The 130,000-nt window shown below is 40.9% G+C and overlaps 7 protein-coding genes, 1 long non-coding RNA gene and 1 pseudogene across 17 annotated transcripts in view; 6 read left to right on the top strand and 3 right to left on the bottom strand.

The window, feature by feature from the left end:
- Positions 1–8,351, bottom strand: part of LOC310719221 — a 74,138-nt gene extending 65,787 nt beyond the window's left edge. The window contains exons 1-2 of one of the 2 annotated variants that reach the window (XR_014531386.1): positions 8,224–8,350; positions 5,768–6,164 (exon numbers count right to left, since the gene is read on the bottom strand). This is a non-coding gene — a long non-coding RNA (uncharacterized lncRNA). Of the gene's footprint in view, positions 1–5,375; positions 6,165–8,223 lie in introns of those variants that run through there. The other variant, XR_014531385.1, reaches the window with a different exon arrangement.
- A 1,335-nt stretch (positions 8,352–9,686) lies between these two features.
- On the top strand, positions 9,687–24,970 carry sobpb (sine oculis binding protein homolog b). Of its 4 annotated transcripts, none has more exons than XM_083528913.1 (7): positions 9,687–10,049; positions 12,178–12,313; positions 15,916–16,101; positions 16,228–16,379; positions 18,316–18,417; positions 19,220–21,059; positions 23,246–24,970. In XM_083528913.1, the coding sequence occupies exons 1-6, from the start codon at positions 9,957–9,959 to the stop codon at positions 21,050–21,052; spliced, it is 2,502 nt and encodes an 833-aa protein (XP_083385039.1). In that variant the 5' UTR covers positions 9,687–9,956; the 3' UTR covers positions 21,053–21,059; positions 23,246–24,970. The 4 variants fall into 4 exon arrangements, with proteins under 4 accessions (XP_083385039.1, XP_083385040.1, XP_083385041.1 ...); XM_083528914.1 differs by having other exon boundaries at positions 9,866–10,031; XM_083528915.1 differs by lacking the exon at positions 9,687–10,049 and adding an exon at positions 11,431–11,549.
- Positions 24,971–29,205: 4,235 nt separating this feature from the next.
- On the top strand, positions 29,206–37,839 carry mapre3b (microtubule-associated protein, RP/EB family, member 3b). Of its 4 annotated transcripts, XR_014531380.1 has the most exons (9): positions 29,206–29,333; positions 30,072–30,114; positions 31,388–31,515; positions 32,187–32,332; positions 32,896–33,073; positions 34,453–34,598; positions 35,693–35,845; positions 36,048–36,138; positions 36,672–37,839. XR_014531380.1 is itself a non-coding variant. In XM_083528645.1 (8 exons), the coding sequence occupies exons 3-8, from the start codon at positions 31,395–31,397 to the stop codon at positions 36,735–36,737; spliced, it is 789 nt and encodes a 262-aa protein (XP_083384771.1). In that variant the 5' UTR covers positions 29,206–29,333; positions 30,072–30,114; positions 31,388–31,394; the 3' UTR covers positions 36,738–37,839. The 4 variants fall into 4 exon arrangements, 3 of the variants coding, with proteins under 3 accessions (XP_083384771.1, XP_083384769.1, XP_083384770.1); XM_083528645.1 differs by lacking the exon at positions 36,048–36,138 and having other exon boundaries at positions 32,896–33,052; XM_083528643.1 differs by lacking the exon at positions 36,048–36,138.
- A 1,409-nt stretch (positions 37,840–39,248) lies between these two features.
- tmem214 (transmembrane protein 214) lies at positions 39,249–49,984 on the top strand. Its single transcript, XM_083528428.1, has 16 exons — positions 39,249–39,590; positions 40,729–40,922; positions 41,041–41,191; positions 41,288–41,422; positions 41,561–41,643; positions 44,633–44,738; positions 44,896–44,977; positions 45,076–45,177; positions 45,262–45,403; positions 45,893–45,984; positions 46,122–46,170; positions 46,249–46,356; positions 46,763–46,977; positions 47,060–47,228; positions 47,329–47,480; positions 48,595–49,984. Exons 1-16 carry the CDS (start codon positions 39,452–39,454, stop codon positions 48,719–48,721), a joined length of 2,046 nt encoding a protein of 681 aa, XP_083384554.1. The 5' UTR covers positions 39,249–39,451; the 3' UTR covers positions 48,722–49,984.
- Positions 49,985–54,066: 4,082 nt separating this feature from the next.
- Positions 54,067–63,790, bottom strand: LOC310719066 (NLR family CARD domain-containing protein 3-like; annotated as a pseudogene). Its single transcript, XR_014538271.1, has 7 exons — positions 62,721–63,790; positions 58,885–60,675; positions 58,329–58,523; positions 56,473–56,646; positions 55,398–55,571; positions 54,791–54,964; positions 54,067–54,324 (listed from the first exon to the last, which is right to left on the bottom strand). The product of XR_014538271.1 is annotated as an NLR family CARD domain-containing protein 3-like (transcript).
- Positions 63,791–72,148: 8,358 nt separating this feature from the next.
- Positions 72,149–83,497, top strand: cUnh12orf56 (chromosome Un C12orf56 homolog). The gene is made up of 14 exons (XM_083528550.1): positions 72,149–72,489; positions 73,342–73,519; positions 73,803–73,857; positions 77,585–77,783; positions 78,250–78,314; positions 78,401–78,545; positions 79,232–79,320; positions 80,125–80,214; positions 80,308–80,395; positions 81,370–81,444; positions 81,538–81,615; positions 81,732–81,785; positions 81,877–82,004; positions 83,277–83,497. The coding sequence occupies exons 1-14, from the start codon at positions 72,238–72,240 to the stop codon at positions 83,389–83,391; spliced, it is 1,611 nt and encodes a 536-aa protein (XP_083384676.1). The 5' UTR covers positions 72,149–72,237; the 3' UTR covers positions 83,392–83,497.
- A 1,891-nt stretch (positions 83,498–85,388) lies between these two features.
- On the top strand, positions 85,389–92,688 carry ssbp1 (single-stranded DNA binding protein 1). The gene is made up of 7 exons (XM_083528674.1): positions 85,389–85,468; positions 86,764–86,813; positions 86,901–86,958; positions 87,860–88,000; positions 89,518–89,605; positions 92,183–92,271; positions 92,365–92,688. Exons 2-7 carry the CDS (start codon positions 86,790–86,792, stop codon positions 92,403–92,405), a joined length of 441 nt encoding a protein of 146 aa, XP_083384800.1. The 5' UTR covers positions 85,389–85,468; positions 86,764–86,789; the 3' UTR covers positions 92,406–92,688.
- Positions 92,689–94,608: 1,920 nt separating this feature from the next.
- On the top strand, positions 94,609–115,113 carry creb3l2 (cAMP responsive element binding protein 3-like 2). Its single transcript, XM_083528549.1, has 12 exons — positions 94,609–94,988; positions 107,087–107,318; positions 108,457–108,650; positions 109,152–109,233; positions 109,453–109,646; positions 110,374–110,520; positions 110,671–110,729; positions 111,210–111,278; positions 112,520–112,619; positions 113,166–113,289; positions 113,578–113,824; positions 113,918–115,113. The coding sequence occupies exons 1-12, from the start codon at positions 94,890–94,892 to the stop codon at positions 113,988–113,990; spliced, it is 1,620 nt and encodes a 539-aa protein (XP_083384675.1). The 5' UTR covers positions 94,609–94,889; the 3' UTR covers positions 113,991–115,113.
- A 2,358-nt stretch (positions 115,114–117,471) lies between these two features.
- Positions 117,472–127,885, bottom strand: LOC310719107 (bestrophin-3-like). Of its 2 annotated transcripts, none has more exons than XM_083528468.1 (9): positions 127,525–127,885; positions 127,207–127,301; positions 125,130–125,363; positions 123,780–123,934; positions 122,997–123,074; positions 122,533–122,685; positions 120,480–120,560; positions 120,121–120,272; positions 117,472–119,510 (listed from the first exon to the last, which is right to left on the bottom strand). In XM_083528468.1, the coding sequence occupies exons 1-9, from the start codon at positions 127,674–127,676 to the stop codon at positions 118,841–118,843; spliced, it is 1,770 nt and encodes a 589-aa protein (XP_083384594.1). In that variant the 5' UTR covers positions 127,677–127,885; the 3' UTR covers positions 117,472–118,840. The 2 variants fall into 2 exon arrangements, with proteins under 2 accessions (XP_083384594.1, XP_083384595.1); XM_083528469.1 differs by having other exon boundaries at positions 125,130–125,322; positions 127,525–127,665.
- Positions 127,886–130,000: the final 2,115 nt, after the last annotated feature.

Genomic DNA, 130,000 nt, shown 5'->3' with positions numbered 1-130,000 from the left:
TTAATAACCTAATAATTAATTCTCTATATATTTTTTTAATGTTTTAAAATATTATTTTATATATTATTTAACAATTTTATATATATATATGTGTGTGTGTGTGTGTGTGTGTGTGTGTGTGTGTGTGTGTGTGTGTGTGTGTGTGTGTGTGTGTGTGTGTGTGTGTGCTTTGTTAAATAATATACAAAATAATATTTTAGAATTTTTCTTTTTAAATAAAATTGAATAAATCAAATGCAATGCAATACACTTTTTTTATTATATTGATTAAACTGAATTAAATAACATTATACATTTGTTAGACCCCATTTGGTTAATACAGATATGTGTGTGTGTGTGTGTGTGTGTGTGTGTGTGTGTGTGTGTGTGTGTGTGTGTGTGTGTGTGTGTGTGTGTGTGTGTTTTATACATTTAATATTTAATTTTCTAAAGATATCATCTGCTTAACTGTTCTACTTATTTCTGCATACACTTATTTGTGATTAGTCGCATGATTGTCATAAGTCAACTGGCGATTAATCGCAACTCAATCACATATTTTTCACTGTTGTAAATGTATCTTAAATAAATACTTTTAATAAGTTTTTAATACTTTAATCAACATTGCCATGGACAAATATCGATGCTTTATGCAGATGTATGTTTATTGTTAGTGAAATCAAAGTCAACATAGAGCATGAAGACAAAAATAGTCTTGTAAATGTTTGAAAGTAATCAACAGAAACTGAAAGTAATGATGGTGTTTTAAATTACGAAAATCATCAGGGCACCAAACGAAACTTTTGTTTCCACACGGGCGGTTTTAATTGCCGGATGTGTGCATCATGGCGGATTTGGGCGATCGATTTGAGTAAAACAAATGTTTAGTGATTACATTTTTTTTTTATATCCAAGTAAAGAAAGGACTTTGTGAATAAATGCGTGTTGAATTGAAGGTTTCATTTTTGCCTCTTTTATAGTTTTATTTTAATCGTTAACAAAAATGGTTAATCACAAATACGTGCTGCATTAATTGCACGTTAATAAAATTTGTGTTGTTAAAATGAATTTGCGTTAATAATGTGTTCATAATGACAGCCCTAATAATATATACAGTGAGGAAAATAAGTATTTGAACACGCTGCTATTTTGCAAGTTCTCCCATTTCTCCCATTTAGAAATCATGGAGGGGTCTGAAATTGTCATCGTAGGTGCATGTCCACTGTGAGAGACATAATCTAAAAAAAAAAATCCAGAAATCACAATATATGATTTTTAAACTATTTATTTGTATGATACAGCTGCAAATAAGTATTTGAACACCTGAGAAAGTCAATGTTAATATTTGGTACAGGAGCCTTTGTTTGCATTTACAGAGGTCAAACGTTTCCTGTAGTTTTTCACCAGGTTTGCAGGGGGGATTTTGGCCCACTCCTCCACACAGATCTTCTCTAGATCAGTCAGGTTTCTGGCCTGTTGCTGAGAAACACGGAGTTTGAGCTCCCTCCAAAGATTCTCTATTGGGTTTAGGTCTGGAGACTGGCTAGGCCATGCCAGAACCTTGATATGCTTCTTACAGAGCCACTCCTTGGTTATCCTGGCTGTGTGCTTCAGGTCATTGTCATGTTGAAAGACCCAGCCTCGACCCATCTTCAATGCTCTAACTGAGGGAAGAAGGTTGTTCCCCAAAATCTCGCAATACATGGCCCCGACCATCCTCTCCTTAATACAGTGCAGTCGCCCGTTTACACGTTTAGTGGAATTTTGACCCAAAAGTTCTATTTTGGTCTCATCTGACCACATGACTTTCTCCCATGACTCCTCTGGATCATCCAAATGGTCATTGGCAAACTTAAGACGTGCCTGGACATGTGCTGGTTTAAGCAGGGGAACCTTCCGTGCCATGCATGATTTCAAACCATGACGTCTTAGTGTATTACCAACAGTAACCTTGGAAACGGTGGTCCCAGCTCTTTTCAGGTCATTGACCAGCTCCTCCCGTGTAGTTCTGGGCTGATTTCTCACCTTTCTTAGGATCATTGAGACCCCACGAGGTGAGATCTTGCATGGAGCCCCAGTCCGAGGGAGATTAACAGTCATGTTTAGCTTCTTCCATTTTCTAATGATTGCTCCAACAGTGGACCTTTTTTCACCAAGCTGCTTGGCAATTTCCCCGTAGCCCTACATTTTATTTACACTCATCGCTCATAAAAAATGTAATAAACAATATAAATAATAAAAATAATTTAAATTCATTAAAAACAGGACCTGAGCATTAGGCTGATTCATCATCCAGTGCAGGTGCTGGTGAATAATATTTATTCGTTTTCTTTCGGTTGTTTACAGTCGGTGTTCCCTGTGTTTGTTGTTTGCCGACGGTATTGTTCTCAGAACATGACTTTGACTTGTGATACTCTACATGTAATATATCTGGAGTAACATGACCTAAGATAAACACACGCGAACAATTATGTGTACATACGGCATGGTATATACATAAAGGTGTGATGTCATTTGCTTTTGTATTGGCAGAACAGGGGGACTTTGAAAGGCGTGTTGTTCCTGTAACTGATCTCACTCCGTATTAGGTTTCACAGCCCTGGCAAACAAGTGAACAGCGTTAACACCATGAGGTTTCAGCATTGTTCTTTTAATCCGACAGCAAAAGTTTGTGGACACCTGGCGATAAGGACACATACAGAGCCCTGACATTCTCAACCCCACTGAACACCTGTGGGATGAACTCTGGAATGAAGCAGATCACCAGGTGCAATATTAAAGACCGCCAGCAGGGTCACATGATAATTTTCCTCACTCTATCTATCTATCTATCTATCTATCTATCTATCTATCTATCTATCTATCTATCTATCTATCTATCTATCTATCTATCTATCTATCTATCTATCTATCTATTTATCTATGTCTGTCTCTGTTTATTTTATCTATCTGTCTGTCTCTGTTTATTCTATCTGTCTGTCTGTCTGTCTGTCTGTCTGTCTGTCTGTCTGTCTGTCTGTCTGTCAGTGTGTGTGTTTCTATCTATCTATCTATCTATCTATCTATCTATCTATCTATCTATCTATCTATCTATCTATCTATCTATCTATCTATCTATCTATCTATCTATCTATCTATCTATGTCTGTCTCTGTTTATTTTATCTATATGTCTGTCTCTGTTTATTCTATCTATCTGTCTGTCTGTCTGTCTGTCTGTCTGTCTGTTTCTATCTATCTATCTATCTATCTATCTATCTATCTATCTATCTATCTATCTATCTATCTATCTATCTATCTATCTATCTATCTGTCTATCTGTCTATCTATCTATCTATCTATCTATCTATATAAGGGGAATCAATCTGGAATAATTAGCCACTGTTTTGCTAACATACATAAAAAGCTAAGCTTGCTAGATGACAAACAAATTTTTATTTGCAGCTGTATCATACAAATAAATAGTTTAAAAATCATACATTGTGATTTCTTTTTTTTTTTTTTTAGATTATGTCTCTCACAGTGGACATGCACCTACGATGACAATTTCAGACCCCTCCATGATTTCTAAGTGGGAGAACTTGCAAAATAGCAGCGTGTCCAAATACTTATTTTCCTCACTGTATATATATAAAATACACAGACGGAAATAAACTAAAACAGTAGGCTTCACCGGGTTCCCAAACCTAAACAAATCAGCCTGGTCTGCACTTTTACCAGCTTCCAGAACCATGAGCTTGCACAGGTCATCAGAGCTCATCAGACGCCAGCAGGATAAATCCTTTTCAAAGCAACATCTGTGGTTACAAATTTTTCTCTGGCTTATTCATACTACTAATACGCATCAAAACACTGAGTTAAACATCTCCTGGTGTTCAGGAAAAGTGATATCTCATCATTTATTTACCGTCAGGGTTTACAGAGTAGCTTACAGGCAATGCTTCAAGAGGACCATTTTAAATATATAGATCATTAAATGACCTATAAACCTGTCCCATCATGACGATGCTCCTGAGCACAAAGGCTACTTCATGGAGGTTTTTTATGGTTTGGAATGGAAGCTCTTGTGTTGCCTGCTGTAAAGTTCTGACTGCAATCCTACTAAACACCTTTCAGTTGAAATAGAACACCGAATGCACCCCAGGCCTTCTCACCTCACCACAACATCTCATTTTCTCAGAGGTGTGGAGGTTAATATGACAACAAAATGGGAACTAAATGTGGAATGGGATGTAAAAAAATTATAATCTTATGGTCAGGTGGCCAAAAACTTTTGGATTATACAACCTTTTACTTCATATGTATATTTTGATATAAATAAATTTACCAGGAATCACACCATTAGGCATCAAAGTGACCATAGAGACTCAAACACGCATTAATTCTCTAAATCCGTTTATTCCAGCTGCTTCTCCGACCAGATTCATCTCCAACTCCATACTTTGGTTTACTCACTGTTGAAATATTTGCCAGCACCGTGGGCATCCTGTTCAACACAAGACCCACAATGCATGCGTTTATCCCCTCTGTTATTCTTTTAACACCCGCCTGATTCCATTACTCATTTCTCTATTCTTTTCTTGTCACCTTTTCAGTCATCCGTGTGCAACTGATTTACGGTTATGCCCATTCAGCACATTCGGGGGTTTCGGTCATGTGACTGTCCTCGGTCTGTTTATCGCTTGGGGTTACACACACGTTTCTTTTTAGGTGCTGCTGTTTCAGGTGATGTTTAGAAGACCTTTGCATGAAAAAGAAAAAATCAATTGACTAGGAAACTGATGTAGGAGAGGTGAAGAGGCCTGGGGGTGCAGTCAGCATTCCAATTCATCCCATATATATATATACATATATACATTCTTAATGACTTGCCTGTAAAAAAAAATTATAATAATAAAAATAAAAATATTAAAGGTTAATACATACATATATACTATACAGACAAAAGTAATGGGACACCTGATATTTCTAGCCAAACGTGGTATCATATCAGGTGTCCCATTACTTTTGTCTGTATATTGTGTTTGTGTGTATAAATATATATATATATATATACACACTATACAGACAAAAGTAATGGGACACCTGATATTTCCAGCTATATGTGGTTCAACTAGGAGACCCAAAGTCAGCTTCATGAAGATATAAATGGAGTGAAAGATCTTGAGTGGCCTCCTCTAGAGCTATAAACCCTTTTGTACACCTTTGGGATGAATTGGAATGCTGACTGCACCCCAGGCCTGATTGATCTCCCTCTCCTACATCAGTCTTTAAATTTACTAAACTGGCTGAATGAACACAAATCACAGAAAAGCGCATCCCAATCTAATAATAAACTGTACTTCTATAAAGTATATAGTATGTAATATATATAAATAAATGACTAGTTGTTTAGGAGTTCCCATACAAGTTCATTTATTGCATTTTTTTAAAACCAATAAAGCCAATTTTACTAAATAAATTCCAACACCCCAATCCCAGTCCCTTTCCATGGCTACACATCTACAGTCCAGTTAGCATCATGATACCTAGAAATATCTGCATTACAAGCGCGTTTGAAATATATTGCATTTGCATATTTTGATTGTGATATCAGAAAGCACTAGAAGAAGCATTTCCAATGAAATCAAAACCCTCATTGCTTCATTAACATTAGCAAATTGGGCACATGGTATGATTTCTGTAAAAAAAAAAAAAAAAAAGAAGAATATAATAAATCTATTACATAACAGTTATGTGATTTTTCCAGAGAAAGAGAGAGCGAAAGATACATCCCACCACTCATTATACATTCCGACACTACTGCGAACTATTTCACTAAAAGAATAGCATGATCACTTTCTCTCCTCCAGCAACAGCAATTTTCTTCCTCTTTCACGAAACATCGCAGATGTAATCCAGAGGGGGTTCGGTGGGATTAATGTGGAATTGCTGTGGAATAGCACTTTGTTCGTTTATGGGTGACGCTCGGGTGAAAGATGGTGGACGATCACCAGTTACAGCGGTGGTGAAGTAGCATGGTCGAGATGGTTCCGGATATCAGCATAAAGACGGAGCTGGGTTGCAGCTGGTAGGCGGCGCCGGCCGGAGTGGTCGTGATGCGGGCCGTTGCCAAAGTGCTGTTGGGGCTGCTGACTGTGCTGTTCGCTGCAGTCCCGTTCGAAGACTGTGTGACCTGAGACACCACCTATAGAGAACATAACATTTTGTAAAAATATTGACCCAAAGACCCAAAAGCATGACAGTGCCCTTCTGCACAAATCCTCAAATAGCTCCAGGAAGATATGCTTTACATGGGATGGAGTGAACATCTTCATTGGCCTGCTGCAGAGCTTCTGACCACAACCCTCAACTCAAGAAGCACATATCTCCATGCCCACACTCCAAAATCTAGTGGAGCATCCTGAAGTGTGGAGGTTATTATAACAGCAAAACATGGCGTATCAGTATGGAACAGGATGTTCAAAAAGCACATATGAATCTGATCTGATTTGTTTATATAGTGTATCCTGTAGATTTAGACAGACATGGCCAAAGCCACTTAATCATCATCATCATCATCATCATCATCATCATCATCATCACGTAGGCAACACAGATTTGTTCCGTAGCAAACACTGGCATCGTCTTCATTCGAAATTCTTGAAGCGTTGTCTGAGGGCACAATGTTTGTTTGCATGCTTTCCCAAAAATGCTGAGGTTAAAGGAAATATCTCAGGGTCTTGATAGCGGAGGAAACGATCTAGCTCGAGCGACAGGGTTGCCGATGCGCCACCGCAGTGATCAACTATGTACTGAAAAGCATATTTTGCAGATGCTATCCTACAGAGATTTTGAGATCCTGAGAATTTCAGTGGCTAATTAGCAAATAGCAGAATTAGCCAATTTTAGCAATTAGCAATTTCTGGCGTCTTTGAAAACTGAACGTGGAGGAGGGCAGGTGAAGAGTGTTACACTGCCCTGTGTTGAGCATTTGAAGACAAAAATAAAGTATAAACGTAGAGCATCGATTCATCTGTGTTAGCGATCCATATTTAAATCTAAGCGGTTTGAGGTCATTTGATTGGACAGGTTTCCAATCAAATCAAAGTGTCCTCCAAAAACGTTCCCATGAATGCTTACTGAAAGACGTGGAAAAATCAAGACCATTTGACCTATCAGATTGGACTATTCATATAATATAGTGAATACTAATAATTAAACACTCTATAGACAAAAGTATTGGAACACCAGACTTCTCCAGCCAGTTGTGGTTTCTCCCCCCAGCTGGATGCAGAATATCAGATGTTTCTGGCTGCGGCGGCATGAAATTTTCCCTTCACTTGGACTAGAAAACGAGCCTGGCAATGCTCCTGTGCACAAAGCCAGCTCCATGAAGATATAAAGATCTTGAGCCTTATCAGGATTAATTGGAACACTGATTCCAACCCAGGCCTCATCACCCTACATCAGTACCTGGCTTTAAAAACGCCCTCGTGGCTGAATGAGCACAAATCTCCACAAAATCTGGTGGAACATCTACGCAGAACTTTTGTCCATACAGTCAGTGGACAATAATAAAGCAGCAATGGCACATTTTTCCAAACGTTTGCTCGCCGTTTCATCTTACGATCACATCTGAAGTATGAAATCAAGAAGACGTCCTACAACTTTTTGGATCGGTTTTGAGGAAGAACCGCACGTGGCCGAAAAAATTCCAGTCTTCTAATACTTTTGACCGAACGCCGTATTATGACCTACGCCTCCTTTTGTACACCTTCTCAATCAAGATAATGGATAAAAGGAGCGTCGGGTTTCTATAGCAGCTTTTGGAGACACCTGACCTTCGTGCGGGACACGGGATATGGCGGAGGTGAATTATTTATTTAATAATGCTAAGAGGACGAGGATGAGGACGTTGGACACCAATGTTGTGACGATGTAACACTACCTAAAATAAATATAGTGTTTTTTGTTTGTTTTTGTTTGTTTTTTTGTTAATACCTAGCCTGTAATGTTTCCTCAAGTCATGGGCAATAATTGTTATAGTAAATTAAATAAACTGTATTCATTTGTTCGAGTTTGAAGTCTTGTCATTGTCTCATCTTATTTAATATATACATAGAAATAATCAATTGTTATGTCCAGTGTAACTTCACTGATCTCATCATCATTATCATTACAATAAAAATTAATAGAAGAAAAAGAAGAAGAAGAAGAAGAAGAAGAAGAAGAAGAAGAAGAAGAAGAAGAAGAAGAATTCATACCTGGGATGTTAAACAGGTCAGGAAAAATATTAACCCAAGATGCACTGCTGTAAAGTGAGCCATCATTTCATGAAGAAGATCCCTCTGCTTCTATCCACTTCCAAAGTGACTCAAAGCAGGATGTTCACATTCTTTATAACCTCATTGGACTAGTGACGTATAATGGGCTCAATCCCAATCAGTCCCTCCCTCCCTACATAGGTGCACTAGGTTAGGTATAAGATAACACTTCTTATGTAGTGTGCTATGGATTTGGTTGGTTAAGAAGCCATCTGGAATTCAGATTCATTTAAATTCATTCTTTCTTTTTTTTCTTTTTGTAGTAAAAATGGTGAAATGTTTCACTCTTCGAGCACAATTTGTCATGCTGATTAAATCAATGTCCGAATGTAATAAATGTCTTTTATTTATTGGATTATATTTTTTCATAAATTTATAAAAAAATACCTCTAAACATTCAAACAAATCCCTGTCTATTAAAAGTGACCACTAGATGGCAGCAAATCTCCGTTGAGCTACACGTTTATGAAGTTCTAGCATGAAAAAAGCTGACTTACGTGGTTCTTCCTCAAATTGTTATCAAACTTGGAGACGCACAGTTGTATAGGATGTCTTTTACATCCAATTTCCTTATCACTTGAACTAAGAGACCCGAACCTTCTCCAGCATGAAGATTATGGTTGACATGGGTTGATATCTCCATGAAGATATTGTTTTCATGAGTTGAAGTGGCCTGCTATAGAGCTCGAAACCCTATCAAAAAACTTTGGGATGAATTGGAACGTTGACTGCACCCCAGGCTTCCTCACTTCACCTACATCAATGATGAACAATGATTTTACTAACAGCTTTGTACATGAATGAGTCCAAATCTCCACAAGCACAATCCAAAATCTAGCCAAACATCTTACCAGAGAAGTGAAGGTTACTATAAGAGCAAATTGAGGACTGAATGTGGAGGAGGTTCAAAAATCACAAACGAATCTTATGCCCAGGTGTCCACAAAGTTTTGCCTGTATAGTGTAACTGCAATCTGATCTCAATCTCAAAGCTATGGAGGTGGTCCGATATTCGATCTGTTGTTCTGGAATCACGCTGCTCAGTCTGTGGATTGCTTCAAACACCAGAAACCAACTTTGCATTCTGATGTAGTGGACAAAAGTATGTGGACACTTGCTCATTATATAAACATATGGTTGTTGAAGCTTTATTTGGGGGCATGGCTGGGAAATTAGTGAGCATTAGATCAGACACAGATGTTGAGGATATCTAGGGGTTGAGTGTGTTCATTCCATAGGTGGTCAGTAGGGATGAGGTCAGAGAAACTTTTTCAATCCAAACTCCACACAAGCCTCCTTTACAGTTTTGTGGTTCTCCATGCCAACAGTTTGGAGAAGAACCACACATGGGTGTCCGCATACTTTTGGCCGCCCAGTGTCTGTTTCTGCTGCGTAAATAAGAGCAGATGAGGATTATTTTGAGCGTAGAGTCACTCAAGCCCTTGGCTTCAGAAATTAAAATTCATCTGCAGAACTTGGAGAGTCAGAGGAAGGGTGCAGGAGCTGAATGGGTTCCAGGTGTTGGGTTACATAACATAAAACCCCGCCTTCCGCTTCGCGTGCGCGCATTTTTCCGTGTTGCGCGTTCCGAGGCCGCGTGAGCGCGCACAGCCTCTGGCTCCCACACCGTGAACGCTCGCGAGGCGCCGCGTCCTTCTCGCATTCACAAAAACGATGCCAAAGATGGAGAAAGGAAGACCACCAGAAAGCAAGCGCAGCAGGAAGCCCGCTCATCCCGTCAAGCGCGAGGTCAGCCAGGAGATGAAGGTACAAGGGGGGGTTTGACGTGCGTTCACGTTTAGGTGATTCGGGAGCGCCCGTCAGGGTCGCCTTCGTGACGCGCGCGTCCTGGATTGGTGCTGATTTCTCTAATGCTGATTGATTTCTCCAACAATGTCGGGTTTGTGGTGAGGTGTATCGTTTAGGAGCTTCAGGTCCTGGCATTAGAAAGGGGTTAATGATTTTGTAGTCTGTCTGGAACGCAAGTGGAATGATGCGCAGCAGTTTGCCAGATGTGCGCCAGCGGTTGAGAGTTGAGAATAGAGTGTATATGCGTGTTCGGCTGGTTTACCACGTTTCAAATAAAGAGTTACTTTAACACTAATAGGTGTCTGATTCCACATCAGGGATTTTACTGTGTAACCTGGTGGTCTTGAGGTCATTCTATACTGTACATAAAGTACATTCAGGCGATGAAGAAGAAAACAAAAACACCTGTGATACGATCTGGATACAAGTAAATACTATAAGGTCATTTGTAGGCTGTCGGGATCTGGTGTTTAACTTGTGTATAGTATTTGAGTGTCAGTTCAAACACCCTGTTATGCATTTTTAATCTGGAGATGATCAGACATGGGAACCATTTCCACAACTATCCCCTTTCCTCTTTCTACACATTGCTCTCGTCAAGTCGGACACAGATGTAAGAACGCCGTATGCCTTCAGCTTTCCAAAGGACCATTGTGTTGACTTTTCCATGGCCGCACCGGATTGTACATTGAGAGCTATCTGCGTGAGAGACATGAGCGGTTTTTCATGTCCGTGTGGGAGGAAACCGGGCACAAGTCTCTTTGTGCGAGCGATTTTGGATCACCGCACATGATATCCATGGAGCCGGCGGGTGTAGGGTTGCGACTTAACTAATTTTAATCCAAACATGGGAAACCGTACACGATCCTGATGTAAGCGTTGCCGGGGCGCAAGTGGGGGTCACGGTGGGTTTTGTTGCCTTTGGCCACAACTGCTTTGGATTTTGGGATGAAGCTCGGCCAGTCTTTCTCTTTCTCATTCTCAATAAGCAGATGTTTGTCTGAGTTGCACAGAAGACTCAACTGCAGGGGTTGAAAGGGGGGGTGGAGAAAAAAAAAAAGACCAACCTCCTACTAATGAGAAAACAGTAAAACAATATGCACAGATTTGGTGTGATCGAAGGGGGAAAAAATGGGGCGTCTTTTTTTATGTAATCAAGCTGCATAACAGTCAGCCTGCACACCCAGTCCACTTAATTTATCCGTCTCAGAAAAGAAAAAAGAAAACGATATATATAAATATACGATCCATGCCCAGCTTCTAAACCCCCCACCACCACCACCACCACACACACACAAACATACAGTTGCAGTTTTATGGGCAGGCCTGTTTGCGGATCGAATGACGGAGTAGTGGACGTAACGGATATGCCATTCGTTCGAGAATCTCCCCCTGTTCTCATGCATCCTGGCTGTTTTTGAGAGAAAGAGTGAAACCCGAGAAGGGCTGAAGAGTCAGGTAACACAGAGAGCGAGAGAGAAGAAAGAGAGCGAGCGAGCAGAGAGTGAACCAGTGTTCTCCGGCGACTGTTTGTTTTGGTTGCGAGCGCTCGGAGAGAGATGAGTGAAGGGAGAGCTTTAAAAGCAACCAGAGGAGTGGAAAGGAAGGAAGACATGGGGGGGGGGGGGGGGGGGAATGGAATCAGATCCTTCAGGGAAAATGGAGAAGATGAGAAGGAGAGAGGGAACGGGGAACCGGAGGAGTGGGGGGACATGAGGCGAAGAAGGTGGGGGATTTCTGGGAAGCCCACAAACTCAGCTGTGGTGTTCTGTGTCCTCCTCGGATTTCACCTAACTATGAATCAAATTACCCACCTCTGTAATCTCAAACAGAGAAAACAAGCGAGGGAGCGAGAGGTCTCTGGAGTGTTTGGCCAGATTTTATGTCAGACCATTTAGAATAAAATAACAAAGACTGATTCAGAACGTGGGTTTTTTTTTTTTTTTTTCTCCTTGCGGCTGCATCATTTTTCAGTCAAATTTTGTGGGCCGCAAATGGAGCATGGGATAGCGTATAGATTTCACTAAATCTCCATACTATGGTCAGAGATCACCAATTACCAATTGTGTGTATGTGTGTGTGACAGAGCTTCGCAGAGAGCACAATGAATGAATTGCTGGGATGGTACGGATATGATAAAGTTGACCTGCAGGACTCGGAGGCCGCCGACATCAGGAGCCACAATGGCAGAGCCAGACGGCACCAAGTATCTGTGCTTAAAGGTAAGAGCACACACACACACACACACACAAACACACACCTGTAAGTATACAGATACATTACACACTGACTTGGGCTTTGAAATGAGGTTTATGTTATACAAGAATGTTCCCATTGACTCCCAAACTTTTAGATCATTCCATGTCAGTAGGATTTGGCTCTTGCTTTCAGTTTTAGGGGCCCTTAATGAATTCTGGACCACCAGTTGTATTACTGTGTATGCACAAGTGATATTTAGCTGTCCTAAATACTGTACTGGTGCAGGATACAATCAGTTCTCCATCACAAGTGAAGTTTATTGTCATTTCAACCATATATAGCTGACGCATTACACAGTGAAATGAGACAACATTCCTCCTGAACCCTGGTGCTACATACAACAACAATCAGAGAAAACACAGGGCTAAGGACTAGTGTCCTCGCCACATAAAGTGCATCGTGTGCAACCTAGTGCAAACAGTGCAAAGACAACACAAGACAGTGCAAAGACAACACAAGACAGTGCAAAGACAATACAGGACAGTGCAAGACAATACAGGACAGTGCAAGACAACACAAGACAGTGTAATACAATACAGGACAGTGCAAGACAACACAGGACAGTGCAAGACAACACAGGACAGTGCGAGACAATACAGGACAGTGCGAGACAATACAGGACAGTGCAAGACAATGCAGGACAGTGCGAGACAATACAGGACAGTGCAAGACAATGCAGGACAGTGCAAGACAACACAAGACAGTGTAAGACAATACAGGACAGTGCAAGACAACACAAGACAGTGCAAGAAAACACAAGAGAGTGCAAGACAACATGAGACAGTGTAAGACAAATACAGTAAAACCCTGCTGTACGAGCAACTGATAGTATGAGCAAACGGAGATACGAGCGACCTCACTCGCAAAATTGTACCCTGTTTCACAAGCAAATTTCGAAGGCACGAGCAAACCCACGCTGTCGGTTCCCCGTTTTCGGCGGAGGGAAGAATCAGTCGCTTAGTTGATGACGTATCGCTCGGTCGCTCTCATTGTTCAGTGCAGCAAAAACGTAACTTTTTTTAGTTTTATAGTTTTATTTTACTAGAAATCTTGAAAAATGTGTCAAGAAACTCAGTGATGGTGCTGTGAAAACGAAAGTAAATAGAATTACCATGAAAACCAAGAAGGTTAGGAGCGTGTTGTGCGTCTCACACTCGCAATCAACCACTATCACATGAGTCAGTGTTAAATTATGTTTACATTATGGTAATTTGCGGTGTATTTGTTTGTTAAAATAGGCTACAAATACTTTTTAAGTGCAGAAATAAGTGATCGAATGAGATCTCGGAATGGATTAAATCACTTTTACATTCATTCCTATGGGGAAAATCAGTTCGAACGTACGAGCAAATGGACCTACGAGCAATTTTCAAGAATGAATTATGCTCGTACAATGGGGTTTGACTGTACACAAAACGGCAAATACAAAACAGCGCCGCCAGTAAACCAGCAGTGTGTAAAAGACGTAACGTGAACATTGTAAGTAACAAAAAATTTAAACAAAATGTTGTGCAAAAGAGCAATAGCAGCAATCCAAAAAAAGGCATGTAAACAGTTTGTAGTAATGAAGTGATGTAATATGAGTTGTACTAAACACACGGATGTGTGAAGTGAGTACGAGTGTGTGTTGAGTCTGGGTTGTACAGATCAGTCACACAGTTGTGTGTGTGTGTGAGAGTTTCAGTTCAGTTCTGTGTTGAGAAGCCATGCTAGCTTGAGGGAAGAAACTGTTGCACAGTCTGGATGTGACGGCCCGAATGCTTCGGAACCGCTTCCCTGATGAAGAGTGTGTGTGATGGGTGTGTGCGGTCGTCCACAATGCTGTCGGGTGATCTCGGCTGTCCTCACTATCCTCTGTATGTAGGGTCTTACGATCGGAGACGGTGCAGTTTCCAAACCAGGCAGTGATGCAGCTGCTCAAGATGCTCTTAATGGTCCCTCTGTAGAACGTGGTTAGGATGGGGGGAGGGAGATGAGCTTTCCTCAGCTTTCTCAGGAAGTAGAGATGCTGCTGGGCTTTCTTTGTGAGATATACATGAAGGGGAAAAGTTCTGAATAGCCTAAATAAGTGACTATAATACTATAGTGAACTGTATTTAAAACTTCCTTCATTCATTGTATGCCTGGGTATGACTGTAGCTATAGAAAACCTCTTCACTGCATTCTAAATCTTCTGGGCATTTGTCCCTCTTCCCTACCAACCCCAAGTGTAAGGAAAGTGCATACCATCCTTGAGATACCCTACTTGGACGAAGGTTTCTGCACATCCCATTCCAAATTTAAACCCCTGTTTGCAGTAATAACAACCTCTACTCTTCTGGGAAGTTGTTCCACTTGATTTTTGAGTGTGCTTGTGGAGATAATTTAGCCACAAGGACATTACTAAATTCTGGTACTGATGTAGGTGAGTTGGAGAGGCCTTGGGTGCAGAGGTGTATAGCAGGCCACTCAAGATCTTCCACTCCAACCCATGTTCATGGGGCTGGCTTTGTGCACAGGGGCATTGGAACAGGTTTGGGTCTCTTAGATGCATTGAAGAGAAAGTTTTCTGTTACTGCAGCAAGATATGACCTATATAATTGGGTGCCTCCAACTTTGTGGTAACAGTTTGAAGAAGAACACAATTTAACGGAACCAGAAAGCAATAGTTTTGTTTATATAATGTAGGTTATACCATCTTTAAGAGGGGGTGGACAATCCTTGATCAAGGGTGTCCTATTCTTGATTGAGGGCGTACTAGCTGTGGGAGCGGGTATCCCATCCTTAGGGGAGTGTATTTCATTCTTGGGGAGTGTATACCATCTTTTAGAGAGCGTATACCATCCTTGGGGGAGTGTATACCATCCTTAAGGGAGTGTATACCATCCTTGGGGGAATGTAAACCATCCTTAGAGAAGTGTATGACCTCCTTGGGGGAATGTATACCATCCTTGTGGAAGAGTATACCATCCATGGGAAAGTGTATACCATTGTTTGGTAGGGTTTATACCATCCTAGCCATCCAGAGAACATGGAGAGTTTTGTTCTTTTAGACTTATTTTTATTCAACAAGTAGATTTATTAATCTTATATTTGGTCAACTGTAGCCTTATAGCAGAAACTATATTAGATAAATTTGGCACAAAATTAAAGATATTTTTACTGGTTAAAAGAGTTTTTGCATCTAATGCAGCTTTCATTTCAGATTTTAAAGTTTAGGATATTTAAGTGACATTTTTAACATTGCACTTTTATGAAAAGGAGTTTAATTCAAAACTAAAACATTTCATTCATGCGTTCATCTTCAACACTTGACAATGGTCACAGTTGCAGTGGATCCGGAACCCAGAAACTCAGGAATGGACCCTGGAACACAGCCCCCTTTCCAGGCCACCGAACACATAGGGATAATATAGTCTCACCAGTATAGTTGCTTTTTTGCTTCAGGATTCTTAGATACTAATGAAATCATATGCTTTTCCAGCATTGAGTAAGATCAAATTTTCTGTGTATAAACACAATTAAGCTTGCTAGGTAATTTCACTAGCCAGGTTGTCAGTTCACAATTATTTATTTTCCTTTCTAGAGAATTCCGATCCAAAGCCTGGAGGAATCGAGAGCAAACTGGACTCTGGCTCCTCCGCCCCGGCTAAAAACGGGGTAAAAGAATCTACAGGCTTACCCCTTTCACCTTCGTCGTCCTCGTTCTCTCCTCACATGAAGGAATTGCACAGCACCCACGTCGTGGTGCCGCTCATCAAACCATCTGCAGGTGTGGTCAAGTGTTGTGACCAAATATCCCCCAATTGTAAATGAAAATATGTATAGCGTCACAGGTATGGATTTGTAATTTAACTTTGTCTGTCTATCTGTTTGTCTGCCTATTTGTCTTTTGCAGTGGATGAGCAGCAGAATGTTCAGATTGTGTGTGTTTGGTGTCAGAAGGAGGGATTTAAACGCTACTCTCTGATCATGGGCTCAGAGCTCAAGAGCTTCTGCAGCGAGAAGTGTTTTGCCATGTGCCGACGAGCCTACTTTAAACGCAACAAGGTCAGTGTCTGTTCTGCGGAGGCTTTTAATCAGCCCTGGCATTTCGAAACAGTATCAGTAGCAACCTGATATAATATTTGAGCTGAGATTTATCAGTAAGGCTTCATCGTTTATGTTGAAAGCAGCGGGGTCCACTGAATAGTCCTAAACCAAAAAACAGGTTCAGTTCTTGGTTTAGTATATAGATTTAATTTTAGGGTCGCTCAGTGGTTAAGATGCTGGGCTTTTGATCAGAAGGTCCTTAAGTTTAAATCCCAGCACAACCAATAAGCTGCTATTGCTGGGCCCCTGAGCAAGGCCCTTGACCGTAAATGCTCCGTTGTAAGTCACTCTGGATAAAAGCATCCACTAAACGCTGTAAATGTAAAATAGGAAGTTTGAAGTCTTTATGTTGTGTCCTAGCCTGTGAACTTGAGCATGACACCATAGAAAATTACCATCCATATAATTTGTGGTGTGTACATGTGTGTATGGTTTGTGTGTTCGAGAGGTTGGGAAATGCCCATGCATTTAATGTGAGCCTCAAATACACAATTTGGACAAAATTTGCTCAGGACACCTGAGCAAATTCCACATTGAGTCCCCATTCCACATTGAGTCCCCATTTACTGCTATAATAACCCCCACTCTTATGAGAAGTTCATGTAGATTTAAAGTGGAGATAAGAAGGCTATTAGTAAAGACAGGCACAGATATATATGGGGTGAGGCTTTAGGTGCAGTCAGAGTTTCAGTTCATCTAAAAGTTGTTCAATAGGATTTGTAGCTCTATAATAGGCGAACTCAAGAACTTCCACTCTGAATCATGGAAAGCATATTTCCATTGAGCTGGCTTGGTGCACAGGGGCATTGTCATGCTGGAACCGGTTTGGGTCTCCTAGTTCAAATGAATGGAATATATAACTCCACTCCATCCAAAGTTGTCCTACGTCAACTTTGTGGTAACAGTTTGTGGAAGAACCACATATGGCTGGAAAAGTCAGGTGTCCCAATACTTCTACAGGTAAGTAAATAAAGATTATGTGCATTCTGCCTCTGCTGACTGACAGTGTTCAGTGCTGTTAACAGCTGTTTAACGCTTGTGGATGCGACTGCCAGGACTACTCGATGACCACCACGGTCATCCAGCACAAGCATGCTCTGTGTCAAGGGGAGCTCCTTAATCCTCTTCTGAATATAAGGTCACCTTTGATGAGTCATTTAATAAGGGGTCGCCAGAGTGTCACAGTCGTCTGGAATGGGCTGATCCCAACCTCACCAACACACATACACATCCGATTCACACACTTTAATCCCGGTCTGCTTTCTTCTGTATAAACGGACCAAATGCCTAATAAGTTTTAATATATATATATATATATATAATTTTTTTTATCACCTCAGATATATTTCCACAACAAAGCAAGCTGAAAAAAAAATTTAAGATCCAAAAGAAAATAGAGAGAGAGAGAGAGAGAGAGAGAGAGAGAGAGAGAGAGAGAGAGAGAGAGAGAGAAAAAAAAAGAAAGAAAGAAAGAAAGAAAGAAAGAAAGAAAGAAAGAAAGAAAGAAAGAAAGAAAGAAAGAAAGAAAGAAAGAAAAAGAAAGGAGGAAAGAAGGAGATGGAAAATCAAGTCAGAGCCTGTTTGAGAGGAAGGAGTAAGGGCTGCCATGGGGAGAGTGGTGTCCTCTTGCAGCACATACTTTACCGCAACAGCATCAGGTTTCACACTCCATACACCAGCGAGACGGGGGAGAGCACCGGGTACAGTCAACACAGGATCAGCTTACTGCAATCTGGAGCAGTCACTTTACACACACTCGCAGTAACACACAGTGGGTAGTCACACATCCACACACATCTTCCCACTGACCCAGAATATGAAAATTCTCCAGCCCTGTGCTCACATTATTGTGTAAATGTAGCTTGTGAGTTGATGTTTTACCCTTTCTTTTAAGGCTCAAAATGAAAATCGCCACAGCGATCAGTCTTCTCCTCCGCCTCCTGGCCAAACAGAGGAAACGCCACCTCAGATCATGCTTAAGATGAACAACACACGAGTAAGTGCTCGTAAAGCATTGTGGGTCATACATTTTTTTCACAGCACCAGACTTGAAACAAGGCATGATTTATTTTTAACAATTATGAGCAAGCATCATAGAGATTGCAAAATGCGCTATTCTAGGTAGCTAATCTGTAGTCGCTATTATTTTGGGCAGAATTAGCATACCTGAGGTCAATAATCAGTAAAAATGTGTTGGAGTGGTGAAGGCGTTTGTGGTTTTTGAGGTTTACCATACAGCCATCTGTTCAAGATTTAGCATTGTAAATCAATGACTCTAAACTACAGATGAACTGAATACATATTGGAATTGATCCAAACTGGGTCAAGGTCACAACTGGGTCAAGTCTGAAATAGTTTCTTTTTAAAAGATTCCTTCCTGTTTAAAATTGAGTTTGCAGGGTTTTTGAAGCATTTAACTCAAGAAAGACTAAGTTTGCTGGGAGCACAGGCATTCCCACCCACGCTTTTCATCATCCTCTTCAGTTAGAGCACTTTTTTTTTTTGGCTCAGCAAAATGAAAAAGGGAGTTCTGGTTCTTCTCAGCTAAAGAATGGCAGTCAGATGCCATTTACTTTTTCGCCTAATGTAGTAAAACAACCATGGGTAATTCAAAAGCCCCCATTCTTTAACATTCATGCACAGTCCCGAATCCCAGGATCCAGCCCACAGGAGAGACCCTCAGAAAACATCTTTAAATTCCACCTTTTTTTGCAATGAAAAGTTTTTTTCTTTTGTGGAATAAAATTATTATAAATATCTTTGAAGCAGTATTAACATTTCTCGTCTGAATTCTTTAGGTCTGTGATTGGTGCAAACACGTGCGTCACACCAAGTACCTTGACTTGGGTGCAGGTGATGACAGACTGCAGTTCTGCAGCACCAAGTGCCTTAACCAGTACAAAATGGACATTTTTTACCATGAGGCCCGAGCTGCACTTACAACATCTGGCTCTAGTCCGAGCCATCCAGAAAACGAGAATCGTCCAGCTGGAGAGAGCGAGACTCTGCTGACACCTGAATCATGGAACAACCCTTCTATGGAAGGAGACAGCAAAGAAATAGTGTCGCCCAAAGTTTCCACACCTGTGTCATCTTCCTCTTCATCTGTGTATTCCGTTAGAGCATCTGTCTTGGCTCAGCAGAAGGAAAGAGAAAGCTCTGCTTCGTCTCAGCTCCGGACTGGGACTCCAGTGCCATCCACTCCTCCACCTCATGTTGTTGTAGAGCAACCATGGGTGATACAGAAGCCGCCATCCTTTAACCAGGCAGCTATTCATGCACGGCCCAGAAACCCAGGATCCAGTCCACATCACAGACCCTCACACACATCTCCGCAGGTACACACACCCATGGTTCGGCCGATTCCCCCACCGCTCTTACACCCATATCCGGGTTCGATGATGCACTGTGCTTCCGCCTACCCTCACCCAATTCCGTCAATCATGCCAACACTGGGTCTGCCATGTCCACAACCGACTGTCCTGGTGCCATATCCGATTGTAGTCCCTCTCCCTGTTCCTGTGCCAATTCCTATACCGATACCAGTGAACTCAGAGGTTTTTGGACATGCCAGGGTTATTCGTAACCACAAGGAGAAGGAGAGGACAGGAAGAGATGCATTTTCAGTCACTCCTGAAGATTTACAAAGAGCACAGATGTCTAAAGTTCAGGATACTACCAGTGTCGTCTCAGCGGAGCACAAAGTAAAGACGGAGCAGATTTCCTCTCCAGACCCATACTCTGTTGCTTTCTCATTGCACCCTTTCCCAATCTCACCTGCTCATCCACAGGCCAGTCCTACTCCTCCCCTGCCAGACGACCAGAGACAAGAAGTTAGGGAGCGACATGTGATACAAAGAGTGGCTTGCAAAGTGAAGCAGGAACGTGAAACAGAGTTCGACCACAGTAAGCAGACCGAGTTTGAGCACGAGAATGTTTGGGCCAGGAAGAGTGATGAAGACAATCCAATTGCACAACAAATGTCCGCTAAATCTTACACAGGCACTTTAAAGCACACGTTCACACATTCAGCCCCTGAAAGTGTATCTTTCCCGGTGGACTCTTCAAACAGACGGGCTTCGATCATTCTACAGAAAGCACTCAACACAACATCCGTTGTCACTCCCACAGCATCTATAATATTGAACAGCGCAGTTGCCACTTCTAACTCCATTCACTCCGCTTACTCCGCAACATGCCTTCCTACAGTTCAGACTGACCCAGATCAAAGAACAAGCTCCGGCCAACATTCGTCTCCGCTTTCCGAATCGGAGGATGTAAAAGAGAATGTCTCGGGAGGACAAGAACCTGGCGCAAACTGTCCCCTTCCAGCAGAGCAAACAGACTCCCAATCCGACCAATCAGAAGGAAGCAAGGGCGGAGCCGCCGACAACGACGCTCTCGCAGCCGATGAGCACGCGTACGCGCGATCCATCCCGCCGAAATTACGCGAAAAGAATACACACACGATCACCCTGACAGCTGCACACACACTTGCTCAAGTGGTCACTCACAGTTGGGACAAGAGCTTGCAAGCGCATGTTCCTGCTTTCGAGCAAAGTGGCGCGCTTACTGAATTAGAGCCGGCTTTGAAGAGGAGATGCCTGAGGATCAGAGACCAGAACAAATGATGCGCAGGTATTCACACGAGCATACAGTCGCACAAATGCACACACTATATACACACATTCAGTTCAGGTTCATGCAAGCGGTGGAAGATCTAAAGCCGGGTCTACTAATATCAGGTATATAAGGGGGCAAATATTTGTTTACTGGCATGTAAACCATGTTTATACCAACCACAATGATTGATTGTGGGTCTGGGAACGTAACATCAGAGAATCGCAGGGCATTACAGCAAGATATAGACAAGAGAATTTGGACACCTGACTATTCTAGCCATATGTGGTGTTTCCCCAAAGTGTTACCCCAAACTTGGAGCTACACAGTTGGTTGTGGCAGGATGAAATTTTCCCTTTACTTTAACCCAAACCTGTGCCAGCTTGACACCGCACCTGTGCACAAACCTACCTCCATGAAGATATGGTTTGGAGGGAAAGATCTCCTGCTATAGAGCTCCGACCTCAACCCTATTAAACACTTTCGGGATGAATTGAAACACACCCCAACTGCACCCTCCCTCCTCACTTTACTTATATCAGTACTTTATTACCACCCTTACAGCTGAATGAGCACAAATCAAGTGGGACATCTTCTCAGAAGAATGGAGGTTATTAGAACAGCAAATGGGGGCTAAAGGTGGAATGTGCTGTTTCAAGTGATAAATGTAGGAAAGCATCTGTGAACTTGAGTTTGTAGAAGTGTTTATGGTGATTTCATTATTTATATTTAATTTCTCCGTTAGTCATACCTTCTTGTTTTCTCTCTCTTTCTCTCTCTCTCTCACACACACACACACACACACACACACACACACACACACACACACACACACATACACCAAATAAAACTACACAGTCCAAGTGCATGTCCCACATAATGACTCAGAACAGTTAAACAGTCCTTTTTATAGCTCTAAGGTTTCAGCAGTAGAAGGAAAAAACTGAAACGCAAGACACAACTGAAAATCCCTGACACAAGCTAGTCTAATAAAGTGTGTGTGTGTGTGTGTGTGTGTGTGTGTGTGTGTGTGTGTGTGTGTGTGTGTGTGTGTGTGTGTGTGTGTGAGGTGTATGTATAGCTCCAGATGTTTCTGTTGGAGGGCTTTGTCTGTGCTCTCAGGTTACTGCAGAAATAGTGTGTGTACATGGATTTAGCCCTTTGTGGGGACCAAAACAAGAGAGGAGGTCCCCACAATTCTAGGATTGTGCCTGTTGGTCCTCAGGAAACCTAGATACAAGATTTAGCTTTTGCAGGATCTCCAGATGAACATACGTACAGTATATCTGTGTGATATATTTTGCGAATTATGCCCGCGATTGTATCCCATTCCTCGGTCATTAGTGTGGCGCTGTTATCGTGTTTCTTTGCGAAACCCAAAGCCTGCGTGTTTGCAACACTACCCTTCAAAAACCCATTCTTCGAGCATATGCTTCCAAAGCAGTTACTTTATACTTTAATAACCTCTGCAGTAGACCTGACAAATATACTGGGAATAATGTCAACTGGAATTGATAGTGGCGTATTATTTTTCCTCCCGTTGCCATATCGGAATGTTTCTACTTTGCAGTCCAGTGAGCTTGCGATCGAAACCAGAAGAACCATGCGTATTTAAACGTAATCAGAATTGTAGTTCGGTCGTATCACACTCTAATTATAGGAATTTCCCTTCAAATTCAGATGTTTCCTCATTCAATTGTTGTACTTGCATCATATTTGTCTTAGAAATGATCTTGTCAGATGATATGGACAAAAAAAAAACGTTGGGACAACCAACTTTCCCTGCTATATTTGTTCCATCTCCAAACTGTTACCACAAAGTCGGAGGCACTCTATTGTTTAGGATGTCATGGGTTAACATGGAAGATCCTGAGTGGCCCACTATAGAGCTATAAACACCTTTGGGACGAATTGGAACGCACCCATGGACTCCCCACTCTTCATCCGTCTGACTGTAATAACACCCTTGTGGCTGAGCACAAATCTCCACAGCCACACTCTAGAGCAGCATCTTCTCAAAAGAGTGGAGGTTATTATATCAGGATACGGGGACTAAATGTGGAATTCAAAAAGCACTTATCTTATAGTCAGGTATCCGCAAACTTCTGTCGAAATATTGTATGTCTATAGAAACTGACTTGCGAACTAAGATATTGACAAAAACACTGATTTCTTTCTCTTTCATTTCCTTTGCACTGTTTCAGATCACTTGTGGAGTGAACTTTTTTTGTGTGTGTATCTGAAGTCAGATGCAGATTGCACACCTTTCCCTTGGTGCTGGAACTGAGCAGGGAAACAGGGACGAGTTAAACGAAAAGCTCAATGACTGATAAATGGGCCCAGATGTTCATCCTGACTATTGGATATCTTCATACCTGGGGGTTAGGATCTTCTCAGCACAGGATTGCTGACAACCATTTCTCCTCCACCGGTGGTTTATACAGACGTAAAGATCGGTGGTGTGTGTTTTCTGTACAGACACTTCAGGCTAAATGAGTTCTGGGGTTTTTTGTTTTTTTTTGGCTTACTGTCATCATTTGTTCATATTTGCCAATCTGTAATGTTTATTAGATTAAACCTGCCTTCACATACATACACGCACATTTGTTGGAAAAAGTAGAACCCACTATTTTCTGTAAAGTGGCTTAAAATGCCAGAATGATCGACGTCCTTTGTTGTTTATTCCATGGTTAATACAAATCTGACTTAATTTGTATTCAACACCATTTGAAATAATTAAATGAAAAGAAGGACACAAACTATGGCACTTTAAACGTTCGTTACACAAACTTGATCATCACAAAGAAGCTTTTGGTGAGACTTCTCAACCTGTCTGGAGAACCTCAATCTGGAGAAGCCTCCTGGAGAAGGCCACGTCAAAACAGTCCGCCATTGTGTTCTTTCCGTGTTGTGGGTCGTTATCCTAGTGGAGGACCCGGGAACTGCAGCTGAGATTGAGCTTTCTAAATAGGTTTCGCCCCTAAAATGGTTTGGTAGTCGAGATGTTTCACAGCAGTTAAAGTGTTTTTTTTTTTCCAGCGATTTATGTTGTCTTTAAGCATATAGCTGATGTGCAACTCAAATTTCCTCTCATCTGGACAAACAACACTCTCCTGGAAGCATTGCGGCTGGTCCTATGTGCATTTTAGCAAATTTACAAGTATTTGTGTGAAACATAATCCAATTATTTATATTTCTTTTCAAAGAAGTACCAACACACGTCCACATCTGTACCTCTGTAAACACTATATGGATAAAAGTATTGGGACACCTGATTTTCCCAGCCTTTTGTGCTTCTTCCCCAAACTGTTCCCATAAAGAAGGATGTCTTTGGATGTTCTAACATAAAAAAATTTCCTTCAGAACATCTAGGAAATCCAAACCTGCTCCAGAATAACAATTTCCCCTGTGCACAAAACCAGCTCTGTGAAGATCTGGAGTGGAAGACCTTGAGTTTCTTTGAATATATCTCAATTTAAACACCTTTGGGATGAATTGAGATGCCAAAAGCACCCTGTTCCTTCAAGAACATCAGTATCTTACTTTATTTACACCTTTGTGGAATCTAAAATGTAGACATCTTCTCAAAAGAGCGGATTAAATGTGAAATGGGATGTTCAAAAAGCTTACACTCAGGTGTCTACAAACTTTTGTTTATATAGTGAATATGTATTGATATGTTTTAATTTGAGATTATTTACAAATGAAGCAGGTGCTGGATAGGTGATGGATCCCTGTCAGAAATGGAAAGCTGAAATCATAATCACTGTTTTTATTGATTTCAAATCAGAGCCAAAAAAAAAAAAAAAAAAAAGCATTTACAGACCGCACTCTATTAACAAACACGTGCCACTTTTCATTAATCTGCCATATTCGTTTTGAGTATAGAATTTGTTTTATTTGAATAAAATGTTTACTTGTACATTGAATGCCTACTGTTTTTATTCTTTTTATTTTCTTAATATTTTTTTTTGTTGCATTTCGACAACACTGAAATAACGTTTGCCCAAAAACAAACAGCAAATCAACCAGAATGTTCCATTTTATTTTTAAAAGAAATCCTCTCAGTTTCTTTCTTCAAGAATTTTGATTTATGTTCAGGAGACACTCATGGGTTAAAAAAAAAAAAAAAAAAAAAAGTTTTCTCATAAGAAATTTTAATATTTACATTAATGTGTATAAAATAAATAAATATTTGTATTTATATTTATAATAAATATTTATTTATTTTATACACATATTAATGTAAACAAATATTTATATCAATAAAATATATAATTTTTTTTTTTTTTTTTTTAAAGCCTGTCTGGTTATTTCGACCCCTTTGTGCATTTTAGGGTTAAATCACTACAAACTCTTTCGTCGTTGCCGAATAGAATAAGCTTTTGAACAGAAACAGATCCGTGCTCCAGATCAATCAATCAATCAATCAGTCAATCAATCAATCAATTAATCCCAGACTGGTCTCTGTCTTTTCCTCCCTATTCATTTGGCCTTTAGTGCTCAAATACACACTACACTGCCATCTACTGGTCATTTGTGATTTGCGCTTGTGATTTGTGATTCTGCATCATGAATAGATTCCCTCCATTCTTTTTCGTTCTCAACTCATTTTTTTTTCCTTCGGATAATCATTACAAAGCAACCCCGCCCCCTTTCCCTGCTCCGCCCATCTAAGTCCCGCCCCATATTTTACACTTTAGGGCATTGTGAGATTTTAATTGTTACCATACTTTGTGTAATTCAAGAAATAAACAAATAAACGATCGTTTTCTTTTTGTGTGTGTTTGTGTGTGTGTGTGTGTGTCTCCTGAATATACAAATAAGCTATTTCTCTTTATTCTGCTTCAATATCAAATAAAAATGACGATTACGAATTTAAAAAAACGAATCAACGTACAAGCTCAAGAATGATGATGCATCGGCATAATGTTTGCATTAATGTGCATAAATTATGCCTATTTCAAATATCTTACATTTTCGGCAAAAATAGTTTTCCAACATAGTCATTTGATCAGTTTTGATTCATTTTCTTAAAAAAAAAAAATTACAGTGAGTACACCAGGTGTGCCACCTAGTGGTCATTTGTGATTCTGCAACATGAATAAATCATATTTTGGTGTTTAGGTTTATCGAAACACCAAAACTTTATCTGAAATCTCTAGAGATGAATTTATGAGGAGCAGCTGTGGCTACAGTGAAAGAAAACTTTGAATTGGGTTTCTTGCTTTAGCAATGACATTCATTCTTACTGTATGAGACTTCTGTCTGTGCTGCAGCGATATTTCTCGATAATATTGATAATATTGATGTTTCTAAAATGGTATTAAGAGGGAGATTGATCCAGGTAGGACCCCACTTAAGGTCTGGGAGTGAGATGCACGACCCGTTATTGTGTCTTCGAATGAATAAATGTCTTTCATGCATTAGTGCTTGAGAAAAGATTGTAATTTGAGGATATAAATGAATAAAGTTTGAGATTAAAGAGCTCTGGGCAACACATATATATATATATATACACCTATAAGCACCTTTCCTCCAGAGTTGACACAAAATCTCTTGTTTATCCACAGCAGCTTTTTTTTTTTACTCAGCAAAAAGATCACTTTGGAGTAAATTAGTTTAGATTTTCTCTCGACGGTGGTCGTGCAGCTCTCCCTCATCACATTAACGAGCGTCCTGGGAGGGTGATTTACAAACACGTGGCGTCCTACACAGGGAGAAACTGGGCCGAAATGTAGTCGCGTGCATGGGTTTTATGGTCTCTTAGAGGTTTTTAGAGAGAGACTTGCGAGTAATTGGATTCCCAATCTCGGTCCCAGATGCTCTCTAAGAGGGAAATCGGAGCAGTTGGAAGAATTTTTATGTTGCGTTTGGGTAATTAAATCACCTTGGATTGGGTAAAGGTGCTGAAGGAGTCTTTTATATTTTCACTGGTTAATGCGTGAACACGGAAACCTGAACGGAGGCAAAATATTTGGGGCATGTTGGTTTTTTTTTTTTTACTTGAATGTGTCAAATCTTTGGTGTAATCCATTGAGGTTAAAGTCAAGTTGAAGGTCAGGTGTTGCGTTGCTTTGTTTTAGTAAATATTCAAACTGTGTGTGTGTGTGTGTGTGTGTGTGTGTGTGTGTGTGTGTGTGTGTGTGTGTGTGTGTGTGTGTGTGTGTGTGTGGTGAGAACATTTGCAGGCCATAAATAGATATAAATAGATCAAACTTAACTACAATTAAAAAATGCGCTTTTTTTTTGGACCCATTCAAATCAACTGAACCAGGAAGTAATGAGCTCCTAATACCAACATCCTTCTGAGGATCCACTGATCTCTCCATCCTCTACCACTGATCTCTCCATCCTCTACCACTGATCTCTCCATCCTCTACCACTGCTCCACTGATCTCTCCATCCTCTACCACTGCTCCACTGATCTCTCCATCCTCTACCACTACACCACTGATCTTTCCATCCTCTACCACTGCACCACTGATCTCTCCATACTTTACCACTACACCACTGATCTTTCCATCCTCTACCACTGCACCACTGATCTCTCCATCCTTTACCACTGCGCCACTGATCTCTCCATCCTCTACCACTGCACCACTGATCTTTCCATCCTCTACCACTGCACCACTGATCTCTCCATCCTCTACCACTACACCACTGATCTTTCCATCCTCTACCACTGCACCACTGATCTCTCCATCCTTTACCACTGCACCACTGATCTCTCCATCCTGCACCACTGCACCACTGATCTCTCCATCCTCTACCACTGCACCACTGATCTCTCCATCCTCTACCACTGCTCCACTGATCTCTCCATCCTCTACCACTACACCACTGATCTTTCCATCCTCTACCACTGCATCACTGATCTCTCCATCCTCTACCACTGCTCCACTGATCTCTCCATCCTCTACCACTACACCACTGATCTTTCCATCCTCTACCACTGCACCACTGATCTTTCCATCCTCTACCACTGCACCACTGATCTCTCCATCCTCTACCACTGCAAAACTGATCTCTCCATCCTCTACCACTGCTCCACTGATCTCTCCATCCTCTACCATTGCACCACTGATCCCTCCATCCTCTTCCACTGCACCACTGATCTCTCCATCCTCTACCACTGCTCCACTGATCTCTCCATCCTTTACCACTGCACCACTGATCTCTCCATCCTTTACCACTGCACCACTGATCCCTCTATCCTTTACCACTGCACCACTGATCCCTCTATCCTTTACCACTGCACCACTGATCTCTCCATTCTGTACCACTGCACCACTGATCTCTCCATCCTCTACCACTGCACCACTGATCTCTCCATCCTCTACCACTCCACCATTCTCCCCAAAATCAGGGAACAGAAGTGTGGACGTTATTATACCAGCAAATTAGGAACTAAATGTGGATTGGTATGTTCAAGAAAACCCATACCGATATTTTGGTCAGGTGTCCACACACTTTTATTCATACCTTGTATCTGCACACGTGATATCAGTTTAAATGGAAAAACTTGTTGGCACGTTTTTTAATACGTCTCTACCAAACATCGGCTGGTCGAAGTTAAGATTTCAATCCAGTTTCATTCCAAAGGGGTTCAGTGAGGTTAAGGAGGTTCTCACACTCAGGTTCTTCCTGTATAACCTTCACGGAAACAGCAAGGTAATAATAAAAAAATATATATATATTGAAGGGAAGCTGCAGTGTTACAATGCACATCCTATACAACTGTTTGCTTCCAACTTTGGAGAAGAAACACATGTGTGTGATGGTCAGGGGCAGTGCTCGATTTGAGAGGGGGGCTTAGGGGATCTGGGACCCCCTCATAAGGCATTAGGGACCCCCCATGACAAGCAAAAAAAATAGAGTTAGGGGGTTCCCCAAGATAATTCTAGTAAAATATATGAATTACACAACAACTGGGGACCCCCTATAAGACCATTGGTCAGGGGTGCACATACTTTTAGCGTATGCTTATGTTACAACCAGTTTTACATGCAAACAGTTTTAATGATACATATTAATTGATTAAAAATTGTAAAAACTTGGTAAACTGGAAGAAAACGAGTTCTAGCAGGTCACTTCGCCATATCTGATTTCAGATCCCGCCCACCATGTGACGTACGCGGATGTGAGCGCTCACCCGAGTCTTTTTGCAGTGATTCGTGAGTCGTGTTGCCACAGACAACCAGCTAGTGACAGCGCATGCGCGGACCGAACACGCATCAACAACGTACCCAGGGACTCCATCGGGACAAGCAAACGCCTCTGTAGAGGATTGTGAGTAAAATAGATGCTGTTTTAGCTTTTTATCGTTATGGCTGGAGATGTGAAAATTTAAACGATTGCTCGAGACTACAAGTTTGACTCGCTGTCCTCGTTGTTAGCAGGAGTATTACAGGTGCTAACGCTAGAAACGGCTAGTTTATAAGGCGATAAGAGTGCAGATGAATGCGTCATTCAGAGATCAACATCACAGCGTTTATAGTCTACAGTAACATTAATTCCAGCGAATCACGTGTGCAAACATTATCTACATTATTGTTTGCTAATACAAAACTTATAACGTCATATTAAAGGTACAGTCGTCTGTTTATTTTTAATTATTATTCCCTACGTATGTAAATAACTTGGAACCTATGTAAAACGTGATCAATGTTTTTTTTTCTTTCAAAAGCTAAACAAATATTAAATCCAAACATTACCGATTTCCCGCTTGGAAATCGACTTATTTAATGTTTAGCTGCGTAATAATGGGTTATAGAAGGAGGAAGGGAGAGAACGCCCCCTCCTTTCCTAACGGGCCTTTATAGATAATTGGGCGGGGCTTACTGGGCATGGGCGGGGCTTACTGGGCATGGGCGGGGCTTATGCAAATAAAAAAAACCACCCAATTGTAAGTGTTTATCATGTGTTAGCGTATCAAATATGACGTCATTTGCGTCCTCTGCACTGTTTTGCGTGTGTGATGTAGGAATGAGTTGCTCACCAGAGTGAACTTTATTCTTTTTTTTGCAGTATTTTGGATTGAAATTCAACAGATATCAAGCAGCCTGTTAAGGTTAGTTGTACGAGCGATAATTGTCACGCTGACGATGATCTTCTTACAGATTGAGTATTTTCGATCACAATTCTATTCACGTCCACTCGTACAGACTAAATGTGGGCGGGTCCAACGAGAAGACGAATTTAAGTAAAGAATGCAAATATTGAACGGTTGACTACCAATGGGACTGAATTTGGATGAACACGTGCGATCCGTCTCTGGATTTGTTGCCTAAAGTGAAATTTTGGTTTTACTGCCATCTGTTACCAGTTACCATGGCAACCAGTAGTAGTAGTAGTAGTAGTAGTAGTACAAAAGCTTTTCGAGCGACCCATTCCACACTGTCCCTGTTTGCTGCTCCACTAGATTTGTGGAGATTTGCGCTGATTCAGCTGCTAAGTCATGTACTGATGTTGTTGAAATGAGTGCAGTCAGCTTGAAAAATTCACCCCAAAGGTAGTGGTTTATAGCTCTCTAGCAGGCCATTCAAGATCTTCCATTCCAACCAATATCTTCCTGGAGCTGGCTTTGTGCATTGTCTGGAACAAGGTTTGAACAAGTCATGCTAGCACGTCCAAATGTTCTAAGGTTTCAAGTGTCCCTATACTTTTGACTATATAATGTATAATCGTAGTATGGTTCGGTATTTGGTGTATGAACTTTATTTAATCTCTAAACTTTTGCTTGAGATAAAAAAAAAAAAAAAACGGATACCATTTACGTCAACATGGAAACGGTTTGGGGATGATCTCACCTTCAGGGTTTTCATGTAAACAATCGAAGTTTGTTTTCCGTCCGCGTTACCCGACCAGCCCGAAGCTCGATTTCTGACTGTTAAAAGATGCTGAATTTCAAACGGATGATTAAATTAGTGAATCTAACACCTGACAGTACGTTCTTTTTATTTTTTTTATCCATACTGTTAATTCATACTTCATTTTCCCAGCGCCATCTAATGGAGATGAAGGTTATTGCACCGGATTGTGTCACACCGACCTTGAATCATTTGTTTACAGAAAACTAGCTAGTCTATGGGTGGGGGTGGGGGGGAAACAGGTTTTGGCTCTCCTAGTCCAGGTTTATCCAAAAACGTCCCAACGCGGTTGTGCGAATCCAACTCTGTGGTAATGTTTCGGGCGAAAAACCACAGACGTCTCAATACATTTTGTCCTCACGTAGCGTATAATCCCTGAGTCGGCGTGTCGGAAACGATTGTACATCAAACATACACACTACTTTGCCTGTTCTGTTGCGAAAACCTGACGTGTTTTTTTTTTTCTGTCTGTAGCTAGGGGATGGCGGTGAATGTGCACTCGACGTCCATGACCATCGAGAACATGAGCAGACATGATATGCTCGCTTGGGTCAACGATTCTCTGCAGCTCAACTACACTAAAATAGAGCAGCTCTGCTCAGGTAGGTCATTTAAATAATCCACAAATGTGGACAAATCTGTCGGTAGGAAAACAAACGTCATTGATTGGATTATAACAACGTGGTGTCCTTCAAACAGACGAGGCAAAAAAAACGTACGCACGTCGGCTGTATTGGTTAATGTTGCTTCCGGCATAGGAAGCCTTAAAACTGTGGAGGGCCCAATGAAAACTACCCAGAATGCTCCATCTCAGCCACAGCTCGTGGGTCCTTCAACAGGATAATGACCCAAAATCATCCATCAGCCAAAAATGGCTTAGAACTAAACACTGGACTGTTCGGAAATGGCCTTCCATGAGCCCTGATCTGAATTCCAGCCGACGTCTACGGAAACAATCGAAGCGTGCAGTCTGGAGAAAGCAGCCCTGAAACCTGAGACGGCTGGAGCAGTTTGCTCATTAAGAGTGAGCCATGGTGCCTGTAGACAGGTCCAGGAATCTCACTGGGAGCTACACACAAAAGGGGGTGTGGCCTAATATTAGGTCACGAGAGCCATTGTTTTTATGATGGATGATTTGAGTTAAGATTGTGGGGTGCCAATAGATTTGTCCACGTCTGTTACAACTTAGCTTCGAAAGCCCAATTAGAAGAGGTCGTTTTTCATGATGTTCCTAGCTTTTTTGGTTTACCTGGATTTGGCTTTTGTTCGACAGGTGTAGCGTACTGCCAGTTTATGGACATGCTGTTTCCCGGGTGTGTTCTTCTGAAGAAAGTGAAGTTCCAGGCCAAGCTGGAGCACGAGTACATCCACAACTTCAAAGTGCTTCAAGCTGCCTTCAAGAGGATGAGCGTAGACAAGGTGAGCATCTATAAGAATCCCCTTCTTGATTTCACTTTGTTTTAGGACACGGTGCTGGACTGTAGCCTGAGATACACTATATGGACAAAAGATTTGGGGGACACCTGACCATAAGATTCAGTTAGTTCCCAATTACTGTCACAAGGTACCGATACAGGGTGAAGGGGACTGGGGTACACTTGATCTTCTCAAAGGGTTGACGTCAGCACTGAATAGCAGGCCCATCAAGATCTTCCACTCCAACCAATGTAGACCATATGTTCATGGAGCTGGCACAGGGACGTAGTCATACTGGGAGAGGTTCGGTTCAAGTTGAAGCGATTGGAAATGGTATTGTCCACACGTCCTCATACGTCCTATACAATTACGTGAAACGGTTTAGAGAAGAAGCACACGTGGCTGGAAAACTCAGGTGTCCCAGTGCATTTTGTCCATAAATTGTATGAACAGAACAACACCGAACGTCGACGCAAAGTCCAGGCAAGTGCGTGTGTGAACCTACTTAGTGTTCTCGTCTGTTTATTGTCTCGTTCGTTTTTTTCTTTTTTTTTTTTCTTCTGAAGATCATCGCCGTTGAAAGGCTGGTGAAAGGAAGGTTTCAGGACAACTTCGAATTCGTTCAGTGGTTCAAGAAATTCTTCGACGCAAACTACGACGGGAAAGAGTATGACCCCCAAGCTGCCCGACAAGGCCACGACGTCTCGCCTACTCCCAACCAAGGTGAAATCATCAATATGCGAGGTGAACACAAGGGGGCGTTTCTTGCTCTTTCTTACCATAAAACCGACTGCAATGAGGAAGCATTAAAATGTTTCGCTGTTCTCCAAAATGATGAGGCAGTATAAGAGAAGACTCAAAGGGGGTGTATGTATTGACTTGAAACCACGTTTCTCCAGAACCCTGGTGCTACATAAAACATGTTCTGATGGCGGTAGAGGAAAAAAAAAAAACGAGATTTCATTGAGAAAGAAACGTTAAGAGGAACCAGACACCTGTTCTCATTCTGACCACCAGATATTCATTCATTAACTGCTTACCGATGTTGACTTGCGTAGAAACCGGTTCAAGGCAGTTCTAATACCAATCCATTGCAGCAAACAGTTCTAAAGCATCTTCATGGTATCTTCATGGTTGTCCATTTTGAGAACAACCATTCAGGGTTGCAATTGTGTGTAGACCCCTAGTTTTTTTCCATTTGCCATTTTTCTCCATGATCTTTCAACGTACAGTACAGACCAAAAGTTTGGACACACCTTCTCATTCAAAGAGTTTTCTTTATTTTCATGACTATGAAAATTGTAGATTCACACTGAAGGCATCAAAACTATGAATGAACACGTGGAATTATATATGGAATTATATACATAACAAAAAAGTGTGAAACAACTGAAAAATGTCATATTCTAGGTTCTTCAAAGTAGCCACCTTTCGCTTTGATTACTGCTTTGCACACTCTTGGCATTCTCTTGATGAGCTTCAAGAGGTAGTCACCTGACATTGAAGGAGTTCCCCGAGAGATGCTTGGCACTTGTTGGCCCTTTTGCCTTCACTCTGCGGTCCAGCTCACCCCTAAACCATCTCGATTGGGTTCAGGTCCGGTGACTGTGGAGGCCAGGTCATCTGGCGCGGCACCCCATCACTCTCCTTCTTGGTCAAATAGCCCTTGATGCCTTCAGTGTGACTCTACAATTTTCATAGTCATGAAAATAAAGAAAACTCTTTGAATGAGAAGGTGTGTCCAAACTTTTGGTCTGTACTGTATATAGTTATCCCTACACGCGTGTTCGGTATCAGTGATTTCTAGCACCTCTAGTGGTTAGGAGGCGTGAACTACAACACTAGTTATACACAGTAGTATGAACAGCTGTTGTGTTTTCACGCATCCTAATCACAAGGGGTGGTGAAAACCACCAGCGCCGTGGTTCCTATGAACCCTCGTTTGGAACCAGCATTGGTTCAAAGAGAAGATTGGCGAAAAAGGATGGTGTCATTTCATTGGCGTTGCAAACATCACCGCCCCGTGGTGCATTCCAGGTTTTATAAGACTAGAGTTTTATGCGCAAGGATTTGTTTTTTCTTAATGGACTGTTTATTAATGAATCATTTTTCAATTGGTGTAGGACCACAGAGGACATCTCCTACGGTACCCAAAAACATGCCAACTCCTCAGAGGCCCATCAGCTCTGTCCCGGCCAATTTAAAGCGGAGCACACCTGCGTTACGGAATGGAGGAACTGAGGCTGAGTTTATGGAACTCAACCAGCAGGTGACAACTCACACACACACACACACACCTTTCCAAATGGACATGCTGGGTCAATAATAGTCAATATTATCGACTGTAATAATAAATACCGTATTTTCCGGACTATAAGCCGCTACTTTTTTCCCATGCTTTGAACCTTAAACAACGAAGCAGCTAATTTATGGATTTTTCCTGGGTTTTTCCCGGTTTCACAAACTTCATGCCAAAAAACTGAGTCCCATAACATTAGACCAATGAAATTGCGGAATGGGTTCAGGTGAACCAATGAAACTCTTTATATTAAATCAGATGCGCTCCCACTGAATCGGGCCGCACCACATCATAAATATGGATGATGTTCCTCTGACGTTTGACCTGCCGCGTTTACTCGGACTGTCTACAGGAAATGCGAATCATTCGTCACCCTGAAAAAAACCGGGCATGAAAACACGCACTTCACCTGTGTTCTGAGCTGCACGGCATCAGGAGAAAAGCTTCACCGATGGCGATTTTTAAACGCACGACGATGCCAAAAGAAAAACTCGAGAGAGAAATAGTTGTGAAAGGAAGGAGGAAGACAGTGAACAATGACTTTCTTGGTAGGCTACTGTTTAGATACAAGCCGTGTAGCAGACACTGTCTTTTATTAAAGCCTGTGTAAAGTTCATTAGTTTCATTAGTGCGGCTTATAGACAGGTGCGGCTTATAGACAGGTGCGGCTTATAGACAGGTGCGGCTTATAGACAGGTGCGGCTTATAGACAGGTGCGGCTTATTCATGTTCAAAATACAAATCTTTGTGAAATTCATTGGGTGCGGCTTATATATGGGTGCGATTAATTGTCCGGAAATTACGGTATATGAATATTTATATATTTTTTTTAAAAAGCTACCATGCATATTTAAAATACACTATATTGATAAAAGTTTGCGGACACCTCACTATAAGATTCCCATTTGGGGGCACATCCAAAGACATTTTATATAAACGTGTGCCTCTTTATAGTTCAGTTAAAAAGTCACATGGCTGGAACAGTTAAGTGTCCCGATACTTTTGTCGTCTGACCTGAGAAACGTAGTTTTCCTGACTGAATTCTTTTGCCCTCCAACGTGCAGCTGATGGACCTGAAGGTGACGGTAGACGGCCTGGAGAAGGAGCGAGACTTCTACTTTGGCAAACTGCGTGACGTCGAGCTCATCTGCCAGGAACACGAGAGCGAAAACAACCCGGTCCTCTCGAAGATCATCGGCATCCTCTACGCCACGGAGGTACCGCGAGCTCTTCGTTTGCACGTCCCCGACCCGATACCTGACTTTTATTTATTTATTTTTTCGCATTCATTCACAAAATCCAATTATCGCCAAAATCTAAGAATTAAAAAAAAAAAGCGAGAGCGCCGTTGCCCGTGACACGGGCGTCACGTAACGGATAAAATTGATCTTATACTCTTTATTCCTTGTTGTATCCAAGTAAACAGAACGTCCTGATCTGGGGAGAACTCGGATGATGTAATGTCTGCCACGATTCCGAGGGAAAAATCGACACCTTGTTTTTATCTCCGGTCAGTTCCAGAAGTTTCTTCAACACACATTTGCGTTTTTTTAAGGAGCTTTTTATACGGAAAAACTCAGTTTTAGGAAGCGCTTAGAACACGTGGATGCTCCAAATAGGAGACCCAAACCTGATCCAGCACACACCAAAGCCAGCTCTATGAAGATATGCTTTAGATTGGGGTGGAGTGGAAGATCTTGAATGGCCTGCTACGGAGATGTAAACCCTATAAAACACCTTTGGGATCAATCGGAACCCTGACTGCACCCCCTGCACATTCTCTGGAGAGTGGAGATTAATGTAAATGAGATGTTTTATACAGCATATGCTCAGGTGATCATATATATAGTGTTAGTTGGTTAGAGGAATGAAGCCACACCCAGCAAGACATTCGGGACGATGCTACACACACACACACACACACACACACACACACACACACACACACACACACACACACACACACACACACACACACACACACACTGATTATTATACTGAATTTCTCACTGCCCTTTTTTTTTCTCCTTTTTTTTTCCCCAGGCGGGTTTTGCTCCTCCAGACGACGAAGTACCCGACAAACAGCCACGTGACCAGGACGAGTACTAAACTAAACCCACCTTCGTTTAATCTACCGATGCTCTCGATTATTTTTTTTGTTCTTTACTCATTCCTGAGTATTCATTCTAAAACAAGAAACGGCTGCATCCGAGCTTTCTATCACATGGCCGATGTATACCGACGGAACCACTAATGTAATCCGTTCTTTTTTCTTTTTTTTTTTTTTTTGGGGGACACCATTTTAATTTTGTATCGTTCGTATATTTATTTCAGAGAGCACGTAGCGTCGCCGCTCGGGCTTCTTTTTTTACAAAACGCTTGCGCCACGATTTCTTCAAACATACACCGAAATATTTAATCGTAACGTACGAATTCAGAACGCTAGAGCAGAATAGGAATGTCTTGTATACTAATGCAAATAAAAAGTCAAACCACACACACACACACATGACGTATAAGCCCATCGTCCGCACTTCTGCTACAACCGTAACCGGCTATTTTAAAGCGTTTTCGTTAACGTGTGCTACGTTTTTTTTATTTATTTCGGATTTGGGAGGAGGTTTCTGATATAGGATCACTTAGAATAACCCCGTGATCAGAGAGACCCCGTGGATTTTACAGTCGCGTGAACGAACCTGGATTCCAGACACGTCTTTTTTCGCTTTCTTGCAAAGAAATGGGTTTTTAGCGACGCACCATACAAGCACTGACACTATTACTATTACAGTAATACGAGTGCATGAAGACTCTGATTGGGTCAAATCGGTGTTAATGCTGGTAGTTGGGGAAAAAAATCCAACCGAGATTCTGTCTGATTATTGGGTTCGAGTTTTAGTGTGTGCAATTTGCAGAGATCTATTTATTTATTGAATACGACTATATGACGCTAACGTTCATAATAACAGCAATTTGGGGGGTTCTTTTTTTATTTTTATTGAAGCATATGGCATTTGTTATTAGTTACTGATTTATTACTGATGGTTTAGCTACAACGAAACCGTCGTTGTTGTTTTTTCGGGGGGTTCACATTCGTTAATGCCATAAAGGTTGGTTTTTGATCGATAGGATTTGTCTGTAACTCAGTTTTGTCTGTTGTTTATTTTGCATTTTACTATGTACAATAAAGAGTATTCTGGCAATGAAAAAAAAATGCATTACGTGGACTTTCCATTCATCAGATAATCAACCGGGATGTTCAACAGAAGGAAAATGAATGTCAATAAACAGACTTTACTTTTTTTTTTTTTTTTTTTTTTCAACATTGTGCGCTATACGAACAAAAGTATTGGGACACCAGACTTTTTCCAGCAGTAAACGCTTCTTTTCCGAAACCGTTACAAAGACAGAGGCTTTTCTCGTTGCCTTGTTTACACTTTAGCATGAAATTGTCTCTTCGCTTGAACTAGAAGACCTGAACCTGTTCCAGCATAACAATCGCTTCTGCACAAACCTGGCCCCATGAAGATATGGTTTACACTGACTGCAGCGGAAGATCTTGAGTCACCTGCTATTTATCTATAAACCCCTGCTGAACAATTTTGAGATGATTTGAATTTTGAGATTGACTTGTACCCCATGCACCCTCACCCTACCTGAATTTATGGCTGAATAAGCAGAAATCTATACAATTCTAGTGGGACATCTTCCTGGAGTAGTGGAGGTTATTATAAAAGCAAATGGGGACTAATGAGATGCTGAAAATACAAATCTTATGCTCATGTGCCTGCAAACTTTAGTTCGTAAAGTGTACCTTTTAAAAACGACTTGTATAATAGTTTTCGAAACACACTGATTTATTTCTTTTTTTTTTTTTCATCAAGAATATGTTTTCCCACATTTGTTATTGAAGGTGTTGCTTATATTAGTTTCTTTAGTAACTTAATTAAATGGGTGGAGCAACTTGCGTTCCCATTTTGTTGTCTACTCCATTTGGAAATCGCTGCACCAAGTCGCACCACATTTGCATAAACGTTGTTGCGTCACTGACTGGACACGCCCACATATAGTCACTAGACCGAAAGCTGTCAGTCACTGCAGCTCACTGTGTACAGTGCATACAGTAACATAGCATTATGAGTTTGACATTTACAACAATTTTATTTTTATTTTTATACAATTTTGATCATTAAACAAAATAAAAAGTAGATGAACAAAAATAGCATTCATTCTTCTAGGTACCCTTGCACTTCTAGGTCCTTTTTTTTTTTAAGCAAGCAGGTTGGACATCTTGGAGAACTAACCACAGATCTTCTGTGGATGTAGGCTGCCTCTCATCCTTCTGTCTCTTCATGCAATCCCAGACATACTTGATCATTGTTCTTCTCCAGGTTAAAGAAAGATCTTAATGCTGCAGAATAAATATGGGACCAAACTCCTCCCTGATGGTAGTGAATGATGGATAAATATCTGACATTTTAAAGAATCCAATATTTAAAAACATATTCTGAATTGTTTAGTTTCCAATTAATGTAAATAAAGAAAACCTAATGAAAGAGAGGGCGTGTCCAAACTTTTGACATTATAACATGAACGTAAGGGGGGCGTGGCGTGTAACGCTACGTGATGACGTCACGCCCCCAGAGTAGACGTGGCATTAAGACGGTTTTAAAGCCGCAGCCTGGAGCAGACCTGTGACCATTACTCTGTATTATTCTGCACACTAAACAGCTTTGGGGGTAAATAAATAAATAAATAAATATAAAGTGTTTAAACGTAAAGTATTTTTATTTGTTTATTTTTACAAGCGCGCAATATACGGAACCATGGCTTCGGCTCCGAATAATAACGGTTCTGCTGGGAAATGGGAGGTCGTGAAAAGAGGCAAGAAACAGAACAGTCAAGCCGAGAAGAAGTCCAGAAAGGCTCTGATCGAGCCGAACTCCTCAAAAATGGAGCTGTTTCGTAAGTAAAATGTCGTTTTTTTTTTTATCGTATTTAATCAAACGCGACCCCTATCTTTAGCTAGCTCAAACAGGGGCTAGCTAGCCGGGGTTTGTATTAGCGTTAACTAGCCGTTCTGTCATTCGGTGCTCAAGTGTATTCGTTTATTAGCAGAGCGAATAATACAGTTATAAACATTATAAATGAAAATAAAACTAACCAAACGGGTTGCTATCAGACTGCGCTAGCATAAGTCGCTAGCTAGCATTCCTCAGGAACTAGCTAGAAATCATTCCGCAGCACGCGCACGTTCACATTAAAGGTGCAATAGTCGATATTGTTTATTACTCATTTAAAACAAAATAAAAAACCTACAATATATACAAAATGATATTAAAATAAACGAAAGTGTATTTAGTTGGTGTAGAAAACGCGTCTGGAAAACTAACTTCCGGTCCGGAATACCGCTTCGTGGTTTGCACGCGCCTCCTGTCAATCTTGGACAAAAGTTTGTGGACACCAACATCAGATTGGTGCTTTTTGGTTCCTCTTCTTCAGCCTGTTCCACAACGAGTCCCCATTTGCTGTCCATTGTTCTGGGAAGATGTTCCACTAGAGTGGATCATTCAGCCACAAGGATGTTGTGAAGGTCAGGTGCTGATGTAGGGGAGATGAAGTAAAGAGCACTGGGGTGCAGTCAGTGTGTAACACTTATACTAATAGGGTTTCTGTAGCAGATCAAGATCTTATACTCCAACCTGTATTTTTTCGTGGTGCACAGGTTTGGGTCTCCTAGTTCAAGTGAAGAGACAATTTCATGTTCCCACGTCCAAAGACGTCCTATACAGCCGTGCGTGGCTTGGTTTCAGTTTCTGTCACAGGCGAATAAATAACTACCGACTCAGCATGTCTGCGTAATCCATTCGCGTATGAACCGGTTCAGCTTTTAAGTTCAGAGCTTTTGTTGAGCAACCCCAGAAATCTGCGTATAGAGATCGTTTGGCGACCAGGAAACTACGCACCAAAGTAACATTTCAAAACGTTTGCACACTTGGAGCCTCTGCTCCGCAATGTCTTGCAAAATTCACTTGGAGCGATGTTTCGCAACCGCATCGTCTCGCTCATCGTCTCCAAAACTCATGGTTTGTTGTTTGTGCAGCACCTGTAAAGATGTCCAAGACGATATTCGAGGGTTTAGAGAAGATCGGAAAGAAGCAGAACAAGGAGCAGGTTCCTCCCCCGGCTGAGACCCAACAGAAAAAGCTCAACGCAGCGAAGCCACCCAAGAAGTCCCAGTCCAACAGCAGCCCGAAAACAACTCACTACAAAACACTGGAGGAAGCAGTCAAGGCTGTGAGATGATGTTATAATACGACATACCAGCACCCATAATGTACCGGGGTGGGGGGGGGGGGGGGACTGGTGTAGTGTCTGCATGGTTATATAATTTTTTTTTCTTTGATTTTTCTAGATGGATGTGGCAGAATTAAAACATCAGCTGGACAAAAGTCAAGCCATGTTCCCTGAGAATCCATGCGTCTGGTTGAAGGATCTGGCTGGGTATCTGAACAGCAAACTTCTCGCACCTGACACCGATCCCACGCTCAGCAGCTACGCTCACGGTGCGTTTAACTCACTGCGGGATTACGATGGTGTGGAGTGGTTTTTTTTGTTTGTTTTTCCAATGCATCAGTCTGAACGTGTGAATCTCTACGCAGATTACCCATACTGCCTCGCTGGAAAGGAGCTCCGCAGCGTAATCAAGAATCTGTTGGGGAAAAACGGTGACGCGCTACAAGAGTTGTTCGATCACTGTGTACTCAGTATGCTCCGGGAGATGGACAGACAGACAGGTGAATACATCTCAAGCTGCTGTATACACACTGGGTTGAGGGTACAGTGAAAATCTCACAGGGTTGAGGGTGGTGGTCATTTTCAGGAATCACAGTCTTGTATTTATATATTCATTATTATTCATTTAATCTTAACAGCTGAACCGCTGCATGGGTATAGGATGTGCATCCAGGCCATCATGACGAGTAAACCCAAAATAGCCACGCTCAGCCTGCCTCAAGTAAGTGACTATTCTGTCTGGTTGTTTTTATTTATTAATTTTTCTGTCTAGCGAATGGGTTCGAACTTTCTGCATATTAATAAGGTCTGATGAAATGCTTTAGTCTGCTTTTATATCCTTCAAAAGGACCAAATATGAATAATACGGTCGAAAGGAATTCATGCCACAAGACGTTTCTCTGTTCGTGCCCCTCGGTCGTGACTTGAACATCCGCCTGATCTTTGAACAGCCCAATCATTCGCAGTCTCACAGTGAATTAAAGCGGTTTTGCTTTTAAGACCGATTGTATACAGTCCAAGTCCTGATGAATCAGTATCCAAGTCGCTCTGGATCAGGGACGTCTGCCAAACACCCTAAACGTAAAGGTTGAGATGGTGTCATATGGTTTAACAGGAAGCACAGGACACCAGTTTATGCTCGAGGTGTGAGCAGGAGTCTATAGACAGTCAAATCCTCCCTGTTCATCTGGTTTCCAAATGGAGCTGTAAGATGTTCTGTTCAACTTACTGTCCAGCTTGGTCTCTACCCACATTTATAGGCATTCACTAATCTCGGAAATCCAGCTAAACACTTTTATCACCAGGTTTTAAAGGTGACACGAAGGATTCGGTTCGAATTAATGGAAGGCGGGAAAACTAGAATAGCACATAAAAGTGATCTTCAATATACGTCGTGTCGAGGGGGTTCAGAATTACAGAGGAAATAATAGAATGGAGTAATACCTGTTTTGTTCTAAAATAGTTTGGGTTGATGCTTTTGTTTTTTGGTTTTTCTTTTGGTTTTTTGTTTTTCTTCCAATTTGTGATACTGTCGATAAAAAAAATAGAATTTTAATAAAATGATTTTATTGGTTTGTAGTTCAGCTGAATAAAATTCCACAAAATGTAAAAGTCTAATATTAATACAAGCAATTACACAATTACAACACAATTATATGTACAAAAAGTGTTTGATGATAATGAAGACTGAATGTTCACCGGGTGAATTGTCCACCACGCACGCACTCACGCTTTCACTCACGCACTCACGCTCAGCACGACACGATTTTGCATGTTGCTGCGCTCCAAAGTTTGCATTTGGTGCACTCCGACCTGCGAATTTGTCACGTGAGCACAAGTATCTGATCGATCAATACAAGATTATATATATTATAATATATATATTATATAATATAATGTGTGTGTGTGTGTGTATGTGTGTATATACAGTGGGTACGGAAAGTATTCAGACCCCCTTAAATTTTTCACTCTTTGTTATATTGCAGCCATTTGCTAAAATCATTTAAGTTCATTCTTCTTCCTCATGAATGTACACACAGCTCCCCATACTGACAGAAAAACACAGAATTGTTGACATTGTTGCAGATTTATTAAAAAAGAAAAACTGAAATATCACATGGTCCTAAGTATTCAGACCCTTTGCTGTGACACTCATATATTTAACTCAGGTGCTTTCCATTTCTTCTGATCATCCTTGAGATGGTTCTACACCTTCATTTGAGTCCAGCTGTGTTTGATTATACTGATTGGACTTGATTAGAAAAGCCACACACCTGTCTATATAAGACCTTCCAGATCACAATGCATGTCAGAGCAAATGAGAATCATGAGGTCAAAGGAACTGCCTGAAGAGCTCAGAGACAGAATTGTGGCAAGGCACAGATCTGGCCAAGGTTACAAAAAGATTTCTGCTGCACTTAAGGTTCCTAAGTTTGGGACGTTTGGGACGACCAGAACCCTTCCTAGAGCTGGCCGTCCGGCCAAACTGAGCTATCAGGGGAGAAGAGCCTTGGTGAGAGAGGTAAAGAAGAACCCAAAGATCACTGTGGCTGAGCTCCAGAGATGCAGTCAGGAGATGGGAGAAAGTTGTAGAAAGTCAACCATCACTGCAGCCCTCCACCAGTCGGGGCTTTATGGCAGAGTGGCCCGACGGAAGCCTCTCCTCAGTGTAAGACCCATGAAAGCCCGCATGGAGTTTGCTAAAAAAACACCTGAAGGACTCCAAGATGGTGAGAAATAAGATTCTCTGGTCTGATGAGACCAAAATAGAACTTTTTGGCCTTGATTCTAAGCGGTATGTGTGGAGAAAACCAGGCACTGCTCATCACCTTTCCAATACAGTCCCAACAGTGAAGCATGGTGGTGGCAGCATCATGCTGTGGGGGTGTTTTTCAGCTGCAGGGACAGGACGACTGGTTGCAATCGAGGGAAAGATGAATGCGGCCAAGTACAGGGATATCCTGGACAAAAACCTTCTCCAGAGTGCTCTGCTCTGGACCTCAGACTGGGCCGAAGGTTTACCTTCCAACAAGACAATGACCCTAAGCACACAGCTAAAATAACGAAGGAGTGGCTTCACAACAACTCTGTGACTGTTCTTGAATGGCCCAGCCAGAGCCCTGACTTAAACCCAATTGAGCATCTCTGGAGAGACCTAAAAATGGCTGTCCACCAACGTTTACCATCCAACCTGACAGAACTGGAGAGGATCTGCAAGGAGGAATGGCAGAGGATCCCCAAATCCAGGTGTAAAAGACTTGTTGCATCTTTCCCAAAAAGACTCCTGGCTGTATTAGATCAAAAGGGGGCTTCTACTAAATACTGAGCAAAGGGTCTGAATACTTAGGACCATGTGATATTTCAGGTTTTCTTTTTTAATAAATCTGCAACAGTGTCAACAATTCTGTGTTTTTCTGTCAGTATGGGGTGCTATGTGTACATTCATGAGGAAGAAGAATGAACTTAAATGATTTTAGCAAATGGCTGCAATATAACAAAGAGTGAAAAATTTAAGGGGGTCTGAATACTTTCCGTACCCACTGTATATATATACACATGTCGGAAGGAATTTCCTGTCCCGTAAGTCTGCTGCTTTACACAAACGTATTCGGGTTATTAGCTGGAAAGTGGCCATCGTTTAACGTCGGCGTTAAGCGTTTAAGTGAATTGGTCCCGTTTGCTGAGTCTTTGACGTCGTCTGTCTTTTGTAGCACCTGGAGCTGCTGCGCTCCCACCAGAACCGTCCTCTCAAGTGTCTGAGCATCATGTGGGCTCTGGGACAAGCCGGCTTCTCCGATCTTGCTCAAGGCATAAGAGGTGAGTGTTATTCTATTATCCATGACCCACACACAATGGAATCAATTACCCATTACGGATTAGACTGGGATTTCAGGATTGTTTCATGAGTTCGTTCAATTCCGTGTGTGTGTGATTTATTTATTTATTTATTTATTTATTTATTTTTGTCCTGTAGTGTGGCTGGGAATCATGCTCCCTGTTCTAGGAGTAAAAACTCTCTCTGCCTATGCCATTGCGTACCTAGAGAGACTGCTCACGTGAGTATTTGTGTTCAAACTTGCATATGACCAGACATTTGGGTCCTCAGACTTACAGTGTGTGTGTGTTTGTGCAACTTGTTCCATCTTTGTTCTAGGCTCCATGCCAATCTGTCTAAAGGCTTTGGTGTAATGGGCCCGAAAGAATTTTTCCCTCTGCTGGATTTTGCTTACATGCCCAAAAATGCCCTGTCGGCAAGGTAAACCATCACCACACTGAAACCCCACTCGTGGGATAAAGTGAGATAAAGTTAATCTCTATTGAGAAATGTTTGTTTCTTCAGCCTGCAGGAGCAGCTGAGAAGGATCTACCCACGTCTGAAGGTTCTAGCCTTCGGCGCGAAACCGGAATCTACACTGCACACGTACTTTCCTTCCTTTCTCTCTCGGGCCACACAGAGTTGTCCAGACTCCATGAAGAAAGAGGTAAGAAGTTTTCACGAAGACAAAACGAACATGAAAAAACTACTCGCACTGGAAATCCTGTAACGGTGATTCGCAGACTATTACAGAGTCGAGGCGGCGGAAATCGTTTCGAAGGCGTTTTATACGCCAACTCTGATGGGCCTGAAGACCCGCTTCCTCAATGGCTTAACCGAACGGGTTTAATGTATAGACTGGGCACGATCACATTTTATTGTGCAGTGTTCCGGTGTTGCCAGTACAGTGGACATTAGTAGCTACTAATGAGCATCCGATTACAATAAAGGGCGAGAGGGCACGCCCCCGATAGGGAAACGCCGTCTACGAACCAGGGATTCCGAACGACCCATTAAATTAAAATCTTCAAAGTTCACTGTTGCCTTCTAATCAGGAAGATACAAAAACAGCCTCGTGCTTTCTTTCAATCCAGTAGACATCAAATCTGTAGTTTTGATTGATTTATTTATTGTATTTAATTTTTTTTATCTGTAGTTGCTGAGCAGCATGACCGAGTGTCTTTGTGTAGACACACAGAGTTTGGGTGTGTGGAGGCAACTTTACACTAAACACCTCACCCAGTCCAGGTAAACATTGACCTTAAGGTTAATACCAGTTTAATGGGATGCGAGTACATTTTATATTTATTAGCCTTTACGTTCATGTATCAGTGAGCCTCTTTATAGAGGCACGAGTCGTAAACCTTTTTGTCTTTCTCCATCAGCCTCTTGCTGAATCACCTTTTCAGTATTTGGAGCACACTCCCACCCAAGGTACAGTAGCCGATCAGTATTTAGCTGTTTTAGATTTTCGTGCACTACCGCTGAACACCAGTTTTGTTTGCTTTGTAGTTGCGAAGCAGCCTTCAGGAAACGATACAGTCTTTCAAAGTAACCAATGAAGAGATCAGGGCCACGGCGAACTTGGACGATGTACAAGAATGCAGCGCTGTCTGCAGTGTAAGACATGTTTCTGACTCATGGGGCATAGAAATGTAGGATTGTGTATTACGTTTTGTACCACAGTGCAACACACTATTCAGTATTCAATACTCCATTCTGGTTAATTAGCTTTCTTTATATTTATCAGCTTTTGGTGTGTGTGTGTGTGTGTGTGTGTGTGTGTGTGTGTGTGTGTGTGTGTGTGTGTGTGTGTGTGTGTGTGTGTGTGTGTGTGTGTGTGTGTGTGTGTGTGTGTGTGTGTGTGTGTGTGTGTGTGTGTGTATACAGTACGTATGTAAAAATGTTTTTTTATTGCTGAAATCGCATACAAGAATATTGGGTTAAACACTAAACCCATTTAGTTAATTTAATTACCATATTACATCACCATAAATGCTTACTCATCATCTTCTTTCTCTCACAGTCTCTGCAGATGAAAATACACTCTCGGGGGTTCCCGTGGTCGCGGGTGCTGTTGGCGCTGTTGGTGTTTGTCGCCGGTTTTATATCTCACGACGTGAGATCTCACGGCGCGTTCGCCGACTCCACCACGGCGCTGTACCTGCAAAAGAGCGGCGTCACTGCGGTGTCGCAGCAGGCCTGGAGTAAAGTGTCCCATTACAGCCGGCGGAGCATCAAGTAAAAATCTTAACTCGCATTTCCTAACGTTAGAATTACGTGTGCTGCATTGCACTCACCGCGTTCTGTCGTTGTCGCACAGCTACTTGGCTAAGAATACGCCGCATTATTACTCCCTGGCTGTGGAGACCATGGGGCCGTTTCTGGAAGCCGTTCTGGAGAAGACAAAGGTAGCTGCGGTCTTTGTCGCACAGAAGAGTTCCGAGTCGATGCTATGGCTGCAGGAGAGCGCCCCCGTGATGGTAGAACGGGTAATTCTTTATTTTATTTTCTTAAGACTTCTACTCGTGTACAAGTCTGCGTGTATTTAATATTGCTCTTTGTTTATTTTGTATCCTTGCCCACGTCCAGATCAGCGCCATCACCCCAGAGAGCGTTTTTAAGTTTTTTGAGTTCGTAAAGGAGCTGCTGCTGTTCGTGCATCAGAACTACATCCTGCCTGGCCTGCAGTACATCATTACACTGCTCCAACAGCTTTGGCAGTTGCTGCAGGACTCCTGCAAGTCAGTACCAGTGTTTAATTTAGTAAATGGATTATTCCTGCCCGGGGACTCTGTAGTAGGAGCGATTTGATAATTTGTTGAACCTTTTATTGAATAAACGATTAAAACACAAGGAGATTTTTTTTTAAAAATGTAAAAATCGAGGCATCATTCGGATGGAAATGGAGCTCCAAAAGCTTTGCGTCACAACACCGTCACGTAGGTGTGGAACTGGTGTCATTCGGAAGGCAGTAAGATCTTTTGCACTGAAAATTCCCGGTGTATATATCATATTTCAAACGCCACAATATCACAGTTCGGCTGAATTCATTATTTTATACACCTGTAGGTGGCTTCTGAAAAAGATAAGATTTTAATATATTTCCATTGTATTATTTGATATATATATATATATATATATATATATATATATATATATATATATATATATATATATATATATATATATATATATTTCACACACACACACACACAGTGGAACCTCGAATTTCGAATTTTCGCAACCTTTTGATACGCCCCTTCCAACCCAGTAAAAACCCAAAGAACACTATACCAAATCGATTTAAATAAGGAAAATAACACTTTCACTCCATAACACTTAATTATTAGACAATTTCAATGAGATAAACCACGAGCCAATCTGAATGAGAGTCGCCGGTCGGAATGAAAGTCGCGAGGTCGCGAGCGCCGAGGTTCCACTGTGTGTGTGTGTGTGTGTGTGTGTGTGTGTGTGTGTGTGTGTGTGTGTGTGTGTGTGTGTGTGTGTATATATATATATATATATATATATCGTCAAAATGTAACCATTCCCTGTAGGTTTTTTTGTTGCGGTTTGATACAAAGGTATTAAGATATGAATACATTTTTTTGTATACATTTTTAAAATGTACATCTTTTGATGATGGCTATTTGTCAATTATTCTATTGATTTAGTATCAATTCCGATGTATGACATTCACCAAAATGATGGTATCGAGACATCCTTAGAGCACATGCTTCTTTATTAGATTGAAATCTTGCACAGGACCTTTTATTTTTTTTATTGTTTTATTCGAAGTATCAATATATTTCAGTGCTAATGTATGTTTCTTCCCCCCCCCCCCCCCCCCTGTAGTGGTGAAGTGTCGCTCCTCTGCATGCAGAACCATGTTGTGGCTCTCACCAACAGCACATGGATTTACTTGCAAGACACAACAACAGCCATCAGGAGCTGGGCCCAGGAGCTGCTGTTCGAGGCATGAGACACGCCCAGAAAACGGGGCGGAGACTCTTTATTTACATCGACCCTTTCGCAACTGGCTGTAAAGACTGTATGAAACCTTTCCACCTAATATCTCTCTGATTTTGCAGAACTTAACAAGAGATGGAACACTTGCTCCATTCTTCATTTCCCTCTTCCCAACTACATCATTTAGGAACGCCGTACACACGTTTCTCAATTTCAGGACTTTTTAAAATGTTTTTTTTTTCCTCTCTTGTTGTTTAACTCCGCAGATCACAGATACAATATTTATTTTGTGTGTGTACTTGTTAAATAAAAGACGGTGAAAGACACAGCAGGGGGGACACTCGGGTACGGTGTGCCGATTTCATTCTTTATATGAACAAAGGGTGGACACCTGAAAATATGATTTGGTTTGTGCTCCCATTCCACATGTTTAGTCCCAAATTGCTGCTGTTTGGAATGTCAGCGTTCCAATTCATCCCAAATGTGTTTAATAGGGTTTGGAGCAGAGCCGCTTTAAATCTTACACACCAACTCGTGACCTTCATAGACGTGGGTTTGTGCACAGGGGCACCTTCATCCTGGACAGGTTTGGGTCTCATAGGTGGAGTTGAAAGTTGAATCCAAATGTGCCTCCAAGTTTGCGGTAACAGTTCAACACACGGCTGGAAAAGGCAGGAGTCCCAATACTTTTGTTCACGTCATATAAGTATGTGGTTTTATTCCCTATTTGATGATTGCATTCCATTGCTGTGCGACCAAACTTTCTTTCTTTTTCAAACTTTTTTTCAATCTGAAATCCCCGTATCTGAGAGACTTCATGGTGACTGTAGTTTCTATAATCCGCCAGCCTTTTTAAAAATGCGATCAGTTCAAGATGAACATGGAGGTGTCTGTTCTCGACGCCTCATTCTCTTCAGTTAAGACTTGCGTAATAACCGCAGGACTGGCAACTCATTTCTAATTTCGAGATTTCAATTCTACATTCGATCGTCTGTTCATTTCCCGTGTTGACGAGAGGCTCCTACACCGTAAAGTGTCAAAGGGTGAATATTTTTTCAGCACTGTATCTGTAATCAAGGCTGATTTCGATACAGATTCACTATTAGGCCATAGCTCCTCCCCCTCCCTGTTCCATGGAAGTACAGGCTACACCAAGGAAGTGTAAAAGAGAAATAATATAACTATTAAGATCTCGTTTTATTTTATTTTATTTCTTTTTGTTGCTTTATATAAATGGTTTATAAATAATTTAATAAAATCTGTGCAGCCCTGTTAATGTAGTCGTCTGTATTTTAACTGTTGGAGTTTTTTTTTTTTTTGCTTAGTGCATGAGCAGTGCAACGTTCTTGCGAAAAAGTATTTGGAGACACAACCTTCGCTCTGTGGTTCCAAGTCAATTAGTTACATTACTGAAATCAATAATTAAAACAACTTTTCTTTCTTTTCTGGTAGTAAAACTTTAGGAGTGGATATCGATACTCATGCAATATAATATAAATATAAACCTTTTTCTTGCACACCACCAAATAAACACAATAATAATAATGTGGAAGGAAAGATTCTGGAGTGAATTAGATGAAGTGGTAGAAGGTGTACCTAGGAATGAAAGATTAGTGATTGGGGCAGACTTTAATGGGCATGTAGGTGAAGGGAACAGAGGTGATGAGGAGGTGATGGTAGGTGTGGCCTTAAGAAGAGGAATGTGGAAGGGCAGATGGTGGTAGATTTTGCTAAAAGGATGGAAATAGCAGTGGTAAACACTTATTTTAAGAAGGAGGATCACAGGGTGACGTATAAGAGTGGAGGAAGGTGCACACAGGTGGATTATCTTCTATGTAGGAGATGCAACCTGAAGGAGATTGGAGACTGTAAGGTGTTGGCAGGGGGCAGTGTAGCTAGACAGCATCGGATGGTGGTCTGTAGGATGGTTTTGGAGGTGAAGAAGAAGAGGAGGAGAGTGAGGACTGAAAGAAGAATAAGATGGTGGAAACTAAAGGAGGAAGAGTGTAGTGTGAGGTTCAGGGAAGAGGTCAGACAGGGGCTTGGTGGTGGTGAAGAGGTGCTGGATGATTGGGAAACTACTGCAGAAGTGATGAGGGAGACAGTTAGAAAGGTACTTGGTGTGACATTTGGAAATAGAAAGGAAGACAAAGAGACATAGTGGTGGGATGAGGACGTGCAGGAAAGCATAAGAAGAAAGAGGTTGGAGAAACAGAATTGGGATAGACAGAGTGATGAGAAAAGTAGGCAGGAGTGCAAGGAGATGCGGCAGTAGGTAAAGAGGGATGTGGTGAAAGCCAAGGAAAAGGCATATGAGGAGCTGTATGAGAGGTTGAACACTAAGGAAGGAGAAAAGGATTTGTAGCTATTGTTTAGGCAGAGGGACCGAGCTGGGAAGGATGTGATGCAAGTTAGAGAAATAAAGGAGGGAGATGGAAATGCGTTGACTAGTGAGGAGAGTGTGTTGAGAAGATGGTGGGAGTATTTTGAGCAGCTGATTAATGAGGAAAATGAGAGAGAGAAGGTTGGATGGAGATGGTGAAGCAGGAAGTGGATAGGATTAGTAAGGAGGAAGTGAGAGGATGAAGAATGGAAAGTTGGTAGGACCAGATGACATACCCGTAGAAGCATGGAGATGTTTAGGAGAGATGCAGTGGAGATTATTTCTCATAACATCTAAGGGAGTTTTTCCGGGTCACAGTCTCCACGGCTGCTCATCAGGGATAAATACACACCGTTCACCTTAACTGTTATATTCTTTAAAGCTGCTTTGAGACAATGTCTGTTGTAAAAAGCACAGTAGAAATAAACCTCACCCTCCAGTCGATATATATGTGATTAAATGTATTGTAGAGTGAAATGTAAAGAGAATGAAATTCCGAAAAATAAATAAATAAATTCAAAACTATGGACATTTTACTTTCTTTTCATCTGCCACAACTTATATAATATATATATATATATATATATATATATATATATATATATATATGCAATAACATATTGCAATAATAACAATATAAAAAATTTTTTTTTAATGCAATAAATGTGCAATAACAATAATTTAACAACCGTGCAATATTACCTATGTGCAATGTTTGATAGCGTAAATACTTATTCATGGTCTCTTTCATGGTCTCGTTTGTATTTCTACATTGTGTTGTATATACTGTATTAGGTTTCTATTTTTTTATATATATTTTTTTTTGCATATTTCTTTTTCTTTGCTGCTGTAACATAGAAATTTCCCCACTGTGGGACGAATAAAGGTAATATCTTATCTTATCTTAATATATAATATTATATAATATAATTATAAAAGGTAATTCTGTCAGGTAAAATTTTTTACACTCTATATATATATATATATATACAACAATGTTTTAGCATCGTAAATCCTATTTTACCCACCGCCAGTTGAAAACTAAGCAATTTTCAGGATTTACAGAACATTTTAGATGAACAAACCTACATAACAAAAGTGGGCTAAAAATTAAGGAAGCAATTTTGCATGTAAAGAAGAGAATGACAGAGGAAAACTCATAAAACTAATTCAAATCATGAAACAGGTCAAAAATCTATGAAACAAGCTCGGGATCTGCAAACAGCAGAAAGTAAAGTGAGCAAGAATGAAAAAAACTAAACAAGTAAAACAAAAAGACAAACATTGGAAACAACAAAGACTATTAAAATGACATTTTGTGAAGATGTGAATGAACCAGAGTGTGAACTTTTCAATATGGAGTGTGTGAGTGTGTTTGAAAACAGGTGTGCTCATTCAGGGGACTTGAGAATGCTGTAGTGTGGGAAGTGTAGTCCGTGGCGGCCATGTTTGAAGTCTTAAATAGAAACCAGTAGACAATTGTTATCAGGGGCTTTAAGATTTTAATCAGCATCGTTGTAAGTACTGCTAAATGTATTCTCCCGTCTGTCTCTATGTAATAAACATTTATTTTCAAATATTTCTGTTTGTATTTTACTTGGAGTTTGTGGGTTGATCAGATAAAAATGGAAAAACATCTGAAATAATTTCTTTAAAAAGATTTTATGTACATCTTGAAAACTGACAATTGTAACAAGGCTGTGTGTGTTCATATAAATATTTTTTTAGAATTGAAATGTATACATAAAAACATATGACTGTATTTTTACATCTATAAATGTAACAACATATTTATTATATTTGCTAGGCAAATCATTTGCATGGAAATGATGCCATATTAGAAGTGAGCAATAGAATGAGAGCATTTGCAAGTGATTTGCAGCTAAATGACCAGAGTTCAGAATGTACTCCCTTTGTGCGTTTGAAGATCGTAAAACGTTTTTTTGTTATTGCTTTTAGTCAGCCATGTGAAATCATTTCTCGCCTAAAAGAGTAAATGTAACAGAGAATTTGTTTCTTATTTCTTTTATTCATCATTTTTCATTTGATTACTCATTTCAGTTATATATATTTTTTACATACTTAAATAGCTTTTAATCAAAATGAATCATATGATCTTTAAATGCTGTAAGTCGAGCTGTAGTGTGTACCGACATTCTTTTTTTCATTATTTTATGCATCAATATCCGCTATTACTCACAGTTTTACTACCACAAAATAGCTTCAAAACCTTTAAGAAATAATATAACATTTAAAAAATAATATTGTATGAAGTAAATCAGCCATAATGTACATGTGCAAAATACAACTTAAAACACATTTTATATATAAATATATATTTTAGCATTTTTATGCATGTGCAAAAGGAGTGAGTATTTTATATAACTATATACAGTACAGACCAAAAGTTTGGACACACCTTCTCATTCAAAGACTTTTCTTTATTTTTATGACTATGAAAATTGTAGAGTCACACTGAAGGCATCAAGGGCTATTTGACCAAGAAGGAGAGTGATGGGGTGCTGCGCCAGATGACCTGGCCTCCACAGTCACCGGACCTGAACCCAATCGAGATGGTTTAGGGGTGAGCTGGACCGCAGAGTGAAGGCAAAAGGGCCAACAAGTGCCAAGCATCTCTCGGGGGAACTCCTTCAAGACTGTTGGAAGACCATTTCAGGTGACTACCTCTTGAAGCTCATCAAGAGAATGCCAAGAGTGTGCAAAGCAGTAATCAAAGCAAAAGGTGGCTACTTTGAAGAACCTAGAATATGACATTTTTCAGTTGTTTCACACTTTTTTGTTATGTATATAATTCCATATATAATTCCACATGTGTTCATTCATAGTTTTAATGCCTTCAGTGTGAATCTACAATTTTCATAGTCATGAAAATAAAGAAAACTCTTTGAATGAGAAGGTGTGTCCAAACTTTTGGTCTGTACTGTGTATATATAAATATATATTATGTAATGAGCTTAACTTGATAAACTTCCACCTCCCTGGTACTCTTTCAGTCCATTTGATCTCTTGCTTCCACTGACTAGGTTCAGCTCCAGTTGGTGATTTTTTTTTCTGATTCACTGTGCATGATGAACACACACTTCTCCCATCCCTGAGTCTGTTTAATGTCTTATAACTAAATAACTGAAATGTCTACAAATGCTTTCTTTATTCCCAACCATTCAAATGCAGGAACACTTGAGTCTTGATCACACGAAGATGTTCATCAAATCCTGAGTAAACAAGAAAAATATCAAAATGAATAAACCACAAACTAGACTGTGTTACTTCATGCGCAAGTAATCATCTCTTTAAAAGAAACATAATCTCCTGTTAATAATTCAACATTTTTCTAAATTCTCAGTAACATCTGTGTTTTTACATTTAGCGAAAAAAACCCCACAATTTTTAACAAGAAAATGAACAGCTACATCACATTTAACACTACTATGTCATTTAACTCTTCTTTTACATTTATTTTTATTTTTAAATTAAACTTAAAATCAATGGTAAAATGGAATATTTAAAACCGGTTTAATTTGCTAACCTAATAATCATTCATTATATATTATTCATGTACAATATACAAACTGAGAAATATCGAAACAATATTTATCAACTTTATAAACTATGATAATAATGTGGCGTAAATATAAATATTTATTTCCCAAAACGTATCTAAGGAATATCTTTACTCACATCAGTTCCTCCAGTTTGAAATGGTCGTCATACTTAAGGGCATTAAGCATCTCCTTTTCTGAGTAGCCGACATTATTACAGTGCAGATTCAGTTCTCTCAGGTGTGACGGGTTTGTTCTCAGAGCTGAAGTCAGAGCAGCACAGCCTTCGTCCGAGACACCACAATTATACAAACTGCGGAGAAACACAATCACTCAGTTTCTCAGTTTATAAACTTCAAGCTTGTTTTTTATTTATTTTTTTTGCTTGTTTTAAAACGAGTGTTACAAAAAAAAAAATGTTCAGCGTTTTTTCTTAATGTAAACAAAGATTTTAGTGAGTTGTAACGATTTCTACAAGGCTTCTGGTGTTCCTCTTTGTTTTCTCTTTCATCTCCCTCACTATTACATTCTGTAAGTTAGTCAGCATTAGCTGTTTCAGTCTACACTCATTGACTAATGATTAGTCAATATGCTCAATAAAGACCTGAATACTACTACAGTATGGGTATTTTCAGTTTAGTCAAATTGTGTTTGTCTGTAATTGTGATGTAGATAAAAATCTGATGTTATGAGTAATCAGTGCAACCCGAAACAAGGTCATGTGACTCTCAGAGAGATGATCGTACCTCAGTTTTTCCAATTTACAGTGAGGATTCTCCAGTACAACAGAGAAACCCTTCACTCATGAGTCTCGTATATTATTCCATGACAGATTCAGCTTTCTGAGGTGTGAGGGGTTTGATCTCAGAGCAGAAGTCAGAGCAGCACAGCCTTCATCTGAGACACCACAATTACACAACCTGCAGAAAGACACAATGCCCCACTCTTCATCAACAGATTTTTATCTTGGTTTAAAATTAATTTTTCAGGTGATAAATTTGCAGAAATATTATTCAGAATGGCATGAGGAATTAATATCACCTGTTTATTCTAATTGACAATAAAATTCATCATACTGTCATACTGTCAGAGATCCTCCTGCACGCCTCCTCCACGGCTCTCTCTAGCAGCCGCCTTCCCGGCGCTAATCGCCGACACCTCTCCCTCGTTACCATTTCCCCTTTATACGTTCCCGCTCCAACCTCACTCACGGTCGGATCTACTTGATGGCTTCAGTGATCTACCAGCATTCCCCGCTGGTTCCTGCTCCTGGTTCCAACTATACGAATTATACTCGCTTTACGGATCCTACCCGCATTATGGATTATACCTGCATTACGGACTATACCCTCATTACAGTTCATAACTCTTCCAGACTCGTGTTTATGTTCTTACCTAAATAAAGACTATGATTGACTTACTCCCGCTTCCTATGCCTGGTCACTGCCCTGACACATACTGAGTGTTATACAACAGTTTATTCCACATCTCTTGATTGATTGGTCAAGCGTTGTTACAAAAATGTTTAAAGTTTGTGTTACTGCACTGAAACATTTTACTCATCTGTGTTCACAAAATTCAACTCTAGTTCCTAATTCAATATGTGTTCAACAGTTGTGTTATGATCAGCACACATTGCAAACAAACAAAACGTAGAAATATTTAATCTGCTAAATCAGTTGTCTTTCCGAATAATAAAACTAATAGAGTTTAAACTTTCCACACAATTTGCTCTATCAGGCTTCTCAGGCTTCTATGCTTTTATAGAGAATGTGTGTTACTGAGGAGCAGGTCATGTGACTCTCAGAGAGATGATCTTACCTCAGTGTCTCCAGTTTACAGTGAGGATTCTCCAGTACAGCAGAGAGACACTTCACTCCTGAGTCTCCTACATTATTCTGAGACAGATCCAGTTCTCTCAGGTGTGAGGGGTTTGATCTCAGAGCTGAAGCGAGAGCAGCACAGCCTTCATCCGAAACACCACAATTATATAACCTGTAGAGACACACAATGACACACACTCCATCAGCATATTTTAATCTTGGTTTACTACTTGTTAAATAAGGTGTCTACCAGTCCAAACTGGACTACTCTTGTTTGACCATTTAATTATGGTGACCAGAAATTGACCAAACAAGAACCTGATCAGAAGCAACACCATAAAGCCACTGGATCATACCCGTTTTGCTCTTAGCTTGTTAGCCTTAATTGCTGTATTATTGTTCGCTTTTTGTCTTATACCAGCACAAGAGGTTTGGAACCAGGTATGATTGTGCACACAACTACATTCACATAATGTGTTGTCTATTGTATAGTCCAGGGGTGGAGAAGCCGCATGCGGCTCTTTGCCTGGTTTCATGCGGCTCTTACGTTTATATCGAAGTTTGTGTTTGTGTTTTTTTTTTTTTTTATGTGCGTGTTCGCTTCGCTTGAATTCAATACAATATTTTTAAAACTTAAATGATCTCGCCCCTACTGGGAAACTTTGCGGAATTTTTATCTCACGCACATGCACATTCGAGGAAAATACCGTATTGAACTCAAGCGAAGCGAACACGCACATAAAAAAAAAACACAAACACAAACTTCCATATGCAAATTGTTGTGTATGAAGATGAACACAGGACGTTTTAAAAAGAGTGGGAGAGTTTAAATTATTTTTATTGAACGTAATGGCAAGTCATTCTGCCTTATGTCAGGCGTCATTAGCGCATTTCAAATCTTCAGCGCCACTTCAGCTCACTCCATGCTAACATCAACCAGGAATTTCCGAAAGGGACTGAATTTCACAAGCACAAGTTGGTCACTTTGAAAAGTCAGGCAAAAAAGCAGATACAGTTTTCCCAAAAATGTAGCATTAAATTTGGCTTGGAAAATTACATTTGGCTTGGAACATTGCACAGGCTAAAAAGCCATACAATGAAGGGGAGTTTGTTAAATAATGCCTCAGTGACGTTGTTGAAATCTTATCTTCTGAAAACGACAAACTAAAACGCATGGTATCAGACGTCCAACTGTCTCTCCACACTGTTGATCACAGAATATCGGACTTTAACACGGCTACTGAATCACAATTGCACTCTGACCTGGAATGCCAGAAGTTCCATTAAGCAACATGCACAGTAAAGGAAAAACGCTATTGTAAATTATTATATTTTTGATTGTGGACTTGGTTGAACTGAGAGTGTGTGTGTGCGTGTGTGTGTGTGTGTGTGTGTGTGAGAGGAAGGGATGGGTGATGTTCATGTGTGCCCATGTGAATGATGTGGCTCTTTGCGGTAACACAGTAAAAAATGTGGCTCTTGGTCTCTGACTGGTTGGCCACCCCTGGTATAGACATTAGAGTAAAGGGCAGGTGCCAACCTTTGTATTCTGTACTAGCATCCCCTTGAGACGTCAGCTAGTTTTTGTCTGCTGTTTGTTAGTCAGGTTAGCAAATTAAAATACAGCCTAGAGTAGTCTTTTTTGCTAATGTTCATTTCTTTGGCACTGTCCAGGTTCTCCGAACTTTGTATTTCCAACTATTAAAAGCAATAACGACCTCCTACCATATTTATATTCACCATCATTTCCAACCAAACAACCCACAACACTGAATAGTTATTTTGCCTGCACTCCCCCTAGTATAAAGCTGCTGTTATAAAGATTTTCTGTGTCTCTCAGAGAAATGAATTTACCTCAATATCTTGACTTTACAGTGAGGATTTTCCAGTACAACAGACACAGTCTTAACCTCTGTGTCTCCTAGTTGATTCTTACACAGATCTAGTGTATTAGCATCCAGATGCAGATCTTTCAGTTTGGAGGTTTCTGAGTGGAGCACTAAGAACAGAGCTGACCAGCTTCTCATGCTGATTGTACCACACCTGATACTGAAAGAGATTAAATTATACATAAGGTAGTGTAAATTTAATAATGTCGATTATCAAACAGCAGTTTGTAAAGTTAATGGACACATTAGATGACCACATTTGGTTCTGCCCCTGTCAGTTAAGAGAATGGGCTTATTTTTGGACGGTTGATGCTTAGAAAAATAACTCTTTAAATGAGTATAAATCACCGAAATGTGAAACTGAAGAGTAAAAATAAAGTGAGACACTTTTTAAGTTTACAATCTGCTCGTCTCTGTGAGTCTTCATTCACACCCTCATATTCCCGTGAACTACATATTTATTTAAGTGTTTTCAGTTTCTTTGTTTCTAACACTATAAAAGATATATTCACTTTACTTACATTGCTTTTCTGGATGCTGCAATCAAAGGCATCACCTTCAGAAGAACATCTTCTGTTATCTTGTCTGTACTGATATATTTACTCAGGTCAAACTCTTCCAGCTCCTGGGCTGAGGTCAGTAACACAAACACCAGAGCAGACCACTGTGTAGAAGAGAGTTCACTTTGTTTTCCAGACTTCAGGTAACGTTGGATTTCCTCCACTAGAGAATTATCATCCAGTTCATTCAGACAGTGGAACAGATTGATGGATTTGTCTGTAGGAAGATCTTCACTTATCTTTATTTTAATGTACTGAACTGTTTTCTTTATGTCCTGGGAGCTACTTCCTGCCTTCTTCCTTACCAAGAGATGTAAGAGATTTTGATTGGACTTCAGCGAGAGACCCAGAAGAAAGCGAAGGAAAAGATCCAGATGTCTAGTCTGACTTTCTAAAGCCTGATCTACAGCAATCTTGTGTACATGTGAGATTGTATTTCCTTTTAGCCACAGTAACAAATGCTTTCTTTTTTGAAAAACATTTATCTTTTTCTTCATGAATATCAGGTGCACGTACAGAGCTGCGAGATGTTCCTGAATAGTCAGATGAAGAAAGCAGTACACTTTACTCTGTGGAAGCCCAAACTCCTCTCTGAAGATCTGTGTACACACACCTGAATACACTGCTGCTTCGGTCACATCAATGCCACAGTCTCTCAGGTCTTCCTCATAGAAGATCAGGTTTCCTTTCATGAGCTGCTGAAAAGCCAGTTTTCCCAGTTTAAGAAGCATTTTCCTGTCACTCTTTTGCTTTTTTGAGTATTTTTTTCTTATAATGTTGGTCTGAATGATGAAGTGTGTGTACATTTGAGTCAGAGTTTTGGGGATTTCTCCACTCTCTGCTTCACCCAACATTCTCTCTAGAACAGTGGCTGAAATCCAGCAGAAGACTGGGATGTGGCACATGATATAGAGGCTTCTTAATGCCTTCAGGTGTGTGATGATGTTATTGGCCAGGATCTGATCACTGATTCTCTTCCTGAAATACTCCTCCTTCTGTGGGTCATTAAATCCTCGTACCTCTGTGACTCGATGAACACATTCAGAGGGGATCTGATCAGCTGCTGCTGGTCGGGAGGTGATCCAGATGAGAGCAGAGGGAAGCAGATTCCCTTTAATCAGGTTTATCAGCAGCTCAGGCACTGATGCTGATTCAGATACATCACACACTCTCATTGTGTTCTGGAAATCTAGAGGAAAACGACACTCGTCCAATCCATCAAAAATAAACAGAACCTTTTCCAAACTGGACATTTTAATTTCTTTTATTTTCTTAAAAAAACAGACACGAAGGAGTTCCATCAGACTCAGTTTTTGGTCCTTCATCAAATCTAGCTCTCTGAAAGGAAGTGGAAATATGAGGTGAATGTCCTGATTTGCTTTCCCTTCAGCCCAGTCCAGAACGAACTTCTGCACAGAGACTGTTTTTCTGATGCCAGCGATTCCCTTCGTCAGCACGGTTCTGATGGGTTCCTCTTGTTTAAATAAGGACTTAAAGATGTCATTGCATTTGATTGGTGTTTCCTCTGTGGTTGTTCTTCTGGATGCTGCTTCAATCTGCCGTACCTCATGTTCTTTATTGACGTCTTCACAGTCTCCCTCGGTGATGTAGAGCTCTGTGTAGATCTCATTCAGGAGGGTTCGGTTTTCTTGGTTTGTTTTCACTTCATTCAGACACTGAAGCTTCTACATTAGATTTAATTTGAACTTTTTCTGGAAATCGTTTACATCAGCAGCAGCTTTTGGGACGTGCCTGTGAAATGGTGGAAGTAGGCAGATGTGGTGAGACATTGGGGCCATTTCATCATCATGAGAGCACATTATTTCTGACAGGTTATTTTTTTTATGTTTTATTACATCGTATGTTTTATATAAACAATCTGTAGTTAAGAACAGCAGAGAGATACAGTAAATAACACCAATATATTTCTGTCACGGTCATGTTGGGGTTTATTTTACCCAGTTTCTGTGATTAGCTTTGTCTACTCTTTACCTTCTGTAGAACACTGTAAAAACTGTAGCTGTGTACAACCGAAACATTGGGTATATGAACACAAACTTATCACAGGGGCAAATGAAAACAGCTGAGGACACATGATACAACCAAATACAGGACAAAGGTTGGGACATGACATAAACCAAAACAAAGACAGCTTAGTTACATATAAACATTAAAAAATCTGACACGAGCTCGAGCTCTGCAAGCCAGCATGCACTCTGTGATCTCCAAGTATTGTATTCTAGTTTTACCGTATCATCTGTAAATTTACATCCATACCTTGGACCAATAAATTATATAAATATACCTGTGGATTGTAAGTCTAGCTGTGGATTAGGTTGATTAATGTTTGTTGCTTGTTTCCTAAACTGGACTGAAGTCTGATCTTGCACACTTAAGCCTATTCGGGTTGCTTTACTTTAACCATAGTTAGTGTGATAAGCTACACCATAGTAGCCAAAAAAAAGTAAAGTGCTTATAGATGAAGAAATTGTTAATGGAAGGAATGACTGGCATAATTGTGAGTATCATAAATAATAAAATAACAGCAGATAGAACTGTTTCAGACATCACTAAGAATGACCTGATACAAGTAGTGAGATTGTTTTTGTGGATAAAGACTGGAAAAAATAACCTCCAAACTGCACTAAAGGTACTACAAGGCATGCAGGTGAATGTGCTGGTTTTCCTTCAGTGCTGTTGGGGAACTGTAGGAAAAGCTGTAGGAACAGAAAAACGTATAATAAATCTCATTCTAGTTTTACGCTGGAATTTCCCTTGAACTCTGACTTTATTAGCATCAATAACAGCGAGATGATGTTAACAAACTTTAGGAGATCTTTCACAGACCAAACTCTCTTCATGGCTGCACACATTAATACATCTGAGTTAGACTTTTTTATGCCTGTGGAGGAAGAGAAATTGATTTGGTCTTGGACATACATAAAAATAAATTTTGTAGAAAAGCTAGACATGGTGAGGAGGTCAGTAAACCCCGAAGCTAGCTAGCGTGTCTCAGCCCGGGAAAGGGTTTGTTCACCACTTGCAGACCAGTGAATACGAGCGGTACCACTGGATTACAGCCTCTAAGGGGCGCTGCACATTATGACCATGCATCTCTGGTGAGTAGGTTGTATTTTTTTTTACATTTTTTTATGTTTTTGTCATGTTATTAGACAAATATTGATTTTGAACTGCTCCAGATGTTGTAGGTGCACAGTTGCGGTTGTAGTGTAGAGGTTTGGAGTCTTAACTGGGTTTCTTACTTTAGTAAAATGGTTTTTACCTCCATATGTGAAATGTCTCTCTCTCTGTAATGCCATGCTTTGTTATATTGCATTTTTGTATTGTATTGATGGTTTCTATAATTGAGACGTGATAGTGGTGGTATTAAGTGATGGATTAAGTCGGGTACGTCCTCACTGAAGGCCCAGGTACCAAATGCACGGCCCGCCATTGATATATATATATATATATATACGTATATATATATATATATATATATATATATATATATATATATATATATATATATATATATATATATATATATATATATATATACACATATACACACACACACACACACACAGTTTAGAGATGGCTCAATACCATTATTTTGCCATCGGTAAGATACCAATATTTAATATCTCGGAATTGACATAAAATCTTGAATTATTAAAAAAAAAAAAAAAGAGCATAAAAGCATTACTAAAACAAAGAAAATATAAAAAGTTTTACATTAAAATTTGCCTTTAACTGTGACTTTGGCAATGACTTTAACAGTGAGCAGATGTTACCTGTGTATAAGTGAGGAGTCTCCATCTTTAAAATTCAGAGGCTTATTCATAGACCATTCACTCTTCATGGAGATACAGCTGGGTGCTGGTGATACTGATCTCTCACCTGGGAGTTCACTATACAACATTACAGACAGTCCTTTACTGATTTATATCAAATCCTTTATAATATACACAATTTACAGTTAGCTTTTCATTGTTAGCAATAACCTTTGTTTAAGATATTCATTTTATATGTACTTACTAAATATTTTAGATATGAACAGTTAATGACTAAGCAGCATGGTACAGTAGGTCCCTGTTACGTTGTTGTTTCTTTATTTTTTTTTATTTTAGGGGGACACATTAAAATATGTGTGTACAGATCTGTTTAGCAAATATAGTGCTTCATTCTGCTCTCATGTGTTTGTTTACCTCATTCTACTGTATGTTTTCTATACTATAATCACCCTGTAGGAAATATAAGTAGCAAGGAGATTTATAATACCAGTGTCTCAGTGTTAGTCATGTCGCTTGTTTTGATCTTATCCTGTAAGATACTGCAAGAAATACAACTCAAAAGTAGAAAAAAATATCTGAGCACTTATGACTTTTCTGGGTTTTTTTTTATATAAGTAGTTCGTAATTAATGTGATGAAGTTCACCATGTGGTTGCTTTGCTATTGGTGCCTAAGCCTTAATGTGTCCAACTGCATGCATCCACTATAAATTACTTTAGAACCAGCAGTAGTTAAAAAAAAATGCAAAAGCAAGTTTCAGATTAAGGTTTAGCATCATCTGTTAAACTAATTCTTTCTTTCTCCACAGTTAGATCTAATGTAAAAAATTTTAGATGAAGAAATTGTGAATGTAAATATGCATCAAGAGGCTGAAGATAATTAGTCACAATAGCGAATGGTTTATTGAGATCTTAAGGTATTGCATTCAGAATATTGTATTGTTTCAGTGAAAATAGAAAAGTACAATATTTCAAAATACAGAGCATAAAAGAATACTGAATCAAATATAAAATTCTAGTTTTACATGAGAATTTGCTTTTAACTGCGACTTTGGAAGTGACATAAACAGTAAGTAGATGTTACCTGTGTAGAAGTGAGGAGTCTCCATCTTTAAACTTCTGAAGCACCATCATAGACTGATCACTCTTCATGGAGATACAGGTGGATGCTGGTGATTCTGATCTTTCACCCTGGAGTTCACTATACAACATTACAGACCCTTTACAGATAGCTATTAGTGATAATCCATTCTTAAGTTTTACCTTTAAAGTTAATTTATTAATCTTTAAATATGAACAGGTAATTACTAAAATACAAAGACATGGTAGGTCACCAGTTTTGTGAGGGCGAAGACACTTTGTCGGTGTGCAGATCAGGAGTCTCCATCTTTGAAGGATAATCTCAATATGATCAATATCTTAATATAATCTCTGTATGTTTGGTAAGTTTATACCCCCATAAAGGTGAGTCCACAAGAGGCCAAGGAACTCGTAGGAAGACTCCTAAAAACACAAATGTTCATTGAATCATCACAATCCTTTTCATATATTTGTTTAAAAATCAACAAAAATAGTCAGACTTGTTACTATTTTAGGCATATCATCATTTTTCTTGATGTAATACAGTCAATTTTCTTGTCAGTATTCACATATTTGAAACTATTTTTGATAACGAAAGTAGGTTGTGACGCAGCAGGAAAATAATCTGCAAACTAATTCAACTTTATTACAGGTATACCATTGTGCTACATATGATATTTTACAGTTAAGGGGTTCGGGGAGAAGAGACGACTTGATAGAAAATCTAATAGGAATTTACACTAGTTTGTCTCCATTTGAGTGTTTTGTACATCTAGGTGTGAGAGCGAAACTTTAAAGCCCCAATAAATTGGGGCTTTAAAAAATCTCAATAAATTGGTTGCAGGTCATTTGGTATTACATAAATATTCTGAAGCTTTCAGTATTAGATGGTCTTCCTGTTCTAATACTTTTAGAGTACTGAAGAGTAAAACTTAAAGAAAAAAAATAAAGAACAAAAACGCATAACTTTTTTGGATTTCCGGAAATAACCCTAAAATGTTGTTCTCTTTTATCATCTCGTGTTCGAGATCCACCTATGGGAAGGGCATCCGTACCTGACCTCTGCAGAAGCATCCAATTGCACCAAGTCTGGCTTGACAGACAGGTAAGGCAACGCCCCTTACCCGAGTGCATAAGGCACCTGTACGCGCTACCTCTCCTCAGTTAACATTCGCTTCTCGCGACTTCTGCAATCCTTCCTCACAGCTTCCTAGTTTCCTGGACTGCACATTTTTGTCTTCAGGAGGACATATCATCTGATCAGCCTCCGCCGGACGTGCCCGTCCTCAGCCAGGTTAGCTTCGCGAGCTGCCCACGCTTGCATTCCTTTTTTCTTTTTTCTTCATGGCGCTTTCTACCGCGTGCGGTGCACTCATCGCTGCGAGGGATTCCCATCCCTACACGCTTCGCAGTGTATCAATTTTGAGCTCTCCGACTCGGAGGGGGAAAAAGGCGACGCCGCTGCGCACCCGGGGGCCTCCCGCGGTGCGATTTCCTCTGACTGGGCCGACTTGTGTCCTTCCCCGTTCGAGGATTTACTACCGGTCGACAACCGTCTCCCCGAAGGACCGACAGGTTCTGGGGATGAGATCGAGGCGGCCCTTCTCGACGGCTCGGATGACGAGGACGCCATCCCGTCCTCCGCGGCCCCTCAGGCTCCCCCCGCCCCATCTCAATCGGTTTTGCTGGAGCTTTGTGAACGCGCTGCCGCGCAGCTCAGCATCGAATGGCCGGCTCTCCTTAATGCTTCGGATCAGGAGGGAGACGTATATGATGGCAAGCTTCTGGGACCTCCTTCCGGCCCGAGAAAGCAGCTGCTTCCCGTCCTCCCTGCATGTGCTAAACACATGAGATATTGCTGCAGAGATCCGCTCGACCTGAAACACGGTCTTGCTGGGCTGGAAGTTAAAGATATGGCGAGTTTTGGCATGGGCAATCCCCCGGTTATTTAACCTTCCATCACCAGACACCTCAACCCATCTCAGGGCGGGCTGCTCGCCCCACCCAAGCCCGTCCTCCGGGTAAAATGGATCGCTTCTCTGCATCGATTCATCAGGCATCGTATAAAGCCTCAGCTCTCGCTATACGAGCTCTTAATGTCTCCTCGCTGTTGGCCGCGTATCAGGCGGAACTCCTGCTCGATTTGGGTCAACAACTGGAGAAAGGGTCACCATCGCCCGATCTCTGGAAGGAGGTCGTCTCAGTCAATGACCTTGTTCTCCGTAATGCCCGTCAGGCTGTCCAAGCGAGCGGGTGTTGCATGGCTTTATCGGTGGTCGGAGAACGTGCACTGTGGCTCAATCTATCCGTGCTCCCTGATAGTGAGAAACGTCGCATCGCAGGAGCACCGATTGAACCCGGCCAAGCTCTTTTTGGCCCGGCTGTGGCCCTGATGCAGCAACGATGCGATGATAAAAAGAAGGAGGACGAGGCGTTCAAATTGTGTCTTCCTAGGAAGCAGGCACAGCATCAGACACCATCTGTGTGGCCATCTAACACTTCTGCTGCGGGACGCCATCCCCACTACACTGGCAGAAATTACAGACCCCGCGGGAAACCACCGGATCAGCAGAGCGGGCCACCTCCCCCGCCTGCTAAGCCTTGGGGTAAGATGTCGTTCGCTGCAGCCGCGGCGAGGAAACCCCCCAACCCTGCCCCTTCGGGTCCTAAACGAAAGCGGCCGACCTAATGCTCGGCCACAGGGGGTTTTCGTTCCGCGTTCATGGGCGACCAGCCCTCCGGACACTTGTTCTTCCCTCCAAGTTCGCCCGTCCAAAAGACGGAGGTTCTCCTTCAGCGAGGTCAGCCCCCCCTCGCCGGCGAGGGTCACTCTCTGTTCCGCACAGACTTCACTGTTCCCCTTGTCGTCCAGAGTGCGTTTCCCCGTTCCAGTGGGGAAAGATGTGAGATTAAGTGCAGAAGCAGTGTCACCAAACACTCCCCTTCACTCTCCTCTAACAAATTTAATAAAGGCTACGGCCCCAGTTTTTCACAAAAAAACAAAACAAAAAACAAAAATATCAATAAATCTGGCGAATCCAATGAATTCGTCTCTGGGAGAGAATTTTTCCCCAGATCCCCGCGTGTCATCTCTAGTTTGGCCACTAGATGGCGCCATTGCACAATTAATGAGCGATCCGGCCGGATCGGCTCTCGGCATTTTACCGGGCTGTGTGGGTGTGGGGACGCTCGGGAGTCACGTGACAGGCTGGCTGTCTGTCTCAGCCCCCAACTGGGTGATTCACACAGTCACGAGGGGTTACAGACTTCAGTTTGCCAAAACACCCCCGCGGTTCAACGGAGTGGTATGGTCCCATACGGACGAGAGCTCCGCTTACATTCTGAAAGACGAAATCTCATCTCTTTTTGAGAAGAGAGCGATTCGAGTTGTATCCCTGCATCTAAGCAATCAGGGTTTTTACTCTCGCTATTTCCTAGTCCCGAAAAAAGACGGTTCTCTCCGTCCTATTCTGAAGTGTTGAACAAACATTTAAGGAAATACAATTTCAGAATGTTATCACACAGCCCGCTCATACATTCAATAAAGCAGAACGATTGGTTTTGCTCGATCGATCTGAGCGATGCTTTTTTCCACATAAACATCTATCCTCCGCACATGAAATTTCTTCGTTTCGCCTACCAAGGTGTGTGTTACGAATTCATGATCCTTCCGTTTGAGTCCGAGGGCGTTCTGTCTGTGTGTGGAGGCGGGACTTGCGCCTTTGAGATCAGCGGGTATCAGAATCCTCACATACATAGACGATTGTCTTATTATAGCCGATTCGAGAGAGAAAGTGATTCAAAACACTGCCCGTGTGCTCTCTCACATCGCTGCACTCGGGTTCAAAATCAATGTGAACAAGAGCAACTTCACTCCCGCTCAGGAGGTCATATTCTTGGGGCTGGAGCTGAATTCCGTTACGATGCGCATGCGCCTGTCACAGAAGTGCATCTCTTCATTCATGAACTGTCTCGCGCGGTTCAGGGAAGGAGCGCGCATACAGTATCGCACATGCCTCAGATTACAGGGTCTTATGGCTTCGGCTGTCCATGCGTTGCCTCTAGGTCTTCTGAGAATGAGGGCTTTTATGAAGTGGGTTTTGTCCCTGCATCTCAGCCCGTTGCGCGATCTTTGCCGCTATGTCACGGTGACGCGCACGTGCATGGCCGCGCTGCGCCGCTGGAGAGCTGCGGAGTTTTACGCGCATGGGACCCCTCTCGGGGCGATCATACTGCGGAAAGTGGTAACGACAGATGCCTCCTTAACGGGGTGGGGAGCCACACAGGAGGGCAGATCAGTGAACGGTGTATGGCCGAACTCACTTCATTCAGCCCATATAAATTATTTGGAGCTCCTCACTGTGTTGAAAGCTCTAAAGCATTTTTTGCCTCGCCTGCAGGGACATCATGTGCTGGTGCGCTGCGACAATACAACAGCTGTGGCACATATCAACCGTCAAGGCGGCATGCGCTCCCCCAAGCTTCATGCTCTAGCTCACAGGTTGCTGGTATGGAGCGCACGGCATTTCCTGTCGTTACGGGCGACTCACGTCCCGGGCATTTTAAACAGGGACCTTCTGACCTTCTGTCGAGCGGAAACCCACTCTACGGAGAATGGCGGCTCCACCCTCAGATAGTGAGGCTGCTATGGGAGAGGTTCGGCCAGGCTACCATCGATCTCTTCGCCTCGCGCGAAAACGCCCACTGTCCTATGTTCTTCTCGCTTTGGGACGAGGACGCACCCTCGGCGTAGACGCTGCTCTACACTTTCCCTCCTCTCTGCCTGATAACCCCGACCTTGGCCAGGGTTGCGGTGCAGGGTTAGCTCCCAGGTGGCCCAAGGCACCTTGGCTTGCGGAGATAATTCCTCTTTTATATGCACAGACCTCCTGGCCCAAGCGAACGGGGAAATCTATCATCCTCACCCAGACAGGGTGGCGCTCTGGGCCTGGCCCGTGAGAGGGCGAATTTAAACACTTTGGGGCTTTCCCCACCTGTTATCGCCACGATTCAGAACGCCGGGGCCTCTTCCACACGTTCTCTCTATGATTGCAAGTGGCGTGTGTTTGAGGAGTGGTGCGAGAAACACCAGCTCGTCTCATATCTGTGCTCAGTTTCTGACATTCTGGGTTTTTTGCAGGACCTTATCGATCGTGGCAGAACTTTTCCGACGATTAAGGTCTATTTAGCGGCTATCGCTGCGTGTCACGTCGGGTTCGGCGACACTACGGTGGGTCAGCACCCCCTTATCCGTAGATTCATGAAGGGCGCGGGCCGCTCCATCCCGATCACCAAAAGTGTAGTCCCAGATTGGAATCTATCCATGGTGCTGGGGGTGCTGGCCCGCCCCTTTTGAGCCCCTGGGGGATATCTCCCTCAGGCTTCTGTCCTTCAAGACGGCTCTGCTTCTGGCTTTGGCTTTCGCCAAACGTGTCAGTGATTTGCATGCGCTCTCGGTTCATTTCTCGTGCACCAAATTCTCGTTCAATGGAGATAAGGTTTTGCTTAGGCCTAACCCGGCCTTCATGCCTAAATGCTTCCCAGCTTTCACTGGTGAGGTGATTGAGCTCGCTGCCTTTCATCCTCCCCTTTTTTCCTCTGCGGAGGACCAGAGGCTGAATGCTTTGTGCCCTGTGCATGCCCTACGGGTTTACATGGACAGGACAAACTCTTTTCGAAGGAGCGACCAGCTCTTCATCTCTTGGGCCCCGCCGAACACGGGGAATCCCATCTCTAAGCAACGTCTCTTTCACTGGCTGGTAGAGGCCATCTCCTTAGCGTATGAATCTAGGGGCATGCAGCCCCCAGGTGGCCTTAGAGCGCACTCCACTAGAGGCGTGGCTACTTCTTGGGCTCTGTTCGGGGGAGTTCCCTTGCAGGACATTTGTGCCGCTGCGAGCTGGTCCTCTCCGCACACCTTTGTTAGGTACTACCGGCTTGATGTTACCCGAACCCCGGTAGCTCATGCAGTCTTAAGTGTGGGCTCTTCGTAGCCACGTGCTACTAGGCCTGCACTCCTTTCAACCCCGTCTGCCCGGCCTAGTGATGTATGTTTCAGGCGCATAAGCTCCCTTTTTTCCTGACACCTAGGTTGGCCCATTCACATGTCTATGAACATGTTCTCCTTCCACATGTCGTGGTTTTTTATTCATGGCTGGTTTTTTATCCCCAGCAGTATGTTAATTCTTATGCTTTGTGACGTGCCGTGCACCACCCGTTTGGCCGTCCTCTGGCTTAAAGGGCCTCGCTATGAGTGTATTGGGCAACCGGGGAGTTGTCAATATCTCCCATAGGTGGATCTCAAACACGAGATGATGAAAGAGAACAATAGGTTACTTTCGTAACCCCGGTTCTCTGAAACATCGAGTGGAGAGATCCACCATGTTTGCCCCGCTTGCTGCACGAGAAGCGAATATGCTCACTGAGGTAGCGCGTGCAGGTGCCTTATGCACTCGGGTAAGGGGCGTTGCCTTACCTGCCATTGGGCACGCGCTGCAGCATAATTAAGACAGAAAGAAACTGCTAAAAAGGTATATATATATATATATATATATATATATATATATATATATATATATATATATTATATATATATATATATATATATATATATATATATATATATATAGAGAGAGAGAGAGAGAGAGAGAGAGAGAGAGAGAGAGAGAGAGAGAGAGAGAGAGAGAGAGAGAGATTACACTGCGTTTTTTTCTGTAATATTGATGGTTGTCTATTTTAATGGCGCCATCTACCGGCAAGAGATCGTCATATTTTTAACTGTCAGGAAAATTTTAATAAGAAACTGTTAATGGAAATGAAGAAAACATTTATGGTCAGTCATCACACACACACACACACACACACACACACACACACACACACACACACACACACACACACTACATGTATGTGTACTACATTCTGCCACCAAAAATTAGCAGTTTAATCAGGAAATATTCCTTATGATAATATATGTAAAAAGTTAAAACATTTTCAAAACACAGTTCAGTATTTTCGAAACTATTTGGACACCTGGTCATAAGTATGGTATGTGATTTTTGAGCATTGCATTCCAAATTTAGTCCCAATTTGCTCTTACAATTCCCTCCACTCTTCTGGGAAGATGTTTCACTAGATTTTGGAGTGTGCTTATGGATATTTGTGTTCATCAGTCACAAGGGTGTTATGAAAAGCAGGTACTGATGTAGGTGAAAAGACCTGGGGTGCAGTCAGCGTTCACATTCATCCCAAAGGTGTTCAGTAGAGATGAGATCAGAGCTCTATAGCAGGAGATCTTCCTCTCCAAAGCATGTAAACCAGATCTTCAAGGAGCTCACTTTGTGCACAGGGGCATCGCCATGCTGGAACAGGTTTTGGGTTTCCAAGTTGAAGGGAATGCAAAATTTGATTAGAGCGCCATCTAAAGACGGCCTGTACAATTGAGTGCCTCCAGATTTGTGGTAACAGTTTGGAAAAGAACCACATATAGCAGGAAAGATCAGGTGACCATTCAAGTCGTAATCAAACAACTTTTGTTAGGTCAAGATAAAAAAAAAAGTTGTGATAATGTGAAAACAACTCGTTCTGTCGAGATTGTGAGAAAACATTTAAAGAGCTGTATTGGAGAAGTGGAGTGAACCAAATTACCTAGCAATTAATCATGTAATAGTAGTTGTAGTCTTCCAGAACTTCCATCTCAGGTTTTCAGTAAAAAAAAAAGGAACAGCAGTCCAGCTCATAGACCCCCATTTTTACTCATTACATTTTGAGATCTTAGACATTTTTGTGTCTGAGTGTAAACGATTTTTTTTTGTCCATTTTAATGTGTGGTCTGTCTTTGATGAGTGGTGAAGCTCCAGGGCCAATTAGTGGCTCATTTATGTTCTGTGAAGTTTAATTACTTTGTTAATGTTTAAGCAGAACCTGCAGGTGTCTGAACTTTTAATAATCTATCTATCTATCTATCTATCTATCTATCTATCTATCTATCTATCTATCTATCTATCTATCTATCTATCTATCTATCTATCTATCTATCTATCTATCTATCTATCTATCTATCTATCTATCTATCTATCTATCTATCTATCTATCTATCTATCTATCTATCTAATCATACGTAATGCATGAAGATTGTTGGGGCATCTGCGCATTTTCCACATTTATGAATCCACCAGGTGGCGCCACTTAAAAATGAATAAATCCACCTTTTCCAAAAACCAAACAAACAAATAAAAACTTTTTAACATTTCCCGTTAAAACATAGACCTGTTCTGTAATCTAATAAATATTTTTAAAGTATGTTTAGTTATTTCTGCTTATTTTAGATTACATTTCAGTGTGTGTGTGTGTGTGTGTGTGTGTGTGTGTGTGTGTGGATGATCTGAGTTCTGTAGGAGTGTATGATGCAGGGTTGTGTGTGTGACTCAGGTGGACCTCATGGCCGCTCCTGTCTCACACTCCCGTGTGTGTCGGCGCAACAGCAGACTGGAGACCTTCCTGAAGAGGAGAGCCGAACGAGACGTGCACGAGCGCATTCGCTATTACGAGGCGTGCGTGGTCGTATCGGAACGACATGACAAGGTGTTCATGCACGTTCTTCTCACCGACGATTCCGTTTATGTGACCGAGTTTCATCCCCGCACACTGCATAGAGCTCTGCATTTCAGCCACATCCTGCACATCGAGCTGGTCAGTAACTTCTACAACTACAATTAACAAATATTTAACTTTTATAATATATAACTCATACAGTGCTCGAATTGAAGTCTTATGGGAGGTCCCCAGTTTTTGTCTAATTCATATAATTTTTTACTTGGGACCCCCCCCCCCCCCCCCTCAAGGCATTAGGGACCCCCATGACAAGTAAAAAATATATGAATTACACAAAAACTGGGGACCTCCCATAAGACTTCAATTCAATTCAGACGCTGGTCTTATAAAACTATAATCAACATTTATATAATATATCACAGTGTGTGTGTGTGTGTGTGTGTGTGCGTGTGTGTGTGTGTGTGTGTGTGTGTATAAGCTCATACTAACACCCAGACAGACAGGTGCTATTAAAGGAACACATTTTGTGTCTTCAGGTTTTTTGTGTTTTTACGTGTGTGTTTTGTTTTCCAATTTTTATGTAATAATAATATAGCAGTATAAAATTTTTTACGTGTTGCCATTTTGTTTACCCTTTTTGTACTTTAAGTATTTGCTTTTTTGTATTTTCTCTGTTTTAATGTGTGTTTTTGTGTGTTTTTTTCTGATTCATTTCCTGCTTTCTATTTTAAATGTGGTATATTTTTATGGGTTCTTTCCTACGGATTTTATACCAAATTTTCAGACGTTCGTAATGAATTATTAATGAACCACTAATTAGTCCTCTGGTTAGCGCTACTGAGCACCAGAACTACAGAACACCAGAACCAGCTGACTATACATTGTGCATAAATATTTGATAAAAAGAAGAAAGGATATATTGCTTACTGGAGATGATGTATAGGTGAATGAATAAATGAATGACCATTAAGTATGAGAATTCACCCACAGATCAATGATCTCCCAGACTTCCTGAGTGGCAAGGTCCAAGAGCAGTCACTTCATATACGTGTCGTGCACACACATTTCCCCAAAGATGTTGGAAGACATGTCTCGAGAGAAAGGGAGACTCAGTCTGCTGCCACGCCCTGTCACCCAGACGACTACGGACACGGACGCTCTCCAGAGGGTAATTCAACAAGCTCTAGCAGAGATTCAAATTTTTCAAAGTAATGTAGCAAGTCAAATGAACATAAAATACTCAAATAACGCTGTCAATCCTGTGTTTATCGTCGTGATTTTACGATATATCCATATTCTGTACATTCATTAATAAAGTTGCTGATTTTCTGTTGTTACTTTTTCTCTAAATAAAACAAATTATTGGTGTTGTTTCAAGTCAAGTAGAAATGACAATAAAAGTCTCTTGACTTGACTATTTACTTTGTATGTTCACAATTGCTAATCGGCAGGGTTCGGCAGGGTTCAGCAGGGTCCCGAGCGGAGAAGGTCTCCATCTTCGACTAGGTAAAGATTCGACTTTGCATAATCACACACTGTTTTCTATGATTCGACAATCCGCATACGACGAGGAGAAATGTAGCTAAGAATGAAAAAAGGATATTAAGAACATTATAGAACCAAATTACATAAATACTATACATACAAATAAAATTTTTCCCCCCTTTCTCTGATCTTCAAGAAATTCCTGCTGAATTTTCCAAATATTTTATAAGTTCGTTCCTTTTTTAACTTTACATGGTGATTTGTGATGTTTTAACACACACATTTTTTTACCAGTATTTAAATTTTTGACTTATTTTATTTCACTTTTAATATGTTGAAGTGCTTGAGTTTTAAAAGAATGTTCCACAGGTGATGTTGATCAGTCAGTCACCCTTCTAGTGTGTTTTATTTCTTAAATTTTTTGTGCCTGTAGTATGTATTTTAAACTAATTAACATTTTAAAAAATTTATATATTTTTTGGAATATAGTATTCACAAATTATTACCTCACAAATGATTTAAAAAGTGAAAAGGTGGGTCGAAGCTTCTTAATTAAAAAATAATTATATATTACCCTTTTATTTTTATTAAGATTAAATTACAATTATATTCATTTCCAGTCTAAATGACCATTAAGTACAAATGTAATTATTTTGGAGCACGAGTAAAAGAAATATAAAAATCTAAAGATCACTTGAACAGAAGTTTCATCAACTACATTTTTCATTATTTTACAATATTTCTACTCTTTGGCTTTCTTACACCTTGCATTGTAATCAGGAGACAACTTTTTTTGGAAGAGACTTTTTATATTTCCTGGCCACTCGCTCAGTTTTACAACATTTACGCATCAATAAACCCGTCTCGTCTCGAACCGCCACGCCGAGTTTCTGTTGTCCTGCTTTGCTTATCTCCACAGTACATGTTTTTACTGACTGGCTTGTGTACAATGGCTTGAAAGGACAAGTCCAGCGAGGACACAGCGTGTGCACAGCGAGACAGGGATAAACGCTTAGCTTTGATTAATATTACAGCGTCAGAACAGGATTAGCCTCGCACGCTAATCTGACTTAGCCTAAGTATAATCAGTCAGTGCAGCTACTAGCATAGCGAGTTTGTGTCGTGATTAGCTGTTTAATTCAATACTTTATCCTCAACACTGTTCATACCATATAGTGTTTTGTTGTCGTTCCTGCTTGGAGACTGAGAAACCCAAAATGTTCTGATCAGACTGCTTAAGGACACTGTCATGTAGCTTTAGGGTTGGTTTACAAGCATAGCCCGAGACATTGTTGGTTTTTCACAACTGTTTTTTCACCCATCTCGGCCCTCCAGCGCACAAGGGGATGTGGGGTGGGGGGTGGTATTTGTTGGCCTGGAAACAAAATAGAAAAAAGAAAACAGGACGATTAAAAGGATGATGGAAATACAATCTTGTAGACATGCACACATGAATTTAAAGACATCCTGTACAATCTAGTGCCTCCGGCTTTGTGGTAACAGTTCGGAAAAGAACCACATGTAGCAGGAAAGGTCAGGTGTCCCAATACCTTTGAAAATATAATGTATATACAGTGCATACGAAAAGCATTCAGACCCCCGTCACTTTTTTCAGTTTTGTTATATTGTATGTGATACAACAATCGTTCATATTGAAGTGACTTAATACTCCATGATGACTTTACAATTTTGTTTTTACAATTTAAAAAAGTCCACATGATTGGACATGATTTGGAAAGGCACACACCTCTCTATAGAAGACCATGCATTTCCAAGATCTAGGACTCTTCCCAGGGCTGGTCAAAGTGGAGGGGTCTGAATACTTTCTGAATGCACTGTATACGCATATTTACGTTTTATAGCAAGGTAGGATTTAACTGGACTTTTTACTTGTTTTATGTGGAAGAACAAATGGTGTCTGAAATGTGAGCCCTGGAGAGAAAGAGAAGAGAAGAGAAGAGAAGAAAAGAGAAGAGAATAGAAGAGAAGAGAAGCTTAATCAAGTTACCTATGACTTTTTAATGAGTTCGGTGTGGCCTGCTACATAAGCTGACCCTGTTTCTATTGCTATCGGGTTTCGCTTGCTTTTAAACATATTAATAGAAAATACTTACTTTGTACGTGCACATTTTAAGACGATGTAATAAAAAAAAAAACAGCACTTAATGACCACAGGTGGCTTTTTGAGACGTTTACGATGTGGTACGTCTCACAGCAAACACTGTAAATGTCATTGTAAAAAAAAAAACAACAACAAGTCTACAAAATGGTCACCAAGAAGCCTTCAAAATTAAAAAGAAAACAAAGAACTGGAAGCTCCTTAGAGACCTACTCGATAAATTTTTTATGGTGCTTTTAATGACGAACGTGAAAAAGAAAACGAAGAACTGGAAGCTCCTGAGAGACCTACTCGATAAATTCTTTATGGTGCTTTTAATGACGAACATTGTCTCGAAGCAGCTTTACACAGGTAATGTGGTGATAAAAATGAGCGAGCCGGTGGTAACTGTGGCGAAGGAAAAACTCCCCGAGACGGCATAAGAAAGAAACCTTGAGAGGAACCAGACTCAAAAGGAAAACCATCCTTATCTGGGTTGCACCGAATGTCTATTTATGACAGATAAACAATGTTGAGGCTTGCAGTGTTAGTGATCAGGTGCAAACTGTAGTCCTGAGTCAGTGTAGCAGCTACACTGCACCTACAGCTGCATTAAAGGTGCTGGAGAAAACATCTGACACATACTGCTTTCTTTTACATGGGCATTAATATCTTGTAATCTTCCCATGTCTAGGCTTTGGGGTGGGGCACCTACACACAAGCTCTTTCTCACAATAAAACAAGATCCTGTCAGATCACCCCAAACTATGTGAATCTCCTTTCAGCATGGTAAGGACCCAACCTACAAAGGAGGATCCCCAGAAGAAGAAGAAGATGTGTAGGAATGGTCTAAGATATAAATCCTGACTGAAAGAGGGGTCTGTACAAAATTGGGGGACCACCATTTCCTCTGCCACAAAGTCAAACTTCTGACCAAATTAAAAGCCACGACGGTAGTCCTCGCTCTCCTCAGTTCCTCTGAGCCTATTCGTGTTTCTAGATGAAGTGAGTCGCGGAGTGCATGGGTATGTTTAGCACTGCAACTCACTAACACTAACCCCGGGGAGGTCATTAGGTCTGGATTAACAGATGTAGAGCTCGTGAGAAAGAGCAGCCACTAGGACAGCGAGGAGGCTAGAGGGCATATTAGAGGGGTAGAATCAGCGCAGGAGTTCCGTGAAAATGCAACTTGGTGTCGCTGAGGTAACTCTTCAAACCCAGCTCAGGGAATTATGTCGCCCGGTACTATCGTACAACGTCATTGAATAACAAGGAACAAATGTGATCTGTGAAACTGGGGACTGGTATATTTTAAAGTTGTATAAAATAATATATAGGTTTAGCGCCTGTTAGAAAACCGTACAGTCAAAATCCAAAACAAAGTTCTTGAGTTGCTCGGTAACATCATGGATCTTGAGGATGTTGAAGTCGAACCATCCTTCTTCCATCGTTGTGGTGGAAAAGGGTTTCTAAGTATGAACTACATCATGGTTACTGTAAAAACGCTGAGTTCATTGTTCATACTTAATATGATGGATATAAAGGTTTTGGTCCTGAGAGGAAACAATTGGAGGCGTTTTCATGAGTGGTGTATGTGAAAGTGAATGATTCATGTTCCAACACTGAGCGATCACCGCATCCATATTCCAGAGGTGACAAAGATGGATGCCAGGACTACCGAACAACTAAGAGTTCCGTCCTGGCCAGGTTGAAAAAGCGAGCAGCCGGGGAACGAGAGAAAACGACGGAAAAAGGAGAGAAAAATGTGGCTGAGCTTCACCTGTATGCTGTGATGCTCACGTCAGAAATATACATCCATCTGCAAAGATCCTGGAACAGTTACATCATGGTAAGAGATGCCATGTTGTGGTGTGTTCAGGGTGTTTTTATGTCTGTTTGGCCTGTTTGGTTGCGATGATCATCCTACAAGTTACATGTGATTAGCGCACGATTGGCAAAAAAGATTGCGTATCTGGTAATGTGAATAACCCATAGAGATAAATACCATTTAGAGGCAGGAGCTCTAATGGGTCTTCTTGAAAAAAATCAGGAAAAAAATCTTAAAGGAAACGAACGAAAACGATAGGTGGATGTGGAGCGTTTTCGAATGTGTCTGGATTTGTCTAGTCGTAGCCTTAAATACACACCAGGCTAACAATGGGCGCTAATTACTGACACAGGGACAAAATGCCGACATCTGGTGGTGACAAAAAAAAGGAAACAGAGATAGAGAGAGAGCTTTTATTTGATAAGTTTACATTACAGGGAATTCCTTCTAACAAACTATGCAATGTGCATGTCATGTGCTGTTATAGAGATCAACACTGAGATGCACCGTGTCGTCCTCACCATCTTCCAAGAAGCACAAACACAAAATCAGGTATTCGCATATTTTCTTGTTCAGGCAGTACCACACTAAGGCTTACACTTACTGTATATCCACCTATTTATTTTGTTTTTGCGTAGCTTGGAGCGGACGTGTCACCTGTTCAGCCAGCTGAGGGGGGAGCTGTTACAGGACGAGCTCGGCTTGGAGAGTTTGTACCTGCTGCTTCAGGAGCTCTGTACAGCTGCACATCATGACCCTGCCGTCAAAACGCTCTTCTGGAAGGTACCCGTTCAGCCACGATCGGCAGATCTTGAATTACACCCAACACACTGGAATTTCGAGGGTACATGTTTAGCATGTCAGACACCCATAGCCAGAGCGACTTACAAGTGGGCAGATGAGGGGTAAGAGCCTTGCCCAAGGGCCCAGCAGGGGCAGCTTTGTATTGCTAGAACTTAAACTAGTGACCTTTTGATCAGGGGGCCAATGCCTTAACTACGGATCAATTTGAAAACGGCGTTTTTGTCTGAACACGCTTCGCGTCCGCACTTTCATCCGCACTTTTGCGTCCACCATCATTAAGCTGCCACTGCTGGGCCCTAGAGCAGGGCCCTTAGTCCCAAGTCACTCTGGATAATGTAACTGCCAAATGCCATGAATGTAAAATTGAGGGAATTTTCTGCGACTGCTCATAGCAATGATGGCAGGCTTTCCTTCTGAATGAAAGATGTTTGTAATGAAGGGATACTTACTTTTGGGATTGAATGTATGGCGATGAAGCACAGAAATGTGCAGGTTGGTGGTAGCTCAGTTGTCAAGGTTCAACAGGCCTTGGATCTTGAGGTTGTGATCACCAAGTGCTGGGTTAACCACTTTTGGGTCCTCGAGCAAGGCAAGAGGGTATCAGGATAAATTAATCCGCCAAATGCCATAAATGTATATGTTTTATCCACGTATGTGTCCTACAGTCACCTGAGCTCTATCCGTTCTTGGTGAAGACGCTGTCGGACAGCTTGCAGCTCTCTCAGGACCGATTACACACCGCTGACAAGCTGCTGTGAGTCCAATCCTAGCACCCTGTTTGACACCATTAAAACTGTGAGATCTTCCTGCAGGCTGAATGAGATACAGACGCTATAATCCCCTCAGGTTCACCAGGACATTCTCTTAGGTCACTACTTAGTGTTGGAAGCCACTTTACCGGTGTGCAGAAGAAAAATCGTATATATAATGACTAACATCGGTGGTCTGCTTGAGAATACTTGATTCTGATTGGCTGGAAGGTGTAGCTACTAATATTAATGCACTTGGCTTTGCAAAAGGTGCTTCTTTACCTCACGTCGTGGATTACATAGCCGTTGGTTAGCTCTTATATACGTATATATCATACAATGAGGATCTACAATAGACAGTCGTTTGGTAATTTCACTAGCGATGAGCTATCAGCAGTACTTTTACAAAGAACAAACATTTGATAGGATGTGGGGGATTAACTCCAGGCTCCACGCTTTAATTCCAAGATCAGGTTTAGCATGTTCTGAAGATACATCTGCTTTCTTCACAGATTTACCAAACATTTACTAGTAGGTTTTAGGGAAAGGGGGATCGAACAATGATCAGAAAGCAGAGAGAGAGAGAGAGAGAGAGAGAGAGAGAGAGAGAGAGTTAGCAAACAGTTAGCTTAGCAACTTAACAATTCCAAATACAAAAATACAAACATCTACGTATTTCATTCTCATTGTATGTATTTGTCGTAGTACTGATTGTTCCAAATTGTGAAAAAATGACTGGACCAGAACATACATTTGCGTATTCACGTCGGCGATGTGCTACACTGGTGTGTGTGTGTGTTGGCCTACAGGCTCTCCATGCTAGTGGTTCAGACCATAAGCCTGATGTTTGGTGAGATGGATAAAGGACCTAATCGCTTTAACGTGCTCACATCCAAGCAGTGAGTAACCTCAAATTTTATTCCTGGACCATGTGGTTATAGAGTAGTGCATTTAAATGTGCTGTTTACTGAGGAGGCTTTAACGTGTTTCAGGGGAAGCGTGACTGCGGCCTTGCTCACGGCTTTGGCGTGTGATCCGGAGCTGAAGCTTTGTGAATGCGATTCTGCGTCGCACACAGAGGTGAGACGGGACACTTTTATTTATGATTTTTATTTTTAATATGCAATAAGGGTATACTTGAGAACCGTGAGTAGCGTTTTTTAACTCATTAACCTTTTCCGCTAGAAATGAGTGGCGACAAAGAAGCGAAATCTTGTACCTTACTGGAAAAATAATAGAAAGACTTTCATTTGTCACATATACACTACAGTTAAATTCTTCCTTTGCATAGCTCAACTTGTTGACCAGAGTCAGACATGATTCAATCACCTGAAGCAAAAAAAGTTAAGGGCCTAAGGGCCCCATAGCATTTTGGCAGCATTGAGGCTTGAGGCATATACATATCATCTATATAATCATTAAGAAAACCAAGATCCTGCAGGGTAAATCAAGTTAAATAGTCACTATCATCGTTTATTTCATTTATTTATTTGTAATTTTATTTTATACCTACCTGTATCACCGCCATTTACTTATACATCTAATGATACAAACGTCTGGGTTTGTAGAAAACAAATACGCAAGGATCCAGGTGCTGAACTGGCTTGCCACCAGTCCAGACCTTTTACCATTAAAAAACATTTGGCTGAACATGAAATGAAAAACACAACAAAGAAGACTGAACTGTTGAACAGCTAGAATCACACACAGACCATATCTCTCTCCCCAAAATCTCCAGCAACTGGTCTCCTCAGTTTGCACACATGAACAGATTGTTGTTAGAAGAGGTTATGCTACACACGTCTCCTCAGTTTCAACTTTTGATATGTTTTCTGTATTCCATTGTAAATAAAACGCTGAAAATCTACACTGCAATTACATCACAAATCCAAATTGATTTTTCTGAATACACAAAAGCTTACAGTAATAATTATAGATATTATATATTATAATAATGTATTTAACATTCCAGGATGTGTGTATGTGTGTGTGTGTGTGTGTGTGTGTGTGTGTGTGTGTGTGTGTGTGTGTGTGTGTGTGTGTGTGTGTCACAGCTACAGGTTTTACAAGCAGAATATCTGGAGGCAGCATCCGTTCTGCTTTTTGAGTTGGTGATGTTTTGTCAGGAAGTATGTCATGCTGTCACACATTTATACACTCAGTCACACACAACCAGTGTATTAATCCTTGCACTGATACGACTTCGTTCTGATTTTTGAAAGACGAGTCGCATCCCGAACGTCGGTCACTTTCTCACAGTGGCTTGGGTTTTTCAAACTCTTCAAGCCCACCCTTATTTTGTAAGTATCTTTACACTATTATCACTATTATATTTTACATTATTATAATGTAAAATAAAACCTAGCTTGTCATTAGATCCCTAAATCCACTGATTTTTTTATCTGTCCGTGTCCAGCTCCTGTTTATGGGTTATCAGGCCCAGTGTGTGGTTCTGGCCCTGTCATATTCGGTAAATGGACAATATAATATGCTAGTCGGATGTTCATGTGGGAAAAGGGGTTTAAATATTGATCCGTTAATATTTTGTTATGTTGAAACAGACAGAATCTCCCTTGAGCCCATCACAGGCTGTTCTCCTGTACCAGCGCTGCCATTTACTCCTGACCTGCATGCAGCACAACACCTCCGTGAGCTCCTACATTAGTACAGAACTTAGAGAAGAGTTCAGGTGAGAGCGACTGCTGAAGTTGGCTGAATGTTGAACCATCGAAATCATAAAAATTCACCATTCTACACCGAGCTCTTCTTTCAAAACTGATTTGACTGTGATGCTAATCAGCATCGTTTACTGCCAGTGTCAGATTAAAATGATCACATGACAATATTATACATTTACTGTACAATTTTAATGAGCTGAGTGTCAGAAGATCAGAATGAATACACCTGGTTTTCTTCAGCTTTTGGTGCAGTTACAGAAGATGAGAGATTACAGGTTAAAATGGAGTTTATCATGCTGGATTAAGTTCGGTTGGGCTTTGGTTTAGGCTTGTTTTAATTAGATTATTTTAGGTTAGGTTGGACTGAATTAGATTAGATTAGGTTTGGTTGGGTTGGGTTAGATTAGATTGTGCTGGGTTAGGTTAAATTAGATTGGGTTAGGTTAGATTGGGTTGGGTTAGATTAGATTGGGTTGGGTTGGGTTACGTTATAATAGATTGGGCTGGGTTATGTTAAATTAGATTGGGTTGAGTTAGATTAGATTACATTGGGTTGGGTTAGGTTAGATTGGGTTAGGTTAGGTTAGATTGGGTTGGGTTACTGTAGGTTAGATTGGGTTGGGTTAGATTAGATGGGGTTGGGTTAGGTTAGATTGGGTTGGGTTGGGTTAGATTAGATTGGGTTAGGTTAGATTGGGTTGGGTTACTGTAGGTTAGATTGGGTTGGGTTAGATTAGATGGGGTTGGGTTACGTTATAATAGATTGGGTTGGGTTAGGTTAAATTAGGTTGATTTAGATTAGATTGGTTTCAGTTATATTGGGTTAGGTTAGTTTAGATTGGGTTGGGTTAGATTGGATTGGGTTAGGTTAGATTAGATTAGATTGCTTTAGTTTACGTTAGTGTTCATCATCTTTTGGTGCAGTTACAGAAGGTGAGAAATCAAAGAGGAAGAAATTTGGGTTTATTGTGATAGTTTAAGATCGGTTAGTTTAAGTTAGTTTTGATACAATTTGATTAGGTTAGATTAGATTAGGTATAATTAGATTAGTTTTGGTTAGATTATGTTAGGTTAAAATAGGTTAAATTAGGTTGGGTTGGATTATTAAATTAGTTTAGGTCAGATTAGGTTATATAGGGTTGAGTTAGATTAGATTAGATTAGATCAATTTAGTTGATCTTAGATTGAATTATGTTAGGTTAGAATAACTAAAAATAACTTGTTACTTACTTTGTTGCTTTTTCTTTCTTCTTCTAAAACGTTCACATACTGATGTTTTGTAGGTATTTTGTGAGACAGTCAGCATTGGAGGACAAGCTTCCCCCTCACTATCCTGTTAGTAGGCCAGTACAACATCTTCTCTCACAGCTGCTCAGCCTGGTGCTTGACAAGCCCTGAGGACGGGCACACACACACACACACACACACACACACACACACACACACACACACACACACACACACACACACACATGACTTCTGTAATCCCTGGATCCTTCGTTTTGTTTTTATCTTAATAAACGATGATCATAGATTCCTAAGTGGTGTATATCTACTTTGAGAAAGCTAGAGGAACACTTTTATATAGATTTATTATATATTCTATATATTTATATATATTTATATATAATTATTAAATTTTATAAACATGTGAAGGGGCCGACTTTGTGTATTCTGACTCTATGATCGTTTGCTAAACATTACACATTTGTATTACCCATGACTGCTTATACCATGGATGTTTTATTTATTTTTATTGTGTTGAAATTACTTTTAATGTCATAAAAAGCTCATCTGGAGATACTTGTGCAATAAACATCTAAACAACAACAACACCAGGCTCCAGGTTTCTAATTCACTGTTGCTGTATTTCAAATAATACACTGTATACTATATATAGCAGTCTGAACAACAGCCATTGCCACAAAGCAGTGTTACAGAAATCCAGATGTGGTCAAATGTAGAGCCAGTGATTAAAAAACACCTCAGGAGAAAACCAGACTATTTACAGTCTAAAGAGATTAAAGTGGAACAGTACGATAATCCATATCAACCTATTGTAAGTCCTGGAAAGTCTTTATGATTACAGCAGCACTTCTTAACTGCAGGTAAGATGATCCACTGAAACATAAACTCTTTCTGGGAAGTTTATGGTTCCAGGTACATGCTGGTTTCTTCCATTTCAGCAATGATGCACACTACAGCTGTCTCATGATCCAGTTTTTATTCAGCTATCGTTAAACGATTTACACTTTCATGGATATCTACAGGCAATTAAGAAATGAAATGTAGGATATTGTTGTGTCTGTTTCACTAATGATATACACCATAGGGCCAAAAGTAACACCCAATCATCACACCCAGCACGAGTTTGATGTTATAAAAACTTCCATTTATTTTTGAAGGCTTTTTAAATTGCTGGATGACAAGAGCATCACTGAAATCCAGTAGCAGGCTGTGCATTTTCACACCAAGGCTTTCAGTGGTGTCACACCTGAATCAATCCCCCTTTTAATTCTATTATTATGATGCCATGGCTATAAAAACCATCAATGTTATTGGAAAACACAGCTTTCACTGCTGCCACAGTTACACCGCCTACATCACCTCTAGATTTTCCCTGTAATTTTGGTGAATTTCTCTGCATGACATTTTTCCTGTGGATTTTACATCAACGCAAATTGTGTGAAAATTCTACAGGAAAGAAAACACAAAAGTATTTGTTCTCTGACCATCTAATCGAAGGACGTAAAAATGGCGACATGATTAGACGCCTGCTAGAGGGTCTTGGTGTTTCCAATTTTGATTTGTTAAAGCAACAGCTTCAACAGCATACAGATTCATGCTTTATAAAAAAAAGCCTGTAGTGGTCACAATGCTGGTCTTACAGCATATCTTTTGGCTGCAGGTGATGGTTGAAATCTGATTGGATAGAAACCGAAGCTTACACAATGGAGAGAATAAATTATTGGGAATCATTTTGTAAATATTCATGGACAAAAATATATGAAAACATATGTCAGAGTTCAGGCCAGCAGAGAAGGCCATGCTGGACCTGATGGTCCATCACTGCATGAAATTAAGTAACAGTTCCAGTTCATCCAAAAGGTGTTGAATGGGGGTGAGCTTAATGTCTTCGTGATTACACATTTCTGGTGTATACTGAGACATTTTATATATTGGTGCTCTTCAGACTTCTGTTGTACAGGTTTGACAAAGAAGTAAAAATCTGGGTGTAATAGAGTGCAAGAGTTCTTTTGGCCATGTAGTAAAAGTTGAAATGGTTTGTGCAGAAATAAAACAAGACAAACCATTTTGTGTTGTTTGATTTATTAAACTGTTTAGAACACTATGCTAAGCGCAACGTAAAAAATAATAATTATAAATGGGGGCGGAACTATTCACCGGGCGCACGTTAACACGGAACCTTTTACGAACCGGACCGGAAACAGCGTGCGTCCCAAACAGCGTGCATGTAAGTTGAATTTAACTGAAGTTCAATTTTAAACGGGATGATGGAGGGATGAATCCTTTATTTATTTATTTTTGCGTGTGTGTGTGTGTTTGCAATGTAAGGAAGGAGAGAAAAAAATGCACTAAATGCATTAAAATGCGTTAATGGTGAAGACGTGAGAGGGAGGAATGTCGTAAAACATATTGGAAAGCGAAAATGAATAGTGGAAAAGGGAATCAGGATGGAGAAGGTCCAGAAAATATGATCGGACTGGACAGTAGGAGTGTGTAAATAAATAATAATAATAATAATAATGATGATAATAATAATGATGGGTGTGAAGCTCTTGAGAATAGATGTACTAAAAAGCCCACTTCCTGTTAATAAATGGGGAAAACCGACCACTGATGTACTGCTCCTAAGAGAAGAATAGAAAAGCAACCCAGAAGTTCTGCTGAATAAAAGAAGGATAAAAAGCTAGAGAACTTGTTAGTCGTTGTGGAGGATGTGATGTATTGATTCAGTTGCATGTAAAGTGAAGAGGATCATCTCCTCACCTGACCTTTGGGATGATGCACAGTGAGGGATGAAGAGCGACCTGGAAAAAAAAGACCTTTTATGGGGAAACCAATTGATAAATGCAAGAAGGAATCAGTATAATGAAGTGTCTGGTATAAAATCGGATCATAAATCGAAGTTTATAAGTAGAAATAGTGGAACAGATAAATTCCAGATTCAACAGATCAAGAATAGTCTTGGAAGGTTTCGAAACATCTTGCTGAGAAGTCGAAAGGAATAATTATTGGGATTGCTATCAGAAACGATGACCGAGGTATTTATAAGGCTTAGAAAGAGAGAAAACAGGAACGCTTTTGGTAGAAAGCAAGTAAGCAAACTGTTTTTTTTTATTATTATTATTATTATTTGTTCCTGCTGAGGCCACAGTTTAAACGGTTATTTGTGATTTTTGACATCCATGTTATTTAAGCAAGCATGAAAAAAATGGCTTATTGCCCTTTATTTGCCTTTCTGGTTAAGCTGTGCTTCCAATTGCAATCCAGTAGATGGCGCTGTTGCATCCAACCATTTGAATGATTCTAATGACGTCCTCATCATATTAGAGAAGTGTGACCTTTTTTGAAAGTTTTTTTCTTTCTATTGTGTTGTGTTTTTTTATTATAATTTTAAAAAATAATAAAAAGTTGGATGGACAGACAGATTGGTGGGCAGATGGATGGACACTTTTTTTTTTTTTTTTTTTTCTCGATTATTTAGAGTTCATATCCGTTTCCGTTGTCTTCTCCCTCCCTTTGTAGATTGACCAGACAGAAATCCCTACAAAATGCTCCGGAACGGGTCAGCACTGGTAAGTATACGCCATCGAACATCTTAGTATGCCGATTCTGAGTTTTCTCCAGTGTAGGATTGACCATGTGAATGTTTTATTGTACAGTTATTCAGGCAGATTGTTAGACACAGATCCACAGACACCAGTCTCATCTTGGAGAGATGTAAGTTTTGTGATGTTTATTATTTATTTATTTTTTCCCTCCTTACAATAATCATTTTAATTCAGATTGTTGTACAATTTAAATAACAAAAATAAATATTTTGAAGCTCATACTGGACGTGCTCTACAGCACCCCCTCTATTGATCTTGAAGTGCCCAGAACTGTTCCATAACTCTACAATACATGAAATCGCCAAATCACTACAAGATTCATGGACACGGCACCTGAAATGTTGTTCCACGGTTTAGTAAATTTGGTTTGTTAAAGCACTGCTACTGATAAAAAAAAATTTATTTGGGTTTTGAATAACTTGTGGCAACAAGGTAACCCTTAAAAAATAGGCTTGGTCCTACTTACTAGATGTCCATCGAATTATCTGTTTCGCCGATTAATCGGCACCGATAGTTTAATCCTGGAACTATCGGCTATCTGGTAAAACTCCATACCGATTGTTTTTACGGGTTGCGGCTGAGAAGGTCAACCGTCATTATACAGTCCGAAAGTGGCCTCTAGAGGCGAGTCACTGACACCACGTGCTGTTTGTTTTGACATGCTGTACATCATTCGTGTTCATGGTGCATCACCATTTTTTTGTTCAGTTTTGTTTTACTTGAAGTGTTATGGGTTTTCCTTTTTTTTTTTTTTTTTTTATTCAGCATCTTTCAAAACCATCTACTGATTAATCGGTTGTCGGCAAGTACGATCCGTCCTAGCTATCGGTATCAGTACAGTCGGTTGACCGCTACCATTCCCAGCTAGTGGACGTTATTAGCGCGATGTAGGCAGCTGTAGATTGTAGTGTTGTCTGTTATCCGATTTTGGCGTAACGCAGAGTAACTCTCTCTCTCTCTCTCTCTCTCTGTGTCTGTCTCTGTCTGTCTCTTTCTCTCTCCTCTCTCAGCCATTAACCGGGTGCAGCTGCTGGGGCGTGTGGGTCAGGACCCTGTTATGAGACAGGTTGAGGGAAGAAACCCTGTCACCATCTTCTCTATGGCCACTAATGAGATGTGGCGCTCTGGAGAAGGGGAAGTTTCACAGACAGGTAATACTGCAATATATATTTTTTCAGGGTGGCACAGAGAATTTTGGAACTGGGAGTTGGTGCCCCCCCCGGACTTCGACAATTGAACGAGTGCGAGATCTTTTAGAACTCTCTTGGCATACGGAGCAAACAATTCCCGAGGTCGCCAACTCCTAGTTCCAAATTTTCCCGTTTTCCCCTATGCCACCCTGTAAATGAATATAATTTCATTTATTTATTTTTTTCGAATGAGTTAACTCCAAAAAAACGCATACAATCCATCAAGCAGAGTTTCGCAAACGTCATGGACAGATGAGCCACAAATAGAGGTTATGCATTTTCTTCAGCAACCCTACATTTTATCTACATCCAAAAAAAAAGTTATATTCACAGCATCATGTCAAAATTGGACCCTCTTACAATACGATTTTATGCTGAAGGGCTTTTGTCTCGATTGTTGACATGATTAGGATGTGTTGAGTACATGAGAATACCAGATTAATCAACTGGTTTTAAATGAATACTGGAAAAAAAAACATAACACTCAAATTAGTACTGGATTTTGTTACAAAAATTTTAATTAAAAAGTACTGAATCATAAAAATGTGCTACCTGAAATAAATATTGAGTAAAAAAAAAAGACAATTTAGCAAACAGCACATGGCATCTGTGATTCGCCTCTAGAGGCCGCCCTCGTACTGTATAATGACAGCAACCTGGAAAAACTATCAGTAATGCTTTTTCGAAGACAGAACACACTTTTCTATAGGTTTAAAAATCCAATTTTTAAGTTTGAAAAAAAATTCAAAGCAGGTTAGAGTTTTCAATGACAATAGTGAAGGAGTATGCAATTTGAGACACGACGAGAACAATTTGATTTGCCCTAGTACGCTAATGCTGAATGTCAGGATCGTGGAAAAACTCCTGGTATCATTTCAACATATTAGTGCACCAAATCCTTTAGTGTATTTCGAATGGGTTTTAAAAAAAATTAAGAAAGAAAATGATGGTCGAGTGTCAAATTGTGGGATTTTTTTATACTGGTGATTTGCTTTTATGTAGAAATGTTGGAATATGCTGTTTTTGGTGTATGAAGTCAAACGAATTTCGTTCTATGATATAATACGGAAATGGTACTCGCCCAAAAAAAAACCTCTCGTTAAACTGACCTTCGTTTATTTCTCGAAGCAAATCGAAACCTAAACAGAAACCCGCATCTTTTGCATGCTTGCTAAAAATGCAGCTGAGTGAAAACCCATTTTCACACCAGCTGCTGCAAGTAACCCGATATGCTGTGAAAGTGCAGTAACGATGAAGTCACCTATGAAGCGCACTCACGTCGCTGATGTGCGCTGCTCCTCGGGTTTTCTCCGGAGCGTGGGGTATGAGGCAGGAGGTGGATTGAGGCCACGCCTGCACATCCGAGATCAACTTGTACGACAAAACAATGCACAGATGCATTATGCTCAGGGGTGTGATTTTTAAGATGCGAAAAATCATTGCATCTCTCGTCTGTCCTGAATGTGTGACTTTTGCAGGAGACGTGAGTCAGAAGACGACGTGGCACAGGATCTCGGTGTTTAAGCCCGGGCTCAGAGACGTGGCCTATCACTACGTAAAGAAAGGGTACGTGTCCAATACACCTGATGGTTTAAAAGACAGACGGACAGTAAAGTACAGTAAATACATTTACAGTGAATAAATAAATTATTTATATATATATATATGTATGTATGTATGTTTGTGTGTGTGTGTGTATGTATATGTGTATATATATATATATATATATATATATATATATATATATATATATATATTACATACATACATACATACACATACACACACAGTGAGGAAAATAAGTATTTGAACACCTGTTATTTTGCAAGTTCTCCCACATAGAAATCATGTCCACTGTGAGAGACATAATCTAAAAAAAAAAAATCCAGAAATCACAATGTATGATTTTTAAACTATTTATTTGTATGATACAGCTGCAAATAAGTATTTGAACACCTGTCTATCAGCTGGAATTCTGACCCTCAAAGACCTGTTAGTCTGCCTTTAAAATGTCCACCTCCACTACATTTATTATCCTAAATTAGATGCACCTGTTTGAGGTCGTTAGCTGCATAACACCTGTCCACCCCATACAATCAGTAAGAATCCAACTACTAACATGGCCAAGACCAAAGAGCTGTCCAAAGACACTAGAGACAAAATTGTACACCTCCACAAGGCTGGAAAGGGCTACGGGGAAATTGCCAAGCAGCTTGGTGAAAAAAGGTCCACTGTTGGAGCAATCATTAGAAAATGGAAGAAGCTAAACATGACTGTCAATCGCCCTCGGACTGGGGCTCCATGCAAGATCTCACCTCGTGGGGTCTCAATGATCCTAAGGAAGGTGAGAAATCAGCCCAGAACTACACGGGAGGAGCTGGTCAATGACCTGAAAAGAGCTGGGACCACCGTTTCCAAGGTTACTGTTGGTAATACACTAAGACGTCATGGTTTAAAATCATGCATGGCACGGAAGGTTCCCCTGCTTAAACCAGCACATGTCCAGGCACGTCTTAAGTTTGCCAATGACCATTTGGATGATCCAGAGGAGTCATGGGAGAAATTCATGTGGTCAGATAAAAAAATAGAACTTTTGGGTCATAATTCCACTAAACATGTTTGGAGGAAGGAGAATGATGAGTACCATCCAAAGAACACCATCCCTACTGTGAAGCATGGGGGTGGTAGCATCATGCTTTGGGGGTGTTTTTCTGCACATGGGACAGGGCGACTGCACTGTATTAAGGAGAGGATGACCGGGGCCATGTATTGCGAGATTTTGGGGACCAAACCTCCTTCCCTCAGTTAGAGCATTGAAGATGGGTCGAGGCTGGGTCTTCCAACATGACAATGACCCGAAGCACACAGCCAGGATAACCAAGGAGTGGCTCTGTAAGAAGCATATCAAGGTTCTGGCGTTGCCTAGCCAGTCTCCAGACCTAAACCCAATAGAGAATCTTTGGAGGGAGCTCAAACTCTGTGTTTTTCAGCGACAGCCCAGAAACCTGACTGATCTAGAGAAGATCTGTGTGGAGGAGTGGGCCAAAATCCCTCCTGCAGTGTGTGCAAACCTGGTGAAAAACTACAGGAAACGTTTGCCCTCTGTAATTACAAACAAAGGCTCCTGTACCAAATATTAACATTGACTTTCTCAGGTGTTCAAATACTTATTTGCAGCTGTATCATACAAATAAATCAAAATCATACATTGTGATTTCTGGATTATTTATTTTAGATTATGTCTCTCACAGTGCACCTACGATGACAATTTCAGACCCCTCCATGATTTCTAAGTGGGAGAACTTGCAAAATAGCAGGGTTCAAATACTCATTTTTCTCACTCTCCAGTGTTCTGTATTGTTGAAAGATTTATGACCAAACTCTTGATGTCACCCATATGAGGATGGGTTCCCCTTTTGAGTCTGGTTCCTCTCAAGGTTTCTTCCTCATAACATCTAAGGGAGTTTTTCCTTGCCACAGTCGCCACGGCTGCTCATCAGGGACAAACACACACCATTCACCTTCACTGTTGATTTGTGTAAAGCTGCTTTGAGACAATGTCAATATATACACATACAGATTACAGGAAAGTATCGGTTCAGTTTGAGATGGATAAATAGATGGATGGGTGAACGGAGGACAGATGGATGGATGGATAGATAGACGGATGAGTGAATAGATGGACGGATGGATGGACAGAGATAGATAGATGGAGGGACGGACATACATATAAGTGGATGGATGGGTGAATGGGTATGTAGGTGGACGGATGGACAGACCGATAGATAGACGGGTGAGTGGATAGATGAACAGACAGACAGATGGATGGGTGGATGAATAGACAGACAGACAAATGGATGGATGGATGGATGGATGGATGGATGGATGGATGGATGGGTATGTAGGTGGACGGACAGACAGACAGGCGGGCGGGTGGTTGGATAGATGGATAGAAAAGTGGATGGATGGATAGAAAAGTGGATGGATAGTGCAATACAGTGCATATATGGTTCAGTTTGTGACACATGAAAGGAGAGAGAAAATGTCAATGGATTATTATTTGATGATGATGATGATGATGGTTGCTACACATTCGGGGCTCTTTATTCCACTGTGAGAGATTCATATGTAATATATCTCCAGGGCTCGGATCCTCGTGGAAGGGAAGCTGGATTACGGCGAGTACGTGGACAAGAACAACGTGAAACGGCAGGCCACCACCATCATAGCAGGTGAAGCGTCGCGTATCAGAGCTGAATGATCTCCCCAGGCATTAGATCAAGTCTGGAAGTTCTTAACACCTTTCTGACCTTCTCTGTCTACAGATAACATCGTCTTTTTGAGCGAAATACGGGACAGAGAGTGAAGGATCTTCCCGAAAGCACATAAAACAATACACCGTGTATTATATTCTTATTCCTTCTTTACGTTCTTTTGTTCTTTTGTTTTATTCCGCACCAGACGGTGACTTTATGCACCAGTCGAAGAACTTTATTAGCTTTTATTTCTAATTTACATTGTATTGTGATAAAAAAGACTTGCTGTTTTTTCAATGACTGAACTCATATATTTTGGATATAGAGACTTGTTCGTTACTGGTTTCCTGCAAAAAAATAAAAAATAAAATCAGGCTTCCTTTAAGGCTTTTACATTCTACCAGTTCAGAGTTTCTGGTTTCAGAAGCTTTTTTTAACATTTTCTGCAGGTTTCAGTATCGCGTTTGTGCTCGGGATGTGGAGGGGAAGAATTTTTACAAAGTCTGAAAGTTATGTGCAAAAGTTTTGCATAGTAGAAAGAAACGATGGACGTAATATATAATTGATTGCAGGAAAGCAATTTTTTTTCTAAATATGAACGCTTGAAGATAAGAGAAAAAATAAAAAAATTAAAGAAAAGGATAAATTTGAAGAAAAAAAAAATTTGTTTAAAAATATGAAATATTTTATATATATATATATATATATATATATGAGAAAGAAAGATTGAAGGAAGAAATATATGAATGAAGGAAAGTTAGTTTTAAAAAAATATGATGAATTATAAAAGGATTGATTGCAGGAAATAGATTTTTTTATAGGTAAAAGAAAGATTGAAGAGAAAAGAAAATTTTTTAAGAAAGAGAAAAAGAAAATTTGGAAAAAGAAATTTGTTTAAAAAGAAAGATTTTCTTTAATATATGAAAGAAAGATTCTTCTTCTTTCGGCTGCTCCCATTAGGGGGCGCCACAGCGGATCATCCGTCTCCATACCCCTCTCATACATCTGCCTCTTTCAACCCAACTACCTGCATGTCTTCCCTCACCACATTCATAAACCTCCTCTTTGTTCTTCCTTTTTTGCTCCTTCCTGGTGGCCTGGTGTGGCTGAAGAAATTTAACTCTGGTGTGATAAACCACAGTTTTAACAGGGGGGCAAACACTTTTTCACACAGGGCCATGTAGGTTAGGATTTTGTTTTCCCTCAACAAATGGGGTTCTCATTAACATTATAAACTGTATATACATTTATATTTATATAATGTTTTTTTATTATAATAAACAAAATAAAAAGATGGCAGACTGGCAGATAGATAGATATTTATATATAATACTAAAAATAATGATAATGATAACAGCAATAACATTATTGTTAATAATAATAGAATGTGTCAAACTATAACGGACAGTAGGAAGGAGGGATGGACAGTAATATGGAGGGATGGACAGTATGTTGGAGGGATGAACAGTAGGAGGGAGGGATGGACATTATGAGAGAGATGGAGAGTATGATGGAGGGATGAACAGTAGGAGGGAGGGATGGAGAGTATGAAAGAGGGATGGAGAGTATGAGGTAGAGATGGACAGTATGAGGGAGGGATGGACAGTATGATAGAGGGATGGACAGTAGGAGGGAGAGATGGACAGTAAGAAGGAGGGATGGACAGTAAGAAGGATGGATGGACAGTAGGAGGGCGGGATGGACAGTAGGAAGGAGAGATGGACAGTAGGAGGGAGGGATGGAAAGTAGGATGGAGGGATGGACAGTAGGAGGGAGGGATGAAAAGTATGAGGTAGAGATGGAGAGTATGAGGGAGGGATGGAGAGTAGGAGGGAGGGATGGACAGTATGATGGAGTGATGGACAATATGAGGGAGGGATGGAGAGTATGAGGGAGGGATGGACAGTATGATGGAGTGATGGACAGTATGAGGGAGGGATGGACAGTAGGAGGATCTACACGATAAGAATTCTTGGCTTTTTTCGGTTTGCTAGTGCAAACCAACCCCCAACATCACTTATTGGGCCAAAACCGCGTCGGCTTGTATTTTCCGCAATCTGATTGGCTGCCTCACCTGTCTGTATTCATTGCCTTTACCTGATTGATTTAGGGGATTACAGGAGGCGGGGTTTATTAGTTCACTTTGTTGAGCGCTTAAAAAATATCGTGTGGTGTTGATAAACGCCACTGAACACGGAAATAAGATTAAATAAGTGATTTAAACAGAATATAAATCTATTATATTGTGAAATATTCAAGAGTGTCCGAAAAACAGACGTGTTTTTTTTCCCCCGCCCTCAACATTCCTGCGTCCTAGAAGGGGCGTGGTCACTTAAAGCAACAGAGAAAACTCGAGCTGTGATCTGTTTCATGATCAGGAGCAGATCCTTTAGGAGAATCCGCGAGATCTGGTTATTAAACAACGGGATTCAAGGGAAAAAGTGGCGTTTACTGGATCCACCAGCATCCACTTTGAAGTGTGTGGTCAAGTTTGAACTGACAGGAAGCCAGTCTTCTTCTATTTCCTATATAAACACACACACACAGAGAGAGAGAGGGATCTACTTAGATCTTCTTCTTTCAAAACCCTCAGCATGGAGATACTGGACAGCACAGAGTCGTATTTACACTGGGACCGGAACCTGAGCGAGTTGTCTGAGTCTGCAGATCATGACAGTGTCCTGTACAGCACAGTAAGTTCCTCCTTAGTCTTTTTCTTGGTGCTCTGATCGCTAGTTTTCTCAAGGATCCAGAAAGATCTTTGTGGTCCAGAGGAACCACCTTTGATGGCCTTCCAGGCTCCTTTGGATCCAGTGGAATGAAGTTCAAACAATGCACGAGATCCGATCTCATTCATCTGATACCTTTTTTTTTTTACTTTAAAGGAGCAACATGTGATTATTTATTTATTTTATTATTATTATTATTATTATTATTATTATTATTATTTATCACAAAGACATGTCATATCGCTTTGATGTCTCGCTTTCCTGCCGGAATGTGTTTAGATTTTGAGTGATGTTAGACACGCCCCCTTATATAGTATTAAAGGGGCAAAAAGTGAGTTTTTTGTCAGTGATTCGGTTTGTGTGCTTTGACTCTTTAGGCGTTCCCATCCCTGTTCCTGAAATTGTCCATTAAAACCAGACTGGACCAAACTGTTTTTTTCTTCTTCTGCTTCTACTCACATACTATTTTTGTCCTGGTGTATTATGTTCTACACGCTTTTCAAGACCGAACATCGTCCCTAAAGCATCTTCACGGAACGAAACGGGTTCTAAAGTATGAATTAGCGCCTATAAGTTCACCCCTAATAAACGATCCGGGGGCGACGGTGACGAGAAAAAAAAAGTCCTGAGATTGTCTGAAGAGGAAACCTTGATAGGAAACACTTGAAATAGATCTCATCCTCAAGTCCATTGTTAGATGTTTGTATTTGTTACAGCCCCAATACATCTTCATAGATCTCAGTACTAGTGCTCAGGATCTATTCTTCAATTCGTATGGTTTTAGTCGGAAATTCAAGTCATTAGCTTTCTAATTTTGTTCAACCCATTATAGGGGTTTGTGTGCATGGGTGAAAATGGGTGTTGGTCCCTAAATGACCGGTTGGATCATTAAAGCTCTATTATTTTCCTCCATAAATCTCACCTTAATGCAACGTTGGGATAAATTGCACAGCACAGACTGATTACAGGTTTCGAATCCTGATTCCAGCTGTGTGCACTCTAAAAATAAGCCTCCAGGGCATGGCTTCCCCAGACAAATGGAAGTACAGGAGTAGTGGAACTTCAAGACCTTCTCAAAGTCAAACGATTTGGAAATATGAAGCCCTTCACTCTAGGTAACTAACTTTTGGAGGTAGGTTTGTATCAGGTCATGAAGGAAAGAATAAGGTCTTTGTGTTTGGTTGTGTTCAAGCCCAGACGTTTCTCCTTCATTCTCTGGGTCTCTTTACTTTCTGGGGGTTTTGTTGACATAGAATTCCTCACAACAGTGCCAACTTGTTTCCCATCCATAGCCCCATTCATATCCCAGTGGGAATTCGGGAGTTTTACCCTTTAGGAGGCCTGCTAACTACACGTGGCTCACATCTGGGTTTTTTTTCTAAAAGCTGTTGTCATATCGACATCATCATTCTTCTTCTTATGCTTTCTTTGAAATGTTTTCGGCTTCAGAAACTTATTGCAGTCAGAACTTTCAGGTAACCTACAACCTAAACAAGTCGGCGCATCTACTTTGTCCTTAGAGGGGAAGCCAAGCTTTCTTCATTAACACACCTAATTTTTGCATATTTGACCACCCCCACCCCTAAAAAAAAAAATTTATTCTATACTTTTTACAGTTTAGAATTGTGAGTGGAATTCTTGTTTGTATTTAAATATAGATTTTCGATTGATTTAGTATCAATTTTGAAATATTAGCTATAATGGCAATGATTGGTTAGTTGACGGAACTAGTTATTCGTAACCAGAACGAGAAGTGTAAAATTCCCGATGTCCGAATAGCAATATTAGCAGTATTCCCAGAGCATAATTAATGGGAAACACAACATCATATGGGTACTCTGTGACTTTGTGTCCAAGATGGTATCCTCATCTACCTAACTTTCATTTAACTACAGCTACGACCCCAACACATGCCAAAGCAACCATCGATATTCAGTATTGGACTAAAGGGAAGTATTTTTTCCACGTATATTCTTTTCCTTCACGACATTCAATATATTAAACGTTACTTCTGGTTTCAGCTAATGACAGAAAAACATAGCGTTTCCTCACCGCTGTGAAGAAAGAGTTGTAGTTTAATGAACGTTAGGTAGATGAGAATGAACTTCTTGGACACAAAGTCACACAGATTCTGTCGCGTTTTTCTATTGATTCTACTCTATAAATATTGCTAATATTGTTATTCGGTTATGAGGTACTGGTTACGAATAACTAGTTCCATCAAAAGAGAATTATTAGCAGCTAACAGTCGTTTCCATAACTGACTAGTTGCGAACTTTTACCACAAAATCTATAAACATACAGGATTTCACTTACAAAAAAAACAGGGGGGGTGGTCAAATCTGCCGAATGAGATCACGGGTGGTTTTCAGCAGACAAAAGATTCTGCAAAGTGTAATAGCGGGGTTAAAAGCGAAAACTCTCTAAAGAGAAAGTAGATGTGGGGAGAGCCTTGTGGTTCTGGGGTTCTAGATTGTGTATCTAGTATGGGTTTTCTCACAGATCAATAGACTCCTTAAAAAGGTCTGATACACGCAAACATTTAGCAGATGATTAGTACTTTTACTTGAGGTTCAAGAACGAGGGAGTAAACACTTGAAATAAAACCAAGGACTCATGTTTTGCCTCAAGATCAACTCCAATCTGTTCCGTCTTGTTGGGGCGCCGGCTGTCCCTTGCATCCGAATTCTCCCATGACTCAGTGCTGAAGCCATTCCGAGCGTGTCAGCTGGGAGATTATTCCACTGCAGGACTTCGAAAAACATCTCCCATTTAATACCCTGGATCGAGCACCCAGGACAGTATAACCAGTACATCACTATTGTCGCCAGTATAACCATTTTACCTCCACCACAATCTTGATTTCTATCCGTGTTGCTCATTTTTTCACTCTCTAACTCTCAGGAAACTATTTTACATCTTCATACCATGGTTCATGTGTGAGAAAAAAAATGCTACTCCTCATGTTTTTCTTTTATACGCATCTGGTTTGACTGCATTTTCCTCTCCGAGTATTCGTCCTGAACTGAAGTTCAAATGGGTGCATGCGGATCTGGGCGACATCACAATGCGATATTGATATCGCATTTCTGAGATATCGTTGATATTTAGTTATATCGAGATGCCGTTTTCATTGGCGCTTGAGGACTATCTCCAAGAGAGGCCAAATTATTATAATTTTTTGTGTTGCACGTCTATGGATTCTTCTCCAAACGACGGGGCAGGAAGTGTTTTCGAAAAAGAATGCCACCCTGACACGCGCAGATGTGGCAGATGTTAAAACGCTGAACGAGAAGGGGGGGGTGGAGTGAGGTTTCTCCGTACTGCTGAACAGATTTAGCCTGAATGTGGTTGAATGATAGAGAGAGAACATCAGCGAATTGTAGCTTTGCGATAAACCGCATGGCTTTTGCGCGGTGTAAAAATACACACTTGTGTGTGTAGGGACTCCATTCGAGAGAAACTGATTTATTTTATTCCAATTATTGGCTAAACGTCTTTAGCATTGCTAATATATTTATTTTAAAATAATTGTTTGCCCATCGGTGGCATTGAAGTAATGTCAGAGCGTTATGACACATAAACACACACGAGGAACATGATGAAATAGGCGAATATGTGCCAAAGTTAAAGTTCTTATAAATATAGAGATTATATACTCTTTGTGTGTGTGTGTTTGTGTGTGTGTGTGTGTGTGCAGGAGGTGAATAGAATGTCCCTCTGACACACTCATATTATTCATTCGGCATGTTTGGGTGAGGCCAGACCTCTCTTTTCACAGAGCCGTCTGTCTCTCCGTCTCTCTCGCTCTCTGTGGGTCGGTGGACACAGCCTCATCTGTTCTCCTTCAGCTCAGGGCTTCTGGGAGATACTGAGCCTCATTCCTTTCCTTCACACACACACACACTCCTTCTCTGTTCTCTTCGTTCATGCTCTTGCTATTTGCTCTAGCTGACATGTATAATGTGACATTTTACACCGGGCGCCTTTAAAACTAAACAGTACACAGGGTTCACACTGTTAGTTTCTAATACCAGACCAACTCGGGCCTACGAACATGCTTTTATTATTAGCAATCTTATTTTCTCTGACTTTTCCCACAGGCGATGGTATTTCCGAAAACTCTTACACTGCAAGAATCCTCTTAGCAAGTGAAAATGTATTGAATATTTTCACAAATATCTCATCTCTGTTCTTATAAGATTTCATAAGTTATTACACATCTTATAAGCATTTCTTATCTAGAAATACGTCGCTTTGGTTGATCGTAATCTTATAATACACAGAATGAATAAAATTTACCTCAGAAATTATGCCATTTTCGAACCTCATGCCGCATTCAAGCTATATGGTCAGAATAACGCATCAGAAGCCGCCATGTTAGCCTTTTTTGACACAGGCTAGTCAGATTATTGTAATAAGTGGCGTGTAGAGTGGTTTGTATTGTTTGTGCATAGGTTTAGCATAACATATGTGTATGTTGATTGATTTTACAGCTAATTTTTATTACAAGTACTGATGTGCATGCTGCTGGTGTCACAGGCAGCCATGTTGCTTTGACATCACTAGCTAAGTATGGAAAAGGCTGTCCTGAGGTAAAAAAGTATGGATTTCAGAGTAGAAGAAGTAATTCAGTGGTTGCAGGTTGGCAGAACATAAGGTACAACTAGGTCATTGCTGAGAATTAATTCTCCTCACCCTAAGTAACCTCAGGCTGGTTTTCATTATCAATACGTAGACTGTCTGTAATTCGTCTTGCCTTTTTGTCAGCCGTCCAAGTGTATGTGAAGATCAGGATGTGTAAAATTGCCTCATGATTTGGGGGGAAATGATTTCAAACAACTCGATATTTAATACTATTAATTATTTTCGATTGGTATCTTGGTTTGTGGGAGTTTTAGCAGGAAGCTAAGCACATGCCTGAGTTAGCCCTCGCTGCAACCCGAGTCAGGCTTTGCCCTTTACCTTCCTTAAAACAAACCTTTACACACACACACACACACACTCTTATTCGCCTCTTTACACAGGCTGTTTTTCCTCTCAGTATAGCCTGCTCTGTGTATCCATCTCTTTCCATATACCCTGAGTAAAGGGAAGGTGAGTTGTGGATATATTTCAAGGTTTTTCTTGTGGGAGTTTTGAATGCTTTAAGCTCCTCTTGTTTACCTGACAATAGAGCTCTTTATAGCATGGCCCCATATTCTTTTCCTCCTTTCGCTTATAAAGCTCGGATTCGTAACCCAACCCATGTTTGTTTCTTTGTTGTTTTACATATAACGCTTGGTTTTTCGGAAAATGGTACAGTTCCTTTCAAATTTCCAGTGTTCTGCCAACTTTCCGGTATGAGTGTTATTTCCGGGATTGATTACACGTACTTAGCCCTTGGCTGCCTTCTTGGTCTGCAATAAGGCCAAATATACGGTGTCCTAAATCCATAGGGTGTGGGTTTGCACTTTCCTGAAAGCAAAGTAGCCTATTACAGAGAACACTAAAAAGCTCTTCACAGCACTTGGAGACTTCGTTGCTTAGATAAACCCCTACGCAGTGATTTGGTTTCTGGAGACAGTTATTTCCTGGGTCCTCTCAGATCACACAACCCACAGACAGTCTTCTTCCTGTTGTACTTTACACCCAGGTGTTCGATAGGTACTGTGTCTCCAGAAACAGCATGGGTTTTGTTATGAAACTGGCAAGCCTTGCGCTCTATTAATCAAGCGTGCAAATTCCTTACCAATGGATATCACGATGACACACATTTCGGCCCGGAGAAATCTCACAGGCAGAGCCAAATTAGTGCAGCAAGCCAGACTACTAACCGATTACAACGGTGTCTGGGACTTTTATCGCTAGACATGGCAGAAATCCTCTGTGGGGATACATCTGTGTTTGGATGTTTTATCCCACTGTTTTAATCATCTCCACTCTTCTGGACAAGGTTTTGCACCAGATTCGACAAGAGCATTAGTGAGATCAGACACTGAGGAGCTCTGGGGTTCAGTCCAGTTCTAACTCAAATGTGTTTAGTGGGGTTAAGGATGTCAGGGCACTGTGTAGGAGTTCTTCCACTCGAACCGTAACACACCAAGTCTTCATGACGCTTGCTTTGTGTTTGCTTTTCACGCTGGAACAGTGGTTGGGTCTCTTGGTTCAAGAGGAGTTGTAGTCCTAGAGCGTACAAATACATTTTATACAATTGTGTTTTCAGTTTGACAGTTTGTGGAAGAACGGCATACGAGTTTTGCACATACTGTCTAGGATTGCATATCTAGAATATTATCGGAGCTGAAGCAGTCGAGAGAGGCTTTATTGTCTTCTCGATTCCCCTTGACGAACGGAGTAATTTTTCCATTTCTGGTGTGTTCCTTTTGAAGCTTGTTGTAGTTCCCCACAGTGATTTTAGTCTGTAAGCCTACACTGACCAGCCAGTGTGTACAGTTTAGTGAGCCTCAGATCCCTGGATCCCTGTTCTAAGCATCTTCTGACATTTTCTACATCCTCCCTGTTAGATTGTCCCCGTCTTGTTATCCTTCCTTGACCCCTCTCACAAGACCACTCGCAGATCCACTGTATGTTTTTTGTTTTTCGCACCAGTCCATAAAAAAAACTGTTGTGTGTGAAAATCTTAGAGCAACAACTCCTGAAAGACTCAAACAACCATGTTTCGGTCAGAGATCACATTACACTACACTACACTCAAAACATGTTTATATGGAAACATGCCGGCTCACGAAGCTGCTTACTTTGCTAGACTTTGCTTCCGGAACGGCATCAGATTGCCCAGCCTTGTAGGCCAGAGGAGAAATGATATCATAGAGAAACTGCAGCGATGTTCTCAAGATACTGTCCTCTCATCGACCATGCTCTTTGACTGTCCTTTTGGACATTGATACAGCCGTACAGCTCGATTGCGCATGACTTCACAGTGACTACACGAAGATAAGCACCAGCTGACCTTTGATTTTCTTCTAATATCGATTTTAATCATCAGCTGTTGTCTGAAGTAAACTTGTTCTTATGGACCCCCAACCTTTAACCCCCCCCCCCCCCCCCCCAAACAAATCATAATGTTTTTTTATTTGAACACAGAATGTGCACGAAAACAGAAATGGTCATCAAGAAATAGCTCGGAAAGGAAATCTAAATCTGACTTTGACTTGTAAATGGACAGTACCCCAAACTACAACCTTTGAAACTTGGCTTGCTAGCAGTCGACGCGACTTGGCACTCGCCAACCCTAATTCATGCTTGTGCAAGGCCTGGTTCTAAATAAAACTAAGTTTCATTCCATGGAATTTAATGGAAAAATGAAAGGTTTTCCTTTCTCAAAACTGTGCCAGAATATTGGGATGATGCAACAGGGACAGGGTTTTAGCTCATGCGTTGCTGAAATCTGAATTGAACAGACACGTGTTGGACCACATCGCTCCAACGGTCCAGAGAACGCTTAAAAGACCAAGGTACAATCTCTACACATAAGGTATGACCTTCGGCCCCCCTCGGAGCGTGCATGCGTCATTGTGGCGGAGTATCTAATTTCCATCTGTTTTTCTGCTCTTGCATCAACCCAGTTAGCACGTTCCTCCCCCCGCTCCGCTAACTCCGGCCTCCATTTACACAAATGATGAGCTAGCCTCTGAGTTCTGCCACTAACACAAACTAAGTATGGCCTTTCCAGATGATTTTGGTTTCCGAACGTTTGTGCAATCTTTTCCACTACACCAGAAACAATAGAACCTTCTCTCACTGCGATTAGCCGACACCTCTCAGGAACCCACAGACCTCCTGCCCTCAAAATGATATTTTTAATCAGCGTTGCTATTTAATTTGGCACGTCGTAAAAAAGGAAATCGATCACATCCTGTTTAGAGCTTCCTGTCTACGGGGGTCTTTCCACACACTGCTAGCACTTTTATGATAACACACCATAATTGTTGCACCACATGTTCTTCCGTGTGGTGATACATCTCCTTCACAAGCAATACCATAGTGATAGTTAATCGTGAGGGTTTGTGGACCAAGGCAGGGAGATTTAATTATAACTCTGTATACTGGTATTTTTAGAAATACACTATTTTCATTGTGTTAATGTCTTCAGGATTGGCACGATCACGGTGTTCATGTGTGCCAGTGGATGTAAAGGTCAGGAGTGGTAGCTTTGTGTGGCTGGAATTTGAACTCACAACCTTTGTATCTGAAGACCCTTAACCAATAAGCTACCACCTCCCCAAGCTACAAGCTAATTTCTGTGTATATGCATGCTATGACTTGCGCAAAGCTAGACGTTTCGCTGTTGTGTTTACTCCTCACGCTATGAGAGGCCATTTTGATTTGACAGCACTTGCTGAACTCTGGTTCGACAATACCACCCCGAGCTCCTGTAGGAAGTCACTGTATGCTAAAATGGTTTACATTTCATTTCGCGTTACCTCAGGAAATACTTTATATAGTGATGTATTGATTTGTTGCTAGTTTTTTAGCAAAACAGCAGGCGTTTTTTTGCGCCTCGATTTTTTGCGAATCGAGACGTCACGTTTTTCTGCAAAATTTTTACTCGTAGGACCCACAGACCTTTCCTGGAGTCCTGGGAAATATATTGCTAATACTAGAAGATATAAAATTAGACGCAGGATAGCATGATACGGTTGTGAAAGCTAATAGATAGAGCATGAGCAAATATTTTCCGAACGTGTGCTGGAGATTTCGTTCATATCTCTGTGTGTGTGTGTGTGTGTGTGAGAGCAGACAGAACTGCTTTTATAAGGTCTGCTGTGTGAGTCATAATAAAGCTGGAAAAAGCACGCCAGGGCATTTCTGACTGGAACAGCCTTGAGCTCACACGTGTGTGTGTGTGTGTGTGTGTGTGTGTGTGTGTGTGTGTGTGTGTGTGTGTGTGTGTGTGTGTGTGAGGTTTGAACACACACACAAAAACATCTTTTCTCAGTCTACTCTCTCTTTTTTTCTCTCTCTCTCTCTCTCTCTCTCTCTCTCTCTCTCTCTCTCTCTCTCTCTCTCTCTCTCTCTCTCTCTCTCTCTGAGTCGTCAGCTTGTAATTAAAGCCACATGTCTGAATTCTTGCCACCTTTTACAGCTCACTACACAAGTCTGCGCCACTTCCTCGGTTTTCCTCATCGTTCCTGTTCTCTTTATTCCCCTCGGTTTGTAAGATGTCTTCGAAATATTTGTCCCAACCTGATTTGTACACAAGACGCTTTGTCTTTCAAACTTAATTTTCCAGTGAACCCAGCGACACTGCTGTGTGAGCACCGGGAGTGTTGCGTCACTCAAGCTACAGTACTTCGCAGGTCCGTGCTGGTAAAAAGGCTCTTTTGTTTGACTCATGGCCTGAGCTCCGGCAATCAATCTGCTAATTGTTTACTGTACCACAACCCCCCAATCCGTCCTCCTCAAACACACATCCATGACTGGGCCATTACCCCCACACCACACCACCCCCAGACTTACAGGAGCGAATTTATACATCACCCTCAGCTGTGACTCGTCTCAAATCCTTGGCCAGGATAAATAACATGGAAAAATCCTGGTCTCTTTTTTTATTATTAAATACAAAGATCCACTAATGGACATCTGGCAGCCCACAAACCGTTCACCCGTGCTTTTTGTTTTGCTAAACACGAATATTTCTCCTGAAGTATGGCTCAGCAGTAAAATTTGGACTGAACGAGATTGAAAGCTTTCTGTTGAACGATGCGAATTGCTGACTGGAGAATTTGTTTTCGGATCGCCGGAGGACGGTCAGGGATGTGACACTCGTGTATGCAGCGTAGATGTGTATAGTGACAAATGGGACAGAATTGTATACATACTGTGAAGATTTTTTTCTGAATTCGAAATTGGAATGGTGTCATTCATATGCAGTTATGGGGTTCAGGGCCTTGCTCAGGTGCCCTGAAGTGGTAGCTTGGTGTGGCTAGTTTTCAACTATCGACCTTTTGGATCCGCCTCCCCAGGCTACTAGTTGGGAAAAACCTGATCTGAGCAACCGTTTTAGATTTAACTAAGCTAATATATGTGTATACACACAGTATAACTTAGCTGTTTATACATTTCTGTGTTGTGTTTACGCCGTTTTGACTTTGCGCCACTCCCTGAACTCAGAGTTCCTGTAGGAATTCCGAACGGATTCCTTGAAGTCATTGTACGCTCAAATGGTTCGTATTTCACTCGTTTTTTACCTCAGGAAGTACTTTAATATATACAATGATGTCCTAGTTTGTTGCTCAGCACAATCTCTGACATTTTGTCAGCCTTACCTTGTTTGTTGACAAACTTTCAATCGTGGGAAATACAAACCCTCTTCTGGAGCCCTGGGAAATATGTTGTTAATGCGAACAGATGTTAAGCGTTGTATGCAGTGTAGAACTTTTCTCTTGATTAATTCCCTACTTAGGACTTATATTTATTTATCATATATCTTAGGAAGCAGCTGAGGTGGGGTATTGCACACTGATAAAAGTGCTATCAGCCCCCTTCTGCATCCAAGACACCAATGATTGGCTAGTTTCACTGTGATTGACAGGGGGGACAAGAGTGAAGCGCCTCCCACCCAGTTGTTTCGCGTACAAATGAAAGATTTAATTGTAAAAATTTTGGCAAAAGTCTTTGTGGGTTGTATCACAATGATGATTCGCTGTAAACAATTAGCCCATATTATAGAACATTCCAGAGTTTCAGGACCTACAACAAAGTCTTGTTCACGGTTAACAAACCAGTTGAACGCGAGCACGTCCCAGCTGAGGAATTCCACCCATTTTTTTTTTCACAGTTCGCCCGTACAATGACAGCAACAGAAATCTGCTGAGCCTTTCATTTTTGTAATCGAGCTGAGGCGGGGCGACTCGGCCCCGAAGGTCTACCGGGGACAACTGGCAAAAGACTGTGCTCAGTGGGTGGAACGTCGAAAAAATGTCCTTGAATCAGGCGAGTCCTGAGGCATGCAGCTGCAAATCTCAGCTGGGTTATGATAGAGCTTCAGCTTGTCCTGACTTGTTCAAGCGAGGCGAATGTTTCTGCAGGATGAGACAACAGCGAGGGAGAGAGGGGGATGAGAAAGAATCTCTGCCCTTCAGCAGATATCTCAAGATTGTTAAACGTGAGATTAGATAGCTTCTGCTTGGCGCAGTGAATGCCGACTTGCCTAGACACCAGGTTGCGCCGTTGCTTTGACTCCGGTATGCAGGACATCTGATGGATCCTGCTGAGAGTCATTTAACCACTTACACAGGGTGCAATTTTAATAAGCGCCAAACCCGGGGCAGTTAACTGGGGTGGGAGACCCCTGCAGGTATGCAGATGTGTTTTCTGAGCTCTTGGAGAACCAAAGTGGCAATTATGGTGTAAGATTTATTATGAAGTCGCAACACCAACCATGTATAATCATCAGCTTTTAGTGCTTTAAGCAGTAATATAGTTTCCTGCAAAAGACAAGTTTTTCAAACATTTTTAGCAGGAAACATACTGCGGCTTCTCTGATTTCTTTTCTTTCCAAATTCCGTAAAAGAGAAAAATTTCGAGAAAAAAGACGAACCTTCAGAGAACTGATTATGATCTTCAGCTCATTTAGATGCGTTTGAATCGTTTTAAAAATGGATTGAACTTGTGACTATATCCATTTGAATTGCTAATTTCTTTTAACAACTGAGAAAGATTTCTGTAAATCAAACCAGGACATGTGGCAAAAAAAATAATAAATACCTGAGATGTTTTACCTAAAACAATTTTTCGATATTACGATGACGATACGACAAAATAAATCAAGAGGGGGTGGTAACTCAGTGGTTGAGGCTTTGGGTCACTTATTGGAAGGTCAGGGGTTTAATCCCTGGTATTGCCAAACTGCCACTCTTGGGCCCTTTAACAAGGCCCTTAACCCTCTGTGCTTCGGGGAGGGGGCTGTATCAGTCCTAACATCGCTGGGATATACGAAAAAAGAAACCTTTTTAAAGCCTAATCTAACATTGTCAATCTTCAGTTAATTTGTTCCTGTTTGCAAAATGATCCCGCGGTCCATCCTTGCATCGTTTCTAATCTTCTGCTCCTTGCAGCACTTTACCGAGCTCCTGGATGACCTGTCTCAGGAGGCGCTGCTGGGCCAGCTGCTGAGCGACCCCTTCCTGTCCGGGAGGAGCGAATTGATTGACATGGAGGAGGACCTGAGCCCAGCCTCTCCTCCACCTCCTCACATCCAGACCGAGCACAGTTACTCACTGAGCGGAGATTCGCGTCCTCAGTCGCCCCTCATGCATCTGACCACAGAGAAAGCCTCCAGTGTGCCCGGTGAGTGTTAGGGGGGAAATGGAAAAAAAAAAACGCTCTGATATTGGCCTCCTGAACCCCTTTTACATTACAGTGTAGCCTGTTGCTGCATCTACAAGTTACCTCAGAACACCAGTCTGCATATTCAGCCATATACTGTTAACTCATTTATGTATACACATTAGATTTCCCTCAGAAATTGGCAGTCGGTACTTGGAATTATGTTTTTTCCTGAACTCGAGCCACAAATTGGTAGAATGTGTAGACCAGCTATTGTGATTGGGCAGCTAATCAAGTTGGAGGAAGGTTTGTCCTAACCTTCGTCTGTTTCCCCAATTCGAAACGATCCCTTGCCCTTCCATTACATTTCTAGCTTCATAAATCCACTTTAACAGTAACTGTGTTGTATGGTGTTGTAATTTGATGTGACTTGCCATGCGGTGTGATGTGATTAGGATCGTAGAATTTCAGGAATTTTCAAGACTGGAAACTTTTCATAAGAATTGATGAGAATTCATGGGAATTTACAAAAAAATCGCAGGTTTGCTTATAACAGGGAACTTAAATGTAGTTGAAAAAAAAATCTTGCAGGATAATTTTGGTGAAAACAACCAGATTTAATGCAATTTCAGTAGAATTTCTACCTGCACTTCCATCAATCACATGCACACAGCACACTTCCTGCAATGTTATTGAGGCCACGCCCCCTACATGCACTCTGCATTCCTCTGTAACATCAATACACATAATTTCTTCAATCCTGCCCACAAAACATTTCCTCCTTGGTGAGTATTCACGTAAATTACATAAATATTACAATTATTTATCTTTAAAACTTCCTTCTGCCGTGTATAAGCTATTGTGCAACTAAATTTAACTAACAATTAAATTGTCAAAAATGTATGTATGTCACATGAATATGGTGAATTGTAAATTTCCACAAATTTACAATTACTTCCCACAAATTTCTACAAATTCCTGGTAAGTTTCCAACATTCCCCAGATGAAATTCCCTTCGAAAGATTTTGGAAGTTTACCGAAAAAAATTTCCGCCCCTTTGCTACCCTAGGGGGGATGATGTGTGCTATCTTGTGGGTGTTTTATGCTGTGGTGTGATGATGATGATGATGATAATGATGATAATGATGATGATGTCCAGGAGAGTCAGATGTCGAGGACTGGCCCATGGAGCAGGAGCAGCAGCAGGAGGAGATGGAGGAGGACGAGAAGTTGAAAATGGAGACTTTGCTGTGCGATTCTCCTACCCTGCTGCCTACAGTGACTCTCACGCTCACGGTGGAACCCGCGAGCAGCGCTTCCCTCTCAAATGCCACAAAAACGCTCAGCACACAGGTTTGCCTGCTACCGTCTGTTTAATTTAAAGTAGGGCGCAGGAGTGGTACTTTGTTGTGGCTGGGATTTTTAACTTGCAACCATCAGACCCAAACCACTAAGCTGCCACCTCTACATTCCTTAACATTCCTGAGCCGTTGAAGGTTATGGGCCTTGCTCCATGACTCAGCAGTGCCCTACTTAACCTTACCCCTTGATGGTGCTGGGATTTGAACTTATGACCACTTATGACTAATCTACCATTTCCCAAGTCAGGAGTGTTTCCAAGATGGTCACAGTGCTTAAGGTGTGAGTTTTAATCCCCGCCCCAACAAGAAGCTGCCACTTGAGCAAGTCCCTTAACCCTCGACCCTCAAGGACATCTGCCATCATGCTGTAAATGTTAATGACATTAGTAATACACAATATTGGTAAAGAAAAAAAAGTTATCTTTGAGTGTTTTGCCCCATAACCTGGGCATAAGGTAAATTTCCCCATGTTTTCTCTGTGTGATCTGGGCAGGTAAAGGAGGACCAGAGCTTCGGTCCACAGATCAAACTGGAGCCTCATGAAGTGGATCAGTTCCTGAATCTTTGCCCTAAAGGTAAAAGTTGCAGCCAGTAGGACGACGGTCAATAATCCGGTTGCAACGCCAATATTTGTTGAGAGCATAAACTAAACACAGAATATATCTCTAACAGGAATCACGCCTACTCTCCAGTGATGATAGTGCACTGTTTTATTATAGATCAGTACAGTGTTGTGTTTTTGAAGAGCGCGCATGTGTGTGTGTGTGTGTGTGTGTGTGTGTGTGTGTGTGTAGAGCTTGAGGCTTTGCAGATGCCCCCGACCCCTCCCAGCTCTCATGGCAGTGACACAGAGGGCAGTCAGAGCCCCGTGCACCCCTGCACCCCTGCCAGCCCCACACACAACCCAGCTGTCCTCAAGGTGGCGCAGCGTCCGACTGCCTCAATCACAAATTCGCTGTCCAACTCGCCCCTGCTTACTGCTCCTCATGTGAGTGTGACGGAACACACACACAAACACACACACACACACACACACACACACACATTAGTATTAAGCCAGTGTGATGCGGCCATTTCTGTAACCATTAATCAGAAACTATCCAGAATTATCAGAATCAGTAACCTGTTATTAAAATATCTAATAAAAATAATTAAAACGAAAATGTTGACGTATATTTTATATACATTTCATTTCGAAACGCTTCATGGAGCAGCGTCACCGAGTATAATTCTTGGCGCCTTAACCAATCAGATTTCTAGTTGACTAATCCGGGGCCATCTAGCATTAATAAGATAACGTCTTTGATTGGACCGTCAGAAAGCGCACTAGTCGGAGCTCATGTACGACATCTGTAGCAAACTGCACAAGCTCAAATTATATTTGTGTGGATTTAATAGCTATTTAATAGCTGTTTATTCCACAACGGCTGACAAGGGGAGAAGAAATCGAGTTTGAGTGCAGAAACACGTACATTTACGATACGGACTTTTCCGGAAAAGCTGGACATTCTGAGGAAATATCTGCTAAAACAGTTTTAAGCTTTTTTATGAAGCGGTTATACTTTTCTGTAGAATTTGCACAAGAACACACAATTCATTCCGCCTGTTTCTTAACGAATGGTCTCATATTTTTGGAAGAGGCAACTTTTAAATGTCCTTTTCCCTTCTCTTTCTTTCTGTCTCTCCCATTTTCCATGTCTTTCGCTCTCCTTCAGAAGTTGCAGGGCTCAGGGCCGCTCCTGTTGACGGAAGAGGAGAGACGTACTCTGATCGCGGAGGGATACCCCGTTCCCACCAAGCTGCCTCTGTCCAAATCTGAGGAGAAAGCCCTGAAAAAGATCCGCAGGAAAATCAAGAATAAGGTCTGTGTGTGTGTGTGTGTGTGTGTGTGTGTGTGTGTGTGTGTGTGTGTGTGTGTGTGTGTGTGTGTGTGTGTGAGAGCTCATTGGTTAACAGTAGAGTGACTCTGCTGAACGTGATTCTGATGCAGTGGCACCTTTTCTGTTCCTCAGATTTCTGCTCAGGAAAGTCGCAGGAAGAAAAAAGAATACATGGATGCCCTGGAGAAAAAGTACACAAACACACAAACACACTCACTATACACGCACTCACTACACACACTATACATACACTTACTACACACACACTCACTACACACACATACAATTTAATAAACACACACCACAACCACAGCTCACTACATGTACTTACTATACACACACACACAGCTTAAAATACACACGCACAAAGCTCAATAATATACACACAAAAAACACACCAAAAATGCCACAACAACTTACTTACACTACACACCCCCCCAAGAAATTTACACCCACACCCACAACTCATTATACAGCTCACTAAATAAACACAAACACACACTGCACGCACACACATGCAAAAACTCAACACACCCACAGTTAACTTAACTCCCACACAGGCTCCAGTCAGATCCTTTTGTGTGTGTGTTTAGTAGAATTTTTTATATTGCGTCATGAAAACCTTTGTTCGATTGTTTTTGTAATGCTGCAGTTGCGTTTTCTTCCCACAGGGTGGAGACGTGTTCCAACGAGAACAGCGAGCTGCGCAGGAAAGTGGAGAACCTCGAAAGTACCAACAAGTACGGAAAACTCTGTTCACCCCTTGAACATAAAATACAATAAATGCAATACAGTTTTTTATTATTTTGATCAAATTGCCACAAATTTAATTGATTAAATAAAATGAAATAAAAATCGAGCTAAACAAACTTGCGGTCCGCCACTTAATACGTTCCTGAGGGAACTCTGATTTTAATTATGTTCCGCATGCAGTCACGGAAGTCACAGAATCGACCTCTTCCATTTAAACCCCTCCACCTCCATGGGAAAGACCAAAGAGCTGTCAAAGGACGTCAGGGACGAGATTGTAGACCTTCACAAGGCTGGAATGGGCTACAAGACCATCAGATTGTTGCCTTAGCCGTACGTTTTTGGTTATTGTCATGCTGGAAGATCCGTTCACCACCCATCTTCAGTGTTCTGGCTGAGGCCAGAAGGTTCCCATCCAAGATTCTACAATGCATTTATGTGGTGAAGTCTTCCTGTACCCTTAGCAGAGAAACAGCCCCAAAGCCGAATGTTTCCTCCACCATGTTTGACAATGTGGATGATGTTCTTGGGGTCGGCATTTCTCAGCCTCCAAACACGGCGAGTCGAGTTGATGCCAAAGAGCTCAATTTTGGTCTCATTTGACCACATCACATTCTCCCAAGTCTTCTCTGAATCATTCAGGTGTTCACTGGCAAACTTCAGATGGGTCTGTTCATGTGCATTCTTGAGCAGAAGGACCTCGTGTGTTACCAATGGATTTCTTGGGGACTATGGTCCCAGCGTCCTTAAGATTATCAAGATCCTCCTGTGTAATTCTGGGTTGATTCCTCACCTTTCTCAGAATCATCCTCACCCCATGAGGTGAGATTCTGCATGGAGCTCCAGAGCGAGGGCAATTGACTACCCTTGTAGCTTCTATTTTTGAATTATCGCTCCAACAGTGGTCTCTTTTTCACCAACCTTCTTGCTGATGGTCTTGTAGCGCATTCCAGCCTTGTGAAGGTCTACAATCTCTGACGTCCTTTAACAGCTTTTTGGTCCCGCCCATGGTGGTGGAGGGATTTAAATGGAAGAGGTCGATTTTGTGACTGGTGTCTTTTATACACATAATGAGTTAATATTAGGAGAACTTTCTTAAAGGTACAAGACTAATTTGAGTGTGTGGGAGTCTCTGTTATTATAAACGTACCCTAACAATTCTAGACTGTTCATTTCTTTGTAATTCTTGCTAAATGTTTAAATGTGATAGTTTTTTTTGTCTTGGTCGTAGGTCTTTACTGCAGCAGCTGCATTCCCTGCAGGCCTTAGTGACAGGAAAAGTCCCTCGCTCATGCAAAATGGCCAGCACTCAGACCTCCACATGCCTCATGGTGAGCACAGCAAGCAGGTTACTCATGTGTGTGTGTTTGTAAAGTGAATGAAAAGATTGAAGGACACCTATGAAAACTGTGCTACAATGACTGTGAAAACGAGTTCATATCATGACACCACAGCGCTGTTAAGTCCTTGAATCGGATTGGTCAGCTCTGCCATGAACTCCGATCACAGGTTTATACCAATGAGCCTGGCTTAGCATGTTGTCGTTGCTGCGGTGACAGCTCGTTCGTATGTGACACTTTACGTAATGAATAGGAAGGAAAATATCATTAAGGGAAAAAATATTAAGGCGTGTTCCAACCGAAACAAAAAGTAACACTCGAAATAAATTAATAAGTGAATCACCTCTAGAGGCCGCTCTCGTGAATGACAGCGAACCTCCTCAGGTGCAACCAGGAAAAACTATCGTTATGGATATTTGCTGATAGCCGATAGTTCCAACAATCAACTATTTATTTAGCTTTCGTTACACGTTTTTTTTATTTTATATCAGATAAAGAAATTGATTCTGACTCTATGCCTGTGCTGCCGTCATCCAGGCCCTGGTCCTGTGTTTCGCCGTGTTCCTGGGTAGCTTCTACGAAGGCCTAACCCCCTGCGCCGCCGTCGCCAAGACTGATCTGTCCAGAGAGCTGAGCGTGCTGGAGTCGTACACTACTACAGGTAGTACTACCACTGCTCATTTGCATTAAGCGACGCCCACAAAAACCCATAAAAGGTCACGCAGTATAGACGGCTAGTTCTTTCGACTTTTTTTTCCCCATGTAAATCTACACACACTCAGGAGTAAGTGAAGTCTGAAACTTGGGAAGTGGTAGCTAAGTGATTAAGGCATCGGACTTTTGATCCGAGTTCAAATCCCAACCCACACTAAGCTGCTACTTCTGGGCCCCTGAGCAAGGCCCTTAAGAATGTCTGCCAGATGTAATCTAAAATGTAACTGTCCACCAGTGAAATCAAGAAACCTGCTGACCGTTGAGGAGCACGGTGTAGGAGACGAGCTCCGTCTGTCCGGCCTGGGAGGACAATATCCAGAGTGGGACACCCTGACTAACGACATGGCCATGTGGCGCCTGGAGCAGCAGCGGCGACTCACACAGGCCACGCCTTCGACTCCAGAACCCAGCCCACCTTTCGCTCAAAACAACGGTACCACCAGCACGCAAAAAGCCCTTCTCATCGACCTGCACACGCACAGGTAACGTCAAACTCCGCACCACAGACAAACTGTGTTTTGGAGCCGCCGTCCGTTCACTAATTTCTCCCGTTTGTTCGTTTCCCCTTTCTCCAGGTTGGTGGAGACCCGATCGAACGAAAGCCCAAAAGTCATCGAGTTGGAGAGAACCATGAATGAGCCGGCGTGAGGACGGCTGGACCTCCTCGAGCTCCTTTTTTTTTTCTCTCGGAGGAGACACGCCCCCTTTTTGCTGTATTTATAGACTCGTCTTTTAAGTGTTGTTTTTCATACTGTTTTCTTTTTTTTTTTTTTTTTTATGAAAAAAAAAGATTCAAAAAAAGGAATATCATATCATTCCATCATTATATATTATATTACATTTTGATACTACGTTTGATTTTTTTTTCCTCTTTATATTTTCCTCTTCTGTATGATGTACGTATGTACTGATGAGTTTGATTGTGAATCAGGAAAGACATGAAAAAAGGTCAGACATTTAAATATTAGAGTTAATCCACCTGTATGTATTTTGGATTGGTCTCCTGTCACTCATTATATAGCCACGCCCCCCGCTTTCATGTGAATTTTTCACGTTGACGTGTCATGAGCTGTAACCTGGAATGGATCACCAGCTGAATGATGACCTTGACTGTCCTCGATAGTGACGATTGTTGTACTATTATATTTTTAGGGGCGGAGCTTGGTGTACATTCAAAATCTTATAATAACTCTACCCATTTAAACTTTAAAGAAATTTTTTCCACATTCTCCACATATCTATTTAAACATATGGTCCATCAGGACACCAGTCCGTGTCTCGTCATGTGTCCAATCATTTTTTTATTTGAATTTTTTTTAAAGAGGAAAAATGATCATTTGCTTGTCGCAGAGGATTGGACGAGCGAGATGTTAGAAAGCGATTCTATATACATAATCTAAATATTTTTCTAACGATTTTCTGCCTTTCGAAAAGACGTGCTATGTTTGTCCTCCGCCATCACAGCCTGCACTGCTTTAAGCTATTTTGGGTTTCGAACGTGTCCTGAGAGCACCCGACGCTGCGACGCCCAGAATCTCACCTGCACTGTATCTCCAAAGATTCAATGTATTTATTATATTTTTCTGTAAAAATCTTTTTTTCTAATATGCTGCCACGTGGTTTTATTTCTTAAACTATTTTTTTATTCGTAAAAAAATTTTCGATTTTGGACGCCATCTACGATTTGTTTGTTTTCTATTACAGTTCCAGCTTGGAGATCCTGTCTTCTTTTTTCCCTTTATATGAAGTAAATATTTTCCTTAGAAAAGCATTCTTGAGTCGGTGTCATTTATTTGCATCTGTGTTGCATTCATGTTTAGATTTTAAAAAAGTGCTTTGAGTCTACGTCAATGAATAAATCTATTGTTACTAATGAGCGCTCGAGTTCAGGCTTGTCGCTTGTTTGAATATTATGCAAATCGAAAGAAACGAGAAAAGAATTTGTACGGTATTTGGACTCTTCAGAATGAAGTTCTACCGAATTTCTAGCTAACAGGTTATGCGTCACGCTGATTTCAACCAAACCTGAGCCAAGTGAAAATATCTTTAATTTTTTTATTTTTATTAATCTTTAATTTAATTATCTTTATCTTCAAATTGGCTTTGTATTTCCCATTATAATATAACATTAAACCAAACATAAGACCGTGAATCCTATTTTTAGACCTTTGTAATTAACTATTCAGTATAAAGTCTGGTTTCTCTCAAGGTTTCTTCCTCATACCATCTCAGGGATCTCTTGCTAATTTTTTACATCTCTGTAAAGTTGCTTGATCGATTTCACAGTATTAGGCCATACGTTTCACCCCTACGCCTTCAGTGGTGTCCTACCTGAAGCAATCCAGCTCTTAATACCATCATTACGACGCCATGGCTACAGAAACCATCAATATAATAAAAAGCTAGAAACCCATTAAACACAATTTAAAAAGTCTCCTTTCACTGGAGCCACAGAAACCATAAACTCCCTGAGATGGTATGAGGAGAAAACCAAGAGAGGAACCAGACTCTAAAGGGAACCATCCTCACTACACCGAATGTCCTTTCACTATGGTTTCCTCGTTGTTAAGGTTATCCACCAGTCACCGATGAAGTCAAAGTGAAAGCAGATTCTATTAGTTTTCTATCGTTGGTATCAATTACAGCCCAACTCCATTTTTATGGTTCTTTAGTTGAACCCTCCAGAGTAACCTTGAAGATCTTTAGGCCGTTCATGTGGAACCATCTTCGGTTGCAGCGAGTGGTTTCCAAGTGAAGACGACTCCATCCTGAGGTACCAGGATTAATCAGGTGGGTCCGGATAAAAGAAAATACAGAAGCATCAATAATAATAATTATTATTATTATTCATTCATTGGAAGTTCATAAATAATTAAATAATTGAAATAGTTTCACTAAGAATTGAATAGTTTGAGTCATTTGTGTTGACCTACTTAAGTTAGAGCAATAAAGGTAAGAATGGAGACGCTGTGGCGACCACTAACGGGAGCAGCCGAAAGACGAAGAAGTATTGACCTACTAAAAAAGAAATGTTAATGGTTTATCTGTATTCGAGTTTAGCAGTGAACTTTCAAATTTCTCAAGAGTTTTCACGTTGAGAAACTTTTTCTTGACTCCATTTGTGTCACCATAAAAAAACAACAACATGCTTTTCCTCACTGCTAGGAAGGTGATAGCTTAATGGTTACGGCGTTAGATTTTGGCTCATAGGGTTGTGAGATCAAGTACCAGCCACATCAACCTGAGACTCCCAGGCCCCTGAGCAAGGCCCTTAACCCCTTAGCTGCTCAGATATATAAATGAGATAAGTTGCTCTGGAGAAGGGAACCACCAAATGCCAAAATGTAAATATCGTTACAGTAAAGGCGGTAGCTTAGGGGTTAAGGCATTGGACTTAGGGGTTGGACTTTGGATCCAAAGGTCATAGGTTTAAGTACCAGCCTCACTAAGCTGCCTCTTCTGGGCCCCTGAGCAAGGCCCTTTACCCCACATCTGCTCAGTTGTATGAATGAAATCAATGTTAGTAGTGGACTAATGGTTAAAGGGTTGGAATTTGGATCTGAAGGTTGTGAGTTCAAATCTCAGCCAAACCTGGTTCACGAGCACAAGCGTAACCCCACGGTTCTGCCAAGAGTTCTCTCATTGTGTGTTCTGAACTATAGAACACTCTGTCCTTCTAAAGGTCGGATGTGCAGGAGAATGGAACTCTGACCTGCATCCATTATGTACATTGAGTTCTCATACAGCACTACTTCCATACTTAAGTCGGTCCAAAAGCGAGAACGTTTGAAACTCGAGCAGAAAGGTCAAAGGAGGAGTTTTACATTTACAAGAGTCTTATTCAAGCTGGGGATTAGAATTTATAAAACAGTACAGGAACAGTGTTCTTCATCCACCAGCCATGCAAGATATATTTACTATAAGAGCTATAAAGCTCATTTTATTACATTCAGTTTTTTCAAAAAAACTGTCCTCCTAATATCATCATTATATTAAAAATTACTACGCTACATTGCGCTAAACTATAAATGATGTTGTGGGGTTTTTTTGCGTTTAATTCTCACATACAGATATTTCCACTCTGGAAGACAGGAACAATGAATAGTGCTATGGAGTAAACAGCCATTGATTCAATACACTTTGTTTAATGTTGGTAAACAGGAGAACGCTTGAGGAACATGTTCACTGAACTTCGGATCTGGACATTTTTAAGTCACCCAAACCATTTTTTTTCATGGACGGGCCTCGGCTTTGGCATGGTTTATATTATACAACCTTCGGATGCAACAGCGCAGAAGTACGGCATTGCAAGGTGCGAATTTATGTTCAATTGCCGTAATGATTTTGACTGGATGTCTTAATTTCTTTGACTTAGTATCTCGTTATTTTGACGTAAGTTATATTGACTTAGTATTTTGAATCTCGTTATACTGACTTATTATCCCATTATTTTGACTTAATATCTCATTATTTTGACTCACACTCTTGTTATTTTGACTTAGATAGTTATATTGACTTAATATCTCATGATCTTCAGTTAGTTTCCCGTGATAGTGACTTAGTATCTCATTAAATTGACTTACTATCCCTTTACATTCACTTAATATTGATTTAAATAAACTTATGATCCAATCGTATTGGCTTAACATCTCATTATTTTCACTTACTATCCAGTTATTTTGACTTAAGTAGTTATATTGACTTTTTTATCTCATTATTTTGATTTGGTCTCTCATGATTTTGATGCAGTGTCTTATTATTTTGACTGAGTAGCTCATTATTTTGATGCAGTATCTCTTTATCTTTATTATTATTGTTTTGTATTTCCCTATTATCCAATTATATTGACTTAAGTAGTTATATTAACGCAGTATCCCTCTATCTAAGCGATCTCAGATCTCTTATCTGACTTAGTATCTCATTATAGTGACGTAGTATCTCATTATATTCATTAATATTTCGTCATATTGACTAAATTATCCTATAATATCGACTGTAGTTATACTGACTTATTTACAGTATTAATTATAATATCTCAGAATTTTTACTCAATATTTCAATGCAGTTGATCTCTTGATAGTGACTTACTATGGCATTATATCAACTTTATATTTCATGATATTTTTCTTATTATCCACTTATATTGATGTAAGAAGTTATTCTGACTTAGTATATCATTATTTTTATGCAGTATCTTGACTGAAATGAAATAAAAATTTTGTAAGTCAAAATAAGACGTGGTAAATAAAACTGTTATACAAATTGACAAAAGCAAATTCACACGTTGCAGTTCAGGGCTTCTGTAAAATACATCTGATTTTTGTAGACCATATAAAAGTGTCTGGACTCTATTGAGCTCTACACACTGGTTAGATTTACTACCAGTTCAGGAGTCACCCGAGTCCGGGTCAAAATTTCCAGTTCCAAATCTCACAGAGCTGCTTTCAGCCGTCCTGGTTTCTTCTCCGTTCTTTGTCCAGTATGCTCAAGTCTACAGTTTAAGAAGTTTGTTGTTGATGTGCAGAATCAGACTGCAGAGTTTCCTGTTGTTGGTTCGCAAAGCGATCATTCCTATTCAACATTTCTTGGGGGCTTGTAAAGCTCTTTGTGGAGGTCTTGGAGCTTTGTCTCGGCAGCAGAAATGACAGACTCTTTTTCTTCTTAATTGCAGGAGATGAGCGTTTAGACCTCCTGGATTCTGTGTATGGGACACTACCCTCTCCACGATGCTTTTTATAATGCTCCTGAACCTGAGCTGACTCTAATGAAGATTTAGATTGTGCACGTCCAATGTGCTCCTGTACAACACTGCCAGTGTCGCTGAGATCTCCTAGGGGCTCGTTAACCACTACAGAGGGTAAGTTTTTGGGAAAAGGTCTGTGTAAGGAGCCAACAGGAGAAGGTACAGTGCTGTTCACCTCGTTGACAGTGGAAAGAGGGTAAAATTGTGTGTTGAAATTTATTTTGGAGTGAGACTGCAGGCTTTCCTCCGCCCTGGGGTGTAAATGGAAGCTGGAGATATCACTGCTGTGGCGCTTGAAAGATGGACGCATGTGCAAATCCGTGGGCTCCTGGACGCTCAGCAGGCGACGCATGCGGCCCAGAACTGTGGCCTGCATCCTTGGGTTGTTGGCGTTAATGACCTCCCTCTGATATATTTCTGAGAGACTGTGAAGGAAACACGAGAAGCATTCTATTTATAATACAATATTAACTTGCTTCTGAGAAAGGCGTTGGGTTTACTCGATAGTTCTTGCAACTTCACTATTAGCCTCCTGACCATCACACCTATACGAGGTGGTATCAAAAAGTTTCGAGACCGGCTCTGTTTAAAAGAAAGTACCTTGCTTATCTATCACCTTTAAAATAGTCCCCTTGCACAGCAATACAGCGCCCCCAGCGTTTCTGCAACTTCTGGAATGTCTCCTGAAAGTCTTCCTTTCTAAGTGTGTCAAGCACCTTCTGCGATTCGCCGGATCTCCGCAATGGTGTCAAAACGGCGACCTGTGAGATCGATCATCATCTTTGGCCAGTGGGCGAAGTCCGCAGGAGCCAACTTTTACCTTCACACCATCAGCCATGGCTTCATGGAGCTTGCTTTGCCATGCTTCGCCCATCTTATATCCAGTGAAGGGAAATTATAATGCTACAACATGCACTGACGTATTAAACAATTGTGTAGTTCTAATTTATGAAGGGAAAAGCACATAGAAGTGTGATGGTCATGGGGTCTTGGTCATTTAATGTATCTCTGAATGCATGGGAGATTTCTTCTCACCCCATGTCAGTGGTGGAGCCCAGGAATGACGGTATGCTGTGGTCTGCGGAGGCACGGTTATACGGAGGTCGTACGTCCCGTTCGTTCCAATAAATATCTTTGGTCATGTGCGGAATGTTCATGTGCATCTCATCCACCGCCATCAGAGACACCTACCAACAACACAGCTATTATCATTAAATAACAACAGTGTTGATAACCTTTAAACATTTGTATACCGGAACCTTCTGCTGAAACGCCAAGACCTTGCTCCTCAAAGACTTGACAAAGTACCATGAAGTCAGGTCTTTGCAAGAGTTCCTTATACTTACGAGACAATACCATCTTTTAAATGGCTACCATGCATCCACATGACAGACCTGCAGACTCCTATCGATGCACCAGTTGGCCTCAAAGTCATCATCGTCCTCTCCAAATGGGTTTATGAGCTGCTCTGCTACCTGAGATGTAAAGAATAGATCGATAGGCAGTTACATGCCAGGGTTACATAATTGTCGATGGTCAAAGTTGCTGGACAGACTTTGAAAGTTGCAGTTCATGGCCAAACAAGACACCAAGACACCAATTAACCAGGATGACTACTTCTAGAGAGGGAGCATGGACCAGTTCTGGGCAAAATTTGTTACAATCAGAGCTACTTTCCAATGAACCAGTCACCATAATAAAGAATTTGTTAATACTGATTTTTTTTTAAAACTGTGCAATAACAATAATCTTACCCCAAGGCGATTAATCATGTTGAACAAGACGAATGTTTTAAAAGAAATGATACAGAGCTTCCCTAAACCACACAACCACAATTTGCCTGATATATTGGTATATTATTTCATATGCAGGTCTGTTCAGGTACTCATGTTCAGGAGGCTCCAGTTCCTCCAAAGGTGTTCAGTGGGGTTAAGAAGATCAAGGCTCAGTGGACACTCCGAATTTTACACCATAATCCATGTCTCCATGGAGCTTGCTTTGTCAGGCTGAAACAGTGTTTGCCTCTTGTAGTTCCAGTGAAGGGAAATTGGAATGCTATTATGTGCAGGGACTTTCTATACAACTGTGTAATTCTAACTTTGTTTGAGGAAGAATGATGATCATTGGGTCCACATACTCATTTAATCTCCGAGTGTATGGGAGATTCCTGCTCATCTCATGTCAGAAATGGAGCCCAGGAATGACGGGATGCCATTCGGCCATGGGAAATCATACATCCCATTTGGAGAAATACTGAAATTATATACACAACTTATTTCTGTCCAAAAGAACTAAACCACAATAAGGCAGCTATATTGGTTGACTGTATTATTATATTATTTCATATGCAGGTCTGGTCATTGTGTCTGGCTTTTCTTGATTCTCTAACTCTGTTTGCCGCCTCCTCATTTGCAATAATTGAAGCAGCATGTGGAGGAAATGGACGGATTTTTTTTTTTCCATAGGTAATGCTCCTCTATGGATCCCAAAATCCTATTATGGTTAAGCAGTGTGTGTGTGCGAACCTTTTCAGGCCTTCGGGTCATGCTAAATTTCCAGACATAATAAATAGACTGTATTTGTCACACACGGTGAATAGAAATAATGCCGTCTTAGCAAGTTTGAAAACCAACTTTTTATTGATTGATTTGGTAAATCTAGAAATTAATCCCTAATTTTCATCGAATTTCATTGAATTCTCACTTGATTTCTTATAATAGGAAATACTAGGTGGACAAAGAAATCGGATTATATTTGCACTTGCAAAAAGTTTTGCGTTATACACCCCTGCACAATTAAGAACATTTACAGCATTTCATTGATAACTCTGAGCAGCTATGTAGTTAAGGGACTTGTTTAGGGGCCCAGGAGTGGCAGCTTCATGAGGCTGGGATTTGAACTTATGAACTTCAGATCCAAAGTCCAATGCCCTAACTACTAAACTACCACCTCCCACTAACTTCTCACAAAATAACTGAAACAGTCTCTCTTTATAAGAAGAGATAAGACCACAGCACTATCTATCGCCAATGGACAACATCATCTTTCACATGTTTACCCCAGTGGTTTCACACCAATTCACACCTTTGGATAAAAAAACGACATCGAAGCAAGAGAAAATATCTCAAATATTTGCCTTTCAGGAGGTCAGTGAAACGAGTTTGACATCAACACGTCCTACTATGAGAATTATTAACCATGACATGCAATAATCATATTTCAAGTCTAATAACGCAGCTGCTTTTAAACTTATACCGTGTTTTGTCTACAACTTCAACCCAGATTGTCGTTTTTTTTTTTTATTTAAAATTTTTTTATCTGGGGAGTGAATATTTTGGTTTCATTTGGCAGTATGGGGATTGTGTTTCTTCTCTATCCAAAAAAGTACTATTCTATTTTGTTTTTAAAAAAAAGGCAATTTCTAGAAATGTGGAGTGTTTGCCAGACCTTGAGCCATCCAGAATAGAAAAAAAACTGCAGTAGTGTGAAGATAGGCACGTAGAAGTCAAGGTCGTGTCCTTGGTACCCCTGAGCGGGATCGAGAAACTGTCTACCGATGATGCAGGCTGAGAAGAATGTGTAGACAGCCAAAGTTACGACCTTATGAGAAAGAAACGAGAAGAGAGACGAAACAGACAAAAGGTAAATCCAGAGTTGTTTTACAAATTACAACATTAAAGGATGTTGGCAATGCTTCTTTCTACATAACAGTGTAATACCTGTTGTCAGGAAAGGGTCATGTGGTCACTAGGACAAATAATTCTGTTAGTCTGGTTTGCTTCCTGCTGAGCTTCACTGAAAGTTTATTGCTTCACAAGGACAGAGTGCTCAAGCATGCGATCTCTGCCTGGCTGAAGAGTATTTGCAACAGATGGAAAAGCCAGGAATTGTTTATTTGGAAAAACCCTCACCTGTGTGTAAACCAAGGGGATCCCGACCCAGTCATATCCAAACAAAGTCGAGCACCAGGTCCTGAATTTGTTCATCTCCTGAAGCAACACACAAACAAAAGTTCACATGGCTACTGATAGTTTCAAAGTCTGATGCTAATTCAAATTTTACAAGCGGGTCATTACTCATGTTCTATCTTTAGATCCCGGTTTAGCTATGGCTCCCCAAAGTCCACAAACGCTTCCGTTTCTCTGTAACCTGATTGCATTTACGAGCAGCTAATTCTCAGAGATTAGCAAACAGTGGAAATGCAGGCTTTTAGTTTAACTTTTTACACTGTTATGACAAATTGGTTCCTGGTATCATTCAACCTTTCCAAACTGGCCATGCTCTAGGACTGTATCCAACATTTTGACATACATGGCCTGTTATGGGCACAAATCCACTCATTGAGCTGATGCAGTGTGATTATTACCATGCCTATGGGCCACTCCGACAATTTAAATCCAAACTTTCATTGAATATACTCTACTTTGTTGACTTTACAAGTTGTCGAAGCAGAGAAATTGACCTGGTATAAAGAACTAAACTTGATGCAGCAGTATCATGTTAAAATTCTTCCTTAGTAACCAAATTGGAAAGATGCATAGCTAATGACTCAACAGTTTAATGTCTCAAGCGCACTTGTTTGTCTGACAGGTTTTATATGATACTAAAGCGGAACCTGATATTGCACAAGTGGCAGCCTGTTCGGAATAGAATCATAGCCTTTAAGGTGTTAGAGCAAGGTATCGCAGGCTTACAGTAAGAATGGTCTGAAGATCCACACTGTCTTGTATTCGGCCCTCTTTCCTCGCCTTGGAGGCCAAATTGGTGAACCACACAGCAGGGATCCAGTATTTAAGATGTGGGGAATTGAGGCTCTCAAAGATCTTCCTTTCCTCTATTGTCATGAAGCCTGAGAAATATATCATAAAAAGATTAAAGATTTGCCCCCTCAATGGAAGAATGGTAGTGTCAAAGTTGGAATAGAAGAACATGAGAGTTGTGCAAGGAGCCCTGGCCTCACCCACCCAAAGAAAATCGCGACCCACTGGATACCAGCCTCCAGCTGTTGGCAGTGAGAGCTGGTTTGGGGGTTCCACATAGCCACAAAGCATCTGATGACCCTTCAGAAGCTGAGAACCCTCTACTCTCTGAACAGTCCAATGCAATCTAAGACCTCCAATGCCTATTTACCAAGATTTTCAGGTCTGCCTACCTGGCCCAAGAGGTGGATGCTGGGGCAGGACTGGAAGGTGAGTTTTGCAGTCACAATAACCTTGAAGCACTGTTGGTTCCAGGGGCAACAGAAAACAGAAAAACAGAAACACTGCCCCCACACTGGCTTCTCTACTAACACACTGAGCAATTGGCTCAAGCTTTTGATCTCCTAGTTCCCCACTCTGAATAGTTATCCTGGTGCCCCTTGAAAGGGTTGAAGGGTTGAAGAAATGTTGCTAGAAAGCTCATGAAAGCTTCTTCAGCTACTGTATGTGGGAATCCCAAAAGCCATTCTAACTATTTAAGGTGCTCCCTCTGTATCTGGACTAATATCTGATCTCTGCCAACTGCAGGTTAAGTGTTTCACAATGTCTGTCTACCACATGCAACTGACATCCTGGCTGAGTGGTTCAATCAGACGATCAAAAGAATCCTGCTTTTCATGGGAGAGAAAACTCTGACATTCATAGGCTTCGCCCAGGCCAAAACCTGCTACTCTTTTGGAGAAGACTCTAAAAGGTGTTTGATGTAGCAAAAATAGTAGGTGGAGAAAAAGTGCACTGATCGTGTGGCCCCTACATTCGAGCAAAACACAAAGGAAGTACAGGCTGGAATGCAAAACTCCAGGAGTTCCAGCCAGGTAAAACAGTGCTCCTCTTCTATATTACACCATGTAAGTTCCTTGCCCTTACCCAATTTTTGAATGGGAAGGTCTGGTAAACTCCCTACCCTCTTTGCTTCAGGGGTGCTATATCATGGCAGACCCTGCTCTAAACCCAATTTCTTAACAATCCTTTCATGGAAAGATTTGAGATTCTTGCTCTTGCGCCAATTGCTCCTCATTCAGCAAAGCCTTGGTAATAAGCACTGAAGGTGTATTTCATGCCTACCTGCATCCACCACATGGTCAATAGTCGGGAAGCGCTTGTACACTGCAGTGCTCACTGAGCGGAAGATAAGCAGCGAGGTGAGGTTGACATAGCGCATTAGCGTGCGCCGCAACAGCCGCCCTTGTTCATCCTGACCCTGAACACAGCTTGAGATGAGGAGCATGAGCTTGTCAGGCCATGGCAGGTTCTGAAACTGATTCCACCAGCGGTTAACAACCAGCGTTACGTAAAAGCCTGCAAACGAGAAATGCTTGTGAGCAACATCTAATACAATTTAACTTCGTTTATAGCCACTAATGGAAGACTGTGCTAGTAATATATGTTTTACAGCTGATACGATGCAATCTCTCTCTCTCTCTCTCTCTCTCTCTCTCTCTCTCTCTCTCTCTCTCTCTCTCTCTCTCTCTCTCTCTCTCTCTCACTATCTCTGAACATGCTCCTCGGTACCAGTGACCAGTGTTCCTGTATTTCTTCTCTTCGATCTGCCCGATTCATCCCCAAGCCATACCTCTGGACGGAGTTCTCTTCAATTGGAGACCATTCTGTGCAGCTAAGGATATTTTCTCATCAACAGCCTAAAGATCTATAAGGGTACTGAGCAACTCAAGAACTTTGGGAAAGGATTTGGACTGTAATTAATATCAATAGTCTCAACAATGATGGATCTGTAATGACTGGACATTCGATGTTGAGGATGACGATGGGTTCCCTTTTGAGTTTGGTGTTTCTCATGGTTTCTTTCTCATGATCTCTCAGGGAGTTTTTCTTTTTCTCCACTTGCTCACTCATTAGGGATAAACTTTTATACTTTTAAATTATAAGAAACAAACCTATAGGCACTGAACTTAGGCATTTATATGCAAATGTATTACTGTTAAAAGTTCTTTACAAATAAAAATGACCTAGCCATAAGGCAGCAAAATACACAACCATTAACACAACAATTCCAAAACATTTTCAATATGGCTGTGCACAGTTATTTCTAAGTGCAATACTTAAACCAGCAAAGGGAACATATTAAGCTACAGTTTAAGAGGGAAAAAAACACTTTCGATGTGCTTTAATGTGAAAAATCAACTTCATATTAATCACTCCTGGTTGATTATACCAGGGATGCCCAAACTAGGGCCTGTGGACCAAAGTTGCCCTTTGTTGACCTTAGATTTGGTCCACCATGCCATATATGAGAAAAGGAAAATAAAATTTCATTTATAAAAACATTGGGAAAATTGTATGTACCAGCGTCATGTCTCTAATTAGAGGCCACCGAATAGCTCTAATAGGCTTTAAACACAATTGTACAATAATTTGCATCGTTTCTGATTGTACTGTAAGTTTCCTTTTGAATATATTTGAAATTAATTGACTCCTTTTGAGTCATGCTTTCTACTTCTTTTTATTATTTATTTTTAAATACAGTAATCCCCCATTTATCATGGTGGTTACGTCCCAAAACCGCCAGAGATAAACGAAAAACCGAGATAAACCGTTGACACCCCAAAAATGCTATTTTATGTATACGGTACTGTACTTATTACAATTTTACTTCAGTTTATAATTAATAATAATATTTTTATTAATACATTGAAGTATTTCAACATAAAACTCCATATAAATATACAATACTCTATATAAGTTTTTTGGTCTATCGTGCTATCAGCGAGAGACCAGGAAAAACCGTGAAACAAATTAGTTATGTGGCAAATGCAATTCCGGCGATAAACCCGAGGGCGCGAGATCCGAAAAGGCGGGGGGATTATTGTATTATGAAATCATAACTAAATGCAACCATGCCAACTTTAAGTTTAATATAGTGTTTGGTACGATGCAACATATATTCCCGGCCCTTAATCAAAAGTTGGGGCACCTCTGACTTATTTTATAATTACATGCCTTGATATGTAACATTCCTGAATGAAATTCTACATCCTGCTTGAAAGTGCTGCAACATGGAAAACGATTGAACAGGAAACTGCTTACATTTTCCTTTTTCTTCCTATTTCAAATGACTGGGGAGCATAATCTGGCAACAACCGCAACCTCATAAATATCTAAAAAACGTCAAATAAAACCTTACCGAGCACAAAGGTGACAGGGATCTGTTCAGCATATCGATCGCAGTATATGGAAAGTTTTTCAAAGGAACGCTTCTGAGGGTCAGTCAGTGCCCATCTGAAGGAGATACGAAGATGAAATTTGCAGTTAAGTCAATGATTTTCTTTCATAATTCAGCATAATGTTTGCATGTATGTACGTATGAAGGTATCTGTAGTCATTCATTCAGGCAGGTACAGTCCCAGTACAGTCCCAGTTAACTATATATACATATATACTGTACAGTTAAATCATCTTTGTTTTCTTGAAGGAAATGATGAATCTAGACCTTGTGCGTTACCTGTAGATGAAGCTGAGGATGGTGTAGAGGAGGGCGAACACGAGGAATTCGCGGTAGAGTAGTTTGTAAATGCTGCCTCTCCACCTCAGTAACAGCCTGTGGAAACCGAAGAAGGTCGCATTGGCCACTTTGCTCGAGTACGTAACTGTCATTTTGGGTAAAAATCCTTTTTCCTGTAGTCATTTAGTTTAAATATGTATGGAAGAAAAGCTTAAAATTCAACAAAAGGTTAGGATCTAAAAGTTTTTACCCCCCATGTTAGGAAAACAAAAACACTGCACGAATAGAGAGTGGTGGAGGGGCGTCTAGCCGTGTGTGTTAGCAAGTAAGAGACAGACTAATAAACAGATAGAGAGAGGGGGATAAACAGGCAGAGATGAGAGAGAGAGAGAGAGAGAGAGAGATGATATGTGTGCAAGCTAAATTTATCCTCTGTGATATTATTGTGTACTGATGGATTCAAGTATCTGCTCCAGTAGAGATCAGTTGTGCAATGATACATAGCGGAGATACATACAGGGTGTTAACATATAATTTTTTTGGTTGTAAATTTCAACCAAATCTATAAATGAAACCTCAATGAAAAATGTATTTGCATTGAAAAATCCTTCCTTATTAGCATCAATAAAAACTTGACACACTTTTGGCATCCGGACAGTTTGTTCCTCCAAACATCCAAAATTCCTTTGCCGTGCTTCTTGGAAAACATGCCAAAGGATCAACAAGAGGAAAAGATAGAAATATGGGAGAAAAAAAAGGAGAGCACATTTTCTCACGCAGCTTTTTGTCAGAGACAGACAACGACAGCAGAAATACTTTGCCATGCATCTTGTGGAACTAACGATGTTCTTTACTAGTAGAGATTTTATTTCAAACCAGATCATTGGTTGCAGTGACTGGGCAAACACCAGATGGCTGTTTGCTCTTTAAATAACGCTTACAGAACGTACGATTCGGCTCGTTGTCTTTTGTATGGCGAAGTCGGTTCCAGTAAACCGCAGTCCAGATGCATGGCGTTGAAGTATGGAATGGCAGCCATGTTGGTTCCTTTCACTTAGAATAAGTATCCATCTTTCTTATCTAACTTTCTTTTACTCAATAATTGCCCAATTTTTATGCTTTTTGCCTTTTACCCAATGTTTTTAAAATTTCTGACAGGATCTGTGAAAGCGACATTTATTTCCTTAAATAAAATTTTTAAATTGGTGCCATTTTGTCAGGGATCCACCTGCCACGCCCCTCTCGGAGGCTCTCAAGCTGCCTCTCTCCGCCGCTCCTGGCGTTAATCACCGACACCTGTTCCTCATTCCCGTGCCCCTTTATAGGTTCCAGTTTCCACCTCACACGCCATCAGATCTACATGGTCATGCTAGTGATCTCCCGGACTCCAGACCGCCAGCATTCCCTGATAGTTCATGTTCTGTATCCCGATCCGTGACCGCCAGCATTCCCCGCCTGGTTCCTGCTCTGTAATCACGATCCGTGACCGCCAGCATTCCCCGCTGGTTCCTGCTCCCGGTTCCAATCGTACGGATAATAATCACTTCACGGACTACGTGTGGATTATACCCGCATTGCGGATTACACTTGCTGTGTGGTTTATCTCCATGTTACAGTTTGTAACTCTCCCGGACTCGTGTTTGTGTTTCTTCTTTCGATAAACTATTATTGAGTTACTCCCATTTCCTTCGCGTGGTCACTACCCTGAACATTTAGCATGAATGCATTTGTGGTTGATCCGACGAATTTTTCATGACGTCTTCCCGCACATCAAAATTGTTTTGTCCAATCGAAAGCTGTCTAGAATCTCAAGTGTCCTGACCCCCAAAGACTGCGTTTGAAGAACATACAGAACAGTCCTAATTTAAGCTTTTTACTTGGCTTGGCTCACCCTAATCCTAACCCTTGCCAATCCACACTGCGAGCCTATTAGGTTTGTATAGACATTTTATCTATTTAATGCACAATTATCTTGACAATATACAAGCCCAATTCCAAAAAAGTTGGGAAAGTGGGTAAAATGTAAAGAAAAACAAAATGCAATCATTTACAAATCTCACAAACACATATTTTATTCACAAAAGAAACATATAAAATGTTTAAACTGAGGAAATGTACAGTTTTAAGAAAAAAAAACAATTCTGAAATTAATGGCAACACATTTAAAAAAATTGGGACAGGGCCATGTTTACCACGGTGTAACATCATGTCTTTTGTATGTATACATCTGGGGAATGAGGAGACCAGTTGTTGAAATTTTGATAGAGGAATGTCTGATACAGGATTATAGCTGCTCAACAGTTCTGGGTGTTCTTTGTTGGGTTTTTCATTTTAAGGTGTGCCAAATGTTTTCAAATGTTGAAAGGTCTAGACTGCAGGCAGATCAACAGTGTTCCATGGGGGTGAAAACCCTGTATAGTGGGACTTATTTGGTGTTCGGATAGATGAGGGATGCCCTGGTCAAAAGACTGAACAT

Source organism: Silurus aristotelis, assembly GCF_946808225.1.
Source record: "Silurus aristotelis genome assembly, chromosome: 24".
Lineage (NCBI taxonomy): Eukaryota > Metazoa > Chordata > Actinopteri > Siluriformes > Siluridae > Silurus > Silurus aristotelis.
This window is presented reverse-complemented; position numbering and strand designations above follow the sequence as displayed.

Coding starts and splice junctions, on each gene's coding strand:
- sobpb (XM_083528913.1), top strand. CDS start 9,957: ATGCCAAAGATGGAGAAAGGAAGACCACCAGAAAGCAAGCGCAGCAGG. Junction 12,314..15,915: donor CCAAGTATCTGTGCTTAAAG/GTAAGAGCACAC, acceptor TTTCCTTTCTAG/AGAATTCCGATCCAAAGCCT. Junction 18,418..19,219: donor TTAAGATGAACAACACACGA/GTAAGTGCTCGT, acceptor TGAATTCTTTAG/GTCTGTGATTGGTGCAAACA.
- mapre3b (XM_083528643.1), top strand. CDS start 31,395: ATGGCGGTGAATGTGCACTCGACGTCCATGACCATCGAGAACATGAGC. Junction 32,333..32,895: donor AGAGGATGAGCGTAGACAAG/GTGAGCATCTAT, acceptor TTTCTTCTGAAG/ATCATCGCCGTTGAAAGGCT. Junction 35,846..36,671: donor GCATCCTCTACGCCACGGAG/GTACCGCGAGCT, acceptor TTTTTTCCCCAG/GCGGGTTTTGCTCCTCCAGA.
- tmem214 (XM_083528428.1), top strand. CDS start 39,452: ATGGCTTCGGCTCCGAATAATAACGGTTCTGCTGGGAAATGGGAGGTC. Junction 45,404..45,892: donor CAGACTCCATGAAGAAAGAG/GTAAGAAGTTTT, acceptor TTTTATCTGTAG/TTGCTGAGCAGCATGACCGA. Junction 47,481..48,594: donor TTGCTGCAGGACTCCTGCAA/GTCAGTACCAGT, acceptor CCCCCCCTGTAG/TGGTGAAGTGTCGCTCCTCT.
- cUnh12orf56 (XM_083528550.1), top strand. CDS start 72,238: ATGGCCGCTCCTGTCTCACACTCCCGTGTGTGTCGGCGCAACAGCAGA. Junction 73,858..77,584: donor AGGTCTCCATCTTCGACTAG/GTAAAGATTCGA, acceptor TCCATATTCCAG/AGGTGACAAAGATGGATGCC. Junction 80,396..81,369: donor ATTCTGCGTCGCACACAGAG/GTGAGACGGGAC, acceptor TGTGTGTCACAG/CTACAGGTTTTACAAGCAGA.
- ssbp1 (XM_083528674.1), top strand. CDS start 86,790: ATGCTCCGGAACGGGTCAGCACTG. Junction 86,814..86,900: donor TCCGGAACGGGTCAGCACTG/GTAAGTATACGC, acceptor TTTATTGTACAG/TTATTCAGGCAGATTGTTAG. Junction 89,606..92,182: donor TATCACTACGTAAAGAAAGG/GTACGTGTCCAA, acceptor ATATATCTCCAG/GGCTCGGATCCTCGTGGAAG.
- creb3l2 (XM_083528549.1), top strand. CDS start 94,890: ATGGAGATACTGGACAGCACAGAGTCGTATTTACACTGGGACCGGAAC. Junction 108,651..109,151: donor CAAAAACGCTCAGCACACAG/GTTTGCCTGCTA, acceptor TGATCTGGGCAG/GTAAAGGAGGACCAGAGCTT. Junction 109,647..110,373: donor CCCTGCTTACTGCTCCTCAT/GTGAGTGTGACG, acceptor GCTCTCCTTCAG/AAGTTGCAGGGCTCAGGGCC.
- LOC310719107 (XM_083528468.1), bottom strand. CDS start 127,676: ATGACAGTTACGTACTCGAGCAAAGTGGCCAATGCGACCTTCTTCGGT. Junction 120,273..120,479: donor GCATCGATAGGAGTCTGCAG/GTCTGTCATGTG, acceptor TGTTGTTGGTAG/GTGTCTCTGATGGCGGTGGA. Junction 119,511..120,120: donor GGCTCCACCACTGACATGGG/GTGAGAAGAAAT, acceptor TTTCCTTCACAG/TCTCTCAGAAATATATCAGA.